The sequence below is a fragment of the Tiliqua scincoides genome, chromosome 7 (assembly GCF_035046505.1).
Source record: "Tiliqua scincoides isolate rTilSci1 chromosome 7, rTilSci1.hap2, whole genome shotgun sequence".
Lineage (NCBI taxonomy): Eukaryota > Metazoa > Chordata > Lepidosauria > Squamata > Scincidae > Tiliqua > Tiliqua scincoides.
The window spans coordinates 5,321,176-5,465,354 of record NC_089827.1 but is presented as its reverse complement, the minus strand read 5'-3'; the positions used below and the strand labels follow the sequence as shown (position 1 = coordinate 5,465,354).

General features: G+C 43.0%; 1 protein-coding gene and 3 pseudogenes across 1 annotated transcript; all 4 read right to left on the bottom strand.

Annotated features, from left to right (window-relative positions):
* Window positions 1–32,955: 32,955 nt before the first annotated feature.
* Window positions 32,956–131,475, bottom strand: TBC1D22A (TBC1 domain family member 22A). The gene is made up of 13 exons (XM_066634138.1): window positions 131,298–131,475; window positions 125,560–125,616; window positions 120,411–120,748; window positions 119,598–119,777; window positions 100,626–100,696; window positions 95,150–95,278; window positions 93,545–93,607; window positions 91,486–91,600; window positions 73,426–73,532; window positions 70,079–70,154; window positions 64,287–64,414; window positions 51,537–51,632; window positions 32,956–36,911 (listed from the first exon to the last, which is right to left on the bottom strand). The coding sequence occupies exons 1-13, from the start codon at window positions 131,357–131,359 to the stop codon at window positions 36,783–36,785; spliced, it is 1,551 nt and encodes a 516-aa protein (XP_066490235.1). The 5' UTR covers window positions 131,360–131,475; the 3' UTR covers window positions 32,956–36,782.
* On the bottom strand, window positions 60,773–60,889 carry LOC136658211 (5S ribosomal RNA; annotated as a pseudogene).
* On the bottom strand, window positions 106,000–106,116 carry LOC136657995 (5S ribosomal RNA; annotated as a pseudogene).
* Window positions 131,476–139,200: 7,725 nt separating the features above from the next.
* On the bottom strand, window positions 139,201–139,317 carry LOC136658180 (5S ribosomal RNA; annotated as a pseudogene).
* Window positions 139,318–144,179: the final 4,862 nt, after the last annotated feature.

The window sequence follows — 144,179 nt, the reverse complement described above, 5'->3', positions numbered from 1 at the left end:
CCCCCCCTTCCAATCCATTTGTTTTGCTCCCAACACCCAGAATGGCTCCAAAGGGGAGGGGTAGAGGCTGCTTGCATGCTGTTAGGCACCCTTCAAAACTTAGTGCTTTGCACCCCTCTAGCTATGCCACTGCTCCCGATTGCTCCGATTTCTAGCAATCACAGAACTTCCTTTTCCAAGACACAACACATACATTTTTAACAATTCATGCCTGCTATTCCCTTGGACCAATTCCTCAACAGCATTTGTTCCATCTGGACCTGCAGAAAGGTTTGGAGGTTAGCTCTCGTTGGCATCTGTTACCTGCTGTGACCAATTTGCTAACCCTCTGTAGTCTCCAGCCAACGGCTCTGAACTGCAGGCTGGGAGTTCTTTGGGCACAGAGGAAGAAATATCCTCATCTCAGGCTCAGGAAGCAAAGGCACTTGATTTCTTTCAAGTCTAAAGCAAAGCATATAAAGCCAAGCAAAACTTGCCAACTTATCAGGTGGGCTCGCGGAGCGACACTAGTGTTGCGTGCTGGTGTTGAAAGCCAAGTCTCTCCCGCAAGCTAAATCATGGCAATTTGATAATAGACTAGGCGGTGCCTATTATCCTGATAAGCAATCAGGAAATCAGTGCTAATTATTAAGAAATAAACTAGTTGACGGCAAAATGTTATATATCAAACTGCGCCTGTACTTGGGTTCGCCTCATTAGGAGACCTCTTATCAGACATGTGTAGGGATAATTGGCAGGGCTGATGCCAGCGAGAGGTGTTAGGGAGAAGGACTATCTAGCAGGTGCAGTTTAATGGGTACACGTGAAGCACAACTCGAGTCTGGGGCATTGAAGTAGACACGCAACTTATCGTCCCATTCTCATCACACGCGGCAGGTGCAGCAACTGAGGTCTTTGTTGTGAGTCCAACTTCCTGTTTTCTATGGGAACAGTTCAGCTTCCAACCAACACAGTCCTGGAACGTGCTGGAATCCCTAGCATGTATGCACTGCTGAAACAGAGATGCCTGCGTTGGCCCGGTCATGTCGTGAGAAAGGATGATGGCCGGATCCCAAAGGATCTCCTCTATGGAGAACTCGTGCAAGGAAAGCGCCCTACAGGTAGACCACAGCTGCAATACAATGACATCTGCAAGAGGGATCTGAAGGCCTTAGGAGTGGACCTCAACAGGTGGGAAACCCTGGCCTCTGAGCGGCCTGCTTGGAGGCAGGCTGTGCAGCATGGCCTTTCCCAGTTTGAAGAGACACTTGGCCAACAGTCTGAGGTTAAGAGGCAAAGAAGGAAGGCCCATAGCCAGGGAGACAGACCAGGGACAGACTGCACTTGCTCCCAGTGTGGAAGGGATTGTCACTCCCGAATCGGCCTTTTCAGCCACACTAGACGCTGTTCCAGAACCACCTTTCAGAGCGTGATACCATTTTCTTTCAAGACTGAAGGTTGCCAACATGATGATGAGTTCAGCGAGTGTGCAGACAGCTCCCAGGAGCCGAGAGACACACAGAAGATGGTTGACAGGTACAGGAGAGGCCTTGCCCCAGCTGTTACAACCCCTTTGCCAATAAAAGTGCTTTTGCATCTGTCAAAACATCGCCTCTGCGTTGACTGGTCCGTTTGATGCACCCTCTGCATTTGCTGTTGTTATGGGCTGTTTTCAAATTGAACAGCCCGAGGATGTGGACAGGATTCTTCAAACTGAGAAGCTGTCCACACCTTCAAGGGACTCAAGGGTCCATCTCGGCCAGTGAGATCTGCCCAGAAAGAACTGCCTGAGAGACTCAGAAGATCATAAATGCTGCTTTGGGGGACCAGCATTGTGCCTGTCTGTCTTATTTTCGGAATTTGAGAATCATGCCACCATGTTACACATCATTTGACGCGTAATTTCATGCAGAATGCAATGAAACCAACCAGGTTGAAATATCCCTTTTCTATCAAAAATTATAGCCAAAAACCCAGAGGGGCAGGGCAATACAACATCACCATACCTACCACACAGGGCATTGCCATGCCCAATGCATGGGAGGTAGTCCATCATAGGGGTGACATGCTGGCCTCCCACACTGGGTGACAGAAACCCTAGTGATGGTCCTGCATTTTGGTCTACTGTTCATGATGCACAGCATTTAATGTCATTGGGGTGACCTCATTGCCGTTTCTGCTGTAATTGCTTTTTTTCTCCCGTGTTCTTTTGTGTTGTTATTCCCTGATGGGGAAGCATGGAGCATAAATCATGAAATAAATAAATAAAATATGACCACCAGACAACCAATTTAAACGAAAGTGCAACAGCAAGGAAACAGTTACTGAAGTTTATCTGACGTCTTGCTTTTTATCTCCTCATTCTCTACTGTACTGCAACCAACAGTGCAAGCCTTTGCACCTCTACTCAGATGTAAATCCCATTGGATTCAATGGGGCTTACTCCCAAGAAGGTGTGCATAGGGTTGCAGCTTATGCATTACAGTTATATCTATATAATCCAACTCCTTCCACTGCTCAGTTTTTCCTAGTGCATCTTGGATTCAATCCTATGCAGGCGTATTTGTGCACCACCATACACACACCACACATTTGTCCACCTACTTTGTGAACCTCTGCTTAAGGCTGTCATTGGAGAGGACGATCACACTGTCTTTGCTTTGGTGCCGCCAATGTTACGACACTCATGAGCAACCCAGTAGGCATTTCAATAGCCTCTGCAGTTAAACGTCACTTTAAAATGATAATTGATGGCCAAGCTATGACTGGAGAGTCAGCAGGGAATCAGACACTGAATGCAGTGGGACAGAAATATATATCTAAAGAAAGACAGAAAAACTAGATAGGGAAGCCAACACATATTTAACATCGCATCCATTTTGATTCTATGAGCACAAACAAATCAGGAACAATTCAAATCTCACTTCAGCTATAAACCTACTAAATAGCTGTAGGGAAGCCTCTCTCTCTCTCTCTCTCTCTCTCTCTCTCTCTCTCTCTCTCACACACACACACACACAGAGAGAGAGAGAGAGAGAGAGACAGAGAGAGAGAGAGAGAGAGAGAGAGAGAGAGAGAGAATACACAGACAGTCAAAAGAATAAGAATAATAATAATAATAATAATAATAATAATAATAATAATAATAAACTTTATTTATATTCCGCCCTTCTCCCCAAAGGGACCCAGGGCGGCTCAAAACATATTAAAAACAGATTAAAAACATAATATAACCACAAATAAAAACATATTAAAAACACAACATATACCCATAAAAACCATAGTCAGATAAAAAGTCAGATAAAAGGAGCAAAATGTAGCAAATCAGAGGAATCAGGCCTGTAAAAATACTAAAAGATACAGAAAAGATGTTTAAAAAGGCCATGCACTCAGAAGGCTTCTTTAAACAAAAATGTCTTCAGGCCTCGCCGAAAAGTCTCAAGAGAACAGACAAGAAGAAATATTTCTTTACCCAGTATGTAATTAATTTGTGGAACTCCTTGCCACAGGATGTGGTGATGTTACCTTGTCTTAGATGCCTTTAACAGGGGATTGGACAGATTTCTGGAGGAAAAGTGCATCACAGATTACAAGCCATGACAAGTATATGCAACCCTTTGGTTTTAGAAGTAGGCTATCTTTGACATGACAGATGCTAGGAGTGGCAACAGGATACAGTTATCTTGTTGTGTTGGGTGCTCCCTTGGTGGGCCACTGTGAGATACAGGAATCTGGACTACATGGGCCTTTAGCAGGGCACTCTCTCTCTCTCTCTCTCTCTCTCTCTCTCTCACACACACACACACACACACACACACACACACACACACATACACAAAATGAGTCAGGGTTCTTTTGTCTTTATTATAGTGAAAATACTATTGACCTACTTTACAGGGCTGTTGTAAGAATGATAGATCAGTGTTTCTCAACCAGTAGTATGGGTACCACCAGTGTAGTTGAGGTGGTGTCTGGTGGTACTTGCAGGACCCCTGGACACCTGCTATCTGGCACTGAGATCACAAAAGCAACGCAACAAACTACAGTAGGAGCTCAGCTCGGCAAGTACAGCTCCAAAGCGCTCGAAAAAAGTCCTCCCATCCATCCCGAGCCTCTCGTTTGTGCTTGTAATGTCGCATCAGTCCACCCAACCCAGAAATAACTGGTGATGATGTCATTCCGGTGGTATTTTGAATAGGTGGACCACGTGAAGTATAAGAAACACTGTTATAGATGAATCTGAACACTGGAGAGGCTCATCAATACATAAATGCTCATCGCCACCATCACTAACAAAGCAGGCACCTGACCATTCTTGCAGGAAGTGTTAAATAGTGAGATTTTTGCCATTTGCAAAATTGGAAAGGCAGAAGGTGCTAATTTCACTTGCGGTTCAAATGAGATGAGCCCAGGGTAGAGAATAAGATCAAAGGGGAAAACATGGTATAACATTATACTCGCCTGCTTAAAATTCAGCGGCGCTAAGAGATGGTATATAGAGTTCCACGCCATCTGGCAGCTGCAAGGAACAAACAAAATAGAATTTACAGGTACTCCGCGGTGCACTCTAAATAATACAACATAGTATACCAATTGTGCATGAGAGACAAGCACAGTATTAAAAATAACTGATGCGCAGTCCTACACTTCTTGTTTTAATTTATGTCACAGGCGTGCAGTTGCAGCATAATTATGTGGGGGGGTGACATACGACACGCTACAATATTATGGAGCCCCAGGTACAACAAGATAGCTACTTAGTTTGATTTAAAATGAATTCTCCTGCTCCAGTCCTCACAGAACAGCCAGCTCTCATCAAACCAGGATGAAAAAACAAAAGGTGGTATCTTTCAAGCTTCCGTTTGTCAAAGAAGCCCTTGAGCTACATCTTGTTGGGGTGATGCTCTCATTCATTGGTGGAGGGGCTGCTTCTGGTGCAAAAGGTTGCAGGTTCAATCCCTGGCCTCTCCAGTTAGGGTTGGGAAAGACACCAGACTGAAGACCCACCATGTCTGGATAGGTAATCATGACCTAGATGGACTGCTATCGGGAAAGCAAGGGCTATCCTCCCCTGCTGTCCTGATAGTAATAATAAAAGCATGCATCATATGAGTACTTGTTAGAATACCAGCATTGGCTAAAGTTTGATTGGATGTACCCTCAGTAACAAACCCAGGTTTGTTGTCATGTGGCTCTTGATAATGGTCTGAGGACAACCAAGGCGACATCCAATAACATGATATATAATACCAGAGCGCAAATGATAAAGTATCTGGTGTGCTCCCTGGGGCATTTGGTGGGCCGCTGTGAGATACAGGAAGCTGGTCTAGATGGTCCTATGGCCTGATCCAGTGGCGCTGTTCTTATGTTCTTATGACCATACAAGACTTTCCTTTGAGATGGATTCCCCAGATTTCTGTTCCCGTAGAATTAAAAATGGTGTAAGGCAGTGGTTCCCAAACCACTGGTTCCCAAATCAAAAATGGTGTAAGGCAGTGGTTGTGGCTGTCTGGGGAGCTGAGGAAAAGAGCCAGGGGAGCTGTAGAATCTTTGTGAAAAACCCACCACCAGATACAATGTACAGGATTGTAGCCCTAATGGAGAGCTGCAGCCAATGGCCCCGTAGGTCAAGGGTGTTGCCAGTCGAAAAAGTTTGGAACCACTGGTGTAAAGGCTGCAAATAAATTAGTGTCACTACACTAGCAAAAAAAAAGAGCCTAGAGATAGAATATATAGTTGACTCCTATTTTGAACTAGCACCAAACTCTTCATGAGAGCAAAAGGTTGAGTTCTTGCATCCTCAGTTTTCATAGGCTTAGATTAGATCAGTGGTTCTCACACTGTGGGTCAGGTCACAACCTGATTTTGGGTGGGTTGCAGCAGCTCCAAGCAGAACCTCCAGCAAAGGAAAGATAAAATAACTAATTGCCTCCAGGTCCATAACTCTGACATAGACAGAGTACTCTGACACAGGTCATTCTCTCCCAAGTGGATAACTAAGACCTGGGGAGAGGGAGCTGATTAAATTCCCAAAAACGCAGTAGTAATTGGCTCCAGGACATGACCTTCTTGGACAACCAAATATGATCTGAGCCACATCCCCGAACCTAAGCTGGATGTCAAATAGAGGTATCTGCAAACAGGCAAGATCGCTGGTATCAACCACCTGCCACCAGCCATGGAAACACAAAATCACTAATTAGTTTGTCATGCAATAAACAGAATAAAGTCCCAAGTAGCCTCCACTGCTTGTACACCACATCACTCCCATTAATTATTATAGGTTAATGTAACATTTAAGCAAAGTTAAGCAAACATTTAAGCAAAGTTTAAGCAAAGGACAAAGTTCCAAACAACACAGTCCTGGAACGTGCTGGAATCCCTAGCATGTATGCACTGCTGAAACAGAGACACCTGTGTTGGCTCGGTCATGTCGTGAGAACGGATGATGGCCGGATCCCAAAGGATCTCCTCTATGGAGAACTTGTTCAGGGAAAGCGCCCTACAGGTAGACCACAGCTGCGATACAAGGACATCTGCAAGAGAGATCTGAAGGCCTTAGGAGTGGACCTCAACAGGTGGGAAACCCTGGCCTCTGAGCAGCCCGCTTGGAGGCAGGCTGTGCAGCATGGCCTTTCCCAGTTTGAAGAGACACTTGGTCAACAGACTGAGGCAAAGAGGCAAAGAAGGAAGGCCCACAGCCAGGGAGACAGACCAGGGACAGACTGCACTTGCTCCCAGTGTGGAAGGGACTGTCACTCCCAAATCGGCCTTTTCAGCCACACTAGACGCTGTTCCAGAACCACCATTCAGAGCGCGATACCAGAGTCTTTTGAGACTGAAGGTTGCCAACAACAACATTTAAGCATAGTGGCTTTCCAGTACCTAGTCTTCTGTATCTCTTGCACACACCGGCCCATTTCCAACATGGCGGTCACTGCCTCCTACATGGAAGGAATGAAGCCCATTATCCCCCAGCGATAAGCCCTGCATCTCAAGGCCTTGAAAAACAAGCAACCAAAACTGGAAGAAAGTGAGCAGGAATCCATCAAGACTATGAAAGAGAGACACATATTGAACCTTCCAGTTAAACATGCAGGGCCTGCCCAGAACATAAGTGAGAGCCCTGGGCACTGCAGTGATAGATCCAACACCCACAAACCCTCCAATCCATTTCTGAGCATCGTAAAAGGAGCTCAACCCCACCCAGCATCCAAGCAAGGTCCCCTTCTGGTAATGTCCTTCTTGCTTTGACAAAGGAGCTCACCAGGCCTGATGACCCCCCCCCCCCAAAAAAAAACTCTAAAAAACTGCCCTAAGGTTTGATAAAGAAACCCCACCCCATAAAATCAAACAACCTGGCCAATACGGAAGGAATGATGGTTGACGAACCAATTTCCCAGCCAGTGCACCCCAAAATTTCCTGACAATTGGGAGGCTGCAGGCCAAATGCTTCCCCCTTTACCCAATGATGTCCCGGCTCTGCTCCTCCCCCTCTCCACTGTTCTAGCTCAGCACTCTCACCCCCTCCACCTTTCTTCTCCCTCTCTGACCCCCTCTTCCTTTTCCAATCTAGAGCGTGGAAGGAGAAGGAGGGTCAGGGTCGTGCAGACCTGGCCACGGTGATCCATGCCTCGGTGACATCGAGGTTAGATTACTGTAATGCGCTCTATGTAGGGCTGCCCTTGAAGACGGTTTGGAAACTGCAACTAGTGCAGAATGTGGCGGCCCGTGTGGTCACTGGAGGTAGGCGGTTCGACCCTGTCAGTCCGCTTCTCCGGCGGCTGCATTGGCTGCCCATTTGTTTCTGGGCCCAATTCAAGGTGCTGGTTTTGACCTTGAAAGCCCTATACTGCTCTGGGCCAGGGTATCTTAGAGATCGCCTACTCCCATACAATCCGGCTCGTCCTCTTAGGTCATCAGAGAAGGCCTTTTTACAAATGCCGCCATCTAGAGAGGTACGTGGGGCGGCGGAAGAAATAGGGCCTTCTCAGTAGTGGCACCAATGCTATGGAACTCCCTTCCCCTTGACTTAAGAATGGCTCCCTCTCTTGAGACTTTTCGGCGAGGCCTGAAGACCCTTCTGTTTAAACAAGCCTTCTGAGTTCTCGGCCTTTTTAACATCTTTTTTAACATCTTTTAATATTTTTTTTACAGGCCTGATTCTTTTATGACTTGCTGCTGCTCTATGCTCTTTTTACCTATTTTTTATCTGACTGCTGTTTTTATGACATGTGTTAATATGTTTTTATTTGTTTTAAATTATATTTTTTAATTTGTTGTAAGCTGCCTTGAGTCCCTTCGGGGAGAAAGGCGGGGTAAAAATAAAGTTATTAATTATTAATTATTATTATTCAGTTAAAGCAAGAAGGTGGTCAGAGATGGGTGTCACCCCCCTCCACTAGGGTCACTTATTTGTTTCCTGCTGTGTCATAACTACATTTCATTGACTCTCGGAACAATCAGTCTCATTGGTTAGTTTTGAGTTAAAGAAGTTCACTTTTTGTTACATAAGGCAGTTGCGTTTTCTTTTTCTAGTTAATTGGCCATATCCTTTGATAGAATACTGCTAATTCAACACTGTTTCATTACACTCTGCATGTAATGAAATTACCTTTCATTATATGATTAATATATATGATAATAAATGTATTATTCATAAATACATTTTCCAAAAGGTTCAAAAAATTTTGGCCACTAGTGGTGTCACCACCAGCCCGCCAAGGGTGTCAACATGTGTGGTGTGCCCCCCAGTGATGCCACTGGGGCCATCCCTGCATTTAAGACCATCCTTCCAATATCTTCCTTACCCTAAAATCACTAACAGAACTGGGAAAATTAAAGCCAGGAAATCTAAGACAGCTTACGCCCCCTCCTCACTCTGTTCCTCTTTGCCCTGCCCCCTTTACGTCTCTTCCCTCCACATTATATTTCAGTTCAACCTCACCATTTTTTTCTCCAGTGGATTTCTTTTTAAATGTTTGTCCGCTTCCATAGATAAACTCTCTCCAACAGAGTGAATCCGACATCTCAGAGGATCCGGTTTGCTCATTCTGTAAGTTTTAATTATATTCAGAAATAAATTATCTTGTTAGCTACATTATTACATTAAGATGACAAGTAAATTTTATTATAAAAATGTAATGATAAAATAAAAGATATTTTATTCATGCATTTAGTCCTCTCTCTCTCTCTCTCTCTCCTCTTCTGACATTTAATTATGTCTACCGCTGCATGGTGATCTAAAACATTAATTGGGCAAATCAACTAGCATGGGCCTGTAATAGACTGCTTTCCTGTTTTGCTGTTCATGTTCCCAGTCTACCACTATCTAAAAATGGTTTGAAGCTAATGCCCCAAGGAGAGAAAAGGGGCAGGAGAAAGTTCTTGTGTACCAGGCAAGACGTACCACAAAGCGATGGAAAACAGTCTACCGTAATTGGCCGGTACCAAGGGGCAGAGGTGGCAGTAGGGTTGGTCACTAGCCTGTAGGTCCCTGCCAATCAGAAGGCTCGTCAAACCATGCAGATTCCTGAGCTCACCCCACCCCCAGTACTGGTAGCATGAATCAGTGGAGAAATTCATGCTATCATGTTGCCCCATGGTACAAATGTATAACACATTTCCTGTATCTCACAGCGGCCCACCAAATGCCCCAGGGAGCACACCAGATAACAAGAGACCTGCAAGGCTTCCTGGGAATTGTAGTTAAGAACATAAGAACAGCCCCACTGGATCAGGCCATAGGCCCATCTAGTCCTCTAAAATCTGCTCCCACTGGCTGATGAAGAGGAGGAGCCACTGTTACCCTTCATCCACTTCTAGTTTAGAGAAGGTATGGTGACACAATACAACATGTGGTTCCCAGTCCAGCACTTTGCCCCAGAAAGCTGGCACCAGCATAGCTACCCCTGCCCAGCATCTTTTCATAACCCTTATGTCTGAAATATTTGCAAAGGAAGCATGCTGGCGATACAGGCTGCAGTCCTACAGTTTCCTGGAAGTAAGCCCCATTTAACTCTCCAAATAGACACGCATAGGATCTGACTCACAGCCAAGAAACTAGCTTTAACTGCATGTAGTGAAAATGCCAAGAAGTTCCAAGATTTTGAACAGATTATAAAGGACCAAGTAGTTAGGGTCAAACAGCACGAGATCTCACTGGCACTGCTATCTAACTTGGTGGATAAAGGATGGAAAACTTGCAGACTCAGTGGACCACAGGCTGAAAAGGCTTATGCAAGCCTGGGCTGATCAAATGGATCCAGCATTCAGATCACAAGAAATAGTTGTACTCCATTGTGAGGGCTCCTTGGAGGAAGGGTGGTAGAAAAACGTGAAAATAAATATCACTTTTCTCCCTTGTTACACAACAGATTTAAAAATGCAGGAAACCAGAAGTAGCAAAGGAAAAAAAGGCCTCTTTTCTCCCCCACCCCACTTGCCCATAATGCTTCCAATAAAGTGAAATTACCCATAGTTAATATTTTTAAATAAATAGAAAGGAAAAAAATGGAGATTATCTTGCAATTTGTTTGTGCCAAACAACTCCCAAGATTACTCAGTTCAATTTAAAAAAAATACACAGTCAACTATATGACAAAAGTCAATGCAAATATAATAGATTAAGAAAGTGGCTGCAATCTTCATTTGTCTCCCCCTTTCTCCAGCTTCCCCCCACCCCAACTTTCTGAAAAAGAGCAGTTTTTGCCTGTCTTCTAAAGGAGGATAAAAATGGGACCATCTGAGCCTCTTGTGAAACAGAATTCCCTAAATGGCAGGGCGGGGGAGTGACCAATGAAAAGAAGTTACTTCTGATGATAGACTTCATAGTCTTCATACTTCATAGTCTGTGGGGGAAATGTGAAACAGGTTCTCAAATGAGGAATGATCATGGGGCATGTTCATGTGGGAGCAAGTGGTCTTCCTAAGATTCCCATCCCTGAACTGTTGAGGGCAGTGGCATAGCTGGAGGGGGTGCAAAGCACTAAGTTTTGCAGGGAGCCTCAGCAAGGCGTGCAAGCGGCCCCTCCCTCTCAGAGCCATTCTGGGTGGGGAGAACAAAATGAAGGTGTTCACCTCTTCTCTGGGTCTTCTCTGGCATTTGTCTTTGTTTTGCCCCCCCCCCAAGGCTCCAAAGGGGAAGGGGGGGCCGCTTGCACACTACTGTGTGTTTTGCACGCTCCCTCCAAAACTTAGTGCTTTGCACCCCCTCTAGCTATGCCACTGGTGGAGGTCCTCCATGGGGAGTCCTCCACCAGTAGCTGCTGGACCTGTGCACAGGAGAGCTGTGACCTGTGAGAGCTGTGATAAGGATTTAGAGTACATGGCGAGACTCTTTTATTGATCACCCCTGCCGAGTGGTTCTTGATAACCAACCTCTCATCAACTCATCATCACTCTTTCTGCTCACCATTAGTGGTGTGCTTAACAGGGAAAAGAATTCATCCAAAATAGAAAGTTTGCCATAAAGCCTGCTATTAAAATAATTGCACATCTTTTTAATGGCCTGAAACAGAAGTTGCGTGCAGTGCGCATTGAGATGTGCATGAGATCCACTTTGTTTCCTTAGTAATGGAGGAGGGGAGAGATCACACAGGCAAATAAGTTGCCAAGTAATCTGGGGATATTTAATTTTTTTAAGTGCTCCACTTTCACAGAAGGGGGTAAGATGGCATGAATGAAGGAGGAGTTGACGGTATAACCCCAATCTACATCACAGGATTACATCTCATAGTAAAGGTATTTTCTGCAAAGAATGACATTCTTGATGTCAGAAGAGCTCTTTCAACTTCTTCACAAATAGTACTGTTCTTCTAGGCAAGAAAACCACTGCAAGAAAACCAGTTGGTTCAAACCTGTTTAGACCTTTATCCCAGCACGGTTTTGGTCCAAATTGCAGCCCCACCTCATGCCATTTTTGGGTTCTCTACCAACTTTTTGACAGCGTGATTTCATATATCCATCTATCTATGAGACAGAGAGTGAATGTATGTGAGTGCGTGTGTGTGAGAGAGAGAGAAACATTTTAAATGTGAGGAAATGTCAGACGATTCTGATAAAAGTACAATTATGGCGTTAATTCCGTGGAGTAGTCAAACTGTGGCTCATGCGCACCACATGTGGCCCTTTGACAAATAATGTGTGGCTTGCAGAAATATGTTGGCTGAGTTCCTTTTGCATTAATATAAAAGGTAATTTAAAAAATTTTCAAGCTTTATAATTATTTACGCGGCATCAGCTGAGACTCCACTGGATTAAAACCTAAATTTAATGCTCGCGGTAAGTATATTTCAGAGATTAAATGCTTCAATATTGTGGCTCTCAACGTTTCTCTTGCGTCTCTCAACCAACTGAAGTTTATCTTATATGGCTCTGATCTTAAGCAATTTTGGCCACCCCTTTAATAGATAGAGGGGCATGTAACCTTGCTCTATAATATGAATGAAATTCCAGTAGAATGGGGGTCACATAGCTAATAAACCAGTGAAGAACTTTTACTATGCCTACTGGCACAAACCTTGGCTACCCCGTATTCCAAACCATGGGGAGAAAGCTTAGATACAGTGTTTGCCTTTGCATAAGAACATAAGAACAGCCCGCTGGATCAGGCCATAGGCCCATCTAGTCCAGCTTCCTGTATCTCACAGCGGCCCACCAAATGCCCCAGGGAGCTCACCAGATAACAAGAAACCTCATCCTGGTGCCCTCCCTTGCAGACAAATATACCTCTGCATAGTATATAGATTATACTTAGATTATATACTTAGATTATATAGATCTAAGGACATGGCTACAGGGTGCAGCAGAGCAGAGAGAATGGCTAGGAGGGAGGGAGGCACTCTTATGTGAAACCACGATAGGGCAGTGTAAGGGGATTTCAGTAATTTAGCCCAGTGTGGTTTTGATGTCAATCACACCTCCTCCCTGTGTGCTATTTTTTGATGAAAAAAATACTTCCATTGACTTCTTCCCTTAATCTAAATATTGGTATCGCTTGGGAGCTGCAGTTTGAATCAAAACCGTGGTGGGGTAAAGTACCAAAGCCCCTAATTCCCCCCCCCCACCTCATCCAGTCACACTTTGTGATTGCACAAACCACGCATCTAGTTTGGCTTAAGGCAGCAGTACTAAATAGGTGGCCCTGGCATTATAGAGGCTTATCCTGGGGGAACATTAAAAATGATATGTCAATTCTTTATCATCTGATCCACATTTATGGGAAAGTAAGTTCATAGAGCTTAATAAAACTTTGAACACAGAGAGTTAGTGGCTCAAGGCATTGGTGTTGGGGGCAGCCTCCAGGAATTGTGGAGAAACGCAGAGGCAAAGCAAGAGGAAAAGATTTGACACTAATCAAATCTCACCTCACTCCAGCAGTGTCTTTTCTAGTGGCTGTCTGCTGGTGTTGCATCTTTTTAGATTGTGAGCCCTTTTGGGACAGGGAGCCATTAGGTATTTGATTTTTTCTGTAAACCGCTTTGTGAACTTTTTGTTGAAAAGCGGTATATAAATACTGTTGTTGTTGTTGTTGACACCCGTCAGAGAGACTTGACAGGCCTAGCCTGTTTTTGCCTGTCTTTAAAAGCAGTTTTTGCCTGTCATTGAAAGGAGGATAAAAATGGGACCATCTTGTGAAACAGAATTCCCTAAATGGCAGGGTGGGGGGTGACCCATGAAAAAAAAGGTTACTTCTGATGATATCTAACGTAGTCTGTGGGGGAAATGTGAAACAGGTTCTCAAATGATGAACGAACATGGGGCATGTTCACATATGGGAGCAAGTGGTCTTTTTAAGTATTCTAGCCCTGAACTGTTGAGGACAGTGGCATAGCCAGAGGGGGTGCAAAGCACTAAGTTTTACAGGGAGCCTCACCACAGCACGCAAGCAGCAATTGCCATGCTGCCTATCCTTCAGTTTTGCTCTCACTGCCCAGAATGGCTCAGAAGGGGAGGGGCTGCTTGCACACTGCAATGAGGCTCCCTGCAAAACTTAGTGCTTTGCACCCCCTCCAGCTACACCACTGGGCCTAGCTCCAAGCCAGGAACAGAGCAACAGAAACTTTTGCAACTTTTTTCGGTTTCAAAGTTTCTAACTGTGCTATCCAAACGAGCTGGCTTTTAATTTTAATTGAAATATGCACACAGAGTGTTGTTCTGATCTGTTAAACCTGCTGCTCTTCTTCATCAGTATCATTTGCCAAGGAGAGGAGATCAATGGAACGGTACATACAACTTGAAGTGGGCACAAAGAGTGGCAAATTTGTATATGACAAACCACATTTGGGGAAAGCGGTAGAGGCTGTTTATCCAGTGCTGGCCATCAGATTGAATTCTTTTCCTTGTCACTTCGGCGAAGAATATTATATTCCTCAAAGGTGGGTAGTGACCTTCTCCGGATTATTGGATGATTATATTTGTTATACCAAAATTATTCATGAACCACCCGACATCCTACTGTTCTAAAGATGCTTTTCATTAGAATCTGAAAATTGACGCTTGGTTTCTCCTCTTCTCCAGAAGACGGTGTGTCCGACATTCAGGGCAAAGAGAAAAATCAGCATATTCCTCAGGTCACACTGGCAACATCTATAATTGTTCTACCACTGATATTGGTGTGCATTTTTTTAGAGATTATGAGCTCGTTTGTCCAGATAATCAGGAGCCATGTTCCAGTTGCATCAGCATGGGTCTTAAGAACATAAGAACGGCCCCACTGGATCAGGCCAGAGGCCCATCTAGTCCAGCTTCCTGTATCTCACAGCGGTCCACCAAATGCCCCAGGGAGCACACCAGATACCAAGAGACCTGCAAGGCTACCTGGGAATTGTAGTTAAGAACATAAAAACAGCCCCACTGGATCAGGCCACAGGCCCATCTAGTCCAGCTTCCTGTATCTCACAGCGGCCCACCAAATACCCCAGGGAGCACACGACATAAGCACACCATCACACCTGACAAGGGTCTAGTCAGGAAGCCACAGTGAATTTTTGGATATTAAAAGATTCCTTGAATTGCAGTCAGTGGTGGCACTTGGGTTCTCATCAGCCGGTGTGGGAGGCCAGTGTGTCATCCCTCTGATGACATGCAGGGGGCAGGGCAACACTCCAGGCAGTGGGTATGATGACGCACCATTGCCCCACCCCAATGGTTTCTTGGCTATAACTTTTGATAGAACAGAGATATTTCCGTGCAGTTTATTTCATTGCACTCTGAACAAAATTCTGCATTGAATGATATATAACATGATGGTATTCAAAAATACCAAGATTTAAAAAATTTTTGACTAGTGGTGTCACCCGTGACACATCACCTGGTGTGACCCGCAACCCCGTACCCCCTAGTGATGCCACTGTTTAAAGTTATAATGCCCAACTTGGATGCCAGTTTGACAGTTCCAGTGGATGCTTCCTCTGCTACTGCTTGTTCGCTAATTGCTTTCCAGCTTGTTAAGAGCTTATAGACAGGATTCTTGGAAGGGTGAGATAATTTCTGGGCATCCTCTGGCCTTATAAAGGGAGATGGAGAGGGTCTAGCCAAGTGATTAATTGTTCACTGATAAAAGAAAGTCACTTCTTTCCCAGCCAGCCTGTTTTTTTTTTTAACAACTGAAACCACTGAGGAAGATCATCCTGGAATATGGGGCTTGTTGTCCTCAATATGCCAATGATTCTCAGCTCTAGCTCTTGCTTTCATCTTTTACTAGGGAGGCTGTGAAAGTTCTATGCAAGTGCCCGGAGTTGACTGGATGCAATTGGCTGGATGCATAGTCAGCGTAGAGGTGCTATTGACCAGAAAGGCTGATGTCCCAGTAGTAAAGTGCTATCCTGGATAGAGCTGTGCTTCCTTTCAGGAGCACCTTTGCAGCTTGTGTCTACTCTTGGGGTGGGCGTTGCTCCAGCATCCTGTAGAGTCAGGTAACAACTGGGGCACTAGTCGACCCCCTTCCGAGTCTATTAGAGCCAACCATGTTTACCCATGCACCAGTAATATCAAGGTTGAAGCACTGCAGTACAGTCTACTAAGTTTATTCCAAAACAAAGAAACCGCACATTTAAATATGATTTCAAGCCATGTTTGAGAACAAATCTTGATTTTTATTTTTATTTTTTAAGAGCATGGGTATTATCTCCACCAAGCTTTTGATTGTCCTCCTCCAGCTGTTTGGAAAGCCCAGAGGATGAACAGTTGTCACATTCTTTCAACATGTCAGGAATATTTTCCTAACAATAAACATGCTCCGAAATGTCAGGTCAACCAGCTCGGCTATTTTTTTGACTTGATGGGGTTAAGCTGACACATCCTTCAAGATCTTTGGTTTATTAATGAACTGGTGTGCTTGTTCCCTGCAAATAAAGGGCATCAAGACAGGAGCTCATACCCACTGCCAAGGCCTCACAGCCCAAAGCATTTAGATCAGTGTTTCCCAAAGTGGTGGGTCACAACCACCAGGGGAACCAGAAGCAGGGCATTCCTCTTAAGGGGAGTCGCCCTACTCTTGTGGCAGCGATGGCACCATCACGATCACAGTGCCGCTGCTACCAAGGGGCTTGTTTCTTACCTGGGGGGGGCAGCACTGAACTTCTGCAGGGTTCTGGAGGCTCACAGCCCCCTTTGATGTCCTCAATGGCTGCTGTAAACAGCCCTTATCTCCAATCAGCAGCTACTTCCGGTTTTATTGTGAAAACAGTTGCAGGAGTACCGTCAGGAAGCAGCACCCCTATTTGTTAGTAAAGAAGAGAAGAAAGAGAAAGTGACAATGTTGGTACTTTCTCTTTCATCTCCCTCATTGGCAAATGGGGTCGGAACAACCAGCAGCGGGTCCTTCTGAGGCCGTGGGCCCCTGCGAGCTAGTTGGCTTACTTGCTGGCACTATCCCGGGGATAGCGGCCTTTGTAATTTCCCTCTGCAATGAGTTTCATAGACACATAGTAAAGATGTGTTCTTCCTCCTAAACCTGATGAGGGGATACCAGGGCCCTTGAGAGGGGGGTGAAGGGGGTATATCGTACCTCTGGGGTCAAAAGGGGGGTCCGGGAGCCAAAGGAAGGGGCTCAAAAAATGTTCTGGGATCTTACATTTTCCTATCTCAGCAGATAATAATAAAATAATAATACAGGTATTTCTCTACCGCCTTTCTTGGTCCTCAGATTTCTCCTTAGACTTTATTCAAGGCGGTTTACATAGGCAGGCAAATTAAATCCCAGTAGGGATTTTTACAATTTGAAAGAAGTTTTCTGACTTTCAAGAAACCACAACATTCAGGTGTTTCTTTCTTGATCTGGTTGCACATTCTGGCCTTCATCCTCCCACGCTCAGCAGATGGAATAGCTCGGCTCAGCTTCTCAGCTGCTTCAAGGTCGCACGGTGCCGGGGTTGATCTGATGAGTAGGGGGTTGCAGAAGTTACATCGTACCTGGGCCCAGAGTCAAAAAGGAGGCCAAAGGAGGGAAGCTGGACATTTCCTGGGATCTCAGAAAACGTTTGCATATATTGTGTGAAGACTAGCACCTACATTTTGCATCAGCCTACGTAGTTTTGTATATCATAATTCGTAGAAATCATGATCCAACAATTGTATGAAATTTTAATCCAATGGAGAAAGGAAAGGGCCCAAAAGACATTCTGCATCTCTGATGAAATTCTTCTCAGAGGCAGAGATGGGACTGGAGGGAGGCAGGAGGACGAATGCTCCAGGTGCTGCATCTGCGCAGTGCTGCGGACCTCACGGGAAGCCTTGTGAAGCTCCCGATGCGTTCTTAAGCAGTGCTTCCGATTTCCCAGAAGTACTGTTTAAGACTGCAGGGAAGTCTCAGAATCCTTCCCCAGCAGGTCCCAATGTCGAGCAAGGCTCCATAGCGATGGGTAAGTGTGAGCGGTGGAATTGCGGGCCGTTTCCCCAGGGCGAATAGGGGAACAGGGCTGTTACTGCTCAGAGGCCCTGGGGTATTTCATCACCAACTGAAACAACAAATAACACAGCTGACATCCCACGCAGAGGAACCCCTTCACACTTGCGTAGGAAGCAGTTATCCTCCAGTCCAACAGTTGAACAAGTTCTTGCTCATCCCACAAGAAGCACTTCCAGGAACAGAGGAAGAGAAAAACCTGGCGAAACTGACCGCCTCAAGTTGAAATAAAGCAATTTGGCTTATCAGGTTCGTCGACTGCAGCTGGTCTCTGTGGCTGCGTTGGTGATAAACAAGGTTTTGATAGACCACAACATATGGTGCCTGAAGTTTGCACAGTCTCCGCTGCCAGTCAATGGAATGGAATTACTGAAGCCTACTCCAGAGGTACGGACGGCACGAGAGAAGAAGCACGGGTAACGCTTAAAACGCCATCTACTTTTGTAAATGAAAGCTGTCAAGACTCATAGAAATAAATTGGAGGGGAAAGTCACTCTCCGGTGTATTGCTGCAAGAGCCTAAGGGGATCAGTACATTAAAAAGCCTCACAATGAGACGGAGGTGCAGAAAAATTCTATTATGGCTGCAAAGGGGGGAGAAAAAAGCAAGTCCTGTGTACTGCCGAAAGGAAGGGGTGCCTGGGTGTTATTTTTAGGCAGGTCAAGAGGAAAACGGGTTGGTGCCAAAATTTGGCTAACCCAAGGAAGGAGTAAGGAGACCCAGTTCATATGACAAGATAGATTTCAAGTACAGTGGGCCCTCAGTGTCCATTCCAGGACCCCCTGCAGATACCGAATTCCACGGATAATGAAATCCATGGAAGGCCCCTTGTAGACAAACCAGAAGTGCCTTTCAGAAGCATCTTGGAGGCCCTCTGAGGTGTGACTAGAAGGCACTTCGGTAGTGTCCAGAGGTCCTTGGAGTCCATCCAGCTTCGGGCTCTGCATCTGCAGATATTCACATCCATGAATGGTGACCCAATGGATGAGGAGGGCCCTCTGTAGTTGGAAGATATCTTTCCAAGCCAGCCCAGCCATGAGGCCAACTGAAGCTGTTGCCTCACACATCAGACTGCTGGGGCCTCCATGTCTGCCCATCTGCTTGTTTCCACTTCCAACTCCCTGGATTGGTACGAGGGGGAAAACACAGAGCAGAAGTATGGAGGAGAGGAAAACAGTGGGCTAGAGTGTTGGAGAAGCAGAAGCTTCTGCACACCAGCAGGTAAGGGGGGCAGCGTTTGGGCAGGAGGTCTGGTCTAGAGGGTAGAACCTCCATTTGCCTGAAGATTAACATCCACAAGGTCGCCAGTTCGAGGCCACCGGCACCGTGCGACCTTGAAGCAGCTGGCAAGCTGCAGCTGAGCTGTTCCATCTGCTCTGAGCATGGGAGGATGGAGGCCAGATCAGAATGAAACATCTGAATTGTTGTGGCTCTTGAAAGATAGAGCCTTCTTTCAACTGTAAAAATCCCTACAGGGATTTAAATAAGCCTGCCTATGTAAACTGCCTTGAATAAAGTCTTGAATAAAGACCAAGAAAGGCGGTATATAAATACTGTATATTATTATTATTATTATTATTATTATTATTATTATTATTAGTTGGTGCTGTAAAACGTATTTGAAATTGTAATGCTTTGTGTATCACTTGGATTTCTATAGATTTGTGATTTCCCGTTATTTGATATTCATTTCTTTTTTCAACAGCCCTGCGTACATTGCCAACCAAAGTGCACCATGCTTCAAGCATCATCAGGTATGTAGTTCAACAGAGCACATCACCCGATATAGAACAGATCAGTTTGGGTGAGCCCAAAAATCACCTCATATATTTGGGCACCTCATGTGCCCAAAAGCTGCCTTGTCATTTCTGCCCAATGTTGCATATATGTGACAGGGACCAAATGTGTACACCTGTGGACCAGGGGAAAAAATAGGTTAATACAGTTTCAAGCAAGAAGATAAAAAAATATTCTTTCCTCATAAAAACATTTTCTTTGGCAGGACAAGCAGGAGCCAGTGGGAGGAAGCTCAGAAATTTCAAGGCAAGAATGGTGGAATGTGCTTTCCACCAGGGTATGTTATTGCAAAAGGGCTCTGCAATAGTGCAAAGCTGGAGCCTGTCTGCTGATGCTGGGGTCACTGGGAAGCCTACTAGAGCAGCTAGGTCCAGTGCAGGGGCAGGCTGGGGAGAGGGTTGAACAGTGTGGGAGAGGATGGAAAAGGGCTGCCTTAGAACATAAGAAGAGCCCTGCTGAATCCGGTCAAAGTCCCATCTAGTCCAGCCTCCTGTATCTCACGGTGGTTCACCAGATGCCTCCGAGAGCACCCAAGACAACAACAAGATACCTTGCACCTGGGATCAGTGGCACCACCATTCACCATATCAAAACCCTCTTCCTGGGCCTGATCTGCCTGCACTGATCAACATGGACTTCCAACAACCAACAATCTCCTGCTGGATGCAGTGTATCCCACGCCAGTGCTGTTGCATTGTCATGCAAGAACTTAGGTAGGACTGGGCTGTCAGTATCTGGAAAGAAATGGGTGGAAGTATTATCAGGTAGGCCTTTCAGAAGAGCACAGCCACAGAAGAAAAACAGGTTTCATGGTTTGTACAGTGCTAGTACTAGTTTGCCATGGATTCACTAGGGAGCCACTTTCTCTCAGCCTCACCTCCCCGGCTGCAAAATATGCATATCAATATTTGCCAATATTACTGAACTGTTCATAAAAGCGACATCAAGGTAATATGTACAAAATACTTTGCACACTCAGAAAGTGCCCCCCCCCAATGCTGTGTGTTAAAGAAACTATTTATTTATTTTAAAATATACAGTCAGTCCTCGCTATCCACTGGGGTTAGGTTCCTGAAAACTGCAGTGGAGAGTGAACCTGAAGATACTGAACCATTGATTCAATGGGATCAATGGGGTTAAGGGGGAGGGGTAGCTTACCTGCCAGCAAGAGACCCTCAGGAATCCAGCAGAGACCACGGATAGCCGAGATTGCACTGCGGATAGAGCAAGGTAGATGTCAATCCTGCTCGCCTCAGATAAGCAAATCTGTGGGTTGTGAGGTTTAACTGTGTATCTTGCATGTTCTTCCACCAGGGGCCTTAAAGTGGCTTACAACACCCTAAATTAAAATAATCAATAAAATCCTTTTTTTTTTTTTAAACCCAGCAACTGCTACAAAACAGCAAGATTGATAACCCTGAAAAGTCCTGATTGGAATGGAGGTCCTTAGATGGGAACCCATCATCCTGGGTTGATGAACCCCTCCTCTTCAAGTTGATTTCTATAACCAAGGCTACAGAATGGCTCATTTTTGCAGTCTTCCACAAAACAGTTACCACTGTTGGCATCCTTCAGTCTTGGAAGACCATAGTATCGCGCTCTGAATGGTGGTTCTGGAACAGAGTGTCCTGTCCAGCGCGTGAAGCCTGGGTAAAGTAGATATGGAGGATAGACTGTTTCCCATGCAGCAAATCTCCCCTCTCCACGTCGCTGAAATGGTCCAATGGAAAGGCAGAGGCCAATACGGTTGGTTCCAGCGGCGTTGCAGGAGTTGCCAGAACGTGACTGTGTTCAGCCATGAACTGCCTCAGGGACTCCGGCTCTGGATTTTGCCTCGAGGTTGACTCCTGAAGCCTTTTCCATAACTGGATGTAGCCACAAGGCAGTGGAGGTTTGGGATCAGAGTTCTCTCAGATGAGCTGCCTTCCCAGGCTGACGAGTCCCATCTACCCGGTGGTTACAGCCCAATCCTATCCACACTTTCCCAGGAGTAAGTCCCATTGACTCTAATGGGACTTACTTCTGAGCAGACATGCATAGGATTGGGCTGTTAGTCCACTACAGTTTTGATAAATGCCACTGGAAATTGTATGCTTGTAAACTATGTGGGACACAGCAGATAAATATTAGAAATTCCACCAAAGGATGCTTCCCTGCTCCGAGCTTCAAAAATCATTACTGAATCATAATGTCAAGAAGGAGGAGATCAGTCACTGTTTGAAAACGAGGCTGCTCAGGGAGTAAACAAAATCATTAAGCGAGTACATGGAATCAGAACACCAGAATCATCGCTCTGTTGTGCACCCAAAACAAAATGATGAGTTCAGCCATATTGCTCCTGACAAGGCTCAACCTCAAAAGGGGTGGAGAGGGGAAGGAATTATCCCGTTGTACTGATTATTGGGTGGGATAGATGATAATGGTAACAGCCTTGTTGATTTTTCTTCTCTTGGGGTATTTTAGGGTATTCTTTTCAGCGGCATATTTTAATATATGAAGACACCAGTAGTGTAGCCGGGGGGGGCGACGGCCCCATTGCTGCCCAGAATAGCTCCGACAGTAAGTGGTTGGAATCGCCTACATGACATGTTGTGACACCTTCAGTACTTACCGCATCCCCTCCACCCCGGCTATGCAACTCAAAGACACACAGAAAAAAAAAAATGTGACAGCAATGTTCAACTTCTAAAAACAATGAGTGAACAAGTCAAATCCAAAACTTGAAAATTAAGTGCAAATTCATACCTTGTTTTTCACAAAAAGCAAGATGGCGCAGGACAGAAGACCCCAAAGCCTAAACATGCAGTCAGTGTGATTAACATGAGACAGGGACAAGGAAAGAGAGGGGTACATTGGTCCCCTTAGCCCAAGGAGACCTCCATAATTTGCACCAGCAATTTCGCTGGTGTGGATCTGAGTAGTCCCATAGGTGTGGCTGAGGCATTGCTCAGGGTAAGGGGTAAAATATCCCCTTACCCTGAGTTGCCCTCTAGCCACTTGATACCCTGTGCTGGATACAGTGCACTCCTCTAGGCCTACCTGTTCCATCACAGGTTAGGACTGGGCTGTACGTAACATTTCTTATTATTGAGTAATATGCAAAAGTCAATAAACCTTGTCAGGAATACATATAATAAGATTTTTCAGCCATGTCATAAGAACGTAAGAACAGCCCCACTGGATCAGGCCATAGACCCATCTAGTCCAGCTTCCTGTATCTCACAGCGGCCCACCAAATGCCCCAGGGAGCACCCCAGTCAACAAGAGACCTGCAAGTCTTCCTGGGAATTGTAGTTAAGAACATAAGAACAGCCCCACTGGATCAGGCCATAGGCCCATCTAGTCCAGCTTCCTGTATCTCACAGCGGCCCACCAAATGCCCCAGGGAGCACACCAGACAACAAGAGACCTGCATCCTGGGGCCCTCCCTTGCATCTGGCATTTTGATACATAGCCCATTTCTAAAACACAGTTTGTCTACACAATTTGACTCAATGGGTCAGCAGGAAGGAAGTTGCTCACTGGTGAAGGGCCCAAAATTCTGCAAATTATGAATCAGAGAGAGGGGGTAACTCCTACATCTGATGATCCCATACAGAACTTGCCTGTTGCCGATGTCTAAACTACCTTTGATGCATAAATGCATATGATTTTTGATAGTTTTAAATACGAGATACGTTTGCCAAGGGAAAAAGAAAACGCGTCCCAATTTCACATCCGCATTTTAAGAGACCGCAGTCTCAAAGCATAACAAAATATTTTTAAAAGCCATGGGAGACCATCCTGTAAACACTTGATATCAGGCACTCAAAGCAATTTAAAATCAAATTTTCCTCCACTCAAAACCAAGAGGGACAAGCTATGCTTACCATGAATATCCAGAGGAATTCTTACTGTGACTATAATAAATTCAAAGACAGCATGTTACATTTATGTCTGTGCATCAGATCAATAACAACAGAGAGAGAGAGAGAGAGAGAGAGAGAGAGAGAGAGAGAGAGAGAGATCCATATCACATTCAGAATGTCTACAATCCAAGAATAACTTCAAGCAAGCCATTGGTTGATCTATCTTTATGTTCAATAATTCTTCTCTTCAAAAGGGGACATCCACTAAAACTAAATGGCCGAAGAGTTGGACCTGACAAAAGAAAATATTTATTTACTCTGTTATTGGTTTATGGAACTCCTCGCCACAGGATATGAGAGCATCTGGCCTAGATGCCTTCAAAAGGGGATTGGGCAAAGTGATGGAGCACAGGTTGCAAGCTGTGAAGAGTATGGGTAACGTTCTGGTTTTAGAAGTAGGATGCCAGATGCAAGGGAGAGCAATGAGATTCAGGTATCTTGTGGTCTTGTGTCTTCCCTGAGGCACCTGGTGGGTCACTGTGAGATACAGGAAGGTGGACTAGGTGGGCCTCTGGCCTGATCCAGTGGGGCTCTTCTTACGTCCTTAAGAGTGGGGCTCTTCTTATGTTCAGAAAAGCAGGTTGCTATATTATTCTTGCAATCCTTTCACTTTCCCCGTGTTTGGAGGGGTCAGGTAAGGGGGTGACCTGAGGTCAGGTGGCGGCCCTGGAAGGCTTGCCTTGGGGCAGCACTCCTTCCAGCTATGCCACTGTGTTTAAGCACAGTTTCCCACAATTAGCACTAGATAAACAATTTGTAATTCCTCCATTACCACTTCTAAAACTGTACTTTATTTGAGCAGATCCGTGCAAGATACGACTGACAGCTCTACTCCCCCTTTGTCCTCTTTCCCCTTACCTCTTCCTTGTAACTTCTTCTTTCCTCCTGTTTTGTTCAAGTCCTGACTGAAATAGTTCTGTTGGTGAATAAAAGCAATTTTTTCCCCTCTTGATCTACTTCCAACTCTCATTGTCTGTGCTCCTGCCATTATTTCTGCGCAAGAAACATTTTAAAATCCTTTTGGAAAGTGTATACCTCTTTGATCTGAAAATGAGCACTGCAATTTTTTTAAAAAGAGTTTTTCACCCACTCTTATAACTGCTTGCAAAATTACTATGAACCTTTTAAGTTTCCCAGTAAGATCCAGAATTTTTAAAAAAGAGGGTAATCCTTAAATGTCCCATAAGTTTATCTGCAAAAATAGGAGTGATATTTGAAGGGATGTGTTAAGTGCTTAAAATTATTGTATTTTTAAAAAAGCACAACGGGCAGATCCCTGCTGGAATGGTTTAACAATTTAATAGGCAAGACTAACGGAGGATGAGACCAGTGAAGGCATGCTTCCAAGGGTGTTTCCAGTTACCCCCATCTGAACTCTCCCAGCTACCAATTCTGTGTTCAAATTCTACCACTCCCAGTCAACCAGGGTGCAACATTCAAAGAACTAGAGTCAGATGTGAAGGCAGCCATTAAGAATCACTGAGTTCTTTTGTCCTCAGTAAGATGCCAGACAATTCAGACAAATGTATCAGGGCATCAAAAAGGAAAGGGCAAGGTGGCGCAGGAAGGGGGACAAAAACACGTTGAAGATGACAGAAGCTCAATTTGTAATATGCTATCATCTTAATATCCAGCATGTTCCACGCAGGTGAATAGGAGTGATGTTCACACATTAAACTGTATCTGGGTAGATCTGTGTCCACAGATACAATCGCAGTCTGTCTGCACCTGGCGCAGTTATTCACATGTTTGTTTCGTTCAACACAGAACAGGGTATATGGTTTGCTGCAGACCTCTAAAAATGAACCCAGGAAGAGTCGTGCACCTAGAAATGTATCTAAGTCCAGAAAGCTCTACCTGGGTACAGCGAAACATGTGGAACACCTAAAACATGGTCCATTTCTGTTCAATGCACATCATCCATGGGTTGCACAAAATAGGAGCAGCCATTCTCCCTTTGAAAATATAAAGGCCAATGATTGTTCAGATCTAGAACTGATTAGATACCCAAACCTCTTGCAAGGCAGAGAGGAGAAGTAGATGGTACCAAGCAGGAGATTAATTTTAGAAGACATACTAGCTATAGAATGTGGCTGTGGAAAAGTCTAGAATGGTGGGTCTCAAACGTTTTAGCACCAGGACCCACTTTTTAGAATGACAATCTGTCAGGACCCACCAGAAGCGACATGAGCAAGTAAGAAAATATTTAAACACCCCCAAATGACAAAATCAAATTAGTTAAGTAAATTTAAAGTTTACTATAAGTATAGATTAAAAAAAAATTTTAAATAAAAAACCTCCTAACCCTTCCAAGCTGTTTCTGATCTCTCAAAAAAAATTCCTTAAATATCCCAAAGGCTGCAATCCTATCCACTTACCCAGGAGTAAGCTCCATTGGCTATCATTGTTAAAAGCATATACACAGTAGCCTGTTAAAATTACTGATCTGTAACATTTCCCCAAAAGCAGTCACATACCATAGTAGCATCAAAGTCTAATATATTCAAAATAAACATTGAAAAATGGGGACCCACCTGAAATTGGCTCACGACCCACCTAGTGGGTCCCGATTCACAGTTTGAGAAACAGTGCCCTAGAAAATGCAATAGCAATAATAATATTATTATAGTGATACAGACACATTCACAACAATCACAGGATGCTGGAGCAATTTTTGTGGGGGTTCAGTCAAGGGAAAACAGAAGGCTCAGCAGCTGCTATCTGGGAAGCTTCCAGAGCTTTCATGAGAGGTCATCTCCTCTTATACAGCCACTCAAAACACACACACCGGAACAGAAGACACAGAGGAACAATATCCTTGAGAAGAGAAATCAAGGCCATGGTTTAAGATGATGCTTCTCCCCTCTAAAGGGTCTCAAAATCCTCATTCACCATTTGAGATGGCTTAACAAGCTCCCCCCCCCCCCAAAAAAAAATAAAAAAATAAATAGTAGCTGCATTTGCTTTGTTCTATTTGAAATAAAGCAATTGGGAAACAGGAGCCAGCAAACGGTTGGCAGAAAGAGAGAGAGAGAGAAATGACTGACTCATGGTTGTTACTCAAAGTGTTTATTAGTCACAAGCTGCACACAGTTCCCCCTGAAATTAGCAATCACATTTTGAGCATATCTAAAACAGTCCTCAGCTCATAAAACCAACACAACACCAGGCCTCTGGATCCCATCCTTCAGAAGCCGCATCAGTTTTCTTTAACTTTCATGGCAAGTTTATGAATCCATTTCAGCCACGATGCCTCTGACCGCAGTGGTGTCACTAGGGATTGTGTCACCGGTGCGAGAGGCCAGCGCATCACCCCCCCGCCCGATGAGCCTCCTCCCATACAGTGGGCAAGACAATGCCCTGAGCAATGGGCATCGTGATACCCTGGGGTTCTGTGCTTCTCTGGGAGGGATGAATTTTTTTTCTAGACAGCCTTCCTCTGCCTGGTCTCTTTAGCCTGGGATGGTGGCAGTGGACAGAACTACCAGTTCCCTTCCCGTTCAGCTGCTGACCCAGTAAAAAGGGAAAGCAGAGAGATGTAACAGCAGCACAAACCACTAGGAAGCACTCCCCTTTGACCGTCAACTCTCCAGCTATCTTTTATGTCATCATGTTTCCAAACAGGAATTCCAACAAGCTTAATTTTTAGATTAAGCCATTATACTGTAGAGACAAGGCTTTCTACACATCATTTGTTCAGTACAGAAATCATAAAAAGGTTGTGTCCACAGCCAGCCTCTGAAAAAATCCAAACATGAAAAACAATCCCAAAGGTTTAGCAACTTGTTAAAGATTGCTGAACAGACAGATTTATCCGATACTCCTAAAGCTAAAAAAGAGAGTTGCAAGATTATATGGTAGCTCAAATCAAAAAACAAAACTTCTGGTAAAGCATCACATGAGCATATATTTATTTAAATCCATTTTATCCTACTCATTGCTTCCCATGTAAACACATTAATAATAAGGCAGCACTTCATCAGCAAAGGCGCCTAACATGTTTCAGTGTGAAACAGCAATACAGTTGCAACATCTGTGAAAACCGAGCCTCAAATGTTTTGACAGAGCAGTGTGGATAAGCATCCATCTACACTGTTCAGATGTGCTGTCGAATTCTGAATTTCAATTGAGGCAGTGCTTTAAGGCACAATTTGTGCAGGACCACTCACTGCCCCAGCACAGAGGCACAATAGGATTCCACATGCATAGTTGCACATGCATCGGGGGTGGATCCAGGGGGCATGAGTGTGTGCCCCCCCCCCAAACTGTTGTGCCAGCGGGGAAGGGTGCCCGCTGGGATAGGGAGCAAAGTTGGGCACCAGAACACCCATTAGGCAGGGCAAACGGGCAGAATTGGAATGCGAGCCCAGGTCTACCTGCCGGGAAGAGGCAGCTCCAGAGGGCAGTTGAAATGGGAGCCCAGGTCTACCCAGCAGGACAGTCTGGACAGGAACCCAGGTCTACCTGCTGAGCAAACCTTGGTCCAAGAGGCCACAAGTTCAACTGGGAGCCGAGGTCTACCCAACTGGTTGACCTCGGCTCTGGTGTTAAGGTAGTACTTGCCCGTCCCACCCCCCACCACAAATACAGTGTCCATCCCTGACATGCACAGGGGTTCTCCAAACAGTCAGAAACCCTGATTCTTATGCTGAATGTGGAAGAAGGGGTGACAAGCAAATGTAGGCATTTGAGGTTCCAATTTGGCTTGGGGCTGGGCTGAGATTGTTACTTGCACAAAGTTGAAATGGAAATATATTCATACGTCTCTCCAACAGGATCACATCTACTCTGAAATATTGGGGGAAATAATTACGAAGAACAACATTTGTTTCCCTGCAATGGCCCAAAGTAAAAAGTTGGACGTTCTTCTGAAGTATGTCACACTGGGAGCTTTGGGTGGTTGAATGGACTTGGAACTTGAATATTCCTGACAATCATCCATCAAATTAAGCCCAATTAAATATATGTGCAACTGTTGAATACTTATAAATTGTTTTCACTCAAGTACCGAGGAATTCATTATCATGAACCAATTAGAACTTGAACACAATGGGATGCGTGAAACCTTAACTATGGCAGGTTAATCAGTATTATGAAGCAAAATGAAAAAAATACTGATTAATTCATTAAACTATTGAATCTTAGAGGGAATTAATTAGAACTGAAAGCATCAAACACTACATAATTTACAATAGTACTAATTACATTTTTTTTAAAAGGGAATGCAAAATGGAAAGAAAACCTGAAAAGAAGCCTTAGGCGCACAACCACTGGAGTTCCCCTCTCCCCTAATATTTTACACTGGACTAAGAACCTTTACCCCGAAATAAAGGAAACTGAATGTCAACCATTCTAAATAAATATTTTCTTATAGCAGAAATGAATTCTTGGCAGACTAAAAGAACAGATGGAAGCTAATTATGAAGATGTCAGAAGATTTTAAGAACGCTTTCTATGAAGAAGTTAGGAAGTTTGAAGAACGATGGCCAGAATATGGTGGAAGGGAAAAAATAATGATTGGAAAAGGACTGATGCAGTAAAAACAAACAAGACTCAAGTTGACAAATCACCTGAGATTATGCTAAGAGAAAAATTTAAAAGGACAGGTAGAGATATAAGATCTAACTGAGGATCTGGATGGGGGCTAACAAGCTGAAATTAAATCCGGATAAGACAGAGGCTCTCCTGGTTCGGAAATCCTCCATGCAGGTGCTGGACTATCGGCTTGTGCTGAATGGGGTTGCACTCCCCCTGAAGGAGCAGGTCCGCAGCTTGGGGGTCCACCTAGACTCGCAGCTGCTCCTGGATTCCCAGGTAGCGGCTGTGGCTAGGGGGGCCTTCGCTCAGCTTCGGCTGGTGCGCCAGCTGCGGCCATACTTGGATCGTGCAGACCTGGCCACGGTGATCCATGCCGCGGTGACATCAAGGTTAGATTATTGTAACGCGCTCTATGTGGGGCTGCCCTTGAAGACGATTCGGAAACTGCAACTAGTGCAGAATGCGGTGGCCCGTTTAGTTACTGGAGTTAGGCGGTTTGACTCTGTCCGCCCGCTTCTCTAGCTGCTGCATTGGCTGCCCATTCATTTCCGGGCCCAATTCAAGAGCTGGTTTTGACCTTTAAAGCCCTATACTGCTCTGGTCCAGGGTATCTTAGAGATCGCCTACTCCCGCACAATTCAAAATTCTAACCAAAACACCCCTTTAGCATCTTTTTTGAATTATAATTTGTGCATCTATTAAAATATTATGCTGATAGAAGAGACTTACTCCTGACCCAATATGACTACAACATCCAGGTAGGAAACTAAATTGTATCATTCAGTTTTCTTAAGACTTGGATATTTTTGTGCATTCTAGAATTCAGTTCTTCACTTTTTCTCCATTCTCTATTAAATCTTTTTACGGACAATCTGTCATATTCTGAGCAGTGGCATAGCTAGAGGGGGTGCAAAGCACTAAGTTTTGCAGGCACCTGAACATGCCATGCAAGCGGGCCCTCTCCCTCATTCTGGGTGGGAGCCATTCTGGGTGGTGGGAGTAAAACGGAAGCATTCACCACCCTGCGTTCGTCTCCTTTTGGTTCCCACCACCTGGAATGGCTCCCAAGGGGAAGGGGAGGGGAAACACACATGGCACATTCAGGCACCTGCAAAACTTAGTGATTTGCACCCCCCTCTAGCTATACTGCTGATACCGAGCCTGGGCAACAAGGGTGGGAGAGACCAAAGCAATGCCCACACATGCTGCCACCATCCAGACATTGCTGTGACCACACGGGCAACATAACTACACCCATAATGTGCATCCACTGCTGTGCATCAGCCACGTGCTGCAGGACAGCTTTCTAGTGACCCTGGGCATCAGCACCCTGGCACACACCATGCCTCAGCATATGCCAGCACACACTGCCAAGCCACCCACAGCAAGCGTTGCCCATGCCATGGTGAAACTGCACATGAAGGGGAATTGAGGGGGAAGGTAGGAGGAACAGGAGAAGAGGAAAAAGGAGGCAAGACAGCACAGCGCTTAAGCTGACTGTGAAGTTCCTGGAAGAGAAAGTTGGGGGATAACCAAGATTTAGTATGAAAGTTGGAACTGCACAAAAGCAACTTTAGGACTGGAATTAGCGTAGAGTTGGTGTTGTGCTACGGCTGCAATCCTATAAGACGGTGCTACGGCTGTTCAATCCTCAGGACTTTCCTGAGAGTAAGTCCAACTGAACACAAGGGTCTTCTGACTAGGTAACCATAGGTTTGGTTATAAGAAGCTCGGTTGCAAATGAGGACTTACCTGGTTCAGATTTTGCCTCCACCATGAATTCTCACTAGTTGCAGTGGTGTTCGGGGCGGGGGGGGGATGGGACACTTTGCTCTTGCTGCCCGGAATGGCTCCAATGGTGAGTGGAAGGGGCAGTTTATATGGTGTGTTGAGGCACCCTGCAAAATGTAGCGCCATGAGGCCCTCTGGGAACACCACTGGCTAGCTGGCCTTAGGAATATCACTTCAGTTTCACCTCCCCAGCTGCTATTTGAGGATAAGAAGGGCGTTTGCCAGCAACTACCTTATTCCTTATATTGTCTTCGTCTGAAAACTGTGTTCCTCTCTGACAGCTGAGTTCCAATTTTAAAGACACCCCAAGTGCCATGAAATTAAGAAACACAAAAGCCAGCAAATATACATTGCAAATGGACGTAAATATTTCGACGAAGCACAGATATCCGAATGGGTTCTTCAGAGATTTATTTAACAATCATCTCAAATGATCAAGGGCCTTTTCCCCCTGAATAAGCCACCACAATAAATTTCTCTTTCCTTTGAATCTCCTTGATGTGACCCTGCTGGTTAATGGGAATGAGATAATTTGAAATTGAAAGACTACTGTCATTATCTTAGACACCGATACTTGCTATCTGTACACCAATTCCTAATAAACAAGGTTTATAGAGTGAAACAATAAATCAACATATGCATGAGGCGCAAATAAATGATTAATGTCATTATTTTCTCCTTAGAGTTTGATAAACCTATATATCTCCTTTGATTCCTCTCTCCAGGGCTCTAGACAAAGCTTATTACTGGTTACAAAATGCATGTTCCGTTGGGGGAAAACAGTCTTCAGATGTGGGTGATCCAGGTCTCTCAGAAAAAGGTTGGTTAAAAAAAAAATATATATTCTCATTACACAGCTTGTGTCACATCAATAACTCCACCTTCATCTTTTAAAAAGGTACCCACACAATCACTGGATTATCACAGATCATGTAACACAAAGTGTAGGATTCCTTCCTTCGAGACAATAGTTCCATTAATACAAATAGTTTGCGTTACGTCCTAGGTTTAAAATCAGTGAAACTTACAGCCCTGTATTCCACGGGGCCAAAGAGACAGCCGGATGTCTCCTTGGGGTAAGGAAACATAGGTACCCTTATCCTGTGTTGAGTCCAGGCAACCCCTGTGTCTACTTAGATAACAGCAGCAACTGTTACCCTGCACATGCCCGATCTTGTCTGATCTCGGAAGCTAAGCAGGGTCAGGCCTGGTTATTACTTGGATGGGAGACCACCTGGGAATAGCGGGTGCTGTAGGCTTATACCATGATCTCGGAAGCTAAGCAGGGTCAGGCCTGGTTAGTACTTGGATGGGAGACCGCCTGGGAATAGCGGGTGCTGTAGGCTTATACCATGATCTCGGAAGCTAAGCAGGGTCAGGCCTGGTTAGTACTTGGATGGGAGACCGCCTGGGAATAGCAGGTGCTGTAGGCTTATACCATGATCTCGGAAGCTAAGCAGGGTCAGGCCTGGTTAGTACTTGGATGGGAGACCGCCTGGGAATAGCGGGTGCTGTAGGCTTATACCATGATCTCGGAAGCTAAGCAGGGTCAGGCCTGGTTAGTACTTGGATGGGAGACCGCCTGGGAATAGCGGGTGCTGTAGGCTTATACCATAGTCTTTTGAGACTGAAGGTTGCGAATCATCATCACTTAGATCTGCACCAGTTGGCACAGAACTAAGGAGATCCATGTAGATTTGAGGCCCAGGAGGAAGGGGGGGGAATAGGAATCAGTGGCAGCCTATGCTGCTGTCCCCACCCCCTCCCAGGCCTGAATTGCACATCAGACTGCTCTCCCCCCACCCAGTTACACCTCCTTCCTGCCCCTGGGTCACCCTCCCCCGTTTCCTGAAGACTGGTCTGCAGTGACACTGGCATCCGCACTGGTGCAAGGTGCTTTACAGTATGTTTGCAACCATACATATGCCCGTTCCACTGGCACTAGCCAGCACAGAATTGGGCCGTTAGTCATCACAAACTAAATTTAGGATACAACCCTTTGCATATATGACACACAGACAGACTGCCACACTCTTGGGTACTTACATTTTATTGTATAGTTCTCAAGTTAAATACAAATCTTATGGTCTTTTCCATATGAAATTAAAAGACTAGTGCAACCGGTTTGTTATAACATACTTAGATGTACAGATGATTGCAAGATAAAGTTATATTCTTCCTTGTATTATATGTACATATTTGATTACACAGTGTACTATTTACATTTCTAAACATATGCCAAGATAGAAATTGGTTATCTGCACTGTACATTACAGATAGCAGTTAATATTGCATTTAAGACAAACTGTGCCTTCAGGACTTCCCTGTGAATTTTATGAAATTACAAATTAAGTTACATAAATAAGGGGTCCCAATACATTTTCAGTGCTGAAAAATATTAATTCATATGAATATCTAATATTAGATTTATTTATTTATTTAGTTGTAATCAAGTGAAGCAAAAAATGGCAGAGATTTTTTTATTTAACGCTTGGTTGGGATGGCACTTTACCTGAGATATTAATTTTTTTTTTAAAGGCATATAGGGAAGATATAATATGTATATAGAGAAACATATATATGACTGTCTGTAAAACACCCCATTTAAATCAGAACGCTAGTCATACCTTTAGGAAAGTCTGCACCCTCATCTACCCATGTGCTCAATTCTCTTTCCCCCATCCCATGTAGATTTCTTTTGCATCAGTATAGTACTTAATTTTTAAATGATATTCAATACAGACCTATGTAGTTGAGCTTGGAAGATGTGAAAAATCAACTCAAATGGATCTTTAAAAAAATCTGATAATATACACTTTTTGTTGTCAGGTAGTATTTTTTCTGTTTAGTTGCATCTAACTAAACTAACTCTTCTAGACCTGTTTTTGTCATGATTTAAGATAATTTTGAGAAAGCCCCATCATCAATCCATATTGAAATTTTTTTCCTCTAAAATTTCTATCTCCATCATGGAATTTTATGTATGTTACATTTCAGCTTTGTGTACAGTTGGCCCTCCTTATCTGAGGGTTGATTTGACTCAATGAGGCTGCTGACCCGCTCCTGGAGGGCCTCCTGGATGCAACTGAAAATGTCTTCCAGTCACATCCAGGAAGTCCTTGAGGCCCTCCCCACAAATTTGATTATTTGTGAGGTTTCCAGTAACAGATCCCCTGCACGTACCAAGGGCTCACTGTATTCCATTAGTGGAAAATGCTTCATTAGGCACAATATATCACTGTAAACTTATGATCAGAAAAAGAGAAAAATAATATGTTAATTAAAACATACACATCTGGTGTTTTGAGAAAGACAGAGAGCCTACATACTATAGACATATTAAACCAGGCCACAGAATCGAATCTCTTGTCTATTAAATTAGTATACAGCAACTGATGAACAGGCTGTACATACAGAAACAATGGCATCACCCACAGAGACTGAACAGACCTCTGGGTTCCCACCCAAGTATGTTAACGAATGGAAGACTAGAATAGTAGCAGCAGAAATAGTTATGTGGAATAATGGCCTGTTGCATTAAGATTTCTCTTCACTGGTGCAGCTCCATCAGGTCACCTTTACTCTCATCAGGAAATCTTTCAACGAGTGTATCACTATAAGGGAGGCCGTTCTCTACTAAGAAATTAGTAGAATGACTTTGCCTTGCTTAACCACATACTGGAAAATATGGATTTCAAAGTAGAATTGGACTGAGCCTCAGTGCCAGTCAAATGTCCCCAAACAATGCAAACAGGTGGTTATAAATAGTAAGACACAGTTGTAAATAATCTGCTAGCCATAATACTTGGGGGGAAAATGCAACTTGAGAATTTAACACGGCTGACTCTTTGAAGCATGCCATCACTTTTTAGTTCAAACTTCCATGTTTGTTTGGAGTGTGGGGAGCAGGTAAACACTTCTGTTGCCTGAAGGTCTCGCACATTTCAAGCATCTGTACACATGATAGGCAGCAAGGTTACATGCACAACAAGTTGAAAGACACAAAAACAAAAAGAAACTGAAAAAGGCACCCTTGGAAGAGTTCCTGAAAATATGTTCCATTGACAGGATAGCAGGTTCATTTAGGGTCAAAGTTGATTTACGCAACTTGAAAATTCAGTGATAAAAATCTCTTCTGGGACTATATGTACTTCAGGTAGCTGTCTGACTGAAATACTCCTCCATGGTAATCCAGCATAGAAAGTTCAACCTAACCTTCTTTATGTATTAGATCAGCGGACCTCAAATCGAGGAACCGCTGTGTGTGAAAAACTCCTTCCCTGCCTGGCACTTACCATTCCACGCTGCTGCCTGTTATCAGAAAGTAACTCCGATCGGCCACTTCCATCTGGAAATCTGAGTGCAGAACCTGTTAGGATGATGGGCAATGGAAGCAGCTACCCGGTGCAACTTTCTGAGATGATCAGTTGGCAAGATGACAGGCAGCAGTGCGGAATGGTAAGTGCCATGCACAACGAGAAAGGGTTTTTTCAGGTACCGCATCTAACCCACGGGCTGGGGTTTGGCACCTGCTATGCTAGATTACCACATGCAGGGATGTTCTGATGTGGACAAGCTTTCAAATATTTAATCAGCCTGATACAAAACAGGAAGAGCTTTTATCCCTTAACTTCTGCTAACTGTATAAACAGAGCCTCATAGTAGGATACTGGACTGTTATATGCTACAGCCTTAAAGTACTGTAAAAATAAAAAAGTTTAAAAACAAAGAGAACTGTCTTCTATTTCATTAGTTGTTCTGAAAGGCACTTTGCCTCTCAGCTCAGTTTACACAACTTCCTTTAGTGCACATCTGCTTTATGCAGGAAAATTCCCTTTGAAGGGTAAGTGTCAGAGATAACAGACGTGCCTGTGTGTGCCTCCATACTCACAAAATCAGCATAGTAGGAACAGAGGATTAAAGAAGTCTAGGATATTGACACTGCTTTTCTGATAAGCTTCTCTACCACACTAGAAATTCAAAATAAGGCAATTACACATTAAAATATATTATTTACTGTAAACTAAGACTGAGTAGGAAAACAAGAATCTGTGAAGATAAAAGGTCTGCATCTTGACAAACAAATTTAAATTCCTTAAAAGTATCAATACATTATTATGGCAGATGAAATAAATGTTAGTTTAGTCTGTAAGGTTTCAGAGACACTAAAGTAAAGAATTTATTAAATACTATCTGCAAACCACAGCATATAGCAACTGAAGATCCCTTGTGAATATGTATAATGCAAACTCCTCATTCATTTCTTGATGTTGCATTCTGTTTAAATCTGTGTTGCTGGGATTCACTGGGTAAACCAAGATCATGTTAAAGTATTTAAATATTGTGTTTCCAAATAAAAGCATCACAAGCCCATACAACCTCCACATGACCTTACTGCCTGATACCTCTGTCCTCATTTTCAATGCAAGATTGATTATTCCTATTAGCTGACAAACACATCAGAGACCAGCAATTCTTCCATTGAAATAATGAACGTAATCGACCAGGAACAAGGCTCATGGAGACAAGACAATCAGTCATTCGATACCAATGAACATAAAACACTTTCTTCATTCATATAGTAACTCAATTACCAAAGGAAAAAGGAAGCACGGTGAAAACAAAATTGAACTCAAATCTATCCTGTGAGCACTGAGCAAGAATGTTCACTTTTAAATCATCACGTTCTTCTCAATAGTCTGCGTTTCTTTGGTAATCCACAAATCACATTGCTTCTTTCTGAACTATAAGGGGGCATTTATTTAAATACACACTTGGTTAGTTGCGTCGGCACAACCAGAATAATGAAAAGTGATACTACGCCCCAACAAGTAGATCAAATCCGGATACAGTTTTTCCTTTTATCTCTTATAATGATTTGGGGCATCTGCAAATGCAAACTTCAGTCTGTAGGCTTCTGCCAGGAGAACACTGACATCTTCATTTCCCCAGTGATTTGTTGGCAAGTTCTGCAGAAAGATTAACAGTTCCTGGTTGGGAAAAGAAAAAAGACAAATTAAAATTTTTAAAAAATTTGTCAATCAATCTCTCTCTTCCCCCACTTCTCACATGCATAGACAGTCCCTCATGCGTGTGCATACTTTCAACCAAAATGGTAGAACCCCGCATTACTGGGGCTGTTTCTAAAATTGACTGAATTAAAAACACCTGTATAAGTACCCCTGTACTTCAACCCCTGCTAATTGGGTAAGAGGCACTTTTTCAAGTGGGTGCTCCTCTTTTTAGCAGGGGGAGAGTAACTGGCCCATCTCACCCCAGCAGTGTCTGTTCTGGTGGCTGTCTGCTGGTATTCTTTTGCATCTTTTTAGATTGTGAGCCCTTTTGGGACAGGGAGCCATTTAGTTATTTGATTTTTCTCTGTAAACCGCTTTGTGAACTTTTAGTTGAAAAGCGGTATATAAATACTGTTAATAATAATAATAATAATAATAATAATAATAATAATAATAATAATAATAATAATAATAATAGTAGTAGTAGTAGTAGTAGTAGTAGTAGTAGTAGTAGTAGTAGTAGTAGTAGTACATAAGTACACTGATTTAAGAAAGCAAACATACCACAAGTGATCACAATTCAAAATCCAAAATAAGAAGCAACAACAAATTAGCAGCTAAACTCTCTCTCTCTCATCTCGAATTTTTCTAATTCACAGTAGTTTCTCTCCACTTAATTCCTGCTACTTTTCATTTAAAACATTTCTTAGGGGCCAACCCTAAGCCAGGGCAGTGCCAGCGGGTGGCACGCTGCCCAGGCAACCCCCATTGTGCATGAATTGGAGAATCTGGGGCCATATGTAGTAGACACGTCATAAACCAGTGTCGCTTATAAACGCCTCCTGCTCACTTAACAGTCTCATTTCTCCTTTCTATTCAGTTTACAAAACAAAAAACAAAAACACACACTGATAACTTGCTGATTGACTCAACACTGAGCTGATTAAACCTTGGCAGTCCTTTAAAATCCTGAAGGTTTAGTGTAAAACTTCCTTACTTTTCTTAGTGGTTACTCAATAAAATAGCGGTCAGGATTATTTTTTACCTAACAGACCCTTCAACACAGTCCCAAAGTTACTTGCAAGCCAATTGCCAATAAAAAGAACAGTCTTATTTTTAACCTTTTACTTTTCATGACCTTTTAAGCCAATGGATCAAACAGAACACAAGCATGATTCATAGAAAAGATTAAACTATGGGTAGACAAAAAAGGTCAGTCCACACACCAATGAGAATGGCGATACCTCGAAAGTGTATATGCTTTTAAAAACACAAGCACACATTTTAATGTATCTTAAAAACCCATTTTCTATTAACTTGATCCTCTGCCTCACAAAACCTATTTTGTTCCGGGTTTCATGTGGCACACCTATGGTGCCTTTCAAATGTCACCACTCTTTAGAACACATCAGTGTGTTGAGAGCTAGAAATAGGCAATTTGTGATATTTCTATTCATTTGCCTTAAAATTATCTCTGATCTCACGGATGTGGTTCTAGAAACATTTCAAGCCTCAACACCAAATGAATCAGTAAATGTAGTCTCCTATACTTGATTTCCTTGACAATTCTCTTATTAATCTGGAAAAAAAAAAACCTTGTCACTTTCTGGAAGACTTGGCCTCTAAAAATAGAAAAAAAATAAGTGATAGTTCTATAGGACTCAACTGCCAGCATTTAAAATTGGTCTGCTAGGGCTGACAGTTCTCAACATGGTGAAACTGAGAAGGTGACACTTTGACAGGACAATCTTCCATTAATCTTTTGATAACATAGAGAGATGGCATTGCCCATGTGACTAAATTTCAAATTTTTCAGAACAAACAATTTCACGGAAGGGAATGCATTTAAGAAGGAGAAAATAATGCTAACAAATTGAGCTCTTCTGTCTCTTTTAATACATCACATCACATACAAAATGGATTTGCAGAGCGCTGTACAGCATATTTTTGAGCAGCAAAATAGTTTAGTTCCTATTGGATAAATGGAATCCATCTACCTACAAGATATTCTCACCTTTAAAGGCTATTTATATCATATGTTTGCAAGCAGGCTGGCAGACAAGTCTGTTCTACAGCCCACTCCTTTTAAGGCTCTCAGAGGGCCTTTAGAAGGCCGGGGGGGGGCAGTTCCATGCTTGCCTTGGGGCAGCACAGTGACCAGGACTGCCACTGAACCAAAGTGGTTTTCCACAGAAGGCCAAAGAAATCCCCATGCAAGAGAGTCAGTTTGCTGTTCATTAAGTGCTCAAAGCAGGCTCAGTGATCTGGAAGTGAAAATGGAGGGTCAACATTCTACCAAGCTCGTGCCTGATGCACCAACTACCCAGAGCACACATACAAGGGTAGGCATGTAGGTAGAGATATCTGTTTCCAATGAGTAAGATGTAGCCTAAGATTGTTGGCATCCTTCAGTCTCGGAAGACTATGGTATCGCACTTTGAATGGTGGTTCTGGAACAGTTTCCTCTCCAGTGCGCGAAGCCTGGGTAAAGTAGGTATGGAGGATAGACTGTTTCCCATGCAGCAAATCCTCCCTCTCCACGTCACTGAAATGGTCCAATAGAAAGGCAGAGGCCAATATGGTTGGTTCCAGCGGCGTCGCAGGAGTTGCCAGAACGTGACTGTGTTCAGCCATGAACTGCCTCAGGGACTCCGGCTCCGGATTTTGCCTCCAGGTTGACTCCTGAAGCCTTTTCCATAACTGGATGTAGCCACAAGGCAGTGGAGGTTTGGGATCAGAGTTTTCCTTCTCTCAGATGAGCTGCCTTCCCAGGCTAACGAGGGTTAGGCTACCCCCGGTAGGTAGCCGGGGGTAGGTAGCCTAAGATACACCTCTACGTATAGGTCATAATGTCCATAGCATTAGAGGAAAGTATGTGATAAGGGTGGACTTTTCAATCTTGAAGCTTCATGTGGTCCTCCAAAAAGGGAGTGCGTTTCTATGCATATTCAGAAGTCTCTCATTCATGTGCTCAAAGATAGGAAGAGATTTGCTGCCCTGTGAAAAATTCTTCAGGATCATCATGAGCCCACCAGGACTTACAACAATAGACAATCTGTTACAAATGCCATTTCTGGGAGACCTTTCACATTTAATTTGTTTACAACCGGACGAGAAAACAATACACATTTATAATTTTGCTTATGTTCAGTCTTGCTGTTGCAGTGTGACAATTTTGAGATGAGATAACAAAATCCTTCTGCGCCAGCACAAAGTAAACCATAGGAGACTAGAGGCAAAGGAAAAGGAAACTGCTTCTCTTCCATCGGCTTGTCTGAAAAGAAAGGCATCTGTCAGCCCACTGCGTTTCTTACTCCAAAAGCTTTTTTTTTATTTTTGGTTTCCACTTGTACTTAACTACCAAATTCAATCCAAGCTGCTGATAAGAGGACACCAGCTCCTTTGATTTTTCATCTTCTCTGGGGGCTACACACTGATAAAGCCAATAATTGACATTGTTATGCAGTTTCTACAGAAGAAAGGAGCATAGAAAGAAAACAATTTTCTTTTGAGTGAGCCGTCCCCAGTGATGGCTATGAATTACCGGCTAAACAGAACTGCTGCAGGGACATTTAAGATGGGTAGGTCATGTAAATTGTTTGAGCAGTCCAAGTTAGAATGCTGTTTTCCCCCTTCCTAAAAAGGACTTTTCTACACTGAAATTCTTCTGTGGCAGCTATTAAAATAGTTGCATATACCGGTTAGCAAAAAAAAAAAAAAGTTATGTTGAAGTTAACCAAACCAGGCTTCTGAAAGAAAATTGTGTATCATTAAGACTATCCGACTGCCTTGGAAAACACAGACAAAAAGAAAACAAGTGTTCTACTCTTAATCATGCCTCTCAGTTTTTGCAAGAGCAGACTTCAAATTAATATTCTAACAATGTGTCTTATGGTTCAATCCTATTCCCCACCAGCCCACAGAGTGTGCATGCATGCTATCGGGGGACAGGGGGACGGGACAGGACCAGATAGCCCAGGGTATGATCAGGACAGCCTCTTTTTCACTTATCTCCCTGTAGGCTGCCTGGCTTCCAGTGGGTCTCCTCAGACCTCTGCTAGCATGCTCTGCCATCACAGGGAGACCATAGGATTGTGCCACAAGGTGAGTTTCCCAGAATACATGCACAGTCGTGGTCAGAAACAGGATGGACAACATGGTTATTGGGCCTAACTTAAGCTTCTATCCATATAACACATGGCTTAAGATATTATTTACAAAATCCAGACAGACTTAACCACAATTCACACAGTTCAGTCTGTCAATGAAAAATAGTAGCTCAATAGGAATGCAAGAATTATATCCTCAGCTGGAAAATTTAAAGGGCAAAGAATCTCAGGGCTTCTTTGGCTCAAAGCCCTTTTTCATGAATCCAAATCAAAATTCTTTTGTTCTTTCATACAGTCCACTGCCCTGAACCAGAGTCCCCATAAAGGATTCTTCCTTTATCACTTCAACAGCTGAAAATTCCATCTGAAAAAGGATGTGTTTGGGGAATGTGCCCCTGCTGACATGACCAGAGAAGCCCTGGCAGGTGAGAGAACTTCATGCTGGAGATCTTGCAGTCACAAATCACTGGACCTGGGTAATGAGCTCTAGTTTTATTTAGGTGCTCTATATTGCCTCTTCAGCAGTTAGGAGAGACTACTTAACCTAGAATGGGTGGAAATGTCTCAAAGCACAGCATCACCAAACGGTTGCAGAATGTTGTTCGTGTCTCGTAAATCAAATCTGATTGACCTAATCTGAATTTTCAAATCAATAAGAATCAAATTCACATTGCCTAAATTAACTTACAAGCATTCTGCTCTACCACAATTTGTCACTAAGCTATGGCACTTTGATTCCAGAACTGCAATTCTGCTGGTATTCTATAGCAGTGGTTCCCAACTTGCATACCCCGCGGCAGTCCCTCATATTAGCCCTGCAAGGCATTCCAACGCCAGTCCTGCAAGGTATTCTAATACAGACCTCCCTTTTTCCGCCATTATTCAATTCTTTTTCAAGTACCCCTAAAAGTCCTGGCAAGTACTCCTGGGGGTAAACGTACCCAGTTTGGGGATCACTGTTCTATAGGTTGACAGTCTCACTAAATCCTCTCTCCAGAGTCACTGTAATTAAGATTACAACCTGCTTTGCGTGTACACAATTTGGCAAAGACAGGCAACAGCTACAATGCTAAGTGCCTTGCTGCCAGTCCTTGCATTTGTCCTATCGACACAGCGCTTACGGTTTTCCCACACTATATGCGGACTTGCCGAGGTCAGCTCCCGTAAATGAGGCAGACACCACACCTCTGCTGAAGCTGCAGACAAGCCTAAATGATGCTGCGTATCACTGTCTAATGCACTTTAATACAACAAGGTTGGCTTAGCACTGCTGAATGCTGAGAACAAAGCTACTGTTGCTTCCCTATTAGATATGCATCTGGCTAGACAGAACAAAGTGGAGAGTGCAAACTAAGGAGAGTCCTGAGTGTGCAAAGTCTCCAGGGTTTTGAACACGGAGGCCAGTCAATCTATTATGCCAGCCATTAGAAGCGGATAAAGAGGAACCCCTCCAAGTAACTGGCGACAAAACTCCACTCCATTTGCTTTACACAGACACACCTAAACAATCTGGTACTTATTCTCAAAACAAACTATTAGGGGGCATTTAACCACCTTGCCCATTATCATTTCTACAGTACAATCTCGTGCACACAGTTTCACTTGGCAAGGCAAGGCAAGGCCCTCTCACTTGGGCAGCCCAATGCTATCCCCTGCCAGTCTAGAGATGCAGCACTACTGATAGAAACTGTGCTGCATATTATTTTTTTGAGTGGCAGCAATCTATCACTTTCTGGTGAGGAATTATGCTGGCCCAGGGAAGGTGGTAGCCCATATACAGCAAGACTGCAATGAGGCACAATAACATGCCTGTACCATCAATGGAGTGTGAATTCAGGCCATTTCAGGATGGCTGGAACTCCTCCAAACATCACAGCACCTCATTTATTTCTGCACATTTCTACAGAGATAGAAGGGGTTGCGGCACAAAAACTGGCAAGCCAAAAATGTCCCACCTGCTGAGTCATGCTGGCAATTCGTGCTGCTATCCCGCTACGTTTATGCTGCTGTCACAGTACGTTTATGACAGGACTTTCATTATGGCTGGCCAAAGCCAGTACATAAATATAGAAGATGAACTGCATGTCAGGACAAACCAAGTCTTGCAGCCCTGAATTCCCTATCTGCAATTTCAACGAGAGGCAATTCTATCAATAAAGACATAATACCAAGTCTAATCTCTCTCTCAAGGATTATACCCATTTCATAGGTCCGCCTACAAGACACCCATAGCTATGATTCTCACTAACATTAAAGCTGCCTTCATAGTAATCCTCTCCTAGTCAAAACAACAGTATAAGGTTGTGTTTGCTATGTGAGAACACTGGCTTATCGGATTTTGCTATTTCTTCACAAAATTTGCCAAGGAATATTGAGAACTCTGTCATAAACTACCTTGTGTAAGAGCTGAATGGTACAAATGTGCTTAACTCTGTTTCCCAGGTGGGAGGACACTTAAGAGCACAGACAGAGACTAACCTTTAATGCTTGAAAGAACAAGCTAGTCAGATGTGATCAAATAGCCTGAAATGGCTGAACTTTCATTTAAAGTGGGCTCTGGCCTTACATGGAAGTGAGATAAAAATAAGGTAATGGCTGACCCGACTGGGTTTAAAACTATACAAAACAGGCGGCTATGCAATTTTGCCACAATGCGCTTGCTTCTGTGGTTAGCCTAAGGGAGCAGAAAGTTGTAATAATTATTGCAAGTTACAGAACAGCAGTGGATGCTTAATAAAATGATATTTACAAGGTGGCGATTTGAAGAAAAAGGAGGGACCTGTTTTATGGCCATTGTATGGCATTGTTACACAAAGGGAAATGACTGTGGGAAAGCACCTGAACTTGCTTCAGTCCACTTGCTGTTACTCAATTGAAATATGGCTTCTATAAGCTATGCTACTAGCCCAGTAACGCAAGCTAAAAATATGACTCCACTGAGGAAAATGAAGGTTCAGAAGCATCCAGTGGCTCAAATGAAAAGTGAAGATATACAGTTGGACCTTGGTATCCACCGAGTGTCTGATCCCTGATACTTCCCTCCTCCCCACAGATAGCGAAACCCATGGATAACTGAATCTACAGGTCAGGTCCAGTAGGCCTGTCCAGTAGGCTTTCTGAGGCCGGGAGGTCAAATGGGGCCATTGGAACTTGCCGAGTCAAACCTGCGGGTTCTAAACCCACGAAAAAAGAGGGCCCACCTGTATACGCCACATAGCCAAAATGTTCAGTAATCCAACTTTGTATGTTGTAATAGGAATGCTCTTGTGAATCATCTGCAATGTTCTTGTCAGGGACAAGCCTGTGGGTTGCATCCTAAGTTCTGAAAGTCAGGACTTAAGTCTCATTATATCAAAGGAATTTTGTGATGTTGAAGGAGGTTAGTCACTAATAACTAAACTTATGACACAACCCTATGTCTTTTTGTCCCAGGAGAAGGACTCATAGCTGTTTGGAGAGGAAGAAGGTTGAAAAGGGGGGAAAACGGGGCAGAGCTGGACTGGCAACTGTGTGGAGAATCTGTAGAGAGAGGACTTGACAACTGTTAGTCAAAGTATAAAAAAAGAATGAAGAATTGGGAGGCAGTCTTGCTGAAGATTTCACAACAGCTCAGACACTTAAGGGAAAATCCCAAAACAGAGGCCTAATTACTACCCAATACCTAGAGGAAAAAAACAAATACACTATATGAGGAACAGCAGAAGCTTTGTCAAACAGCAAGTGAAACACTGTACTCATGTATCAGAGTTTATCATAGAATTGTGTTTAAAATTAGAAGAAGAAACTTTACTTATTTTCCCACATTTTTTACGCAGTTCTGTCTCCAACGAGCTCAGAATGATGCACATAGTTCATTTCCTCCTTTGGCCCACACAACAACCCTGCAAGGTAGGTGAGGCTCAGAGATAGTGACTGGCTCAAGCTCACCCAGGAAGCTTCATGACTGAGCAGAGAGTTGAACCTGGATCGTCCAGGTCCAAGTCCAACTCTCAAACCACTACATCATCCTGGCTCTCTTAGCCATGTGTGCCTATAGGGCAATTGTGACTTCCACACTGTGAAGATTCCATATCGCATCGGCAACGGGTAGACAGGAGAAACAGGAGAGAGTCCAGGGTTATAGTTACTTCCCACAAAAATACCCAGAAAGGAGAGGTGATGGGATGTAGAGTAACTTCCACCTACCTGTTACTTCGTTCCAAATGTTACTGCTGTAACATAGGATCTCAACCTCAAAGCTTTATCAACTTAGATACACATGTGTACTTGTTTGAGAGTCAGCATTTTAACCCCAATTGTATAATATACTTTTATTAAAATAAAAAATAAAAAGAGATTTCCATGTTAGGCTATTTCCTCCCACTACTCTGAATTACTGCAGTACCCCTTGCTACAATATAGAATTCCTTGGTGAATTCACGTTTTTAAATCACTGCAATTGCTCCTAATTTATTCTACTCTTCTGCTTTAAAATTCATGATGTTGGCTAAATTACATATTTTCAGATCACTGGGGGCATTTCGCTAATCAGGCCAATGTTTATAGGAGCTCTAATTTCCCCCAACATGCCAGCACAAATCACTACTACCATGGTAAATAGGAGGAATAGTAACTATTGCTTTATTTTATTTTCACAGTCCTATTTTATTATTGGCTTGGCTTAATGCCACTTTGTACATTTTAAACCATCTTTGTTACGACTTTTAAAAAAGAGGATGAATGTTTTTGCTCGCTATCATGAAGTTCAATTTTATGTTCTGGTTTCTATAAACACAAAAAATGATCAAACTTTTCCCTCTTTCAGCATTTGAAAAGAAAATCAATATGAAACACTCTTCAAAATTGCAATTTACATATGAATAAAATATAATTGAAATTTTATTCACTAATCCTCAAATGTCAGAGACTCTAAAACAGCTCTGTAATGTCTCCATTTTTATCATAAAAGTAATTTTGTGAAGAAAATACTTAAAAACCAAAGGAATGTATAAGCAAGACTGAATCTCACAAAGCATAATAATTAACTAAACATTTTGGTGAAAAACAAGTTTCTACTTTTAAGGAAGCTTAAGATGAGAATACCACATGACAACTGAGGCTAAACAGTGTCCTTAAAGTGAATTAAAAGTATTCAGCTATGAATTTAAGAGGTATTTATACCAGCAAACCTATTTTAACTGTGGAGGAAAGGCCTGTTTATTTTAGGAGAAGTGATGCATATGGCATGGTGGACACCAGGAGGAGACAAAAACCATTTGCTTAATAATAAATAATAAACTTTATTTATATCCCGCCCTTCTCCCTAAAAGGGACCCAGTTTTATTTGCTTAAAACTAAAACTAAAAGAGTTTTATTTGCTTAAAACTAAGCAACATATTGCAAAACTGGGACAAGTCTGGGACTGTCTGAGGAAGTAAGAGCTGTTCTATTTTTCTTTTGAAAACAGCTACAATTTACAAATAATAATAATAAGAAGAAAGAGCCCATCTATGATGGGTCTAAAGCAGTGTTTCCCAACCTGGAGGTCGCATACCTCCAGAACAGGCTTTTGCTTCTGGGACATTCCCAGAACATACTTCCAGCCTGGACTTCCAACCTGGAGGTCGCATACTTCCAGAACAGAACATTTGCTTCTGGGACATTCCCAACCTTAAGGAAGGTAACAACCCAACCTGGGACCTATGGGTGCCATTAATTATGCACTTCCAAGTTTTGCTGCCAAATAAGGATAAGTAAAAAAAGGTTTCTTTTTTCTTCTTTACCCACACTTGGTGGCAATGAAACCTGGAAGTTCTGTATTAACGGTATCTACGCGTCCCCAGTTGGTTCGCTACCTTCCTTAAGAAAGTAGCTCCTACCCAAAAGTTGGGAACTGCTGGTCTATAGACTAGTCTAAGTGATCCACATGTTTGTCACTCTTGGAAACATTCTGGGGTAATGCAACACTCACAAGCCAGGGTCAGCTAGACTGACTGCACCTGACACTTAGTACTACACTCCATCTCTACAACAAAACACCATCTCTTTCTAGACTCATCTTCATAACAAGAGTTATGAAGAACTCCAGTGATTATCAAACCATACTGTCTCTTTCTCCTTGCCATTATTTCAAGGGTATCAACCTGCAATGAATGGGTTCCCCCTCAAGTTAATAGAGTTACCCCTATTTGAGTGCAAATTGGTTTAGTTTGAGTCAGCTTGTACGTCTCTTCCAGCCCGACCTCAAAAATGTCCACAGGAGCAATTTAGCTAGAGGAAGTATTGGACATGCTAGAAAATCTGGATGCGCCTAGGTGAAACAGAGAGCCAGGCAGGAAATAGCCAGCATCCTGCTGAGTGTGAAATTCACCAGCACATTGGTCCAACCACCTGATCATGGTGAAAAGATGGTCAAGGAATCAAAGGTTCCACCTTTAGACCAGCCTGAGGGGGGACATGATTGAGACATACAAAATTATGCAGGGGATGGACAGAGTGGATAGAGAGATGCTCTTTACACTCTCACATAACACCAGAACCAGGTCACATCCGCTAAAATTGAGTGTTGGGAGAGTTAGAACAGATAAAAGAAAATATTTCTTTACTCAGCGTGTGGTTGATCTGTGGAACTCCTTGCCACAGGATGTGGTGATGGCATCTGGCCTGGACGTCTTTAAAAGAGGATTGGACAAGCTTCTGGAGGAAAAATCCATTACGGGTTACAAGCCATGATGTGTATGTGCAACCTCCTGATTTGAGAAATGGGCTATGTATCAGAGTGCCAGATGCAAGGGAGGGCACCAGGATGCAGGTCTCTTGTTATCAGATGTGCTCCCTGGGGTATTTGGTGGGGCCGCTGTGAGATACAGGAAGCTGGACTAGATGGGCCTATGGCCTGATCCAGTGGGGCTGTTCTTATGTAATCTGCAGCCAGGAATTATTCATATAAGGAGCTGGCTAGTTTGAATTGGGGCATGTTTTTGGCTCTGGCACATGTATCCAGTAGGGCTAACCATGGCCTTTCCACTGCACAGTGCCTCTTCAACCTCCCCCAGACGTGAAAAAGGGAATTGCAATGTGCAAGTGCTTCTCTTAGCGGACAAATCAGTTTAGATTAGAAAATTGCATTAGGATTTGTTGTTTTCAGTTTTACTTCCAACTTTAAGACTTCCCTAACTGAACTTCCCTAATTTTGCCCCTTTCCTATTCCCTTTCGATTTTTGCCGTTTTAAAAAAGCTCTAGTTATAAGACTTGCCATTTCTTTCTGCCTAGAGCCAAGAGCTCCCTCTCCTTGTATCTGACACCTGTTCTGGTCTGGTCTGTTCCTATCCAGGGCAAGTATGGGTGCTAAGGAGTTCAGGAAAGCCTGGTAAGTTGGCTCCCTTGAATCAACCCTCTGGGCACCAACTTCCGCACTTAGGAAATCCTAGTCTTTTTGGCTTATCCAAATGGGAGATAGGGAGAAAAGGCCAAATTTCCTGATGGAAACAAATCTACATATTTTGATCTTAAAAATATAAACACACACACGGGGTATCACAGTGACATTCAGGTCGCTGGGCAGATAAGCAGCCCTTACCAATAGTAGTGATTGGGAACTCTTCTTGTCCTGCTAACAGGGAGGCAAAACGGTATCACACTCAGTGAGGAACAACAACACCTTGCTCTGCAGAGGCAGGTGAAAGTAAATTTATAAACCCCCCCCCCCGATACAGCTTGTTAAAAAGGGGCAATATTAAAATTCCGCGTATGTCCTCAACTGCTGTGGCGAATGCAGAATCCGACGGACATGTTCTCCAAAGGAGAAAGCAATGGTAAGCAGAATCACATATCCAAATTTAATAGCGGAACTAATCAAGAGTGATAACGCAATTGGAAATGTCAAATTATTTGACTCGGCAACAGGTATATTTGCTAGTATTCATGTCCTGACTGATTGGGGGGGGGGGGAAGAAAAGTTTATTGCTACAGCTACAGATTTTGTGGCGCTTCACAATGTAGGACCACTAATTGCTAAGGATATGTTCCTGTGCTCCTCAGAAATGAATTCAGAATGCAAATGCAAGGGATGGGCTTTTTCCTGAGGGGAGAATTACATTTTGCTCAACCGAACACTGATGTAACAGCTGAGTTCGAAATGACCCACATGCAGTGCTATCTCTTGCAAATGCATCCAAATGAAAGTAACCGAGGAAAAGCTGCAGCTATTCATGCCGAAATATTCTGCAAGACCCAAACAAACTTTACTCTGCACAGTTCACTTTGTTTCCTTGCACCTTCCTTCAAAAGACATTCTCGTCTGTTATTCATGCCTTATGGCTATTGCCTGGACTTCTTATTCTGGGTCAGTTCCTTCAAATAGCACAAGGAAAATTATTTTTGGCAAATACAGCCACGCAACATGATATTAGCCCATATTAAGCATGTTGCCTCAATGAAAATAAAATCACTAATGGCAACAAAACCCTTTGTCAGCATTACACATTCTCCCATTCCAAGAACGCATTTTCTGGGGCAAACACCAAGAACTGACCAATGACACTGAAAGGTTAATAGCACAGACCTAATCATAACAGAAATATTCAAAGTTTCAAAAGAAAGTCCACTGAAATCTGCATTTTATTAAACTGATGAACACTGCAGGAATATGGCATAACATATTATGCTTTATGGGATTAAACTGCTAGGATCACAGACTCCGCGGGCTAAAGTGAGTTTGAAAGTGAAATCTTGTGTATGCTAGTGTTAGTGGAATGATCCTCAAAGCCTGGAGGGACACATTAGATGATACAACTTTTGTCCTTTTCAATCCTTTGTTTTCTTTCAGAGAACCTTTTGACCCCAAAATTGCTCTAATTGCAGCAACTCGGAAACAAAGTGAAGTAATATGCTTCTTAGGTTGCTATGTTACAGTGATTATCTAATTAGCTACCTGGCTGAAGTGAATAGTAATGGCAGCATTTAAAACAAATCGATAAAATACATCCAATCAGTTCTTGGCAAGCCCCTCTGCAGGGTTTTATAAATGCAGGCTTTGAAAATAACCAGTCAAAAATATGCTTGGGCAGCTCCACACAGGGCTTGCAAACTGTAACTGCTGACACATAAGACAATCTTTTAAAGTAAGCCCCTCTAATTGGTCTAGAAGACAAGTTCCAGTCTCTGGAAGGGTTGATCAAATAGAAGTTAATATAATAAACCATTAAAACTGTTTTTGCATCTTCTCTGAATGCAGACATAAGCTAGAAATACAAGTTTGTTGAAACCGTCTGCCTTGTACAGCAGTGGACTCTCCCCTGTGGTGGTTTTCAAGCACAGGTTGAACAGCAATCTGTCAGGAATGCAGTAGAAGTTGCCTGAACTGAGCACGGGGTTGGACTAGATGACCTCCAGAGTTCCTTGCAACCCATAACATTATATGATTCCATTTAAAAAATAAACTTACGGAATACAGTTCAGCCAAGAGATAGTGAACTGCACTGTGGGCATATTAAAAACAACAGATATTCATAAAACAAAGGAGAGAAAAAAATCATATCAGTTGTTGCCTGAACTCCGTATTTCCTTATATTAGGACTTTTAAATTGCTTATCTCTCCATGCAGTTACATCAGTTCATTATTTGTTAAGGAGTTACAACCTTCAGGTAAGCGTTAGCGCAACTTAAAAAGGCCAAGGCACTCAAAGCAGGGAGCTGCTAGACGATTTCATTGTCGAGTGAAAGGAGGCACTCCCTTTAGGAGCTGCAAGCATCAGCCATCCCAACAGGTGGCTATCCTTTTCTTCACTGCAGAACTGTCTTTCCAATTCTAATTCGGTTTTCTGAAAGGTGGATTTAATGTAGAACATTTCCTAAGTCCAGTACAATCTGAGTTTCGTGCAAGATGTAAAATTCATTTAATTTACATCATGTATGCTTAGCTGATCACAAGGCTAAGCGATTACTACTTTCATATTCACCCCCATGACTCTGACTTGCTGCTCATTTCTCTGGCTACAGCTGTAACTGAGATTTTTCATAGAATTGAAGAAAACAGATGGAACCTCACCTGTACTTTAGTAGGAGACTCACAGTTGAATTCTACCTAATTCCCTGCATGGAGATACAGTGGGCACCTCCATAGTATCCTACAGGGGAGTTATGCCTGCTGGAGATCTCCTCAGGGTAAAGGGATATTTGCCCCTTGCTCCAGGATAAGCCTCAGCAGCCACTATGGGTCAACTTGGATCTGTGACATATATCTTCTCACATGCATCAGTTCACTTTTTGTACCTTGAGGGTGACAAAGGGCATTTTCTCCCTTTGCCTACTTGCACGCTAGATCTGGAAATCCCAATGGGCCAAGTGAGCTGGGTTTCTACACAACATCTAACTGCTTTTATTGTCACTGTCCACACACGTTTCCCCTGGAATAAGTCATGCTGGTACTCTGTGGACTCACAAAACGGTTACACTGCTAAAGTAGGTAGCTTTGTTCTGAGTCATTCCACCCCAAAGTTAATATTTACTTACTTGGAAGTCTTTTTCCTCTAGGATCTCCTTCTTCCATCTGACCAGAAAGGCAGCGCAAACGTACAAGTGGAAGTGAGAAAACCCCTCTGGTTCAGACTGTAAAAAAAAGAAAATTTTACAGATGTGATCAGACATTGACAAGAATGTTAAGATGACATCCTGCCATTTTTCTAGTCACCCCAAAATTCATCCCCCACGGAGGCAAAATTGTGCTTTTAAATTCAGTTACTAAATCAAACTCCAGAAACAAATCCCAAGTCACCTTTGCTTTTGGGAGCAGACAACAAAATTGCTCACCAGTGAACAAAGTTTCCTCCCCCCCCCGTCCTATTCAGTTATTCAAAGGGATTACTGAAAGTTTCAACAAGCAAGTTTATGTAGTAAACACAACAACAACAACAGTATTTAAAGAAACAATGATTGCCAACAGCAGATGTGAAGCAAGGGTAACAACAACATTCCCTGGTCCTCTTTAACTTGCACTACTAACAGCATAATCCTATGGGTCTACTCAGAAGCAAGTTCCATTATGTTCAACGGGGCCTATTCCCAAGAAAGTGCAAATAAGTCTGAATTCTTAGGGCCCAATCCTATCCAAATTTCTAGCGCCAGTGCTGCTGCAATGCAGCCCCAACGTAAGAAAACACGTTCCCATATCTTGAGGAGGCGTCTGTTACTGCCTCCCCACCACAGGATGCAGTGCATGCCCCACTGGCACAGCTGCACCAGCACTGGAAAATTGGATAGGATTGGGCCCTTAGAGATTTTCAAAGCATTAGACGCTCCTAAGGCTACTTTGAGGGAACTCTGTATGCAACCATAAATGGCCACAAATGTGCAGGCATATGCAATTAAAAGGCAATAGGTTTGATCCAGGGATCCAGGAATGGAAAGGAAGTAGCTGCTAGCGCTGTTCTGAACAGCAAAAGTTCATGCAGTACTAAAATCAGTAAATTCTATAGCAATGCTCTTGCTTCCGGACGTAGGAGGTTCTTTTCAATGCATAGATAATGCAAGGCGTAAGACAGCCCATCTTTGAGTAAATGACACCTTTGGGCATGTAAGCCAGTGAGAACTCATGAATGGACTGATCCAATTAGGATGCAAACTGAAAGGCTACACAGACAGGTGCAGACAAGAACAAAAGTTTTCAATTACCTAGTATTATCTACATGTGTTTTTTTAATACAGTTGGACTTCAGTATTTGTGGGGGTACAGTCCCAAGGGGTTCCTGTACCCAAGCCTCAGAAGGCCTTCCAGAGGCCTTAGAAAGGCACTTCTGGTTTTCACACACAGCCGCCAGAAAGCCCCCTGGACACGACCAGAAGGTGTTCTGGTCATATCTGGGGGGGGGGATGTCAGTGTGGAACTGGAACTTACACAGCATAAAATTCAGTTCCAAACCCATGGATAAAGAGAGCCATGTGTACTTTAAACGAACCAAAACTCTGAGACTGTATCTGTTGATACGAATGCTATCAAATACAGTCTTCCTTTGAGGTTAAGCTGTAGTGCTGAAGCTGAGCAGAACTAGATCTGGTCAATAATAATAATAATAATAATAATAATAATACAGGTATTTATATACCATCTTTCTTGGTCGTCAGACTTTAATTCAAGGCGTTTTACATAGGCAGGCTATACTAAATCCCAATAGGGATTTTTACAATTGAAGAAGGTTCTGTCTTTCAAGAACCACAACATTTCAGATGGATCTTTTATTATCTGGTATCACATTCTGGCCTCCATTTTCCTCCCATACAGGCTGACAGCGGCCAAAGAGCAGGTGGAATAACTCGGCATATGGAATAACTTGGTGATTGAATGGTTGCTATGCACACCACCTTGAGTTCCATGCTGAAGGAAAGACAGGATATAAACATAGTACATAAAGTGTGCCAGCAGTTCACTGGTGTGTAAAGTAAGGCTACAAGTACTATCATATTAGTTAACACTGATCTGCAGGTTCTAGGTTAAAAAAATCTGAAGTTATTACTGCATTTCTATCCCACCCTTTCCCACATCACACAACTCAAGGCAGCTTACATGGGGTTCCTAGGGCAGCTATTTTCAACCACTGTGCGACAGCACATTGACGTGCCGCAAATAGTCCACAGAGGTACCTTGGGAGTTTGGGGAGGGTCATTGATTAGTCGGAGCCGTCCCCCCCCCCCCACCAGCAGCATGGTGTGTCTTGTCATTTGTAAAGAAAGTGATGGTGTGCCTTGATAATCTTAGCATTCTGACAGTGTGCCAAGTGATGAAAAAGGTTGAAAATCGCTGTCCCAGGGGGTCAACCCAGGTAAAAGAGACCTTGGTAAAAGAGCTTGGTAAAAGAGACCACAACAGTGGCCCCTGAAACAAATGAGAAATTCTGGTTCTGGCCAGTAGGGGAACATGTATTTGATCAAAGAGAAAATGATCTGTGAGTGAGTGAGTGAGTGAGTGAGTGAGTGAGTGAGTGAGTGAGTGAGTGAGACAGAGAGACAGAGAGACAGAGAGAGAAAACAGCGAGTGCAGAAAGCTTTAACTTAGCAAGTGCAAATTCTGGCTGGTTGTCCTGAATTTATCCTGGAAACAGCTTCCATGTAGGTCTTTCAACCAAATGTGTCCCATTCTAAAAAGGCCCATATGAAGATCCTTAGGTAAGAAACAGTCATCAGCTCCTCCAGATTTGGGGTGACACTGTACTGTATAAATACTCTGCTCCTTCATAGCAGGTTCCATTAGAGATCGGAATTTCTGGACTAAGCTAGAGAAGAACTTGAGCACAAAGTTCACAAGAAGCTTCTCAGTAACCTTTACAAAGAATCACACAACCATATAAAGGGTTCGTAATTTAAAACAGAAAGGAGAAAATTGCAAACCATGCCAAAGATCTGAATGCATTTCTTGATATTTTCCTTTCATGTCGCTTTCCAATGCTGTTTTCCTAGGCTCCATAAATTAAATCAAAATAGGCCTAAGTATTCAATTCATTAAAGGAAAAATGCATATTCCCTTTAGATTTAAGAATTCATCATGGTGCAGAGATAAAACTAGGCTACAAAGTATTTCAAATGGATAGTCTTGGACAGTTTTGAAAATTGAGCAAAGCACCTCATGCATAATTGCCTTTCCTAACACCTGCTACCTATTATAGCTTTCCATTTGCAGCCCCTGAAGTTACAAGCGGTTTCATCTTTAAATGTATAAAACTGCAGGCCGGTAGCTAAAGGCTGCTTAAAAATCAAATACAATGACCTTGATTTAAATATTTTAGCCAAAAACACTTAAGACAGATGTACAGCCTTCCAGAAGACTTATTCTGAACATAATAGGTGTGACTCGGAGCACATCATCCTCGAACCATCTGTCATCATCGATAAAAATCATTTATATGGTTAACATCACAAATATCACGTTGCCTCGCAAAAAATGTTTATCGCTCCTGTGGCCGAAACCAAAGCCATTATTTCAGAGTTTGCCCCCAAGATCTCATGAATTAGTTAGAGGTCGACTATGGACCGGGGGAATAAGGAACGCAGTAGTAAAGCAGAAAACATTTTGTGGTTGCATTGTGCCCCACTGGTGGATAAGGAAATATTATCTATGTAATATGGTTTAATGTCGTATCAATTTACATTTGCACCAAAGCCAATTTCCCTGCTATATTAGGAGATCTTTAAGCCAGACCACCTAAGGGGTCAACTCCCAGACTCAGGCTACAGACTAAGTGGATTATTTCTAATAACTTTTAAAGTAATAACAGTTTAGACCTGGGATATGAATCTTAAAGACATCAAATATTAACCATATTCTTTCAAGTATTTTTATAGAACTACACCATTGTGGTTATTAAATATTCAATACAATAACCATATCTGAACAATTTCTTGTCATCAAAAATTCCAACCCTCTAAAGAAAGAAAGAATACTTTCTGGGGACGCAATTTTATAAGACTGTTTTAGTAGGAAGTTCTAAGTTTGAGCCAAAACATTTCATGAGTTAATCATACTCCAGAGGGCTCCAAGACCTGCAGCAGCAGCTTAGCCAGGGAAACACAGGGGGTTCACATGGAAAAGCTGTGTGCGTCTCACCAGTCAACTTCTTAATCGCTCATCAATGGTGCTAAGCCAGGAAAAGCTAAGAAACCAGACAACGGACAGATGAAATTCCTCTTTCACTGCCTGTCGCTGAGGGTGGTGGCAGCAGGGAGGACTCACATTGGGTCTACTGCCTGGTTTCTGGACACTATTGGGAGAGGATAACTGGCACAAGCCCTCCAAAGCATGGAGGGAGCACATCAGTGGGAGCCACTGCAGTTGCTTTTGCCCCAGAGTCCCTCAAAAGTTGGAGCTGCCACTATGGCCCACAAGATGGCTCAAATAACCTTCCTGCCATCAGCAAGTCTGAATCATTTAATCCCAAGAGTTTCACCTGAGGTGCTTCCCTTCTTTTGCACCAAGCCAAACAGCAATTTTGGCTCCTTGCGGTTTCTTAGATGATCAGGAAGCATGAATATGTTTCTTGCTCAAGAAGAGGCAAAGTGGTCATACACTGCCATGTACTGTGGGTTTTCTGCAGAAGTAAGTCAGCAATTTCAGCAAAGTCAGCAAACAACACAGTCCTGGAATGTGCTGGAATCCCTAGCATGTACGCACTACTGAAACAGAGGCGCCTGCGTTAGCTCGGTCATGTCGTGAGAATGGATGATGGCCGGATCCCAAAGGATCTCATCTATGGAGAACTCGTTCAAGGAAAGCGCCCTACAGGTAGACCACAGCTGTGATACAAGGACATCTGCAAGAGGGATCTGAAAGGCCTTAGGAATGGACCTCAACAAGTGGGAAACCCTGGCCTCTGAGTGGCCTGCTTGGAGGCAGGCTGTGCAGCATGGCCTTTCCCAGTTTGAAGAGATACTTGGCCAACAGTCTGAGGCAAAGAGGCAAAGAAGGAAGGCCCATAGCCAGGGAGACAGACCAGGGACAGACTGCACTTGCTCCCGGTGTGGAAGGGATTGTCACTCCCGAATTGGCCTTTTCAGCCACACTAGATGCTGTTCCAGAACCACCTTTCCAAGCACGATACCAGAGTCTTTCGAGACTGAAGGTTGCCAACTACTAAGTCAGCAATTCTGTAACTTTTGGATTTTAAGTCTTCTGCTTAAGAGTGGCATATCATCATCAATAAATATCACATGGAACAAAAGTTGAATAAATAATCATGAAAATATTCATGACTTGATCTATACCATAGCATTCTCTTCTTTTGAGACATCTAAGCGCCCCATCCTATCCAGCATGGGCAGCGCTGTATGCTATGGGGTGGGGGGGGGCAACTGGGAGTTTTGGAAGCAGCAAGGGAAGATATTTCCCCTTGCCCGTCTGATTGCCTATGGATCTCCGCAGACTTGCATCAGCTGTACAGCAGGAACAGGTCTAAGGAGAAAAAGTGGGTCGTGTCAATATCTACATGAAACCTCTATAAAAATAAGAGTCTGTGATGCATGAACGCAATACCTTTTTGTAACCACTTGTGCTTGTAGGTTCTGGCTCACAGGAGGATGGACATATGAGCTCAGGCTTATTTTTGGAACCCTGGCACTGTATACAACATACATGCTGACTGTTTATATAAACAGTAAAGAGTAAGACTATAATCAGGAATCTCACATCCTTACCTTTGCATTGCGCTCAGCATAATAGTTTGATGGAAGTTGCTTCCTATACCCGTCAGCAAATTCACCTGCTAGAGATTTTTTTTGACAGGAATTGAGTTAAATTCCTTTTTGGCTTTGTAAAAAGATGGTAATATTCCAATACCTGAGACTGTCAAAACACATTATGGAGTCAGACGGTAAATATCCATAATTCTTATTCAAGAATTGGCACCAAAGGATAACGTGTCATTTAGTGTTTGGTGGGTTATACAGTGTTGCCTTTGAAATGTAATAATTATTCCCTCCCCCCAATAAGCCACTAGGCACGAGAAAGTCACCTCTGCCATAAGTGATCATTCCTCTAGGGAGAAGTATAGATATTCCCAATTGTTAAAACTGCTTCCACCAGTAATGACATTCATCAGTGATTTTCTTGTGCGCTTTTACGAAGGTCTTGCCATTTGACTGCAACCAGCTGTAAAGCTCCTTTATTCTGTTATCACATCCGCATGAGGGAATGAATGCCAAGGATTCAATAGTCCCGTTAAGGAAGCGGAGTCACACTCCTGGAATAGCAATGAGTTGACTCGATTGAAGGCATCCCTTTCACGCTCCTTCGCTTTTGCAGAATAAATGCACAGGTGACCAAAAAAAGAAAAAAAAAACCTGCTCAGGTACAGATGCTGTGGCAGATATAGAAGAATATAAAAAAAATATCAAGTTGAGCATGTCACTGAGTTTAAAGAGAAGGGTCTGAAGTTGATATAAATGATGTAGAATCATAATAGAGATACAACTGACAGTCCTCATTTTACAATTGAAATGGGGCAAAGGAAAAAAGCCCAGGATGAATACTGATCCTATCAACAACAAAGCATTTAGAATCTCAGCATTTGGGCTTGCTGAAACAGTGCATCCTAAAATATTTTCAGATCTCCTTTGAAAAAGATGGGATGATCGAAGGATGAACCTTCACTATTCCAACTAAGACATTCGAGATGGGTGACTTATTGGTTAATTCTTATTTTCTTCCAATGTTTACAGCTATGCAGGCAAGATGACTTGGTCAGCAGGATCAATTTTTTAAAGTTATGTATCTGAATTAGGAATAACTGGAACTGCGATGGATAACCCAGTTGCACTGGCAAGACAAGCCAGATCTTAACTGGATACCAACTTGCCTGTAAATCTGAACAAGTACCAATGACATGGGGAGAGCTAGACAGAATGTGTAACAGGACATTTGACTGACTGTGGCTTAGGTTTGAAGCCTAAATTGATGATGTCACTCCCGGCCATCACTTCCAGGTTAATGACATCACTTCCAGTGGGAACTGACAAATTGTCATTCTAAAAAGTAAGTCAGGGTGCTAAAAAGTTTGAGAACCACTGAACTAGAGCCATTAGCCAAATAGAATTTTATAACTTTGTAATATTGCCCAGAAGGCATTTATGGTCTCTTAGTAAAATATTCTAATTCTTTTCTATATGATAAGTATAGTACATGGTAAACCAAGTTAAGATGTTCAGGAAGCAGAAATAGCAGGGCAGTATATCGACCAATGAAGGCAAGTTGGGGAGGATGCTTAAAGAGGAAAAGAAAGATAAAGAATTACTGGCACAGTAATATGGGAGACAATTTTCAGGAGAAAGATGACTATTCCTGATTAGAGGGGACAGGAAAGGAGAAGCATTATTTGAAACATGATCACAAGAAAATGGCAGTTTAACAGCTGCTATTCTAAAGTTATTCAGTTCCCAGTTTGTACCTTTTATACAATCTCTCTCTTGCTCTCCCCCACATGCACATTTTCACCTGCCTACCTCTCCTGAGAGAAAAACAAACTGTAACCTGTTCTTGTTGTAAATGAGAAATCATAACATTTCTGGAACTTCACTGAAAGTTGCTATGGAATTTTTCACACACGTACTATGGAGTACTTGCAAAAAAAAAAAAACATTTCTCCAGAGTCAGGAACATTCTTGACGGCTTAGCAAAAATGAGGCAATTCCACTTTCACATACTGCTAACTGTTCATTATGAAAAAGAATCTCAACATATTTCAAGGCTTCCAAAGAACTGTACGGTTGCTATTTATCTGCAGAGTATAACAGTAGTTATAGAGGAAGCTTTATATTTATCAAGTCTGTTTTATATCATGATACTGTTTTTTTTAAAGACTGTTTTGATTTTGGACTATAAGATGTGCCTCTTTTGATAGTTAAATGTGGGGGGGGGTGTTTTTTTTTTTGCGGGGGGGGGGGAAGTGATGCAATTGCATTCGATAAATACAAAGTATCCTGCACATAATTATTACATTTTTATTACATCCTTCACTCAAGGAGTTCAGAGAAATGAACATGGATCCATCTTTCCCTGTCCCATTTTACAATTCAGTGAAGTAGGCTACACTGACACACACACACACACACACTAACTGGCTCAGGGTCCAGACCTATCCAAATTTCTAGCACTGGTGCAACCACAGTGCATTCCTGAGATAAGGGAACAAATGTTCCCATACCTTGTGGAGCCCTCTATGACTGCTTCCCCACCACAGGATGCAATGCACACCCCATTGGCACAGTTGCACCGGCATTGGAAAACGGGATAAGATTGGGCCCTTAGTGGGTTCACACAGTGAGTTCCATGTCTAGGTGAGATTTAAACTCAGGTCTCTCTCACCTAAGGCCAGTGTCATATCCCCACAGCCCCCGCTAGCTCTCCATTGTATCACTTCTTATAAAATATTAACTACAGAAGTTAACAAAGTTGGTACAAAACAATTACCTAGGGTCCACTAGCAATTTGGATACCATTGGAATAATACAACCAACAATAAGAATATCAATAAGAAAAATAATAAGTGTAGTTCACAGAGTGGTTTACATAGTAAGGTAATGGTAACCTGAACTCAAAAGGTTCATAATCTAAAAAAAAAATACACAAGAGACACCAGTAACAGCCTCTGGAAAAGATGCCATGCTGACGTAAAGAGGGACAGTTGCTCTCTGCCTGCTAATTCTAAGCGAACATCACTTTAAAAGGTGACTCTGCCCATTTAGCAGGCAGATAACCCCAAATCTCTGAATGGCAAAGCCTACACTATACAGAAGTGGTTCTCAAACTTAACCTGGGCCACGATGCCCCTGCAGCCTCCTCAGCCAGGCAATACTATACTGAATCTTGTGAAATCTCATGAGATCCAAGATGGCAGTACCCAAATCTCATAGCATTTCATGAGATCCAAGGTAGCAGTACCCAAATCTCAAGGGGGAAGAGGTAGAAGGGACCACTGGGGACATCCCCCAGTGCTCCTGTGAGTGTGCCCATATGCCCCAAGGCATCATGACACACACTTTGAGAACCCCTGCTATATAGCAATAACATGATTGTATTACACACACTAGCACTGTGCTAGCATTCCATCACAATGTGTCACAAATACGTCTTCACACTTAAGTTGCAGTCCATCTTTCTCAAAGCATCACACTCTTGTGCCTTCCCAGAATGCATTGCCCTGCTCCTAGGAGACCAGCATCCAGAAACTCTGGTTGGTTGGCAACCTTCAGTCTCGAAAGACTATGGTATAAGCCTACAGCACCAGGTATTCCCAGGCAGTCTCCCATCCAAGTACTAACCAGGCCTGACCCTGCTTAGCTTCCCAGATCAGATGAGATCGGGCATGTGCAGGGTAACAGTTGCTGAAACTCTAACATTCTGCCAAAGAAGCTTGAGCAAGCAGATTACCCCTTAACCAGACATCCAAAATCCAAACTATTCTGAAATCCAGACATTTTTTCCAAGACTTTTTTTAACTTTCTGCAGTGTGAACACTAGAAGGTCTTGTGCTCATTCTCTTATACAGTGCAGGTACATGTTGTATGTGCTATTCTCTGCTCTGTGGTGTGCACCCATACAGACATTGTTGAAAAATGTCAAAGAGGACATATGGTATCAATGAAAAGAGCAATAGGAAGCATTTCTCGTTATATTTAAGCGATTACTCCCAAATCCAAACCCCATCCCAAACTGTCTGGATAAAGGATACTCAACCTGTACACCTTTTTCTTATTATGATGCAATGTTCTCCCATGTTAGAGGTGCATACATTACATTACTGAGGCCCAAATCCTGACCAAATTTCCAGCACTGGCATAGCTGTGCCAATGGGGCGTGTGCTGCATCCTGGGATAGGGGAGCAGTCACAGAAGCCTCCTCAAGGTAAGGGAATGTTTGTTTCCTTACCTTGGAACTGCATTGCCCTTACCTCAGTGCTGGAAAGTTGGTTAGGATTGCACCTTAAGTGTGAAAAGAGGAAGAACAGTTCACTTGACCCTCCCTGGCATTTCCGTGTAACATACAAAACCTGGCTAATGCATAAATGTCCTATATGTACAGAATGTTCCTGTAGACACCTGTACTTCACAGGTGCAGAACCAAGTTTGGGAAAGAAGCAATTCAAACGGATGAACCCATTCACATGACAAGATGACCCAGGTATCTAGCTGCAGAAAAATCAGACATGGAGTGATACACGAGTCACTTCTGAAAAATCAATTTGCATGTGCAAAATTATCCTATACTTTGCACTTCCTTGCCTGATTGAAGGGGAATTAAGGGTGACCAAATTAAATCTTCCAAAGTAAATGGGGAAAAGGTCAAACTTGAAAGGTTACTTTACATTCTGGCAGAAACAGAACATAGAAGCATGAGAACTGATAGGGAGAAAAAGAGCAGTGCTAAGACGCAACAAATGCAATGCAACAGTCAAGATGACTTCAGTCATAGATAGGTTTGTTGTGCAGTTGCAAATTACAGAAAGGGGGGGAGTGAAAAGATTGAGGTAGGAAGCCATGAGTACTTTAGCTCTTTTAAATTGAAGCTGTCATGAGTCATCTAGGGGGAAAATGTGAGCCAGACAAGATGGAATGAAGTTTTGAACAATACAATCAAAATCACCAGAATACTTGAGGAAGGCAAGGATAAACTATAAGCCCCAAACCTGTTATTCTGCTGATGAAATGCAAACCCAAAATAAATCACCTTCATTCTCTTCCTGCTGGGCTAAGATATTTATGCCAAATAAAATACTATGTTGCTAGAAAACAGAACTAGGTTCTGGAATAGAAGGATGGGAATTTTTCAGTCATTAGGATCATTGCTTGAACACAAAAACTTTACACAATGAATCCCTTTGAAATTGATTTTGAGATTAGAGACTCTTCATTCCAGGCTGTAGTGTGCCAATCAAGTGAAATCTACATTTAAAGTACGCTGTCTTTAAAGGAGCCATCGGTTATTACTAACCATTTTTACTTTAGTTAAATGTGCAATAATGTACAAAGAGGATTGATTCAGATGAGACACAAGCAAAGGGGCTAGCAGGATAGAAGTTCACGGAAAATGAAGTCCTTTTTTGGGTTCACTGTGTGCAGAGAAGACCAGAAAGTCGCAGACCTGCCTGGTTCTACTAGATACTGAGCAAGAGGGTAAGAACTGAATAACTCAGTGATTTCCAACCCTTTTCATCTCATGACACACAGAGAGGGTGCTAAAATTGTCAAGACACACCACATTGCTGCCAGAGGCCCACATCCCCCAGCGGCCCTACTAATAAGTGACCCTAACCCAAACTTCTGCAGCACACCTGCAAATAATTCACGGCACAGCAATGTGCCGTGGTACACTGGTTGAAAACTTCAGCAGTAACTGCAGCAGTAAATCATTCCTTTAAATACGCTTTGCCACCTGGAATGTTCTACTTCACTCCCACTTCCTTGCTCCGAGTTGACAATATCCAGTCATTCTCTGATTTCCAACACTGACAGTTTTCAGAATTCTAACATGTACATGTACATGTACAGAGTTCATGTACACACACCCAAACCCATTGATTGAGGCCATAAGCAGGTGGGGAAAGAGGAAAAAAATATATAATTATTGGAACTTTACAAATCACCACCAACAAAAGAAAATAGAGGGACATCCTTATTGATATATTTTGGGCTGATCTTTGGATTAATGGAAGTGATTATTCAGGAGCACAGAAATGCACACTTGTTGAGTATAATTATATTTAAATATACGTTTATAAACTACATTTTCCATACCATTAGCTGCTGATGTTGCAACTGCCCATTTTAAGAGAAAGGTTTCTATTCCAGAGCTCACCTTTTAAAGCACTGAACTACTTTTCATCAGCCTTAAATTATTACAACTTTTTCCAGCTCTCTTAATTGGAGAATTACATTTATTGCGACATTAAGTTATGCCCATGCTTGCTATGTCTTTAATAGGTTATATGAAATCAAGCCTACGTATCTTCAAACAAGCAGCTAGCAAGAAATTTATACTGACTAACTGGATAGGACAGTTTGATATTTAACAAATTGGATATGAAATTGTAATAACCTAGGCTAGCCGCTCAGACATGTACCAAGTGCTATGCTTTAGCACTTGTTAATTGTTTAGAAGCCCCATGTCCATTTTGAACATTTATTTATTTTTCATATTTTTATACCACCTCCCCTCCTTTCGTCCCCCCACCTCACAGGGTTGTTGTGAGAAGGAGAGAGAGGGAGAGAGAGAGAGAGACAGACTGGACCAAGGTCACCCTGGAAGCTTCATGTCTGAGCGGGGATTTGAACCTGGATCTTCCAGGTCTTAATCCAATTCCCATCTGGAACTACAACTACAGCATCACAGCTATCTTTTTACTACTCAATCACCTTACCATCAGCAAACTGGTGCGAGTGTTCACAAAAGATAGGAAGCTTTAGCATGTCCAGAACATGAATTATTCTGTACTTACAGATGGTGTCACTAAAGTTACCATATATTGAGACAACATTCCCAAGCACTTGTTCACAACAACCAATGGAAACTTATGAGTACTCAGTAAATCTTTGAAAGTCAAGTCCGTCTGCTACTTAATATAGGCATACATTTTGCACCTTTGATGTTAAGTATTCTGACCCCTAAGCGTCAAAACATGCCAGGCACTTAGTAGCTCAACAGAGACCTGTTGGTTCACTTTCTTACTTAAGTGTAGGTGCCTGGGACAAATCTGAGTGGTAGCACATAAGCACAAAGCAGTAGTTCACCTGGTAAGTGTCCCAAAGCCTTATGGTACACCGCAGGGGAACTTCTCTCATCAGCAAGTTATTCATCCAACGGAAAGCAAACTGCAGGTATTTCACTTCATGTTGCTCTAAGTGTCTGTGCACTTGCTCTGAAACAATTTTAAAAAAACAGGAACTTTAATCACAAACAGAACACACACACAGTCCAATCTTTTACACAGATTTTGCCACCTAAAATAAGTAATGAAACAATGGGACATATCAATGACATCACAAGGACAAAGATATTATGCAAGGATAATAAAGACAGTGTGAAGGAATTGTTTTTGAATATCGTGGCTAGTACTTAAAACACTTTAAGAGACACTTGGCCAACAGTCTGAGGCAAAGAGGCAAAGAAGGAAGGCCCATAGCCAGGGAGACAGACCAGGGACAGACTGCACTTGCTCCCGGTGTGGAAGGGATTGTCACTCCCGAATCGGCCTTTTCAGCCACACTAGACGCTGTTCCAGAACCACCATTCAGAGCGCGATACCAGAGTCTTTCAAGACTGAAGGTTGCCAACAACAACTTAAAACAGGTTAGTGATTCATTGACCCTAACTCAACTGAGTGGAAATCACTTGTATTTCTATAAGAATTATGTAGACCAGCATTTCTCAATGTTTATTCCCCACTGTACCACTTCAAATGGTCCACCTACTGGAAGTTCCACCAGAAGTAACTGGTGATGATGTCAGTGCCAGGTACTTCTAGGTTGGGACTCCAGACAGCAAACACCAGTAAGAGGCTCAGGGTGGGCAGGAGGTAGAGTGCCTGAGCACGTCATATGGCAGCAGCTCTTTTCAAAGGACTCCTCACCTGCTCTGCTTCACATGCCTCCCCACGCACTGCACATCCCTGGTTAAGAATAAACATTTAACTAGCTTAAGGAAGTGTCATATGCAAGCACAAATGTTGTACATTGATAAATTTACTAGATCACTTTGAATTTAAATGTTATTTCTAGCTAATTAAAGCATTTACTCAAGAGCAGCAACTCCAATACTTACTTCCATAGCAATTACATATCTAGACAAGAACAGGCTTTGAAAGTAATGGAAAGCAACAAGTTGGAGACATCTCAACGCTAGGATTTTTTTAAAAAAATTGCATTCAGCACACTAAATTTCCCCACGGGCCTCCCCTCACCCACAACATGTTGAAAAATGGAGAACTAAGTGCTTTATGTGTAATTTCTTTTCTAACATATACACATAGACAAAGAAAAAATGCACAGACGGAAAAGATTCATTCCCACTTTTATAAGTAATGTGAGCAGATGTTATTTTACTGATAAAGGTAATTTGACTGGCAATAATTCTAAATTTAAATTTTCCATTTCACTGGTGGTAAGTCTGCAGAGGTAATGAATGACTCGGCAGACGTAATTATTGCCATCTTTCAGACTTCAATTTTTTTCCCCCATGAAATACTTATACAGCAGCTTACGATAATAAAATTATGCTAAACCTTCAAGAAATAATAGTTCGGGTATCGAAATGAAAAAAATGTGAATTTGTTTTAACAGCCTTCTCAGCACTTTTAAAACTTACATTACCCTATTGAAATTGTTGCTGAAACAGGCCTTTCCATTAAAAACGCAAGCCACACATACACATTTTATACCACAGATTTATGCGTGTGTGCAAGTTTATTAAACAACATGTTTATGCAAAATGCACTGTGTTTTGGTGCCAACAATTAGCATAATCAGTCCATACTTCATTCTTAACTAGAAAACCAGAAGAGAAATAGTGTTTAATAAAAACTATACCCTCTTCTAAACTAAACTAAAATAAAATCTAACAGACTATTTCAAATGGACAAATTTGCATCTTTTCTATTGAATTCTTTCCCCAATTCAGAACGCCAACCCAAGTTTAAAATTTACCACCTTTGGTGTATAAAAGTTTTCTTTTACATGCCTTCCCATCACAACTTCAAGCCCTTGGATTCATCATCAATATACTATTGGATGAGCCCTGTTTAAGTGGTCTTCAGCCTTGGTTACAGATAACTACTTCACCCCACACATCTGCATGTGATGGAGGTCAAACTTGCTTTCCCATCTGGCATGCTGACTAGGAAAACCAGGTAACCCTGGAAGAAGAGTACTCTCACCACAGAATCTTCCTCATTTGTACTGCACAAAATTAATGGTAACAAGAACCTGACAGCTATTAGGTGCAGTTAAAAGGGGCAAAATAGGCTTTTGTAACTACAAAGGTCACTTAAAACCTGAATCAAGAAAAAGTTGAAATGATAATCCAGGTGATATATGTGGTCATTGTAAATCAGTGTAATTTGACCTCCTCTGATTATGCAGGTCTACAAGTTAATCCTACATGCATTGCTATCCTTGAAAGTTCAGGTTGTTACTATCAGGGAAAAATTAAGATTTCCTGATTTACTGTACACTGTTCTCCCAATGTCCCACTTTGATTTAACATATGATTCTACCACATACATTTCAATATACTTACAAACTCAAATAATTTTAGTTTATACTCTATTTCTCTAGAACACTTGTCAATTAAAGACGCAAATTTTTACTCTCTCATCAACAAGGCACTGAACACCTTAATACAAACTGAAAGATTGCACATAGTACAAGCTTTGGAAAAAGGCTTGCTATTTTATGCAAGACACTGAAACTGGATCTCATGCTATAAAATTGAGTGTCTCTTGATCAAGCAACTTTGAACGCACCTACAAAAAGCAATTAAAATTGTTTTCTCTTATAAAGCTTGGTATACAATTTAAACAGCTTTACTGAATTACTTCAATCATATTTCTTATAAATATTGTAAAATCACAAATCCTTTGAAACTGAAAGCTTAATCCACAGATTTGGAAAACAATTCCCTTAGAAGATGAGATGAACAGATTATTCTGAAGATCCTGCATATATTATACTATGTATGTGGTCCTCCACAGTATACAACTGGGGGGGGGAAGCTGCAACAACAAACGCCCAGAGCAGGTATTTATTGTATCAAAGTTCGGACCTGACTTACATTATTTGGAAATCAAGAACTGAGCAACTTCAGAACTTCCAACAACATCTCTAAGCAATTTCTTTAGAATTTGCCAGTTCCCAATCTCCAAGAGAAAATGTTGTGAAAGGGTGGAAGTGTAAGAACAATGCTGAAGTGGGAGAGAAACATATGAAAAACACACATATGGAATTGTTTCCAATAGCATTTTACCAACCAACACGTGTGCATTAAGTATACAAGTAATATGTATTGGTGATAAAATATAAATCAAATGAAGTGGCCAGCAAATGTTACAATAGGACTCACCCCCATATCGGAGAGAAATGTTTGGGCGAGTGCCCAACAGAGACTGAGAAACGGAGACTTGGAAACACAACATAGAGACCCAGAAACAAGAGAGAAACCTTGGATCAACAAGCCAAGAGGAAGGCCACATTTTTCATTGTTGGTTCAATTACCTCACCCTCCATTAGGCTGGCTTGGAAGAAACTTTGCCTGCTTCTTGGGAACTTTCATGGGTGACTACACCTTGCTTGTGCTGCACATTTGGCCCTGGAAACAAAAGCCACCTTCTAGGAGCTTCCTGACTTGGACTAAACAAGTTGTTAGCAACACAAAAGAAGGTTCTCAACCCCAGCTGTCCTCACCAACTCAGGGTCACATTCAATCAAGAAGCCACACTGAGTAACCATCCCATCACCCTCTCAGCAGGGTGCAAGAACAACAGGAAGACCTACAGTGGTACCTCACATAACGAATGCCCCGCGCAGCGAAAAACTCGCAGAACGAAACTGTTTTGCGAAGTTTGGTAACTCGCACAACGAATTTTTATGACCCGTGCTTTGCACGACGAATTTTTTTTGTTTTGTTTTGGTTTGACTTAAGGGGCGGATCTTCATGTCAATTTATGATCCCGTTTACCCTAGTAAGGGGCGGAATCTTCATGTCAGTTTATGATCCCGTCCACCCTAGTAAGGGGAGGATCTTTATGTAAGTAAGTTCCATTGTGCTTGCTCCCAGGAAGGTTTGCACAGGATTACAGCCTTCAAACTCCCCACTCAGCATCCCCCCCATTGCTCATTCACCCTCTCACTGCCCCATTTCTTTCACGTTTCCCCCCATGATCACGGCAAAAGCAAGCAATTGAGTGCAGCTGCTCTGTCCTCCCCAGCTTAGAGCACAATCCTGTGCGTGTCTCCTCAGAAGTAAGTCCCATTGTGCTTACTCCCAGGAAAGTGTGCACAGGATTACAGCCTTCAAGCTCCCCACTCAGCATCCCCCCCCCGTTTTTGAAATCCTCAGTACAGTATGTATGCCTTTAAAGAGCACTTAATAAACACTGTAAACCAAATTTGACTTTGTTCTGACTTTTCTTGCCCATAGCAACACATTAATTAAATTTCAATGCATTCCTATGGGAAAATGCGCTTCGCAAAACGAAAAACTCGCATAACGAAAGGACTCGCGGAACGGATTAATTTCGTTATGCGAGGCACCACTGTACTTAGTACCAGGGATGAGCCATCTAGCCACAACAGAAGGTTCCCTCACAAGTCCATCTCTACAAAAGATCCCATATGAAATAGAGGATAGACAAGAAGTATATATACTACTCCAAAAACATAAAACATTCATCTTTTTTGTATAAATTGAGTTACAGCCACTGAGGAATTATATCAATGCCAATGCTCTTTAAAAAATGGAATTTCTTTCTTACTAGGAATTATTTTACATGCAATGAAGTTCCTTCTGGCCTTATAAACAACTGGGCCTATTGAATACTTTGCACTCCGATTTCATAATCAGTAATTAACTGATTATATTCTCAAAGGTTAACATTCAATGTCAATATCAACTATTGAGAAGGTTAAACACAGGCAAGCAAACATAAAATTTGCTGGTAAGTGCACATAATGAAGAGCTGGATTCCATCTTCTCAAGAAGCTTATCCAGTATTAAGCTATTTGTGCGATGGCATTTCTTTGACATGCACACCCTAACTGACAGTGTCACAAATATATGCTTAGTTCCGCTCGACATCACTCTGTTCGTTAATTTAAACGAACTATCCAGAGAATGTGTTTGGAATGGGTTAGGACTATCTCTCGAATTTCATTTAATTAAACTCCATTCAAGCAATATGACAGTCAGCATTTCACGATGGGAATTGTTTTAAGGGATGAAGGTGGAAAACGTTTCAAAGTGGTTCTGAAGAAAAGAAAAAAGTCTGCAACGCATAATCTAAAGTTACCCTTCCAACCACAGTGATTTATCTCTAATATTAAAAGATGTTATTTCCAAAGTTGGTAATTAATTGGATTCCACAGAGAAATTATTCAGACTATCCTGATAGCAAAATGATACACCAAGGCACAACACAGAGTGCCAAAGGACAACTATAAACAAGCACTGGTCTCTCCCGAATTACTACCATCATTGAGTCTAATGCAAAATGAATGCTGGCTGCCTTTTGTACAGAGCCATTACTTTGCAGCAGAGAGATTGGCATTGAATTTTGATTACATTGCTTTAATAAAAAGTAATGAGAGTGGCTCATGCTCTGGTGGCTTTCCTTTAAGTGATACACTGCAGTGAGCTTGCAAAGGCCACGCTGCCACCAGCTGATTGAGGACGACACTTTGCCTGTGAAAGGCTCCATTACGGTCAGGGCAGATCGCTGTATCGATACTGGCTTGGCAGCTCACAAAGCTTTTAGCTAAACACTTTCCACCCAGCCGCATTTAGAGTCTCATTTCGCTTTTTTAAGACTCACCATCGATCCGGCTAACAAGTTCTTCCAACATTTTCACTTTCTTCTGAATCCCAGGCTGAGCAAAGGTGTAGTTATCCTAAGGAGATAAGAACAACAGAAAACTTCTATGTTGGCAGACAAACACAAAAATAGGCAGTTTAAAACACAGCCTCACCCGTACATGGAACCATAATGTGTTTTGGCATACAACTAACACCGGTCCACCTCACCTTGGAAGAGCAACCAAGTCAAGAAGAACACGTGGGTAGAACTACCATTTGAAATGCAACAATAAGTTATTGTTTTATTATTATTTATTTAAAAGATGTGTATCCCATTTTTCCTTTGCCAGGACAAATGCTCAAGATGACTCATAATTCAAGTTTTCAAAGGTATAATATAGTAAACAATTTTTTTAAAAAATTGGGTAACAAAAAAAGGGCAACAACAACTTGGAAGAGGGCAACTATTTAAACCAAAGCACTTCTACAGAGACACAGGGACCAACATCACACAAACGCAAGACAGAACAAAAGTGTTTTGAGCCTTCACTGAAAGGCCATGAGGGAGGGGGAAGTTCTTCGTTCCCTGGAAGGGAATTCCATAGTTGTAGTACCACTACAGAGAAGGCCCGCTCTGGGATAAAAGGTAGTACTTGAAGGAAAGCCCCTCTGATGAGCTAAGAGGGCAGGTTGGAAAGTAAGGGAGAAGGCGGTCCTGGTCAGACAGCCTGGATCCAAATGGTTTTAAAGGCCAATACCAGCACCTTGAATTGGCCCCAAAAATGAATGGAAAGTCAGTAGCTGAAGAAGCGATCCAACAGAACAAATTGCCTAGCTCTAGTAAGAACATAAGAACAGCCCTGCTGGATCAGGCTATAGGCCCATCTAATCCAGCTTCCTGTATCTCACAATGGCCCACCAAATGCCCCAGGGAGCACACCAGATAACAAGAGACCTGCATCCTGGTGCCCTCCCTTTCCTCTGGCATTCTGACATAGCCCGTTTCTAGAATCAGGAGGTTGCACATACACATCATGGCTTGTAACCCATAACGTAGCCTGTAATGTAACCTACCTGGGCCACCACATTCCGCACTAATTGCAGCTTTCGACCGTCTTCAAGGGCAGGCTTAAGTAGAGCATGTTACTGTAATCCAGTCTTGAAGTCACCAAGGCATGGACTACCATGGTCAGGTTTGATCAACTCAAGTACTGCTGCAGCTGGTGCACCAGCCAAAGCTGGGCAAATGCCCTCCTGGTCACCACTACCACTTGGCTCTCCAGGGAAAGCTATGAGCCTAACAAGATCACTTGTTCAGAAGAATGAATAACACCATATAGGAAAGTAGTAGATGTTCTAAGTTCAGACATCTCCAAGAAAGCATCACTTACAATAAATCAATGTAAAAACTTGGTAATATCCATGAGTGTACTAGCTGCAGAGCATCCCTCTCTCCTCAACTTTGTTTCTCAACTTGACACTCCTCGGTAGAAGTAAGAGATGCTTCAGAAGTCGCAGTACAGAAATGTTTCTTATGAATTCATTCTTTAAAACGATATGCACAGCAAAATGTTTTTTCCTTTTTCAAACTCTCTCATATTCTTCACAATGCACCTGCCTTCTTGAAAACCTTTATGCATGACAAACTTAAACATTCTGAAAGGAATCTTATTTACAATAGAAGCGGCTGAATAATTTCTGTATTTGAAAAGACATAACAGCTACAAAGAAACTGAAAACCTGAGTGAAGTGCTGAGAATAATTGAAGTCCACTCCCAAGTAGCTCCCATAAGATCTGGGATCCAATTTTAAAGCTTCAAAATCCATTAATACAAGCTAGGTTAAAGCTCTTACTCGACTAAACACTTATCAAGCCAAATTCTCATCTTCAGTCCTCACCCAATGTGGCAGGGTATGCTTAATTTTTTTAAAAAAATCAACCTTTTGACAGGTAGAAGCATTTTATAGCAATGCCAATTACAAAAACGAAGGGGGTATTTTAAGGTAGTTATTGAAGAACGGCAGTTCATCAAGGAGGAAACCTGCACCTGTCAATAACTTAACAATGCCGGCAGTGAAACAGGAGACCTCTTATGAAGAGAGCTCTCTTTTTTATGAAAAGAGGAACTCACAAACGATTCCCTGTTTAAAGGGTAAAATAGATCTCTTCTGTCTAAACCGAAACTGTCAAATGGTGTGTGCTTCTGTCACACAGCTGAGTTGATTCTTGACTACAATTTCATCATCGTGGCAATGTACAGGTAGTCATCACCAGTGGAGAGCTTTTAAAAACTAGTCCATGCTAGAGAAGTTTCCAGAAGATGTCCATCATGAGCAATGGCTCATGATGTAAAATAGGAGTGTTTCCACAGCTGGTATACAGAGTGATTTAAAGAACCCATACAAGGCAACTGACATATGTTAAGCTTGAAACAAACCAGTGACAGTACTTTTAGCATTTGCTCTGCCAAGACACAAGCAAGCTGCCTTGGTTTGCCAGTTAAATGGAAGCTGGTTCAGGCATTGCATCTGTTAGGTACTCAAAACAAATTATTCAAGTGAGCAAAGGGAATAATCCAGACTGCCAGATGACTAAGGACTGCTAGGAGTTTGCAACCCCTTTCTTCCAGGAAAAGCATCACTGACATAGGACATCACAAACACTGGAGTAAATACCAAGCCTTTGTGTAGCACAAGACTATGTTCACTAGTCTTTTAAACCCTGATGCAACAAACTGTGTCCTCTCCTGCACTGTACTCTTGCATGAGGAAAGCCCTATGCAGAATGAATGTGCAGAGCCTGCCCACAGCAGGTTAGCTGGAGAGATGTGGTGATGGTTTTCAAGTTATATGAAGTGTGAGATGGAAGTTGGGGAAAAACAGGATTGGATTTGAGAGGAGGAGGAGTCTATATTCTCCCATATGCCATTTTATGCTTGCAATTAGGGAAACAGGAAGCAGTATTTAATTTATAGAAAGGTATGTAGGAACAGACATACTGAAAAGTAACACTGTCCTATAAGTCCCCCTCAATTCTGGCAGGGAAGCATTCTACACTTGCTCAGTGGAAAGGAAAAGGAACTCTGCATGAGCTCAGAGGAACATTTAATATATTCCCATTGGCTAGTAAGCATGTTACTATTGTATTTGGACCTTGTTTCTAGTCTCCTAATTTTTTGGGGGGGGGATATTTGGTACATGTGTGTTGGGGTTGGGGAACAGTGTGATGTCTGGTTAGTAAACCAGTATATTTGTGAACCCTCGATTCCCCTGTCCTACCTGTGACACGAATTCTTTTTTCAACATCCTTAATATTGTTCCAGGCCATGACACTAATCGGTTATCCCCCTGGGGAAATCAAGTTACCTGAATGCCATCAAGCAGTTTGCTCATGCACCAGAAACTGTCAGCTTCAATATTTTGAAGTACTTCAGTAGGCAGACTGGAAACATCAAAATTTTCCACTTCTTCTTCTGTTTGAGAAAAGAGAACAAGAGAAGAAGAACATCAAGGAAGTGCACAGAAATGGTTCACCACCACCACAACCTTCCCCCAATATAATCAGTCTCTAAAAACCTTAGCTGTGAACATCAAAACATGCTTCTCTTATTAAGACCTAAAAGCACTATTTGGTTAGCTAGTTATATTGTCTAATGCTTTAATTGTTAATCAGGATTTATATCACTATAAGCTCATGAAAATGCTGAATTGATATGTTTTACTGTGTAAATTGCTTTGGGAATTATCTTTTGAAAAGCAGTATATAAACATCCCTAATAATTATACCTTAACAAAAGACAAAGTGACATGACAACATCTCTCATTTATGCACAATGGATATCAGAAGGGCAAAGGGGCTACAGAACAGATCAAACCCAATACTGAAAAGCTCAACATCACAAAAAAAGGAAAACAAGCACAAGAAATTCCAGCCTATTCTTCATCAAGACATCAAATGATCAACTGAGACTGCCCTCCAAAGATTGCCAAGTATGTGTCAAAAATGCAAGGATGCACAGAGAGGCAGAAGTGCCCTCAAAGAGTATGTTGCTTCGGACTCCGTATCCTACGATACTCGCATAACTGCAGGCACTCATTTTCTGTGCCTATCTGCTGACAAAGAACAAAGGTGACACGCGGGCCCCCAAACAAGCAGCAGACAGACACTAGGAACCTGCAACATGCCTCTTCTACAAGTTCAAAAGCATCTTTCTCCTTTACAGGCACCCTGGTAGACACAGATGTTCTCATGGTGGGATGATACACAGCAATCATGAGATAGCTTTCAGTGACTGCTCCTCAATGGAAGAAGAGCCTTTCGGAGTGCAAATGATACCTGAACTTAAGAAATACCTAGCTGAATCAGGCCAAAACCCAACTAAATCAAGCCTTCGCCTTCCTACAGTGGCCTGGAAGTTGTCTCTGGAAAATTCTAGAAGCAGGAGACAAACACATACTTCTTTCCCACCATTGCTCCCCATGAAACTGGTATGCAGAGGCACACTGAACCATAAGTTAGTGCAAAGCCATTCAGCTTTCTTGTCAACAAATGCCACTGACAGTGGCATTGCCAATTGCCACAGACGTTGGCTCTCCTTACCCATGGGTTGCATCTTTGTCAATATCGGGGGGGGGGGAGATACCACGGTACAAAAAAAATCCCAATTACAACATCTTGCAGTAATGTCTCGGTTTCTCATCATGTTGTCTGTGTGAGTGTAGAAGATGGCAAAATAGCTGCCTAAAGAAAAAATGGTGGTCACACAAAGTGACAAGCTGATCCAAGTACTGCCATGGTTGCGAGCGTCGCTGTTAACTGCTATTTACTCCTTCGCAGCATATTATCCTATTCTTGTGAAAAACCTCCTCTGAGCAAAGAAGGATAATTCATTTAGAAAGCCTCTAACGAGATGCATTCTCCACAGGCGGTGGCGGCAACACAACAAAATGAAAAGGGAATTAATTACAGTTTGTTACTCCTTCAGCCAAGGAGTCTTTATCCAAATAGTCAGACCAGTGATGGCTTTTAGGGAGGCTTTAAGAGACGCTGAATGCCAGCTCCGACTTGCTCTCTTGAGAGCTGCCTTACAGATCCATCTTTCATCAACATTCCAAGACGGTCAATCTAGCAGAAGAGAAGAGTCTGGCAACGTGTTATCTGAATAAGCGACATGATTAACGTTCCTCTAGGGCTCCGTTTCTGTTGCTTTATCAATAAGAGAACTGCTCAGTTAAAGACTGCTTGCACGGAGGCACAATCCAAGGTACATTTGAACAAGGACTTCCAATTCTCAATGAGGGAAAGTGTTTGGTGAGCACACGGCATCCCCCAGACGTGCTTCCTTTCTCAAAGCCATGAATCAAAGCAACACAGCACTGTCCAAATTAGGTTCAAAAAAAGAGGTCATAACATCGATTGTAATCTGGGAACAATCTTGAGTACACAAAGTTTTGGATGAGTTTTTAAGTTTAATTTGAAAATCTTTTTAGCTCTTGATGCCAAGTTACTGAAGTGACAGTCAAAAGCACACTCGGGAGAAGGGAGGGTTTGTTCACATGATTCTCTTCATCTTATTGTGTATATGTGGGGGGGGGGGGTTGAGTCATTCTGACTTTTGGTTAGCATTAGTTTAATGCTGCTATCCAAGCACTTCTTTCAAGCAGGATCCCTCTTCCTAGGACTATCTCTCCAGATGAGGTAAAACCATCCAATGTGCATGCTCAATTCTTCCTAGATAGATATTTGACCACTTTAACAGCTTCAGGGATAGCAGAACTACTCTAGGAAACCAACCCTCCCACTGCTGCAGCCAAGCTTCCAGATTAAGCATGGGATGGAAGCTTCAGGATTAGGTGAGTTTCATTTCATCTCTCCCAGAAAACTGGTGCTGAGGTTACAAGTTTCTTGGAGAGATGGGAGATGCATCCCATCTAATCTCAAAGTCCTGAACAAGAAACAAAGCCATAAACATATTAGTACAGTGGCACCAGACTTGTAAACTGCTGTTTACTTATTTACTTAAGGCAAGTATGCAAGTGCAACGCAAGTTACCTGAGTCACGCATGTAGCTGGCCAGGCACTCTGACAGCCAAATGAAAACCAGCTCAAGAGAACTATGATTGGGCAATGCCCTTTAACCACAAACCCACTGCAATCTCCTTTTGCCTTGAGATATCTTAAAAGAAGGAGGGAGACACACAGCATTATGTACAAAGTTCAAAGCGATAGTGCCCAAATTTGTCCAACTGCTGAAGCTCCTCAACAAGAACCAAAGCAAGGCTTTCAAATGCTCTCCTCCATTCCTCTAGCACAGTGCTCTTATAAAAATGACAAGCTGTATACAAACTATCATGAAAACCCCCTTCTTATTGGCTAATTCAGGTTGGAGGAGACATTGTGGAGGATGAGTTGTGCCTCCCAGAAGACCCTGCACCTTCATTGCCCACTGTCTTCCCTCCCATCTCGGACATTATCACATATTTTGTTACAGTAGAGACAACACCATTTTGCAAGCTTCTCTGGACTTGCAAAAGACAAAAAATAAAATTGAGCAGTAATGAGGAAAATACTACAACTTTATGCCAGGTGTTTTGTTTTCTTAAATGTTATCAAGGGCCAGTGGAAGACGCCAAGAACTGCTCCATTCAGCAGCCACTTACATGAGTCTTCCTCTATTAAGCCCATTTCCAAAAAGTTATACAGCACTTTTAATCACCTCCATTTGAAAATGCCACCTCTCTCTCTCTCTCATACACACACACACATACAATGAAACATTTCAAATTCACTACAACTACACAGTAAAAGCAAAATACCACTAACTGTGTTAGTAGTACGGGCAGCCCAATCCGATCTTCCCAGGACCACTGGGTGCAGTGGCGCCAAAATGGCTACCACTGCATCCAGCGGCCCAATGGAGACTGCGCAGACTCCACCATAGGGCTACTCAAGTTTGTCCTGGCAATTTTACTGGCACAGACTTGAGAACCTCCATGTCACGCTTTTCAGTTCGACACAGACTACAGGAGTCCCACTACCTTCCCACCCCGGCCCCTCCACCTGTTCCACCCTCTCCCACCCCAGAATGCCCCACCCCAAACAGCCACACCTCTGGCCAGCATCTTTCCTCCAGCGGTTCCGTAAACCTGCTTCCCGGCATGTTTAAGACACCTAGTGCTGAAGCTCAGAGCCAGCACCACAGGCCCATAGGACTGGGCCTATGTTACAAAAGAGATATTTACACTGTGAGAGCATGCACACAATTCAACTACAAATAGAACTGAATTCAATTTGTTAGATGCTGTTTCCTATATGCCCTTGACCACTGTCCTGCAATGCATACACTCAACTAGAAACATATCAGACATATTTCACTGTCAAAGCTTATTAATGCACCTTTGGATAAGTGAAAACAAATTTAGAAAGCTCCTTTATAATATGAACAATGAATCAAAGAATCATAATTTGTATTTTAATTTTTCAAAGAAAAACTACACTGTGTGGAACAGACTGCGTTTCATTAGCATAACCTAATTACACAGCAACTCATTATCCCACAAGCCACCATTAATACTCTTACTAGGATTATAAATATGTTTACAAAAATTTCTTGCGGGGGGGGGAGGAAATCAGTCAAGAATTACATTTTGCCACTCCCTTCAACTATTAAACTTTTGCAATCAATCTGTGCTAATTACTACTGAACATAAGTTACAAACCATTGTGTAGGTTCAATTAAACAGTACAAAGCTAACCCTTTCGTGGCTGCAATTAATTTTATTTGCCAAACAGCCTGGCTTCATTCCAAGGAGACAATTAAGCATTCTAGTTCTGGTAATATATACTGGGGCGTTCTGTACTGAACAAGTAATGTTTGCAATATTATTATTATGGCAATATTATTGCAAACTGTTATTATCAAAAGGGCTCACTTTAATGGCAGTGGATTACCAGGTTCACTACTTTTGCCTCTACCTGGTGCTAATAATTTTAAGTCTGCAGTATTAGAAGTACAGTCACAGAATAGGTTGAAATGCTTTGTGTGTCACCTACTTGCTGAGAAAGAGGAAGGCACATCTGGAAGCAGTGCAAGTTTTTTGTTGTTTTTTTTAATGGGGAAATAATTCAAACAATGGCATTCACATTGCTCCATCTCTGTCTTGCACTGTACAGGAGTCTGGTCTGACAGCTCTGGTCTTGTGTCACAACAGACTACGGCTCAAATTTTTTTTTGGAGCATTACTACAATAAGAAATCTGGGAAGCCAAGGCCATAACTATCCCAGAGAAAGACCTTGGGAGTTTGATTCTGGGCTTTTTGAATTCCTGCAAAACCTATTGATCAAGCCTCTTGGGAGAGTATAGAAGCAGTGAGTTATCCAAAGGTGCCTGCCTATACGTTAAAAGATTCTAGCACTCAATGAAGACAAGTTTTAGAGTTAGGGCACACAAACACCACAATACCGCTTCAGAGAACAAAAAAACTAGTCATAAACAAAAGCCTTCTTTCAATATAAAAGTGTTACAAACGATCAGCAGTTAAGTACTTTTGAAAGTCACGATTTGATCAAGTTTCAATAAGAAAATGAAATAATAACTCCTATAAATACGGTTCTAATGAGCATTAGATATCAATTGTAGCCTGCTCAGGAACAGGAAGGCCAGCTGGCCTGCACCGTATCTAGTGCAAGATTGGGGCTGGCTACCGTGCAACCTGGGGCAAGGGGAATAGATTCCCCTTACCCCGGATAGCATGGCAGCAGCCTAAATGGGGCTACACAGATCTGCACCGCCCTAAAGAGGTGGTGTAGATTTGAGCAGCCTGGCACTAGTCCAGACCACCTGGGAGGGGGGTTAGGATCCAGCCTTAGTGCCGATCCTGGCTCCATCCCCCTCCTGGGTCTGGTCCGCTAAGGGGCCCACCCGCCACCTGCCCCAGAATGCCCCAAGAACACCTGCCCCCGCCTCCCCAGATCCCCACGGTGGCCAAGGCAGGCCAGTGCAAACTTACATTGTGTGTTCTACACTGGAGGAGATTCCAGTGGCTGCCTTGGCCCCCACAGGATACAACAGTGGCCATTTCAATGCCTCTAGGTGCTGCTCCCCTGGGTGCTGGGGTGGATAGAGTTGGGCTGCCCAGAAAACTAGCAGCGTGACACATTTCACCTTGAACGTACATGCATACGTTATTAATTCTTGAAAAACTTCACTAGCAAGTTCCACCATCAAATACAGTGGTATCTCGCATAACGAATGCCTCGCGCACCGAAAATCTCGCAGAACGAAAGCGTTTTGCAAAGTTTGGTAACTCACACAACGAATATTTATGACCCATGCTTCGCAGGACGAATTTTTGTTTTGTTTTGGTTTGTTTTAAGGGGAGGATCTTCATGTCAGTTTATGATCCCGTCCACCCTAGTAAGGGGAGGATCTTCATGTCAGTTTATGATCCCCTTCACCCTAGTAAGGGGAGGATCTTCATGTCAGTTTATGATCCCGTCCACCCTAGTAAGCGGAGGATCTTCATGTCAGTTTATGATCCCCTTCACCCTAGTAAGGGGAGGATCTTCATGTCAGTTTATGATCCCCTTTACCCTAGTAAGGGGAGGATCTTCATGTCAGTTTATGTAAGTAAGTCCCATTGTGCTTGCTCCCAGGAAAGTGTGCACAGGATTACAGCCTTCAAGCTCCCCACTCAGCATCCCCCCCGTTTTTGAAATCCTCAGTACAGTATGTATGCCTTTAAAGAGCACTTAATAAACACTTTGTAAACCAAATTTGACTTTGTTCTGACTTTTCTTGCCCATAGGAATGCATTAATTAAATTTCAATGCATTCCTATGGGAAAACGCGCTTCGCAAAATGAAAAACTCGCATAACGAAAGGACTCGCGGAACGAATTAATTTCGTTATGCGAGGCACCACTGTACCTTGTTTGTGTTGGGAAAGTGAGGCTCCATTTGCCACAATAAGTTACAGACATTTTTATCCTGAACAAATAATGTTCTAGAAAAATGAAGCTCAACTAGCACATATATCTCTTTGCTTCTCTATTGTAGGAAGGCACAATAATTAATTATGACTATATGGAGACCAGGGGGAGCATTAGAGGAACACACATGGCAGAACTAAAGCATGTGGTTCCCTTTGGAGTACATTTCTCTCCTCATAATTACATTAATAGCAATTAGCTTTCTACCCCTTCATAATTCTTTAAATTCTGGCACCTGAAAAAAATTCCTCTGGCACTTCCTCAAGTCAATTTTGCTGCCGCCACCATTATTCACACACTTATTTTCCATTAGCTCCCACAACACACTATTACTCCAACCTACGTAGATGACAGAGTCTGAACTCATCAAAAATTATGCTAACACATTGGCTTCTGGAATATTAATATTGCCGTTGTAAACGTGGAGAAAGTTATTTACGGAAGATACGTCAATAATAAATTTATTTAACCTTCCATTCAAAGCAATTAATTTAATTTATAACAAATAACTGGGAAAGAGCCACTTTTGCTTGGCAAAATGCAGAGGCATCGTTTTCTTAGGGTACTGGTCCACTTTATAGAGTGCAGAAGGGTATGTGTGCAGCATGACTCAATACCATCCTGAAAAAATTCTGTCTTCAACTGAATTCATACCCCACCATATCCCCTAAGCCAGTGGTTTTCAAACATTTTAGTTCTGGGACCCACTTTTTAAAATGACACTCCACTGGGACCCACCCAGCTTGACTTTAAAAAAAAAGGTGATCTAGAAAGAAATGATTTATTTATAAGCAATATATTTTTATTTGTTTAAAAACACTCGATCCATTTCTTGCAATGAGGCAGCCCTAATGAACAGCCTTACGACTGAGGGGCTTAGTTACGTAACCAAGCCTTCACCTACCGCCATACCCATCATTGATGAACTTGGGGGGAAAAAAGGGCACCACAAAAAAGATGCTCAAACATTTAAATCCCTATATTTTCACAAGCTTGCAAACTGCAGGAGCTCGGCTGTTTGCCAGGCAATTAGCAGCTATCTGATTTCTGAATAGCCTCAGGGCTTCAGGCAATTAGTTATCTGATCTTTCCAACATCCGTGTTTTCATTCACTGCAGGACCCACCAGAAATCGGGTCATGACCCAACAAGTGGGTCCCAACCCAAAGTTTGAGAAATGCTGCCCTGGGCTCAGAGCAACTCAGATTATAATACTGGTGCTCCAGTAGCACTGCCCTGAAACCTTATGAGACAGCTCCATGACTCTAAACCAGCCATTTTCAGCCACTATGCCAAGGCACATTGTTGTGCCGCGAGAGGTCCACAGGTGTGCCACAGGAATTTGGGGCCAGTGGCGCAGCTAACGATCCATCCTGCAGAGCTCAAGATGATGCCCCGGAAGTGACGTCACTCCCTGGCTTTTATTTCATACCCACTTTTTAAAAACTGCAAAATAAATCTGCCACATCCTCCAAGCTGCTTGCTGCCTTCCCCCCCCCCCAGCACCAGCCCCCTCCTACTCACCCTCAAGCTGCAGACACTTCCCCAAATGAAGCAATCCATCACCTCTGGCACCCGCCCCACCAGCCAGGCACGCTGGCTGAGGGGGAAGGAGAACTCAGGGCAGTGCCTGACTGTCTGAGGCTACCATCCTATCCACCCTTAGCTGGGGGTAAGCCCCATTGACTATAATGGGACTTACTTCTGTGTAGAGGTGCCTAGGGTTGGCTCTGAGTGAAGCCTCACTCGAAGAGGCTGCGAAGGAAGTCATGCCTGACTGAGGCTGCAATCCACTCCACATTTTCCTGGGAGTAAGCCCTATTGGGCATGATGGGGCTTACTTCTGAGTAGACATGCCTAGGCTTGGGCTCTGAGGCAGCAATCCTCTTCACACTTTCCTGGGAGTAAGCCCCACTGACTATCATGGGGCTTACTTCTGAGTAGACAGGCATAGGTTTAGCACTGACTGAGTGAGTGAGTCTGACTGAGGCTCCCATCCTCTCCACACTTTCCTGGGAGTAAGCCTCCTCTCCTTTCCACATGCTCAGAAGGCAATGGGCTACACTGCACTGCAGCCAGAAGGCAGCGGGAAAGCCCCGACTGAGCTGCCTTTGCTCACGAGCGCGCGACTTGTATTTGGCTGCTGGCCAAAGTGCCTGGCAGGGCTGCAGTAGCCCAAGGTAACTCGCATGTGCCCCGATGTTGCCCCTCAGCCCCTGATGTTGCCCCTCCAGCAGCCGTAGCCCGGTACATTTGCTACCCCCTGCACCCCCCTAGCTACGCTACTATTTGGGGCAAGGTCATTTATTAGTAGGGCCAATGGGGAATGTGAGCCACCACCACCCCATGGGCAGCATGGTGTACCTTGTAAATTGTCAAAAACCTGATGGTGTGCCTTGATAATTTTAATGCCTTGTCAGTGTGCCAGGAGATGAAAAAGATCGAAAATAGTGCTCTAAACATTGAAAACAGATGTGCAACAAAATATCCTCCTCTTATTTAGTTTTTTAAATATGAACTTGATTATCTGAATAGAAGACAGTAAAGTATTTTCCCTCAAGCATGCTATTTCATCTTAAACACATTCATTCCACGCTACCAAACGGATGCGTTGCCCCTGTGAAACTGCTTTCAGATTAAAGTCTTTGTGGGTCAGAAGAGGGTTCTGGAGGCTCCCCAGTAAGTCATTCTGGCCAGCAGTATCATGACCCACTGCAGTGGAACAAGGTAGGTCACGGCACTGAAATGTTTGGGAACCACTGAGCTAGGTTATTGCTTCCCTGCCTTCCAAGTACAGCAGATTTCAAAGAGAGCTGTTTGGTAGGGATTCTCATTCTGAACTGGATCTCATACAAGGTGGATGCGCTTCTACGGGCTGGATGGAGGTCTTCTCCTTGAACATCTAGATCAGAACTCTTGCTAGGATTGAACAAAATGCTAGGATTCAGTTTCTAGCGTGCAAAGTTTACAATATACCACCTGCATTCCGAAGTGGCAAGGGCCCAGGAATGGTCCTGTACAAGCACTGATGTTTGTAGGAAAATAGGCATCCCACTTACACTCTAGAGCAGGGGTGCCCAAACCCCGGCCCTGGGGCCACTTGCGGCCCTCAAGGCCTCTCAATGCGGCCCTCAGGGAACCCCCAGTTTCCAATGAGCCTTTGGCCCTCTGGAGATTTGTTGGAGCCCGCAATTGCCCGACACAACTGCTCTCAGCGTGAGGGCGACTGTTTGATCTCTCGCGTGAGCTTTGGGCTGAGGGCTCCCTCCACTTGTTGTTTCACGTCTATGACGCAGTAGCAACAGCAAAGGAAAGGCAAGCCTTGCTTTGTGCAAGGCCTTTCATAGGCCTTGAGCTATTGCAAGACCTTCATTCATTCATATAAGTTCATCTTTAATATATTCATTTATGTAAACTTACGCAAATTTATTCAAATTTGAAATGTAAATTAATTCTTTTTTTTCCCCGGCCCCCAACATAGTGTCAGAGAGATGATGTGGCCCTCCTGCCAAAAACTCTGGACACCCCTGCTCTAGAGAAAGCAGAAGGCATTTTGAAAAAACAAAACATTCATTTCAACTTTCCCAACAACGCTGGTCACCTCCAACTACTTGTTTACCTTTCCACTGTCTGGATGGTGACCCCATCCAGATGTACAAGTATAACCTAATTATCCATGGATGTTTTTCACCTGCGGTTTGATCTCAAGGCAGTGAGAAATTAAAGGAAAAGCCCTTTCAAAAACACCCTCCCTTACCACTGCAATGTGGGAGAGCTGGCAACAAGCAGGCTCTCTCTCTCTCTCTCTCTCTCTCTCTCTCTCTCTCTCTCTCTCTCTCTCGCTACAGGCACTTAAAAAGGCTTCACTCAGAGGCAAGCGACCCCTCCCTTTCTCCTGGAGCACATGAAAATGTAAAGCAGAAGTGATTATCACCTCCATTTTGCATTCTTTTCTGAGCTCAGAGGTGAAGGGAGGGGTCGCTTGCCTTGGATTGCATTTAATTTAGTTTTTGGCGGGGTGCCAAGATGCCAAGACTCAACCTGCATCACTTTTTGGAACTCACTGAAAAAACTCAATAATTCACTACAAGTAAAGCAACACCTTGAACCAGTTAAGAAAGGAGTCACCCTGCTGTGTTCAGTGGGTAACAGCCTGGATAAGACTTTTCAAAGGGTCCCAGCTTAACAATGCATAATAATTAACACTGAAGTGCGCAGTGCAACAGTAGGATTTTCCAATAAACGCATAGACAGTAAATAGGCTCACAGTCACTGGCAGCAACAACAATATTCATCATAATTTGGTTAATTGGATTTTCCAAAGGGGGGGGAGAGATTTTGGCAGCAAGGAGAAAAATGATATTGCTGAAATAAAGACGCCTGATTTTTTTCATCAATGAGATGTTCGTAGCACTGATTAAGATGCTGCAAACATACAATAGAAACTGCTAGCAATAGTGCTGTAAAGCAAACTCAGCAGAAAATGAGCAAACAGGCAATTTGCTTATATGATTTTGGACAATTCACAGCTCTTCTAGAACAATGTAATTAGGGTTTCAATAACATGTTGAGTTAACCTTGCCGTTTCCCCTTGCTGAGGAAAACAGGCCATATTTGCTGCTCAAAATATACCATTAAAATAGACTTTCAAACACAAACAGGAATAATGCAGGTGACAAATTGGAAAATACCTGAAAACAAAACAGCAAACATCCCACAGGCCAGTGGCACTATCCAGTCATGCTTAGAACACTGTGCACAGCCCACCTCAGAGGAGAAAGCAACATGGCTTGAGGACGTTATGAACAGACTGGCCACAATTTGCAACTCCTTTGCAAAGCAGCATTTAAGCACTTAGGGCTTTTAGGGCTACTTCCAATGTAACAGACTGTTACAAGTAATCATGAGATGGCCTTGCGTGGCAATGACATGTAGAGATTAATCATTCAGACATCATTCCTAGAGCAGCATCCTTCAAGAGTATGTGAGAGACTCCTGGAAGCGTGTCAAACCCCATGTAACACTTCTCAAGGAAGGTGCTGTTTTGAATGCCATCTGTGAGCACAAGATACTTTTTCCTTAAAAATAGTACAGGTTGGACCTCAGTATCCACATGAGATCCCCCAGACAATACTGAACCTGTGGATAATGAAATCTGCGGGTGGCACCCTCAGGGGAGCCAGTAGGCAACTGTGATTATGGGACTACCGTTGTAAATGCTGGTCCTTAAGCTGAATGTCGCTACATGATGCGCACCTGCATACAACTCTTGTCTATCATTTCCTATGGGATCTTTTGTGGGGATGAGCTTGTCAAGGAACGTTCTGTTTTGGCTTGATGAACCTTGAAGACTTAACCCCGATACTAAGCAGGTCTTTCTATTGTTCTTGCACCTTGCTGAGAGCACAGTAGGGTAGTTACTCTGTTAGCATGGTTCCTTGTTTTAATTTGGCAGTTGAAGTTGGTGAGGATCCTTCTTTTGTGTTGCTAACATCCTGTTGAGTACAAGTCAGGAAGCTCCTAGGAAGTGGCTTTTGTTCCCAGGGCCAAATATGCACTGCAAGCAAGGTGCAGTCACCCATGAAGTTTCCCAAAAAGCAGGCAAAGATTTTGGGGGGAGAAGACAGACACAAAGTAGGAGCTGAGCAGTTCTGCCCTCTTCTTATCACCAGACAACGATTCACCTTCTCTACTAATTAGCAACCTTACTATTTTGTTCTTCTTTCTCTTCCTTGGAACTTAACCTAAATAATAATATAAAGAGTGAAACTCGCATTCTAAGAATCTAAACTTGTACAAACCTCCATTACGTCTTCTTGGAGTCATTTATTAAGGGACACATTGAAATGATGCTGCTCCAGGAATACAGCTGTCATGGAATTCATCCACCCACTGCAAATCAAACTCAGCACTAAAATGAAGTGAAAGCACTGGAAGAACTTTGGCATTCAGATCCATAATCCCCTTGGAGATGCTTACTAAGACTACCATGGTCATAAAATCTATTTTAGAGATGACAAAGGAGTTATTCCAAGTGCTCTCTCACTTCTCCATTTTGACACTTGTGAAATAAACCATCCCTTAAAGACGGCATCTAGGCTAGGTCCCTTTTGTCAGCATCTTTTTTATTAGCAGCAATGCGCTGTCCTTCCATAACCTCTCATGCATCACGTTCACAATAGGGCTATCAAACACCAACTTCAATGAAAGCACAAGATTACTACAAAAAACACAAGGAAGAATGCCTGTTTGAAGAGAGAGAGAAGTGGCATTTGGAAGAAACAGCTTTTGTGAAGGCCACACTGGCTTTATAAATATCTTCAATGAAATCTTACCAAGTCCAAAGAGAACACTTTCGTGTACTTGTGTATTACTTAAATCACCATTTAGCCACAAGGCACTCGTAAGTCTTAATCCTTCAGTAAAACTGCCATGCTCGTGACCAGTTTTCTCTGTCAGATCACAGTGGAGTAAGTCCCTGTTCAAACTGAACCTCAGCATTTTCATGCACCTGACGGAACTGCCACAGAAATAAGCCACTTCCCCAGAAGAGCCATGTTCTCAGGCAAGTCTCATGCATGCCATAGATCAGGTTCACTGGAAAGCAGAACAAACTGCAGCAGTATTTGAAATTATTCCCATTAGCCGTACAAAACTGATTTGGACACCACACCTTGGAGTATAGTGTTTCAGGACACAAGCCAGTTATTTTAGCTTCTTGAATTTCAGCCACTAATGCTACGGGCTTAGATGCTTTAAAAGTTCTGCCACATGATGCGTCACTGCCATTGCCAGGAACGTGTTTGCATTAAGAATGTAATGCACAGCTCAGAACTTTCACGCACACAAATGGAGGGGGGAGCACATGCTAACATGATCACAGAAGCCACCTCTGATAAGCCAAATCACATATTAAAGACATTACCACAAATGTATCTGTGGAGTTTATCAGGATGCATTGCACAGAGAACATTCTAACAGCCCAATCCTAAAGGCAGTGCCATCGCCAGGTGCCAAAGTGGCTACCATCCTGCAGCCTTGCGGCAGCCACTAAATTTCTCCTTGGACTGCAGCCTTATGGCCCAATTCTTCATGGGCCGGCCATCGTCACAGCGCCTTCCCACGCACATTATTGGCTCTCCTGCTGGAGCAGGTAAGTCAGCATGAGAGGTGGGAAGGGTTGGGGAGAACAGGGAAAGGGGGGACAAAATTGGGGAAGAGAGGGGGTAGATCCGGTGGCAACAGCATACGTCAGATCCTATCTCCTTTTCTTACAGCCTCCCTAACCTCTTTTTCTCCTCAGGCTTACACTAGTGAAATCACTCATGCAAGTCCAAGGAGACCCATTGTGGAGCAGGAGGCTTACAGAGGTGTAAGTGGAAATAAATCCCCTTTTGCCTCTGAAACCTCCTGATTCCCCCCTCCCCCACTGCTGGATACAGGATCCCCATTTTTGGCACAGCTGCACCAGCAAATCTGGTGAAATTGAGGGTTCTGTGAGTTTCTCTCAGAACAAATACTTGTAAAAACCCCATTTTAAAAATGGGGTTTATGAATAGCTTGCCTATGTAAACCCCCTTGAGTTTCATGCAAAAACAGAGAACGGCTGCATATAAATATTTAAATAAATGAGTGCAACAAATGGTTAAATTACATGCAATTTTCTTTTTGTTCCACCAAGTGCCCTCCATGATTAATTTGCATAATTTAATTGTTGCATGGCATTTATATTGTTACAGGGTTCTGAAAAGGACGACATCAAGATTACGTATGGAAAAGGCTTTGCACATTCAGACGGTGCTATACAACTGCTAAGTCTTATAATACACAGACACAAGAAACAGAGTGGTATAGCCTTATCTGAAATCTTCAACCAATTGGTTGGGGGGGGGGGGACAATATAAAGCATACAACAATAAATCTCCATTGTAAATCCTTCCTAATATAAAATGGCAATTTATTAAAGTCTTAAAGGCTGAACTTGAACATAGAATATTTTGCCCATTTTTTTTTCCTAAAGACATTGCTCAACTTTGGAGATAATCAAGGCTCCCCCCTGTGCTCAGTAATCCACATGCACATTCTCGGACATGTGCACAGATGGGAAAGTGGTCATATAGAGAAGGGTGCACAGTCAGGGAAAGGAAGGATGGAGTGAAGGTCTGTATCGCACCCCAGGGTGCTTTTAAAAAAGTCTCCAACCCTAGGAAATCTAAAGCACATAGTTCATACTATTTAAATAGGCAAAAACTTAAAAAGCAGCTTGACTGCAAGTAATAAAGTCAAAGAATAATGTTCATTTCTATAAGAGTTTAACCAACCAGTCAACCTGACACATGAAAATCAGAAAGCAATCAAATGCAAATTAAATGCAGATAGTTACAAGGTCAGCTTCATAAAATTCTAATGTACCAACATCATAACTACGATAGCTTCTCCGTTTGTGAATGTCATCCAAATTTGATTTACTCTGATAATTGGAATATGTAGAAAAAGTGTCTGTCTCATTGAAATAAATCTATTAGCATATTCTATACATTAGTGCTGCACTATGTCCCAGTGGACCAATGTAAATTTACTTATCTCATCACAAGATTACTCTGATCACTATTCTGTTAACAACTTAGCCTTCATGGTATGTATTTTGAAACAATTTCTGGAATTCTCATTTAAAATGAGTGAATGGAGAAGTTTATTAAATCACAGCTATATGATAATGCAGTCTGTCCGAGTCCAAGCTGTGCTTTCTATTTATGCTGCTGTGGTTTTGAATATATTGGAAACACCTCCTTAGCAGAAGGTATCAGAAGACAATAACTCAAAAGTTAACAAGATTAACCCCAACACAAAGATTGCCAAAGATCCTTGTAAGCAGCTGTTACATATTGTTGCCATTATATATTTACTTTTCCTTGTAATGCAAAGAGTTAGAAATTGAAATCCAAAACCAGTCATTTAACAGTTATGAGGTTTCCTCACCTTCACAACATAGGGTTGCATCCACAGTTCCCCTTCTTTCAAATCAGAGTCCTTTGCTTAAGAAGAATAGACACTATGGATTCTACTCTTAACATTTGGTGGAGGGAATTAAAATGTCTAAAATGCTGCTTCAAGAGTGTCGTAAACAAAGGGGGGTTTGGGTGCTTAGGGTTCTTGGTTTTCGAACCCTAAAGACCTCAAGGCCCCTTGTCCAGTAGTACCGCCACCACCCTGTATGTGCCAGTGCCTCAGTCCAGGGACACCAAGACCCTCTAGACTTAATTCTATCCCTTGCAGGCACTAAGCTCTTTCTCCAGTTAAAGCCTCAGTTCTCAAGTTACCGGACCTCAATGAGCTAGGACCTCAATGACCTGAACGGCTAAGGTAGGATTCTGAACTTCTGTTCCCTACAGACAATGAAACAACTTAGTAAAAGGTATTTTAGTTTATTAAGTACATACGGTTACACACTCTACAATAAGGCAACAAATGCTAGAGGCATAAACATCTAGGAAATATATCAGCAGTAAAATAATAAAGCTAGCTGGCTATCTTTATTAATCCCTATCTCTCACCTGGGTCAATTACTCTTGTAGATCTCTTAGCTCCAGGGCTACCTATGAAGCCAGGTGCCCATGATGGACAATGGAGCTCACACGCATGCAGGATGTTGCACCCAAAACTCTGTTCAAGAAGGACCCTCACACCCCCTGGGCACTCATTATTATACTTCTTACGCTAATAGTACTGAGGTAACTTCATACTTATTAGACTGTCCAATCAGAACCCTTGAGGAACAGAAGTTGGCCTGGTTGCTAACCCCTCATAGTTCTTTCCCCTCCCAACTGGAGAGCCACAGCTGCACTCAATCACCCTTGATAAGGCGCCTCTCTGTCTGCTAAGGTGCTAAACATTCCAACTTGTTGTAATTCTTGTTATCTGTCCTTCCTGGCCAGCAAAGGAGAGACAACAAATCCTTTTGCTTATTTACTCACATTCCTGCAGCTGGGAACTACTAGCAACTTCTCAGTTACACTGTCTTAGTTTGGTTCAGGCTTCACATGACAACCTAGGCCTAACGTGTACTTATTCATGAGAAAGAGAAGGCAAAATTAGGTGGAATTAAAACATTTGGTTGTTTTTGCATGATATATTCAGTATGATATATATTCCATGGGCCAGAGTTTGGCACTTGCTGGTCTAGGTGGAACTTCACAAACAACGAAGCTCAGGAATGCCATCTTGACTCCCTGTTCCAGTCTTTCTTTTAGTTTCCCATTCAGCACACAGAAAACAGTTCCACTAACTTAGCAAGGGAAAAGAAATGGCTTCTCCCCCACCCCCATCTCTACCCCGGAATGACCAAGAGCTCCAGATGCACTTGCTTCTACCCTGCAAAAGATCGCAGTGAGTCATGAGACACAGAATATAATTAATCAAAAGACTAGCTACAGACAAGTCCTCTGAAAATGCTCTTCTCAATACCCATGTGCAACAACAGCTTCTACCCTTCAAGGGCAGTTCAGAAATGACTTTCAATGGCATTGTCCCCAATGACTACAAGTGGCCACTTGACAATCAATGTCTCATCAGCTGATAGTAAATTTCAGAAAATACATTTAACCCCACTTAGGTCTTGCAACGCAAATTGGTGGTAGGGTACTTAAGACGCACTTATTTACTATATTAATTAAATGGTCTATTTAACATGGAATATCAATTCTCTAATCGCATCTCATTTAAAACTTCTTATTTCAATTAACAACTCCAAAGTATACCAACACAGATCCTACTGTTCTAAGCTCATTAGAAACATTTTCATTATCTGTCAAATGAGGGACTAAGAGGCAGAAACTGTAAACACTCTCTGGAGCAGACCCCTATACTACTTAAAAGATTATTAGGGGAGTAAGCAACTGCAATTCTCATTAGCTGCTCAGTGTGGAAAGAGGGCTGCCTTTCAACTGAAGCACAAGAAGGGTCTCCATGCAAATCAGCAAATGGATAGCCTTTCATCCATTCAAGGGTAATCTGTCCTCTATTAAACTGAAACAATCTAGTTTATTATATTGATGGGGCATGTGAAGCAAAGACACACTACAGTTAATACAACATTCACAGTGGGGGGGAAAAAAGAAAGAAGCAACACACTGGCTATGAGCACTAAATGCATTCTTGAAATGCACAGCATTCATTCATATATATCATACACAATTTAAATTGTTTTGAGAAGTCGTTAGTAAGACTGGCATTCTTTTATAACTTTAAACTCATAAAATGCTACTGGAGTCATTCTCCACATACTGATATTCTTGAAGCTGTTGTTTTATCCATTCAGTCATGTGTGACTCTTGGCAGCTTTACAGGTGAGAGCTCTTCATGCTCTCTTAAAGTCTCTCAAACTTTCTTAAAGTACCAGTAAAATTTCAGTAAGATGTATATTGAGACTCCTCTTACCTGTATATTCACAAGTGAAGACAACAAAAAAAGGAGTAACAAGATCATTGATTCCCTGAACGTATCCACTAGCCGGATGACGTATCGCCCATATAAACAAAATTCTTTCAAAGATCTGGAGAAAAATAAAAGGCAAAGGACCATGAAGCAATGAAATCAGAAGGCACAAAATGCACACATAATAAAAGTGTGTAAACACCAGCATGCATGATTAGGAGGCAGCGTTACTTTAGGTTATTGGTTATTTAAGTAAACATTTTCAAGATTATTTAAAGAAAACATTTTCAGGATTACATTTCACAATTACTAAGACCTACACGAACTTATGCATAGTTCTTGAAATGGCAATATATACCAAGAAAATGGCAAAAGGAAGAACTCCTAAAAATGTTTTAACAAGCACACAAAACAATCTGAAGTTACATACATCAGGAATTAAAGCTCAGTTGACATATGCCATCTATAGCCTTCAGCTTAGACATCATGCAGTTCAATGCACTGCATTTCTTAAGTAAATATTTGATGATTTAAAAGAGCGAATATTAATGAAATAAGTCATTTGTCAGCATTTTCACAAGTTCAGGCTCCTTTGAGAGGTTATTATAATTAAGCCCTTGAGCAAGCACTCAAGACAAAGGGAAGCAAATAGCTCAACAGAAAATTATATTATACTGTATATAGGACATCAGAATCTAGTTTCAATATAAATTGCATTTTATGTCAGGGGATGTGTAGAAGATCTGCAGGCCTTAAAGTGGGGATTGAGAGCCTCCTGGATCAAGAACTCAACTATTTCAATGTGTTGGGCAACCAAATTCACTAGCAGACATCCCCATTAAGGCCTAGTTCTCACAAAAAGTGGTTCAGGTGGAAAACCTGTGCCTGGGCTGAACCATTTCAGTATGAAGACAAAGACTCACATGACTAAATCGTCCTCCATACAAAAAATAGAATACAATATTCCTGCCTACTATAAGTACAGTAGGCCCTCCTTATCTGTGAGCTTGGAATCCAGGGATATGAGCATCTGCGGACGCCGAGCCCACGCTGCAAAGGATGCAACCGGAAGCCATTTCTGGTTCTCACCAGTGACTTTCAGCTGCATCAGAAGGTGCTCTGAGGTACACAGTCTCAGAAGTGGCTTCCAGTTGCATCTGGGAGGCCTTCTGAGGTGGCTGGGAAGCTGGCACAATCTCTGGAGGACTGGGCATGGCCTCCAGGTGATAACTGCAGCACCACTACTCCCCCGCAGATTCCAGTATTCATGGATCACAGACACCCCCATGGATACCAAAATCCATGAATACTGGAATCTGCACACTCTAGAATAGATCCCATGAGGATAGAAGAGCCCATTGTATGCAGTTAATGGCACAAGTCCTTCACACGCCTTTGAAACATCCAGCCAATTGATAAGTTGCTGAACTAGAGGGAGCTACACCACAACACACCGAGTTTTTCCTCACACCAACTGTACTTGATTATCACCTTTACCAGGCTTTAAAATCCTTAGTCACACTGCAAACTACAGGGTGGCATCCAGAATGGTCTTCCACTAACAAAAATGCTATTGCGCAAGTGAAAGAACTCCATACAAGGCTGCTACACAGAGAAAGTTTTCTGTTCCGGGTTAGTTCTCAAGCTCGATGAAGACACGGCAGTACTTCATGAGTTCTCCATAAAGTTCCTCTTCTGCTATCAGCAGTGCAACACCGCAGAGAATTGCTGCCTCTAAAACTCCTTCCGCAAGTGTCGCTGTGGATGTCACCCACAGGACACCAGGAGGATATCACCAAAAAAAAACCCACATTATTTTCAACAGTAATCACTATCAAGCTATAAAAAACAGGAATGAGGGATGGGCAAGAAATCCACAATGCCATGATTATTATTATTATTAACAGTGGTGGTGCGAGCAACATGGAGAATACTTGCCAATGTTACATGGAGAATATTTGCCAACATATTGCCTGGCAGTATATTCCCAGGGCCAACACAAAGGTATTCATGCACACAGAGACACACACCATTAGATTTATTATTGGGCAGTAATACTTGCCTCTGTTACTTTGGGCTGAAGAATTAATGCTTCTGGACTCATACGAGGAATATCTATATGAATCTGAAAGAGAAACATTTGTATCCAGAAATGTTCATAAATAAAAGAATTTCAGATACTTCAGTTTTAAACTTTGTTTCTAATTTTAAAAAGTATACAGGTTTCTAGTTAATTGACAGGACTGCATCATAACTGTTCAGGAGCTTCAGCTTTTCTGTTTTTAAAATCACATATTATAAGAAATATTGCATCAGAAGCCTAGACATGTCTACTAAGAAGTAAACCCCATTCAGTTCAATAGGGCTTGCTCCCAAGTACGTGCATTTAGGAGTACAGCCTCAGTGTGGTGAGAATTAGCTATAACAATACTTAACTTATTACTAGGGGGGACGGGGGAACTAAGAAATAGATTTTCTACTTATCTCCAAATGGGAATGATGTAAGTTAGTATTTTCCCAGGTCTACAAAATGCATCCTTTTAGCACAGGTAAACAATGCACAGTTACAAAGTTATTTATCTCTTCTGCTGTGCTTTACAATTGCTGAACTGTGTGAAGTCTGGCTTGTTCCCATTCTCCACAAACCACAAAGCAGATGGATCCTTTCAAACTGCTGTTTTGATCTATTAATGTGAGGAACAAAAGCTGCTACTTGCACAAACTTCTTCAAAATGAAGATAAAGAACAAGAAACACATAAGAAGATATACTCAAGAGATGAGTGGAAGATCAGGTTTTGCAGAGTAACCCCTGGCTAAGGGGAAATATTTTGTTGTACATAAAAGGTGTATTAGATCCCCAGGCTTTCAAAAAAATAGACCAGATTTTCCACAATAAAGACTTCCGAGTTACCTAAAGTTTTCATTTCCTTCCATGGTCCAAAGCACTGGTTCCCAACCCATGGTCCGCGGACCACAGGTGGACCCCGAGAAGTGGTCCCTCATGGACTACCAGCAAGGGTGGAGAACCAACTGCCTGCAGCTGCAGCCACAGCCAACACTGTGTCTGTTCTCTACCCTCTCTCTAGTAGTCCATGGGGAGCACTTTCTTGGGAGATGCTTCCCCATGGACCACCAGAGAGTGCGGTGCATAGACAGCCCACAGCCACGGCCAACCACAAAAGCAGCAACCCACAATCTTCTCTATGAACAATGAATTCCTAATAAATCTTCTCTAATTCTTACAAATTTAACTATATTTTTGTGTGTGCAGGGGGTAGGGGGTTGAATGATATGCAACAACATGTCACAAACAGATACTTCAACTGCAAGGGGGGAAAAGACTGGGATCACCAGGCACTCTCTAACAAACCCAAACACTTTTAAACCTTAAAGTATAGATAAGGTATATGTTAGGATTAATATAATGTAACAGAGAAATGAATATTACAGGAAGTTAATAGCTTTGAGTCATCTAGCTAAGCTACTGGTTCTCACTAAACACACATGATCCATGTGCCCATGCAAATTGGCCAGGCATCAACAGATGCGTGATGTATGTGGACATAAACGCCACGAAGCACAACTCCTAGCAAAATAGTTCAGAAGTGTTAAATACATGCAGGAAGCGGCCCTTACAGCACAGACATTTTCTATTCATTCCTCCACCTGTCTGTATGTATCCTGGTGAGTTTCTTCATTTCTGGAGTCATAATATTGTTCGACAAAAGCAAAGTACTCTTTCCGTTTCCTCTGTAATGTGCCTTCCCGCCGATCCACGTTTGCAGGTAGGTAACCCTAGAAAAGATATTTCAATTATAACAAGCTATCCCCCGATAATTCATGAAAAAGAAATTCACAGTCGCTATGGAAGGAGTCTCAAAATTTGCTCCAGTCATTTCAACAGCAGTCTGACACTGCATTACTTCTGTAGAGCATGTTCCCTCCAGTGCTATAGTAATTTTCTCTCTATGTTCAAATGAGGTTCTACATATCAAGATTCCTTATCCCAAGTCAGATGATTGGTTCATCTGGTCCACTGATGTCTACTTTGGCTGGCAGGAACTATAAAATATTTTATGCAATATAGTCCCACTGCTAACTGGGTATGAGTCACGTTTTCAAGTTGGTGCGGCTCTTTTATTTAGCAGGAGTAAAGTAACTGGTTTGAATCACCCCAGCAGTGTCTTTTCTAGTGACTGTCTGCTGGTGTTCTTTCGCATCTTTTTAGATTGTGTGCCCTTTTAAGACAGGAAGCCATTAGTTATTTGATTTTTCTCTGTAAACTGCTTTGTTGTTATTATTAATAATAATAATAATAATGGTCATCTACAGCAGGGTCGCATAAACCCAGGCCCAGGGGTCGGATCCGTCTGCCCGGTGAGCGGACCTTTCGGTTCCAATCAGGTACTGCACTATGTCCTCTGAAACGGGACCACATTCTGGGCATGCAGCAAGCACAGGTTTGAGCACAGCTGCTCTACAGTGAGGATTATAACAGGAGATGCCCCCACCACATTTAACAGGCTAAGTGAAATTCCAACATAGTCAAACACAAAGAACTGACAAGTCATAGGCAGACAAATCAGACACTGAACAAGACAGCTGTAGGTCCAATTCTAAACTATTCTAGAAGGACACCAGCTGCTGCATCAAGTGTATTCAGTCATATTTTTAAAAAGGAAATGTTGACTATAAAGTGGAACTAACCGAATTTTTTTTTAATATAGCCATACTAAATGAGTCAAACATCTTAGGTTTGAGATTAAATGCTTAGAGATAAGCAAGATGAAAGGGCAGAAATAAATGCAACTGAAAACTGGCATGCATCAGAGCAGTTGAACACTAGAGCATTCCTAAATACGTCTGGACAAGATGGATATGTCTCACACTGCAGCAAGAGTAGAATGCAAGATATATGTCACTGGTGATCTAATGTAAATTTGTGCTTGCATGGGGAAGTACCCATACTATTGGCTCAGCAAAATTCAGCAGTGCATGGAAGAAAGAGTATGTGACCTTCAAAAGAACAGTCTATGAAATAAGGATAACAAAGTTTCAACAAACAGACAATTAAAAAGCTTTGATGCAACATCTGGAGTTAAGTAATCATTCATAGGTGTTTGGCATATGCAATGAAGAAAATGTGGTGTTTGGCATATGCAATGAAGAAAATGTTTTTACAGATGGCTTTGAAAGAAGGAAGACGTCACAGACTCAAGTGATCAAGGAGGTGGCGTGACAGAACTTGACTGGTACTTAAATATAGCATGCACAAATGAAACAAAACTGAGCACAAGGAGAAGCTTTCAATGCTAGATTCAACAGATCCTCTGGCAAGTTTCTCATCTTAATCCTTTGCAGAGACACAGTGAAAATTGAAATTTTTCAAAGTCAAGATGAAATTGGAAAATGTGGTCATGAAAAATGAGCAAACAAAAGCCCTATAAGTGACCATGGAGGGCAAAGGCAATCAATTCATTCAAATGAAACACAGAGCATGTTCAATAGAGGAGCGCAATACACATTTTATCCTATAATACTACAATGGGGTTCTGAAAAGGTAGACATTTAAAGAGGCGATGGATATACTTGATCTTTGAAGGAGATCAGGATCATTTGCATCCTGATCTCCTTCAAAAGGGGTTTGCAGTGGAACAGGTGGAAATATCCCATTTTATTATCACAACCACCCTCTAAAGTCTGTTAAACTGAGAAAAGAAGCAACAGCTACCTTCCACAAACAGTGTTTTGTCTGGGAGTGTGGCCTAGTGGCCGCAACCCTCCCTGCTGAGCTCTGCACAGCACAGAGCTCGGCAACCCAGAAGTTGAGCAATGACATGATGTCATCACCAAACATCCAGAGGCGGCACTGCGATGGGTCGCAATATCACACAGCTGCTAGAGGGGGTCCACGCACCGCCACAGAGCCCTTCCAGGGAAAGCTGCCCACAAAGCAGCACAAAACAGAGAGAAAGAATCCACAGGTGCAGTTGGGCCAGTAATGTCCTTACAGCCTGAAGTCAAGAAGGGAGTTTCATGGCTCAGAGGTTTGGATATCTCCTACTCCAGTTTCAACACTTTATTCATTACACCATCCTGGCTCCGGAGACAAGAATAAAAGCACACATGCCAATGTGAAGTAATTGTGATTGGAACTGTAGCACCTCCTCCAACCCTTTTATTCTCAGCAGCAGCTGCTAAGCATTTTTTCCCCCCCCTGAAACCATGAACCTGGTTATACACTCAATTTTAAAATAGCTGGGAAAATGTAGAAGCTTAAGTTATGGTTCCAGATGCAATCTGACATTTAATATCCTTTCCCAGTGCTTTGTGCAAGGTTAAATATTGAATTCTCAACTGAATTCCTTGCCAAGAGTTTGCATGTTCTGCAGGACATTAGTTGTCCATTAGAAAACAATTTCATTTACGACACTAAATGCAGCTGTCCCAGGGATACCATTTATTTTCCTAGGAACAGCAATATTTACTGTTAATCAGTATCAAAGATTAATTGAGGCACTCTCACTGTTGGACAGGTTCAATATCCAACTAAGTTTATTTTGCAACTATGACACTATACATGAGCCACATGTTTAAGTCCTTTGCATCATCCCGTTTTCAAAAATGCATTGGCCTAATTCATAATAATATTTCAAGAATCCATCTGCACATTCGTACAAGTAATAAGAAGTTCAGAAAATTGGGATAATATTGTGATTTCATTTTTATCATGCTAATGGCTATCCAGAGCATCTCTCAAATATTATCTCTATTTTAGTTTTACTAAAATGAGCTTTTAAGAAAATAGTGATGCCTTTTCTACTGCACACTAGAGGTTTGCAAATCCAGATTAACAACTTGAAACGCAAGGGCTACTGCTTTCCATTCTAAAACAAGTGTTTAATGTCCTCCTACAACCTGTAAAACAAACAATGTTTATTTGATTATATTTATATTCTACTTCTCAGCCAACTTGAGCTCCCAAAGCAGTTTACAATTAAGATTGTAATGCTCCTGAATAGTCTGTGACCAGGTGTTCCCAAAGTGTGCATCACAACACCTTGAGGAAGTTGTCAGACTACCATGACAACTGAGATACACGGAAGCACACATGGTAGAGTGTTTTATTCCCTAGTGATTGAGGACAGACCAGATTTCAGGCTCTTTCCTCAGACAGAATCAAGTCTGACTGATGATAAAGGTATACCACCCAAAAGCCACCTCTAATCTGTACAGACCAGTGATTCCCAGACTCACCTGGGTCACACTGCCTCCACAGTACCTGCTTCCTGGCTCGGTTGGGCATCGCCATCTCAAATCTTGTAGGACCCAAGATGGCAGCACCCAAATCTTGTGCGATTTCATGAAATCCAAGATGGTGGCACCTGGGAGAACAGGTAAGGGAAGCCACCAGGGACATCCTACAGCACCCCTGTGAGTGTGTTGCAGTGCCCTAAGGTGTTGTGACACACTATTTAAGAATCCCAGTCAGAGACTATTCAGGAGATTGAGAATGTGAACATATTCAGACAAGAGTGGGAGAAAGACATGACACAGACTTAAAATTACACTTCTTATTTGAGGAATTTAAAATTTTATTCATTTGTTTACTGACATTGTTATTATTTCTTTAACTCATTTAGTAGTTATCCTTATTGGGAGAATTTTGGTTTTGAGTGCAAACATGTATGGGTTCAAGTAGATAGTGCTAAAATTACTGCTTTGCCTCCTAATAAGACACCCTAAACTAATCAAAGAAATAGCCTTGCTATGAATGGGTTTTATCATTCTTCTTCCTGAACAGCAGCATAAGGTAAGGGGGGGGGTCAAACTCAGCTTACAAACATATAAAGAGTTGCGGTGGATCAGGCCGAAGGCCCAGCTAGTCCAGCTTCCTGGATCTCACAGTGGCCCACTGGATGCCTCAGGGAGCACAAGAGACCTGCATCCCGGTGCCCTCCCTTGCATCTGACATTCTGAGATAGCCTATTTCTAAAACCAGGAGGTTGCACAGAACCATCATGGCCTGTAACCTGTGATGGAGGTTTCCACCATAAATCTGTCGAATCTCCTTATAAAGGCATCTAGGCGAGGTGCCATCACCATATCCTGTGGCAAAGAGTTCCATACAGTAATGACACACATGAGCTAATAGGTAGTGCCAGAATACCTAGCAAGAACATGAGAAGAGCCCTGCTGAATCAGGCCAAAGGCCCACCTAGTTCAACTTCCTTTATCTCCCAGTGGCCCACCAGATGGCTCAGGGAGCACACAAGACAACAAGATACCTGCATCCTGTTGCCACTCCCTTGCATCTGGCAGCTTGAACTTCAGGATCAGATGTCGATACTTCTTTCAAAAGAGAGTGCTGCCACATTCTGTGTACTTAATTTTAATTGCAAGAGACTACTTATTAAAAATTCACAGTTAAGAGCTGCATCTGAATTTTGGATTAGAAAAGCACTAAGCCCGGAAATTTCAGGACTCATTAGCAAGAGAGAATCTTTTAAACACTGGAAATCAGACCTCTTCTGAAGCAAACACTTTACATTCCCCACAGATTTATCCCTCAAAAAAAAGTTAAAATGAGAAATAACACGCACGCCACAAAGCTGTTTTTAAGCCTTCTCCCTGAAAAATTCAACAGTGTTAAACTGCTGTGTGTGGGGGTAACTCAGAATGTTAAAAACCAACCAAAAAAATGATGCACCCACTATCTCCAGAGGGCACCTCTTGGATTCATGCCATGTGAAATGGTCTCAAAACTTTTTCCCTCCCTCAGGGAAGAAACTATCTTAGTTAAAAATCTGATGGGTGCCAAACACCCATCAAACTTTCTGGTTTACATTCTCATTACCAAAACATCACTGTAGTGAATGAAATATTTTTCCTGCAGCAAATGATTTTTTTTTTAAACACAATAGAGCATTTTAGGGGAAGGATTTTTATTTAATTTTTTTAAACACTTGTCATGATTTACTACTCTATTCACTTATGACAAACCAAGCTTGAAATTGAGAGGGGAAGTGTATTCTTTGTGTCACACTGTTTTGGAGCGCTACTGATTAGCTAGGGGCTCAAGCAAAATTATAGTCTGTAACAGGGTCAAAAGCTACTGCAAAACAGGGAAGAAAGTACTTACAGAAAGGAGCTTCCAGGTGATTGGACGAACCGGTTTCGGAATTCCTGACCAACTCAGCTTTCGCAATTCGTCTATTCTCCCCCACAGAAAAAAAAAAAGAAAGAGTAAAGTTCAGAATGTGTGCCAAAATACACTTCAAAGTATTTATTCCTACCACTTTCCCAGAATAAAACTCCACTCTGAAAAGATGTTTACAATATAGACTGAGATCATGTACTTCAACATCTAGCTTTTATGTTAAATAAAGTTCTATGGAACACCAAAAGGTTCTGTTCTAGAAGGATACATATTAAAACCACTTTTTTGCAGTTAAATAGAAATTTGATCAAATTCATCAAGCATCTCATAATTCTTGGGAACCTACATTACCATGTTTAGATTCCTAAAATAAAATGAATAGCCTAATCCTACAGAAGCCAAAGAGAACTGACAGCCCAATCCCAACCTGCGTCCACACTTTATCTAGCGCAGGTAAGGGAGGGGGTGGCTTCAGAGGTGGATCGGGCCTGGGAAGGGGGTGGGGTTGGCAGCGCAGGCCAAATCGTAACCCCCATTCCTGGGTCCTGCAGCCTTACACGGGCTGCTCAGATTTGTGCCAGTTAAACAGCTGGCACAGATCCAAGTAGCCCCACAGGGTGGCTGGGGTGCGACACTGAGTAAGGGGAAAAATATCCCCTTACCCCAAGCTACTGACACCTGCCTTGCGATGGATACAGTACAGGTCACTCAGCCTGCCTGTTCCAGCACAAGTTAGGATTGGGTTGCCCCAGACTTTCAAATTATGAGTGATTTATGAATGTGCTTGACAGGTGCAACTGTGAAGACACCATCTATGAAGACACTAGCCACTTTGAATGCCCTTCGGGGAGATAAAGCGGGGTAGAAATTTAGTAAAAATAACACACAACAGATTTAGTAAAAACACACAACAGAAACAGCTTGGAGATCATCTGAGCCACTCAACTTTGAAAATAACTACTTGCTGTGGCAATGGGGAAGACACAACAGTTCAAAAACACTGAAAATCTGGATTCCTGGGAGATGAAGGAAGAGAGAAGATGAAGGAAGCAATTAGTGTGGCCAAGGCCGATTTGGCACAGGAAGAGCTAAGATACTGCAAGGCACAGGGGTGCATTAGTACCGTATGAGAAAACAGTGGGCCCTGAACCAAGGCAACTCCAATAACAGAACAACAAAACACAGCCAACTTTTACCACTTCCAAGCAGGAAAGGAGGGAGGGAAGGGTTAAATCTGAGTTTGAGCAAAGCCCCCTACATCTGCCATATACTCCCTCTAAAAAGCAAAATAGAGAGAAAAATCTTACAATCTAAATCTTATAATTGAATAATGATTAATGTGACTAAAAATTAAGATCAAAGAAACATTTTCATAACAGCACGCTTTCGAATTGCTTTGGCCCAGCGGAGACCCAAAAGTCTTATTTTGCCCACAGGCAAGTCTTTGGAATTAGCAAACTAGGATAGAGAAGTGAATGTCATCAACCCCATCATGTCTGGGAAGTGCAACTGAGAGCGGAGAAGAAGTGTGACAGTCAGATGAAACACAGCAAAACATAAAGAACCTGTGGCATCCACATCAACAGCTAGCCCTGTTAGCCTGCTTTTCAAAATAAGAATGCACATTATAGAATACTGTACTGTAAAGACTTGTTTTTCATATTTCACAGCATGTTCATTACCAATAATAGTAATGTTGAACAGCTTCATGGAACCTAAGATGTACTTAAGTGAGGGAGCTGGTGTATATACTACAAATGCAATTTCTTAAGCACTATACTTTATCCACTTTTTTATTAATATTCATTGTCCTGCTCTAGCAAGCCTCATTAAGCATTTCAAAAACCTCAGAATACCACCCTGTTCTGTCACTGAGCTACCTTCCCTGCATGCCCCACACTCAGTCCTGTAGAAGCATTGGTGGTAGGCTACCTTATCAAATCAAAGTGACTAAATCTTATCAGACCCAATTTTGAAATATCACCAAAAAACGAACATACAGTGGAGGGAGCACACACACACACACACACACACCCCATGGTTTGACGCAAGCCAACAGAGAAAGCTGCACCTCTATATGTTGGGTTCCTATTTCAAGTTTCAGATTCTATTCCAGAAAAATCAGTTCTGTTTGTGAAACCGGTTGTCCGTAAACAGTCATTTATGCTTGAACGCAAGATGTACATCTCCATCTTGTAACATTTGGGCAATCTGTTCTAGAACGATTCCCATTCTGATATTTCAAACGAGAGGTAGATGCCTTCAAGATCTTGGGCAAGGTTCTATCTCCTTTCACAGAGTCAATGCCAAGGGCAACTTCAGATGCCAAGTTTCTCAATTCTACTCTAGCAAAGATCTATTAAAAGATACACAAGTATAGGAGGCTGATTATATACTTTATTGTGAATATTTAAAACACTGAACTATGAATGGCAAAATTTAAAACAAGTTTTAGCCAGCAGCATATTCCATAAATGGCATCTTCCCAACAGCTACTCAAAACAAATGATAGCAGAGAAGAAATCCCAATATCATCAGAAAGCACTGAAAACTAAGCAGCAGTGTGTCCCAAGGCACATTTAAAAAAAAGCTATAAAAGAAAGTCTCTTGAACATGCTTAAACATAAGGAGGCAAGTCGCTTCCTCAGCAGGGTCTCTGGTCTTTGAATTAAGCAATGGCTCACCTTGCTGATGTTTCGTGGTGCCATCTGTTAGCCAGACTGGGCCCTTTGCCCTCCTCCCTGCAGGGACTTGTCATAGTCCATTTGCACTCAGGCAGCTGCCCTGCGTACGTGGCCGCAATCCAAAGGATGCCAGTGCAAACATCCAGGATTCCTACTTCATTTTTCAGTTCAGTAGCCCCACTCTGCAACTCTGCAATTTTAAAATCACAGATAGACAGTTTGCCAGGGGCAGGTCCTTCTATGAGCAGAAGGAACTGACATGCACTAGTGTCCATCCTAAGCCCAAGAGTGGCCTGGGAAAGACCACAGGCATGTCCCTAAATATTCCCAGCTACATCACAAGACAGGGAGCTAACATTTATCCCAAAATTTGGCTGCTTCACAGCCCTGATCCCACTGAGCTAAGTGGTAATTAATGTAAGATCTATTACTGCCCACTGTTTAAGTGCATGTGAGAGACTCTTTTCCAGTTACCAGCTCATTTCTGTACAAACCTATAAAGCCATATTGGGGGGGGGGGGGGAGAGAAAAGAACCTCTCTTGTAATGAAACAAAACAAGGCTATTCTGTTTGGAAGGTTTCATGTTTTCAGACTCAAATGTAGCTCAACTAAGACAATGTTTTAGTTAATCTAATCTAAACCTGTCGTACAGTCCATCGTGGGTGTCATCTCCGCAGATTTGACACAACGCAAGTGCCGCCCTTGTGTTGGAAGGGTCTAGGACAGGGGTGTCAAACTCGTTTCATTCAGAGGGCAAAAGTTAGCATTCAGGATGCCTGCTGAGGGCCGAAAGTGACATCATTAACCAGAAAGTGACATTATTCAGCAGCTGATAGTCAGAAATCAGCACTTTGTTCTCATTAACTGCAAATGACAGAAGAGAAAATAAGTAAATCTTGATCATATTTCAAGATATAGAAGAGCCCAATTTTCATGTGGGCTGCCCTTTCAGCAGTAACACCTCAGCACTGTTCAGCAGCTGAGAGCCGGATAAAAAGCTTTCGGGGGCCGCATCCAGCCTCCGGGCCTTATGTTTGACAGCCCTGGTCTAGGACCTACAGGAGATGACTGGAAGGCATTCACAGCCACGTCTAGGTGGTCCTTAAAGGGCTTTCTGCATCTGCTGAAATCTGGAACAGATTTCCCGCCCCCGCCCCCAGATACCAAGGTCACACTATAATTCAAAAGACCTCTTTTGAGAAGAATAGTTGAAAATATTCACTGTTTCGGTTTTACAGCTGGACACTTGCCAGGACTACCTTTATAAGCACTAAGAATCAAGAATGACAACTCTACTTTTATGATCACAAAGGCCATTACAAACACAACAGTTTCTATAGTCAAGTAGTCTAGAATGGGCCAGGGAAGCAGGCTGCCACTTTCAAGCACATATCCCAACTTTCCCTCTTGTGTTAACCATGATTTGGCATCACAACACAAGCCATAGTTGTCTCATGAAGCAGGGGATGAAACCATGATTTGGAGTTTGCAAACTATTGTTTCAAGGAAAATTAATTTGTGTTCCCTCACTGTTTGTGACAGTGTACTTGTAATACAAGAACACAGGGAAGGAAAGAAGCAGGGAAATTCAGTGTACAGAGGGAGATTTTCACAGGACCCATTATGTCATGTCTTAACCAGACTACACAGCCACTGAAGACAATAGCATAAAATCAAGGAAGATTTGTATGCAGTTTATTATGCACCTAAACCAACACGGGGCTAGATAGAGGGAGTTAAGCCCTTGACTTCTATTATGGCTCCCTGACCTACTGCTTTTAGAGGCGTAAAGGAGGGGTGTCATTTGACTGAAATGTAAGGGGAGTTAGAGTTATAGATTTTAATCCAGGGGCACCTATCTTCTCCCCTTCCCCAACTATTCAAGCACTGACTCATAGACTCAGGTAAGCTCACTTGTTACCACTTTTCATTCTGGCCACCTCTCTTTTTGCTTTATATTATTATTAACAGTATTTATATACTGCTTTTCAACAAAATATATATATATATATATATATATATATATATATATATATATATATATATATATATATATATATATATATATATATATATATATATATATATATATATATATATATATATATATATATTCCCACTATGCACAGAGATCAAAGAAAGGAAATCTGCTCTCAAAGAGTCAGAGCATCAGGAAAGGATCTTTAAAATGCAAGTTATTCAAATGTTCCCAGAATTTCTAATGCTCACTGATCATTGTGTTTTCCAACTGTTCTGCTAGTCATTACAAAATATTTATGAATATGTATTGTTTATCTGATCTAATCTATTTACACACACACACACACACACACACACACACACTCTGTTCGAATGGTGGAAAGGTGGAACAAAGACAGACTTATGCATATGTCGAGGAATTTTCTTTCAATTATTTAATTCTCTTTTTGCACTCCCTTTAAAAACTCACTTGCAAACAAGCAGTACAGAAGACCTATCAGTCAGTAAAAGGAAAAAAATTAGAAGCATCTTCTCTGTAAGTGCAAGTCGTACGGTAAAGCACACACACTGCAATGTCCCCAGTTTACCAGCACTAGTCTGGTACCACAGTGGTTGGATAGCAGCTACTTTGACAAGTATAATAATGGAGTTGGTTGGTTGGCAACCTTCAGTCTCGAAAGACTATGGTATAAGCCTACAGCACCCGGTATTCCCAGGCGGTCTCCCATCCAAGTACTAACCAGGCCTGACCCTGCTTAGCTTCCAAGATCAGACGAGATCAGGAATGTGCAGGGTAACAGTTGCTGCCCTACATCTGCAAGAGGGATCTGTAGGCCTTAGGAGTGGACCTCAACAGGTGGGAAACCCTGGCCTCTGAGCGGCCTGCTTGGAGGCAGGCTGTGCAGCATGGCCTTTCCCAGTTTGAAGAGACACTTGGCCAACAGTCTGAGGCAAAGAGGCAAAGAAGGAAGGCCCATAGCCAGGGAGACAGACCAGAGACAGACTGCACTTGCTCCCAGTGTGGAAGGGATTGTCACTCCCAAATTGGCCTTTTCAGCCACACTAGACGCTGTTCCAGAACCACCTTTCAGAGCGTGATACCAGAGTCTTTCGAGACTGAAGGTTGCCAACAACAATCATGGAGTGTTGCTAAATCAGAAAGATCCTTCCTTTACACTCTTAAGGAAACATCACACATGATAAGCCCATATTATGTGTACTGGAACACACTGTTGAAGTCAAGTATTCGAAACACTCAAACAGAAAGTCTTATTTTTTGAAGCCCTTCACAATGAAGAGATGTTGAAGGTTGTCACATGGGGAACAATTCACGAACTAGATAATGTGCGCAGGAATTATCCGTCAGTGATAGCTGGAACCAGCCTTTCAATACCAAAGATTGATTGAGCATGATGCTCACTATCGCCCTTATCCTCTCTGCATTCCCAGTTAGAATCCTCCAGCTTAACAGAGTTACAGGGCAGCAGTTCACATGTGCAAGAGAAGTTCTCATTCACAACAAAAGATGTCACCCTTCTCCCATCAGCAGTATTCCTCCCCTAAGGTGTACATGAGCCTCTTAACCAAGTTCCCTGCAGCTCAGAGCTCGGTTGACCTAGAAGTTGGCAATGACGTCATCACTGTCCATCAGGAAGACATCACTGAACAGCATGAAAGGGCTCCACGGAGAAGTACTGAATCTTCAAATCTTTAGAAGGATCACTGCCCACCAATCCCAATCACAGTGCTGCTCTTGGCTGACTATGCTATTTCAGGTCTGAGGGCATTCCTGGGCCCTCAGGATCATCTCCAGGAGGTAGATCCATGTCATAAGGGTTGGCACTGTACACCTCTAGTGGACATTTCCTAAGGAAGGGAGACAAAGATCACAGAGAGACCAGAAAGGTGCTACTCAGGTACTTATTGGGGCATGCCAACATTGATTACAGTCAGGATCAAATGCATAGTCTCCACTCAGGAAGTCTGGTTCTTGAAGTAGCTTCTCCAGGATAGGTCTAGAGGGACTGGCCAATAGGGATTCCAGGAGTTAAGAGAAGCATCTGGTTCACAGTCAATGTTAAAGGAACACTTCCAAAGTGTCTAATTACATACACTGTGCTCTCAATAGCATTGATTTCATAGCCAATGTTCTACAGGATTTAATTAGGAAAAGGTTAATACTGTGTGGGCCTTCCTTTCTCTTCTCCTCCCTCCCCATGACTGAAATAGTAAATGTCTACAGGTGAATATTAACAGCCAATTTGTTGGAGGGGGAAAACTACCAGATATCTTAATATAGATTAACACTGTGACATCTTGAATAGGGAAATGGGTTGCTCCTTAGTGAACAATTGAAAAGCAACATGGACGACATTTGTCAATGCCTTGAACATAGCACACCAGGTAGCCGCGGACCTCCGCACCCCGCGCCCGGGGCAAAGCTCCACAATGGCGCCCCCCTGCAGGCTGTCACTGCCCCCCTCAGGCAGAAATCCCCCCTACTTACCAGAGGCTCACGGAGCCTCGCACAACCTCCTCCCACGCCGGGAAAACCTCCGTGAGGTTCCCCGGCACTATAAACTGTGCTTCTGGTAAACAAGAAGCACAGTTTCTGCCCCGTGGGGAGCCTCAGAGAGGCTTCTGCAGGGCCCTAGAGGCTGACGCTCAGGGCATTTGCCCCAGGTCAGCCTATGCCATGCACGCAACTGATACCAGGATAACTTTGAAAACACAGCAGAAGGCAGTATATGGTTTGTGTTTGGAGTTCAAACAGGAGTCCTAGCATGCCCAATTCAGGTGTCACAGTGAGTCATGGTTATGGCAACCCAGAAATGGAGGAAAATTCACACAAAGGAGGAGCAGAAAGGGAGAGTGAGAGTCAATGGTACATTCTCAAGTGTTCCAAACCATGGTTTGAAGGATTATTAGGAAAGCAACAGCCAAAATCCAGGCCAAGTTGAATCCCTGACATATCTGATGTCAGTACTGGGTGGTCTATCTTAGACAAACCCTTCTTTGTCTTGCTGTTAAAAATAGCCAGTTCCAGCTGCCTCACCCTGCAGTTTAATCCGGCCTCTTTAGCTCTCTCATACACATATACTTCTCTGTCTTTTAACTTGCAAGAGGTCAGAGCCTCCTCCATTCCAACTAGCACTGATGGAATCTGTAAAATCAGTGATGGCTCCAACCTAGAACATGCTTTTACATCTGCTCAGAGGCTTGAGTGATCCCCCCTTGCAATATTTGTTACTGCTTTTTTAAAAGCTTCTATTGAGAGTCATGATGACCTGGGATTTACATAACTCAAATTTTAGTGAAAGCAATACAAAGATTTTTTTTTTTAAACTGCTCAATCATCTCCCTACTTCCTCCTGCCAGATCTTTGCCTGTATTTGCTTTTATTCTTTGTCTCTTCCTTAGCAACCAGCTATGCTTTCTGAAGCAAGATCATCTTGAATTTTAAGGTGTGGGAATTTATTTGAAGCTAGGCAAGAAATTGTTCAAAGCTCAATTGTTATGCCACTACTTGAAGCAGATTTGTAGTATTTTTCCCCCACAGCAATTTAGCATGGCTGTGACATCATACCGTATTTTTCGCTCCATAAGACACACTTTTTCCCCCCAAAAAAGTGGGGGGAAAGTGTGTGCGTCTTATGGAGCGAATACTGCAAAGCTGCAGGCGTTCTCAGGGCAGCAGAGCCTTCTTGGCAGGTGCTTCTGCCCCTGACCAGGGTCCTGCCTGAGCTCAATGGTAATGCAAATGCAAAGGTAATGCAAATGCAAATTGTAATGCAAATGCCAGTGCTCAATGGCAATGCATTGCTCAATGGCAATGCAAATATTCAGCGCTTAGTGACAATGCACTTGCAGAAAAATACTACAGTACCTCATTCTACCAGTGCAAGGATGATAAAGCAGAAAAGGCTAGCATATAAAATTCCTTTTAAACTAGAGGTAGTAAAATATGCTAAGGAGCATGGAAACAGAGCAGCGGAGAGACATATTTTATTACACTATTTGGTTCAGAATATTTTTTTTCCTGTTTTCCTCCTCTAAAAACTAGGTGCGTCTTATGGTCAGGTGCGTCTTATAGAGCAAAAAATACGGTACATCCTTCAGTCTCGGAAGACTATGGTATCGCGCTCTGAATAGTGGTTCTGGAACAGTGTCCTCTCCAGTGCGCAAAGCCTGGGTAATGTAGATATGAAGGATAGACTGTTACCCATGCAGGAGATCTTCTCTCTCCACGTCACTGAAATGGTCCAGTGGAAAGGCAGAAGCCAATACGGTTGGTTCCAGCGGCGTCGCAGGAATTGCCAGAACGTGACTGTGTTCAGCCATGAACTGCCTCAGGGACTCCAGCTCCGGATTTTGCCTCGAGGTTGACTCCTGAAGCCTTTTCCATAACTGGATGTAGCCACAAGGCAGTGGAGGTTTGGAATCAGAGTTTTCTTTCTCTCAGATGAGCTGCCTTCCCAGGCTGACGAGTCCCATCTACTCGGTGGCTGTTTAATCGCCTCTTACGACAAGTACAGCCAAACTGAGGGCCTATTCAGTTCAGTTATTACACTCTATCTAACAGTATGTTGGGACACACAATTAAACTTGACAATCCACAATGACCTGCCCATCACCCTATGGTAATTCACACACAGGCTCAGTTAGTAACCCATGCCAATATTTGCCCCTGCTAACACATGCAGATACCCAGTTCTCCTAGCATGCACAAAGGGCAAAGATTCCTCCAATTTTTGCAGTTGCATAGATAAGGAAAGAAACCATGCTCCTCTTCCTCCGCTTGGTTTTTTTCCAGCCCAAAATCTCCATGCAACTGAGAGGAAACTACACATCCCATCCAAATTCTCTGGCACATAAAAAGAGATTACAAGAATTTCTCTCACTTTGCAGGGAGGATTGGATGAGGATTCGAGAAGAAAGCAGGAATCTCTCCCACTTACTTTTTCACAAATATTCATGCAAGTGATGTCAGATGACTGGAGAAAGCAATGGAGTCTTCTCTCACTTGCACACAGGTTTGGAAAAAAGTCAAAAGTTAGTAGCATGTACCTCCAATTCTTTCCCTTATTCCAATATCTGCATAAGTGAGAGAAGACTCCATCTCTTTTCAGATCCTCTCTATGCTTGCTGAAGGTCTAGTGCAGGTAAAGGGAACCTCCACTTCCCACAGGAGTGAAAGGTTACTGCTGCTTCTTCAAACTGGAATGCAAACAGCATGTAAGAGGGTGCTGGAAGCTCTTCTTGCCAGGGGCCATTCACCAAAGCAAATGCAATTGCGGGTGCTTGGCCCTTCGTATCGGCTACAAACACTGAACATGAAGCTTTCAAAGGGGTTCACAGCATGATCATGGCCATATGTGTGCATGACACATATGGCTTGTCATTATGGAGGCAAGCAGAGCCCAAAAGAACAAAGCCTAGGTGCTTCCACTCGCCTCTACGCATGCAATGGGGAAGTGACTGGAAGCTTCTACAAACCAGCATCTGGTGTTAGGGTTTGATCATGCGTACAGATGCTGGTTTGTGAACTAGCCACAGTTAGAACAAAGTACAATTCCTCAAGTTTGGAGACAATGAGGAACAGTGGCTTGCTCAGACTTAAAGTGAAAGTAGGAGCTTAGAATTCTCCTCCTCAAGCACAGAAAGTGGAAGAGAACACACATCTGAGGCCTAGCCTGTCTCCATAATGACAAATCATAGTTTGTTGTTAGTCTGCATGGAGCCCATGTCTACAGGATTGGAAATGTGATCAGTTTCACTAAAACTAGACTTTAACAGGCGCTAACTTGGTTTAATACAACGCATTTCAGGAGTCTCAGCATCATCTTGACTTCTCAGAAAGGCATTCTTCTAACACAACAGGACAGGGCTAGGTATACTTGCTGAAACACGTACCACAGGTTAAATGCTTTTTCCAAGAACACACAAAGGTCTGACTTTGTAGAAAGATCTGTGGCTCTATTACAGCTCAGGTTACTGAAGAAAGGACTTTACAGGAAACAGAAGTCAATAAGTAGCTCAACCAAGAGACACTCTTGGCAGTAAGAGAATCAGAAGAGTGATGTTTCCACATACGCTCACAAAGCACGGAATCCCTGCGCAGTGAGTAGTGCTGAAAGTCAACTAAAGCGATGGGAAGCAATATGAAATACATGACACAACCTAGATCACTGTGGAAGATGCCAACTCTCAACTTAAAAGAAAGAAGAACAAGCAGCAGACATGGAGAGCCTAGCTACATGATATTAGAGCTACTCACATGGCCAGAAGGGTCAGCTCCAAACATTTAGAATCCCAAGAGCCTTCCTCCTACAGCCATACTCAACAGACAGGGTGAGCTGGAGAGATCTGAATGCAGGCTTTCTTCCAATCTTCCCTGCTTTCATAGGGGAGGAGGAAAAACCCTCAACAAGACAGAATACTCCAGATTTGAAGACTAAATAGCTTCCTGAAGAAAAGCGGAACTCACGTCACTTATTGGCCAGAGCAGAATAGGGAAGATTCCTCACTCTGAAGACTTCCAGCCAGCAGTGATAAGACTCCACTCTCCCTCTCAAGCAAGAAGTTCTTCTTCCTCTCTTTGACTTACTTAGGCCCACCTTCCTGAGAGGGCAGAGAAACATGAAAGGCAAGGCGGAGCTTCAAGCCTTAAATCTCTTCTGCCCATGGGGCATAGTTCTACATGGAAGACCAGCAAGAGCAAAAACCAGGAATGCCAAACTTAAGGCCTGTAGGCTAGATATGGCCCCCAAAATCTTTTTCCACCCTACCCCGCGATAATTGGGCTGTCCCAGCATGCTGCTCTCAGCTGCTGAGCGGTGAAATGACAGCAGAAGAAGCACTGCTGAAATGGTGGCCCGCATGATAATTGAGCTCTCCTATATCTTGAAAATATGATCAAGGTTCACATATTTTCTCTTCTGTCATTTGCAGCTGACGAGTTCCCAAGAAAGGAAAAAAATAGCTTATTTCTGGTCAACACCTGCTTTAAAGACAACACTTCTGGCCTTCAGCTGACACCATGAATTCTACTTGACCTACTGTATGGAACAGTGACACCCCTGGTCTAAACAGTAAGAGCCGGCTGCTTTCCATGTGAGCAGCTGAAAACATACAAGCTAGCTTTTACTAGTTTTCAGAAGGAAAAGAGACCAGAACTATGCCTTCCAAGTCTCATTGAACTTCCTGGGGATCACATCCAAACAAAATACAGCCAAACTATCTAAGATCACAAGTTTTGATATCTGGCATTTTCCAGGACTGAAAATCCTGCGACACCGCTGGAACCAACCGTATTGGCTTCTGCCTTTCCATTGGACCATTTCAGCGATGTGGAGAGGGGGGATTTGCTGCATGGGTAACAGTCTATCCTCCATATCAACTCCACCCAGGCTTTGAGCACTGGAGAGGACACTCTGTTCTAGAACCACTATTCAGAGCGCGATACCATAGTCTTCCGAGACTGAAGGATGAAGGAAGGACTGATGGACATCAGCAATGTAGTGGGGCCAGGTGACTCAATGACACCCCCTACATCATCCCTCTGCGCCTGCGCTGTCGCCCCCTTTATTCCATGCATGCATGGCCCTGGCCCCAGAAATGGTTCCATTTGGAGCCATACAAGGACGAGGGCAGGCAGGTGGATGGGCCAAATTCACAGCATTTGCCATGAACCTCAGCTAAGAGCTATCACCCCTTCAGCAGAGATGGCAGAAAATTGCCATTCCACTGCAAGAGAGCAATGTACTTCTCCAGCCCTCTCTTAACTACACCACTGATGGATATTGTAATTTCCCAGATACTAGAATAAGCCAATCTCCCTCCTCTAGCCCCTTCCTTCCAGGGTTCCTGTGTAGAGTCTCCACTGCAGTAACTATCAGTTTCACTGCAGAGTCATTCGAAATTCTCCTAAGCAGTTTCCATAGCCATCTGCTGCAACAGTGGCAACCCAGAATTTGGGGCTGGTGGGCTTGCTGAGCCAATTAATAGGGCTTTCTGTACCATCAAGTGCCGCATATAACAAATTTACTGCAATATTGTGCATGTCAAAACTTTCATCTCTGTCGCAAATTAGGAGTCAGCCTCAACTACATGTCACTCCCAGTTTGGGGACCTCTTAAATACATACCACCCAAATATTATTTGCAATATTTGGTATGGACAGATAGAAGATATATACCATTGTTTTTCCATAATATTTTTGACACAATTTTTTTTTTTGGGGGGGGGGGGGGGATTCTGCACATGCATTATTCAACTTGTGGCACAAAATGGTTATTTCACTAAGATGACTGTAAATCTCTACATGAAGTAACGGTTTGCATGAACAATTAAATGACAGACATGATAAACTAGATTTATAAGCTTCACATTCTTATAAAAAAAATTCCTAGCATAATTTAACTATAAAGAGCTAGAATATTCTTCCAAGACAATACATCCATGGAACCGCAGCTCCACCAACAGCATCTGGGAAGTCTGACAGTACATGCAGAGAATGGCTTGATAGCACTATGGTAACCACAGCAACCAGTTTCAAAAAAAAAATGAATAATAGCTCTGTTAGGTGCTTCATTAGATTTTTTTCCAAGCAAATACTGCCCTTCATCTTCTCAATGGAGCAAAAGAGTTATCTGAATGCATACAAAAACTGAAAATAAAGTCATATACAGCAGTGCGCTGAATGAGTTAAAACCTTCAGAAATAAATCTCGACCAAAAAAAGAAAGCTCGATTAGCTAACTCGGGCAGAAAGTTGGAAAATGTAATAAGTAGTAAAATAGATGAGGTGGAGATGTAAAAAGAAATAGAAAATAAGTGCATACCAGATTAAGAAATGAAAGACAACGTAGAAAGCTCAGAAGATCATTAAGAAAGAATTTCAAATGTGAATGGTCAAAGGGCAAACAGGAGCTGCTAATATAAATGAAGACTGTTGATCTGCATAGCACTGATACTTCATAAACTTCTATTCCATGCAGGGGTTTTTTTCCCTCCCTGCAAACATTTACAGCTCCTTCAGGAGGAACTTCTTTGGACCATTTCAAACACTGCACACCTTTTACTCTATTTTCAAACCTGAAACACAAGCAACTCTTGCAAAATCTGACAGCTCCATCATTTCCTTGGAAAATCTAACAGGACATTACAAATTCATCTTCAATGTGGCCAGCTATTGAGTTGCAGAAACTATGGGAGTTGCTGAATCCTCATAAAAAACCCACTGCCCTGTATAATGTATAGGTCTGAAGTCCTAATGGGGAGCCATGGCCAATGGTCCAGTAGGTCAAAGGAGCCAGTAGTAAAAAAAAATTGGGAACCATTGCTCTAGGTACTTGTCCTAACTTGAGACAACTCAAGAAGTAGCACCAATTTCTTGTCTCCTCATCCACCCCCATGACTGTGAAAATGGAAGAAACTTCAAGAGGAACTTGAGCAGGCTCTTTCCTTCCAAAAAGCTGCAAAAGAAACATGCCAACCCTCCTTCACCCACTCTACGTGCCAAAGGGATAACAGGCTGAAGATGGGTTTCTTTTCCAGTGGAGTATGTAGATGCCTCGCACTGCTTTTGCCTTCTGCAAAACCAGTGCAAAGAAGTCAGACCCTTCCTCCTCTTCTCTGCAATTCACAGATAACATGTTTAAGGGAGGGACATTTACTATTGGTGAATGAGTTTATAAAACCCTGAGGCTACCAATCTAAGGCAAGTCAACTGGGTTTACAGTATCCTTGCCCTATCATTCACAGGCAGCTCTCTCCACAAGTCAGTGGAGGGTCTAAATCTAGTCTTATCACTTGCTCCATTGCAGCAAGCTTTGTTCTCTTTCCCTAAGCCATTTTGGCAGTAGGGCCACATCATCTCTCTAACACTCTGTTGGAGGCCAGGGGAAAAAAAAAAAGAATTAATTTACATTTAAAGTTTGAATTTACATAAATGAATTTATTAGAGATGATATGAATGAATGAAGATCTTGCAGTAGCTCAAGGCCTATAAAATGCCTTGCACAAAGCCAGGCCAGCCTTTCCTTCACTGCCACTGCTGCATCACAGACGCGAAACAGCAAGTAGTGGAGAGAGCCCTCGTCCCACAGCTCAGGTGAGAGGTAGAACAGTTGTCCTCATGCTGAGAGCAGTTGTGTTGGGCCAGAATGGGCTCCAACAAGTCTCCAGAGGGCCAGAGGCTCATTGGAGACTGGGGGCTCCCCGAGGGCCTGATTGGGAGCCCCCGAGGGCTGCAAGTGGCCCCCGGGCCAGGGTTTGGGCACCCCTGCCCTAAGCTAAAGAAGCACAATGTCACCAGTTCCTCTGTGTCATAAAGCCTACCATATACTGCCCTAACCTTCCCACATCTCTGCATTCAATGTTCAAGTGTGACATCTAAAAGAAAGAAGTCTAGAAAGGAGGAGTAATAAATAGGTATCATTTAGGAAATGTAAGCGTGAATACTGTAAAAAATGGGTAAATGAATCAAGAGCGCAGATTGAATATCAATGTCATTAGTTAATTTCAAAAACAAAAACATTGAGATGAAAAGAACAAAACTGTCAGTTTGAGGGATGGGAGAATTCACTTGCTGAGTCACAACAAGGAGGATAATGTATCTGCCAGAATGCTGTGGCTATAAAAACATAAAAAGAAGAACTCTATACACCCATCCACACTCCCCTCCCCCTCCTTGGTAAAACAGCAATTGAAAAATGACAGTAAATATGTGAAAAACAAGTATGTCAATTTAAAAATTGAATTCAATTTTCAAATACAGACACAATGAGAGGACACTTAAGCAATATATTGCTGCTGCATTAAATAGATTTCCTGAACACTGTCAAATCATCTTGGTATGTTCCATCAATACAAAAGTCAATAGCTTATATGAGAGAAGAGCGACTTCTACAGAGGGACCTATAGATGGTACATAACTTATAGCTTATATATGTGCAGAATGATGATCCATGACCCTCCCTCTCGGCTTTCAATAGGAAAGAAGCTCATTATGTTTCAGATAATATGCTAAAACAAGCAAGTGTAGGAAGTCAATCTGAATTTACTGAACTACAAACAATATACCTGCTTATTCAGCAAGTGTGCTACAAAGATTACAAGTACACATGCTAAAAAAGCAAAGATTTTTAGTTTCCATGGGAAAGAGTGGCCAGGCCTCCATGAAAAGAAACCTGTTTGCCAGGATACAAGCCATCGAAAGTACAGTACAAGCTTGGGCACTCCCCCTTCCTTTTTTTGCACATGAGGGGAAAAAAAGCTTTTACTTTTGGTTTGAACTAAACCACACGTGACAATATGTGTCACGTGCATATTTGAAACCACAGCTTAGTGGAAACCACACTTGGGCAAAACAAGTCTCAGATACTGGTTTGTTACTAAACTGTAGTTTAACCTAAACCACAATTCCCAAAGTTAGCATGGAACACAGAACTGCAGTTTGGTTCAACCAAAAGAAAGCCTTTCATTCCCCTCCTCTAACTACCAAGAAGAAGGGATGCAAACTAGACCACAGGCTTCCAAGGCTCATTCTCTTATCCCAGTCAAAAAGTTAAGTTTGTAAATACAGAACTACTGGAATCTTGAAGTCTGGCCACTTAACTGTACCAGAGCAATTACTCCACTAACATCCAGTTCCCCCCCCTTTCCTTAATGATCCTATTCTTTTCCAGTATTGGGAGAGATAGAAGCCATAACATAAGTTTGCACTCAACAATACGCAAGCAAGAATATAGAATAGAGGGTAGATTTACTATTTATCTTTGCTGCAGCTTACAGAGATAAGCTTAGCAAATGAAGAAAAATAGAGGCAATCAATATTTAGCAGATTAGTTGCTAAACATATTGTTACAGAGAGGTCAATACACTGAGCATTCAGAGGCCAAACTTCCAGCAGTTTAAAAGAAAAATGTGTAAAGGCAACAAATCAGTATAAACTTTCCAGCAAGCAATGCTGGGTGGTATCAGGTAGCCACTTCAATAAAATGGTATAAGTGAGGGAGTCTTAATTGTTGTATTTTGCATCAGGCTAAATTGATGCATCTTTTGAGTGGGCATGTTAGCACTCCAGCACAAATTACAGACAGGAATGGCCCTGCCCAATGCTGACACGATCTTAATTGCATTGACCGGAAGCTCAACACAGCTGTTCAGGTAACAATTTTTCTTTAAATATATTCTTTAAATATATCAACTAAAATTGGTTTAACATAAGTATGAAGGTGCTTTCAAGTTGTATTTTTAAAAAATCAGAGTTGATTTTGAGACTGATTTTGAGATTTGGGGTAGGCATCTGTAGTACTACTTTAATTGATTTTCTTAAGGTTATTGTAATTCCATATTCCACAGCAAGCTGCCAAGTACGCAGAAGCAGGACATATGGGGTTGCTTTCACATAACTACTATAATTCACAAGTCTTAAAAACAAAGAGAGGAAAGTTCATTGTTTTAAACATAATAAACTTATAAACTTCCTGTAAGAGCAGCAGTTTTAAGACAACGTTCCTGCTAATTAGGTAGCAAGGCACTCTTTATGAGGTAGCTTCCTTTTATCAAGAGCAGGACAGCAAGTGACCCTATTTAATCTGTTCCAGTGCCTCTTTTTAAACAGGGAAGTCTGCCTTTCAGCAAGGGAAGTCGCCTTTCATTTATTTTGCTATGTAAACAATTAATAGCAAGTTTCACTTAACCAATCAGACTAGTTTTATTGAGTTCCTTATGTCAGTCTCAATACCACAAACTCCAACATTACTGTTTTCATTTAAACTCAACCCTGTATTCTGCCTGCCTCCAATTTCAAGAGCAAATGAGTACACCACATTCTCTCTTTCCTTCTGGCCTTCCAATAGAGAACAGAAGAGTTCCCTTACCCCCTTCCCTGTACTCACTTGGGATAGAGCAATACAGGACCCTCACATCTGTAGACTTGAATGTCCACAGATGCCAAGCCCACAGCCACAGAGGACCTCCCAAACACAACTGGAAGTCACTTCCAGTTGCATTCAGAGGGTACTCTGAGGCATGGGGAGGTCACACATGATCTCCAGAGGGCTGGACAAGGCCCCCAAGTAAGTTGCTGGGGCACGACACCAGGCCCCCACTTGTGGATTCAATTATCTGTGGAATTTGGTATCCGAAGGAAGGGGGATCCTGGAACAGATGGCCAAGGATACCAAGGGCCCACTCTGTATAACCCAGGTAAAACAGTATAGTATGTGTGTGCACAAAACAAGGTGCACAGAACATGTTTACACAAAACAAGACATACAGAATATTTTTTTAAAATCCACACATCAAGGAAATGTTCCATAAAAGTCACTAAAATCAAAATTAGATTGCTATGTGGGGGTTTGGGCCATTAATCCTACTCTGCATGCAAGGAAACCTACCACTGCGGACTTCTAATACAAATCTGACTTAAACAGTTGCCAGTATTTATTTATTTACTTACTAAATTTCTACCCTGCTTTATCTCCCCAAAGGACATTCAAAGCAGTAGGCCCACCTATTTGCTCACTAGCATTTTCAGAAGCTATTCAACAGTACAAATATTAAGGACAGACTACATAATTAGATAAAGACATAAAAGAACAAAGGAGATGCACAAACTTGCTTTTTGCAGTCGCCACAATACAGCTAAGTGCAGATTCAGTAGTGGCACTTAGTCAAATATCCTCATACTATCCACTTTTTAAAAAAATGAGATTTCCCAGGTTTTACAGCAGCAGAGATCTGACTGAAATACATGACCAAAGTGGTGTGGCGGGAACACCTAACAGAATTTCCAATGGACAGGAGTTCAGAGCCCTGCCTATGACTAGCAGGATTGTGCAACACTGGCAGTGTACTCAAAATTTACTTTATTTGCATAGTCTGTGCAGGCTGCAGATTTCAGCTTCTCTTGACACAAACCCTTAGTATCAGGTTGAGTATTTAAGAAAAGTGGTATTCAGAAATCATGCACCAGTTTATAGACTATTTGAATTATGATTAAATTATTGGTATATTTGGTTCAAGGTGCCTAATAAAAAAAGTAACAATATATTTTTTAGCATCAAACACACTAAGAGACGCCCAACAGCATCAATAAGACTTGCCAAAAACTTCAACAACAGAATCACAATTAAAAGTATTTGAAAAGGGTGCTGAAATAAAAAGCTTAAACCCTTTCCCTTCCCCTCCCCCATACACCCACTCAATCACTATAGATAAAATCCAGCTCATCTTGGTCACCATACATCAAGCCGGTATTTCACTGGTTAGGAGTACTTACCAAGGTTTGTGTTTGGGCCAGCAAGAAGCTGCCTGAATTTATCTAATCTCGATGCCTCTCTTTCAGATAGTACCGGAACACCTGAGGTACTGTAATCTGTCATTCCGCTGACCAGAGTAACTGTTGAGGCGTGCGGAAGGGACTGAGATCTTGGCATGGAAGCGTTTTCACTAACACTATCTAGAGGGGGAGGAAAGCAGCAAGAGTTACTACTATTACTACAACAGTTTTGTTAAGTAAATCTGTCACAGCAGTTGCTCTTTACCAACAGCCATTAGTAACCACACATGACAAACAGATGGGAACTACTATTTCTCCAACAATCCCAAAAACATCAGCAGGATACTTTCATAAAAACTAGTCTGAGAACTATTAACTTATCTTCCAGAATTTAAATTTGTTTTGGATGGACAATGTGACCCTCTCTATTAGTAACAGTGGGCCCTTGGTATCCACAAGGGGCCCATTACAGGAGCCCCCCCCCCAGATACCAAATTCAGTGGATAATTAAATCTGTAGCTGGAGGGTCTCAGAACATCTCTTGTTGTGACCAGAAGTTGCCAGCGTGAACTGGAAGTGACCTTCAGTCACATCCAGAAGGTCGTCTGAGGCCCTCCAGCCATGGGTTTGGCAGCCACGGATACTGAAATCCTCTGATGCCCAGCCTGCAGATAAGGACGGGGCACTGCGCTCAACTCTTTATTTTGCATTTTTCAAGACATTCAAAGCCTCTTGAAACATTCATCATGCCACAGCATTCAACAAGTTACAGACGTTTTACGTGGCAAATGGGATTTCCCAAACATGATCTACCTGCTGCATTTGATGCGTTGCTTTCACTGACAGACTTAACCAGCCGGCTGTCACCACAAGCAGATGAAGGCTGGTCTGAAGGCTGCCGCAGTTGCTCCTTCTCCACCTGCTCCTCCTGCAGTTTGTGCTGCTCTTGTAATTTGCTGTGATTCTGAATTACTCTGTTAGCCGTTTCCATGACTACATCAGTGTTAAGACTCTCCGTAGCCATTGCTAAAAGTTCATCGTCGTCGTCCCCAACATCCCAGGCGTCGCTGGTGTTACTTTCAAATTCTTGAAACGTGCTGATTTTCTTCAGTTTCACAGGAGTTGTTGGCGGCTTGGCTCCAGGTTTTAAGCTGTTTAAGAAAAGCCATATTCAGAACACATTTTGAAGTGATACCTGTTGCTTATAACATTGTTTGTCTCAAGAACTGGTTAATCCTCCCTAAAGTAGTAGCACATGTTTTAGATCAAGAAGAATGCCAGTATAGCACAACCTCTGTATCCGCAGGCGTTCCATTCCGGAACATCCCATGAATAGCAAAATCCACAGATACCAGGTACGCCATTTAAATACCTTTAAAACAGCCCCTCAACACACACACACACAGCCTCTTTTACTTTTGTGCAGTGAAACCATGTGGTTTCCAAACCTCCCAAGGGCCAATGATAGCACTAACGATCCACTTCTGAGCTCCTCCCAGGGTCAACTGAGAATGCACCACAAAGAACCAGGAACCTCCACACAAACTAGATACACCCGTTAGTACTATTTTTAACCCTTGAGAGGCTTGGAAACCATGTAGTTTCACTTCATGGAAGTAAGAATGGTTATTTTCGTGTGGTTTTTTGGGTTATAAAGGTATTTAAATGGTGACCCCCATTATCTACTGCCACCTATAGTGAGAAATCCATGGATCCCGGATCCATGGATAACAAGATCGCACCTCTATTTCCATGATTAGATAGCTGTACTGTTTTCCACAGACTTCCATGGTATCTGGCGGAGCGAGCTGCCTTTTTGGAGAGTAATGAAACTTCTGCAGTGGAAGAAGGAAATCTGAAGAGCAAACGAAGAGACTATGCCTGGCTCTTGGAAAGTACTATTTATTTTCTGAATAACACCGAACTCAAATGTTTTCTTTGGAGGCAGAGGATCATCTTATTCTAAAACAAAAATTTACTCAAAACTCACTCTAGGACATATAAAACTACATCCTTAAAATATTTTCAAAACTATTTTTAAATTGAGCAACTTCAGATTCAGATCAAAATATCTGATCAGCCTCAGGAACAACATTTCTCCATCAGTGTTATTGGTGCACATGCACCCACAAAGACAGAACAACGATACTAAATGGGTTTAATCCATTTCAAGGAACACCTCATCTCAGATTCTGCCACTGCACTGTGCACATGCTACTCTGGTCCCTGAGGGGCCGGACTAAAATGTTCATTTAACCCAGCATTTCTCACGCTACAGCCACCAATTAGTTGTCTCTGGGAAGCCCACATGCAGAGCATGAAGGGAATAGCCCTCCCCTGCGCTGCCCCTCCCACCTGACCAATGGATATTCAGAGGTATGTATACAGATTTTTCATAGTCACATGTTAGTCATCTTTGTCAAAAGCCAGCAAGAAATCTCTGCTCCATGAATTTGTCTACAAATCAAACTAGACATGCATGCAAACATATGTTTCAATGAGAAGCTCCTCTCCGTTGTTGTCAAAAATAGCTGGGGGGTCCACAACTGGGACACATGGGGAGCCAAAAGTAATCCACCCCCCTACAACAGTGATTAGAGAAAACTGCCCGTTCAGAGGGCTATTTCAGGCTTTATTTGAAATAGGGGGACGGTGAACCTCCCTCTCCCCACATCTCCTAGTCCCAACTAGGGTTATCCTCCCAATAGACAGTTTGTGAGAAAAAGAGATAGACTTCTGGCTAGAAGAACACTTGCATAGTGAATCATCTGCATGCCCATCAGCTTTAACCCTAATCCTCTTTTAAAGCCAGCTAGGTTGGCTACACAAACCCAAAGCTGCCAGTCAGACTAGCCATTTCTTCCCCCTCCCCATGTCACCTCCTAATGCTTATTCCAAGCACAATCCACCAGCATACTCTGTACAAGCCCCATTAAAATTTATGGGAGCCAAGCAATGCTTTTTTCAATGGGATTTGCATAAGAGAATTTCCCAGTGCATGCTGCCCTTTATGTTTTAGGGTTTGCAAAAGGAAATTTTTGCTAGCATAATAATAAAAACAAAAATAGGGCAGGTTTAATGAGATAAGTCAAGAAGTAAATGGAAAAAATAGGTCAAATAGTCTTTGTTGTTCCTTTCTTTCCTTCTCCTGCATTTCATAGACCCAGAGTTTCATACAGTGTACTAAATAACATTGTTTGAGCATTCAGAAAAGATCTTTGCGTTTTGTTTATTTTAATAGGTAAAAACATTGCGAGTCATTCTTTTTTAAAGAGCATGTAAAAACTATCTGAACTGCAGACTGCAAAATTAAAGTAGCAACTAAAGGACCCCAAAACACCCTAAAATAATATCCAAAGAGGGCCCTGCAATCTTGTTAAGATTTAGCTACAGCTACTGTTGATGTTTTATTTCAGACTGTTTAACAGCCCAATCATGCGCATATTTCTTTTGCAGTAAAGCCAACAGTGACTGGCAGCGTTCAATTCCAAGTAAGTGTCCTCAGGATTGCAGCCTATTGCTCAGAAAGCAATTTGAATACATGTAAAACTTTTCTTGCTCCAGACAAGTAAATCATGCATCCCATCTTGCCATTCTGAAGATGCTAATATTTCACTAATTAATCCAAGTCCAATATTTCACTAATTAATCCAAGTGCATTTGAGCCATGCTGTGTGCCAAATAGAATAAAAATGTTTTTAAAGCCTTACTTTATTTTATTTTTTTGTACATGATGGAAAGCTTTCTTTAAATTGCTATTTTTCTCAAATAAAACTTGCATTTCATTGTAGGACTTACTAGGCAAAAATACAATTTTAAAATAGAAACAGAAAAGTGAGGGTTACTTTACACTTATAATTTGAAGGTATATGTGTTACAATATTATAGCTATACGCCTGAAAAAAATGTAAAGTGCGAAAGTGGCAAACATTTTATCCGAGTGCACTTATTAAGGGAACATGACTGCCAACGGTTCCCTGTTGATTATATAGCTTGGATAAACATATCTCTACATAAAGTGCAAAGAGGTCCCAATTATTTTGAATCCAAAATAGGATAAATGCCTTTGTTAAGACCAACCAAAATATGACACTGTAGCCCACAATTTTGATTTCTTCAGAATTCTTCTTTGGGCAAAACAGGGTGTGAGTAGAGGCCACCTGACAGATAGTAGCCTTAGTGCTGGAGACATACTCAATAATTAGATTACATATTTTCAAAGCTCAAAAAAGAGCGAGGGCGGGAGAGAGACGTTTCCAGTCCTCTGCCCAAGTGGCTCTTGGTACAAAGCGATGCAGCAGATTGCCTTGTATCCAGCACAAGCTGGTCCAACAGTGCAATCTGAGGCAGGTCTACTCAGAAGTCTCACTGAACTCAATAGGATTTACTTCCAGAGATGAGCGTATAGGACTGTGGTCTAAGACACCTGGATAAGATCACTTGCATTCCATCTCAAGACTGTGGTTAACTGCACTTTGGGGGTTTTTCCATCATGCTCCACTTCACCTATCCTTCACCTGAAGAACCACCAACCCTCCACCTACATTGCGATATTTCAGTTGGTTCCAATACATGGTTCCAATACAGATATTACCCCATTTCAAATGGATCAACACAGCCTTCTGTGATTTTTTCTAATTATGTAGATTTCCAAAGTGTCCCCATGATCCTGTTAATCTTGTCAATCTCAAGAAAATAACACTAGCTTCAGTTAACTATTATGAATGAATGAGAGAAGCAAAAGTGGTTTTGAACATGTACGCTCAAAAGACGACTTCTCTCCCTGCCTTCCTCCTGCCTCGGTTCTGATAAAGTATCTTCTGTTTTCTTTTTCCTTCCTGAAAGGAGTTTGCAAAGCAGCAATTTTGTACAAGCATTGGCAGGTTATCTTGCTTTTTGGGTAAAGGGAAGACTAAATATGCAGCACTTTAAAACTGGTTGTGCCTTATCTATTTAAGTAACGATCCTTGCAAAGGAAAAGCTGTACAGGAAATAGGAAGTGTTGCTTCACTGAAAGTCAACTTGTGCATTCTTTTTCACCTCTTGGTTCTGAAGGGGCATAACAGCAATGTACAGTTAACTTCCCAGGTACTACGTAGAAGACAACACTCTCCATCTCACCCTAGCCTTCCCCTTCTATAGGGCTTCGAGAGTTATTTTTCCTGAAAGTATCGATTTTGTTCAAATATGCGAGAAGCTATAAGCTCTTGGAATTTCCCCTGACAAAGAACTACAAACCATGTCACTTGCTGCTGTTGGGACCACATACAGAATTTCTCTCTGTTGCAATTAGGGCTGAAAGGCACCATCAGTTATTTAACGGGAGAAGGGATAGGCGGGTAGGAAAGTTAGGCTGCCCAGCTTTTTCTAGCCCAGTAGCAGGACAGTTTTTAATTTTAAAAAAGCAAGCGGTCTGGTACCTTTCTCCAAACCTCGGTACACTCAACTGTCTTTCATGCCCAATTCTTTGTATACCGCATTACACCTGCTAAGCAGCACTTGCCAACTCACCAAGCTTAACATATTAATTTTAAATAAAGCAGAATACCAATTGGCCCTCCCAATAATAATCTAGCATCAGCACACAAAAAGATAGGCATATGCTAACCCAAATTTTTAGTAGACTTTTTGTATTAAGATACCATTTAACATGGTACAGCATTATAGATCACAAACCAATTAAAACATTCCATCCACCAAATGGTTTTTAGGTCAAGATAAAGTACTTAAGTAGATTTTTTTGCCATAATATTGAGGAAAGAAGGCAGCAACATGGACAGAATCAGAAAATTACCAAGGCTGCAATCCTATACACACTTACTTGGAGCAAGTCCCATTGAACTCAATGAGACTTTCTTCTGATTAGACATGCACAGGACTGTGTTGCGATAGCATTATTTCAACAAACAACCAAGTAGAAAGGAAATATTAAAGCCCCCTTTCTATGTTTATTACAACTTACATTCCATGCAACAATGGATCGAAAGGAGGATGCTGGGCTCCATACACATGTTGAATACTAAAAAAGAAAGGAAAAAGTTTAGTACAGTTCGGAATTGTCTTCAAGAAAAAAAAGACAGTTAAGTATTTGAGCAACCTGAAACAAATGTTCCTGTATATAGCTGACGGCTCAGAAAAAGCCTTTAAAAAATCAGTTCTTTCATTTATTTCTGAGAATAGCTGAAAAATGTACAAAAACCATGGTGTAGTAGTTAATTTTGAATGCAGAAACTCTTCACAGCATTCCCATAACTATAATAAGAGCCCATAAGTGGGGGGGGGGGGTGGAAGAGGGCAGGGAACTGTTGCAGGAAAATATGGTCACCTGATCTGTATCCCCCCCCCCCATGGCTTTCCCCCTTCCAAGCAGTTTGCTCCTCTTACAAAAGTAATTGCAGAGGTTTCACTGATTTTAATAAATTTATTAAAACACCATTATTTGTTGATTGATTTTAGTGCTTCTGGACCACCCTCTTATCCCAGAATTATTATTTCCAAATATGACAAACTTTCAGTGAATTTCATATGCCCCATTCTCCCCTGAGCAGGAAGGGGAAAAAGAAAGCCTCAGTCATATCCAAAACCCATCCTGGGCCTGAAAGCCCTACACAGAGCTTCTCGCACATGCACCAGCAATTTTGCTGGCACAAATCCAAATAGCGCCATTGGGCAGGTGGGTCCTTAGCACAGGGAACATTTGTTCCCTTACCCTGAGGAGACTGCTAGCCAGTTCTGTTTCAGTACCGGATACAACATGGGTCATGCAGCCCCACAATGCCAACATTGAATAGGATCAGGCTGCCCGTGAGTTATCACACCAGAAGTCTTTCTAGAACACAGCTTACACTTTACTACTAGAATAAACCAGTTCTCATGAGCCCCTAACCAAGTAGCCCACATTTTCCAGCTTATAGAATATAGCAAGAAGTTTGCAAGTCCCATCCAAAGAGCAAAATAAATAATACTTGTTATAGTGCAGCTCAGCTGTATCCTACATGATGGAGAGGGTAACCTTAGGCCCTTTAATAGAGGCAGTTATGTTGTTTTTTTGTGTCCATCATAGAGAAATGAGGTCAGCCAGTTGAAGACAAAGGCATTATACATCCCTTTAAGACTAGATAACAATAGCTATGTTGAGAAGGTCTGCAAGCACTCAGTCATGGACAAAGACTTCAAGTTTACAAACAAAAGACATCAAAAAATGTTATCATCCATATTAGAAATGCATTCAGATACAACGCATTTGTTTACATAAACTGTTCTATACTGAAAAATAGACCTTTGGGCTTCAGCTCAGCAAATGGGAAGAGGGTCATTTATTGCTGTTTGAACACCCACCTGTTTCCAAATATTGCATACTGCTTAAAGAACATAGATGGCAACCGCTCTACTGGCAATTATCTGCCATGAGTTTCATATACTAGCCCAAATGACAATCTCAATTGGACAGATTATTTCTACCAACTACAGCATCACCACATAAGTAAAAATGATAGTAAAATAAATATCACCACTACATACAGCACTTGTCCCAAACTTCCCAAACCCAATGGCTGTTACTCATTAATAGCTAGACAAACAGGCAACTAGAACCACCAACTAGATTTACAACAGTCAAATGCCCTGCCTGTCCACAGTACCTCTTGAGCATGTGTGCAGAAGATTCCTCTGCAATATCTTCAAGGGACTCTCTTCTTGAAAAACCACATGCAACATGCAAACATTTACAGTTTACTGCCCTTGATACCACCCCTCCCAATTAGAAGATCCGCTATCTCCATAGTGTACTGAAATTTACTTAAAATATGAACATATCCTTCCCCAGTCTTTCCCTGCCTCTACATCTCTCCCCTTCCTCTTTTTTTCCCTTGTGCATATCAGTCTGTGAACCTTTGGGACAGGAAGCCATCTTCCAAAGTGTATAGTGCTATGTAAATTGCTATGTGTCTAGTTTTATGTGTACAGTGCTATGTAAATTGATAGTGCTATATAATTATTAAGTGCATCTCACCACATGCATTTTTTGAAATAGAGTGCAGTACACCTTACTCAATACAGTATTGGGTTAGGAAAGAAAACCAGTACATGGTAGCTCTCTCTGTGCTTGACGTATCTATTATGGACACACCCAACCCCAATAAGGGAAGTAGCTGTTGCTGGAAAGAAGTTGTGAAAGTGTCAGTGGCTACATTTTTCCCTATAACACATAGGTAGAGAAGCAAAAGATTTATAGATTGTAGCAATCAATTTTCATATCTTGGTTTGTTGAAAAAGACAGATATCTACTTACTCTTTTCCCTACTCTCCTAACACATGCTGTTGGTGAAACATCCATCCAAATACCATCTACCACCTATTCTGGCATACACATACCCAAGTAGCATCCACCTGGTTCCATCCTAGCCTGACAGCCATTCATATATTCTTCAGTGCCTTCTTTCCTTGTCATAGATTGGGGGGAATGGGTGGGGGGTTATGTTTCCACCACCACCCACAGCCACTCTGACACAGGGAGCCACGATGACTCCCTCTATAGTTCCAGGTTACCCAGGCATTCTCAGGACATGCTTTTAATATCAGTGAAGCTGATTAACACCACTAACCACCCTGAGAGCAGCATAAACTCAAAGGGTTTACTCCCATGATTTTAATGTAGCCTTAATGAAGTAAGGGTTCCAATTAAAACTGGAAAGGGCTATAGGAAACCAGCCAACTGTTAGCTATTCTATATTTATTAACAAAAACTATATCAAGCGTAATGCAGTGTGCATGACATCAGTGTAAAAGTGCATCTTTAAATGGCATCTTACCATAGTCAGTTTTTCTTTCAAAACCATTCCAGCCACCTACTTCCTCCTTACCCCACCCCAATTAATTTCCATCCTTGTCATCTAACACATTCCCCAATGACAGATCTTTCAGACAGAGATACTAAGAAGAGCTCCAGTAACTTATGACAAGGAAAACCCCACTACAAATAGCTTTACACATCATCTGCAGAGGAAAAAAACTGCATTGGAGAGGGGCTGTAGCTCAGTTGTAGGGCACCTGCTTTGCAAGCTGGCAGCCCATTCCTGGCATCCCCACCTGGGGAATTATTTCCCGCCTAAAACCCTGGAAAGCAGCTGTTAGTCAGTGTCATTCCTAAGCTAGAAGAACCAATGGCCCAATAAATCAGAAGGCAGCTTCTTAGGTGCCATGTGGTGAATCTGTGCTAAGATCGCTCACACTTCGAACATGGCGAAATTATAAAAATTCACGTGCTCCAAAGGTAACTACAGGAGTTCTTCCTCCTCCCCCCCCCCCCGTTTCCATAAATCCCTTATCCATGGTTCAAAAGTTTCCTGCCTGTGATTGCAGCCCTCCTGTTGCCATCTCTTCTCACTGGTTCTTTGCTGTCTGCAAAAGCTAAAACGAAGCAAGCAAATCATGTTATTTTTCAGCCCTCCAAGTCACTTCCTGGGAGTGCTTCCTGCTATCATTTGTAGATAGCAAAGAACCACTAAGATGAAGAGGAGGACTACAATCACAGGCAGATACTGTAAATCAGGGGTGCTCAAACTTTCAACTTTAGGGATGCTGGACCTTTAACAAGTGTATAGAAGAGAAAATTGCAGCAGATGCAACTTGTCATCCCACAGATGACAAGCTACACCTACTGAAATTCTCTCTTCTATACACTTGTTAAAGGTCCAGCATCCCTAAAGTTGAAAGTTTGAGCACCCCTGCTGTAAATCATTTGCCCAATTGAGGAGATGGTTGAACTGCCTTTTGGTTTACTGGGTTTTTTGGTTTTTTGGTTTACTAGGGTTTACTGCTATCCACAGTGGCAGCTGGAACTTATCTCTCACGAATATTGGGGGGGGGGGGAACACCTGTATTCTTCTGCTTCTCCAAAGGACACTCAATGGCATACTCCAGCTCATCCTCCACTGCCAGCTAAATTCAAGTAGCCACCTTTGTAGGCTTCCTTTACTATAACTGCACTTTGGGATTATCATCTGTTTTCATGGCCTTTTAAGCACAATGGGAGAACATTCAATAGATGCAGTCACCTCCTCTCCAGGTATTAAGAAGCAATGATGGGGAAAGCTTTTAGTAAACATCAATGCTCAGCACACAGTTGGCTTACCAGAGAAAGAGTATAATGCACACAGCCTACCAATTCTACAGAAGAAGGAAGCTAAGCAAAATCTGAAAATGAAAAAGGAACACACTCCACACTGCCTTCTTCCTCTTCCTATAGATTGTTTGCAACCAAAACCTGTGCACAAGAATATAAAAGTGATCATTTTGAAACAGATCAGCAGTTCACCTAATTTAGCTTTCTTTGTATCAGTGACTATCATTAGCAGCAACTACCTTACACAAGAAGTCCACAAGCCTGTCACAACTCCCAGCTACTGTCAGAACACAGACTTCCTATTTAGCAATCATTTAACTGAAGTGGCATAGAGCTGAGCTTCAGACCAAGAAGCCTCCAGGTCAAGTCTCACCTTTGCCACGAAGTCACTGTGGCCATAAGCAAACCACTGCGCAAGTCATCCCACATACACTGTATGTTCTATGAACACGGAGCTGCCTCATAAGGTTATTGTAAAGAATACAGCAAGGTAAAATTAAGCCAAGTGCTTTAAACACACTATGGCCCAAATCCTACCCAATTTTCCAGCACTGGCATAGCGGTGCCAATTACATGTGCGCTGCATCCTGCAGTTGGGGGCACTCGCAGAGGCCTCCTCAAACTAAGGGAATGTTTGTTCCCTTACCTCAGAGTTGCATTGCCCTTAAGTCAGTGCTGGAAAGTGGGTTAGAAGTGTGCCCTAAAGCTGTGCAGAAGTGCTAGCTGTTACCAAGCCCAGGCACAGCCATCACTGATGCCACCCTTGGTAGACTTATCAGTCATGAATTGAATCTGCTTTTAACAAGAGGTTCCAAAAGCATCCAAGCTTTCAGGTGCCATCACCACATAAGAGCCCCACTGGAGCAGGCCATAGGCCCAAGTCCAGCTTCCTGTATGTCACAGTGCCCCACTAGATGCGCCAGGAAGCACACAAGGCAACAAGATACCAGCATCCTGTCGCCACACTCTTGCGCCTGGTATTCCAAGGCAGCCTCCTTCAAAACCAGGAGGCTGCATTAACCCTCATGGCTTGTAACCTGTGTTGGACTTTTCCATACCAATTTCCCCAATCCTTTTTAAAGGCATCTAGGCCAGGCTGCATCACCAGACCACGTGGCAGGGAGTTCCACAGGCTAATTAAAAATACGGACTTGGAGTGACAAGAGAGGATTCCAAAGGTGTCTAAGTTTTCAGCTGCCAGTGGCAAGGAGTCCCACAGGTTAACTGCAAATACTGACTGGCAGCAGCAATAACAGGGAGGTTGCAAAGGTGTCTAAGCTTTCAGGGGCCAGCACCCCATCCAGTGGCAGGGGGTTCCACAGGACTTACTGGGAGTGCCGGGGGGGGTTTGCAAAGGGGTCTAAGCTCTCAGGGGCCAACACCGCATCCAGTGGCGGTGGGTTCCACAGGCCAACTACAAGTACTGACTGGGAGTGCCAGTGGGGGCAGGGGCCGTCACCCCACCCAGTGACAGAGTCCCACAGGCCAGTCACAAGGACTGGGCGGCGCTCCGGACGCCTCGGGCGCGCCCAGTGGCCGGGAGTTCCGCAGGGTCCCCGGGCCGCCCCGCCGCCGACCTGCCGGGCACCCGGGAGGCGCTGCGCTTCCAGAACTGCTTCCTGCCGCCGTCGCTCGCCATGTCGCCGTCACCGCATCGCCCCCGCGGGCACTGCCGGGGCCGGCGCCTCACTCCGTCCCGGCCCCGCTTCCTCCCGACAGGGGCCGGCGCGCCGCCATCTTCGCGCCTGCCAGCAAGCCCTCTCTCCGTTGGCCGCGCTGCGCCGCCGTCCAATCGCGGGCGCGCTTGCTTCCCGGAGGGCGCGCTCGCCCAATCGGGTAGCCGCTGGCTCCGCTCCGGGCTTCGCGGCGCGGCGCGGCGGCCAATAGGAGGCGGCGGCACATCGGCGGGGCTCGCGCCGCGTTCCGGCTCCTGATTGGCCGCGCCGGCCGCCTTCGCTGCCTCTGTGACGGCAGCGGGAGCGCGCGCCGCGTCTGGCGGGAGGCTGCGCTGCAAGCTGTGCGCGCCCTGCTTGGGGAGGGCTGCAGGAGCACTGGCACTACCAGCAGCTACTCCGAGGATACTAGCAGGAGTACTACTACCAGGAGCACTACTACTGGTCCCAATATTGCTGCTTACTCCTTAATGGTACTGCGTTCCTTATGGTTACCAGTAGCAGTGCTGCAAAAAAATAATTAATTAATTAATTAACAGTATTTGTATACCGCTTTTCAACTGAACGTTCACAAAGCGGTTTACAGAGAAAAATCAAATAACTAAATGGCTTGAAGTTGGTGGCATGAAAATTAGAAGACAGGAACTCACATTTGCACATGGTGTTTTGGCACCGCAGCCTCACAGCCCTAATCTAGGCGTGTCTACTCTGTAGTAAGTCCTATTATAGTCAATGGGTTTTACTCCCAGGGAAGTGTGGATAGGATTGGGCTGTAAGTCCCCCCAAGCACAAGTATCTGCATTTCTTATTAAATATGATTGCGCTTCTACCTGATGGTAGACCTGCATCGATATCCTAACCCCATCCATCTCCAGTTACCACTATCATTACACGCCTTGGTCTTGCCTGCTTAAACAGCAAGTGTGGATCCAAAGAGACCCATGTTGGCAGTGAATGCATTCCTCAAAATAACATAAGAAGAGCCCCACTGGATCAGGCCAGAGGCTCATCTAGTCCTCCTGGTAGGCTGCTTGCACTTGGTTGTCAGTTTTCAAATAAATGGAGTGGAGCTAAGTGCATTAGTTTTATTCTTTTAAAAGTCCTACCTTTTGATTGCCAGGCTGTGAGGGTTTGCACAGCCTTCTGCTAGCGGAAAGCAAATCCGTATTCCAGGATCTACTTACCAAGATGGCAAAAGCAGACCTTATTCAACAAAAGTCAGCCATTGATGTCTTCCTGTGACTCCAGTGAAAAGGATTTCTGGCCGCCCTACTGTTTACTGGCCAGATTGCAACTGTTGGTCTAGAGCAGGGGTCGGCAACCTTAAACACTCAAAGAGCCATTTGGACCCGTTTTCCGGAAAAAAGAAAACCTTGGGAGCCACAAAACCCTTTTGACATCTAAAATTAAGATAACACTGCATATATAGTTTGCGCTCCCCTCTTATAGGTCCCAGTTATATAATACACTCCCCTCTTGTATGTCCCAGTTATATAATACACTCCCCTCTTGTAGGTCCCAGTTATATAATACACTCCCGTCTTATAGGTCCCACTAAAAATCAGGTCCAGACCCACAGTTGGAGAACAACTGTTTTAGATTGTGCACAGGTGAACTGCTTGTGAAGGATACTGTCATTCTTTATAGTCATTTACTTCTGTACTTTTGTAAATGCCTTTACACACAATACTACCTCTGAACAAGACCACTTAGTACTACTTAACACTGTTCACAAAAGTGCTCCTGAACAAACAAGCTAAGAGTTCAAAACTGCATAAAATAAAAGGCATACTAACAGTGATTACTTCCCAACAATGAAATATGCTTTGGTGCTACATATACAGTATGTTACACATACAGTATACAAACATATACAGAATACCATCTGGTGCAGAGGTCTCCAAACCCCTTTCAAGTCTCCAAACCCCTTTCAAGTGAAGGAAATGGAGCAGTGAGAGTGTGCGTGAGTGACAGGGGAATGCTGAGTAGGGAGCTTGAAGGCGGTAATCCTGTGCACACTTTCCTGGGAGTAAGCACAATGTGACTGACTTCTGAGGAGACACACACAGGAGGACTGAGCAGCTGCACTCAATTGCTTGCTTTTGCGCTGCGGCTCCGGCAGGAGGGAACGTGCGGCGGTGGTGAGCGGTGGCTGCATCGCGGGAGGGACTAGCCCCTCCCCCCAGACAGGTTGGCCCCGCACGGAGCCGCAGCAAAAGGCTGAAAGAGTCGCTTGCAGCTCCAGAATGGCAGGTTGCCGACCCCAGGTCTAGAGCATGGGTCTCCAAACCCCGGCCTGGGGGCCAGATGTGGCCCGCGGCCAGCCTCAATCTGGCCCATGGCCAGCCTCTTGTCCCCTGAAAGCTTCTGGCCCACTTAGCAGAACGTGACTGGATCTGTGCTCTGGTTGCATCTGGAGGGTGTTCTAAGGGCCAGAGAGTTTGAATGAATGAGCCCATTCATTAATTTATTCACTCTTCTAAGTTCCATCTCTAATTCATTTATATAAATTTTATATTTAAATTTTTTTTCCAGCACTCGACACCATGCCAGATATTTGATGCGGCCCTCTGGTCAAAATGTTTGGAGACCCCTGCTCTATGTGAGGTAACTGTGCAATGTAGGTGAAGTATGTGGTAGCTATGATAGCAATAGCCCCAACTAAAGAATCTTTTGCACAGAAGGGATTAAAAAATGGCACGTGATGGTACACTTAGGGCCCAATCCTATCCAACTTCCAAGTGCTGATGCAGCTGCAATGCAGCCCCGAGGTAAGGGAACAAACATTTCCTTACCTTGAGAAGGCCTCTGTGGCTGCTCCCCCCCCCCAGAGGATGCAGCACACGCCCTGTTGGCATGGCTGCATTGGCGCTGGAAAGTTGGACAGGACTGGGCCCTTGCATAACTGCCATTCAGAAAGATTACAACCACTGTATTGGCTCACATAGGGGTTGGTTTACAACAAAGATTCAATTAAGTTTTCTCAGAAAATTTTCTTGGGAAGCCCCCACTTTGTTCAGATAGACTCCTGAATATAATGGCATTGGCATCACTAAGGGGTGCAAGCCGCAGCAGGTGACACGCACAGGGGGTGACACCGCTAATAACCAAATTTTTAAAATCTTGGTGTTTTTGAATAATACCATCATGTTATATATTAATCGATGTGTAATTTCATGCAGAATGCAATGAAATAAATTGTGTTGGAATATCTCTGTTCTATCAAAAGTTATAGCCCCCAAAAACCAGTGGCTGCAGGGGGCGTTGGCCCACTCGCTGCACGAGAGGAGGTCCATCAAAGGGACTGGCCTCCCTGAACAGGTGGCGCAAACCCTGTTCGCCATACTGGGCGATTTCGCCATACTGGAGAAATTTCGCCATACTGGAGAAATTGATTTGAGTTTTTCCAAGCTTATGCCTTTGTCGTTCAAAAAAGATATTCAGTTATTTTTCTGGCTACGGAAGCCACTATAGTGTTCCCTGACCTTGACTACTAGGCAGATACTGCAGCGGTGTGATGAATACAAGAGGTTTAATGAAATATGAACTGCCTCCAGGAACTGACGCTGGAACCTAAGTGGGTGACAAGGTCATGATCAAATCGTTACCGAGTCTTAACGCGATAAATTGAAATTAAATCCATAGGTGTCACTATCCACAAAAGCCTGAACTGCCTTTGACAGTAAACTGTGGCAGTCAAAGAATACATAAAATATTCATTTTGTGTACTCTGCTTTGATGAAAAACAAAGTGCCTTGATTTAGGGCATTGTCTATATGGTCCTTTTACACCCAGTATCAACATACGTAGACTCTACGTATGGATCAGTTGCCTTGCTCATCAGTCACGAGGCATTACAAACAATTTTGAGCTATTATAATAGGGGTGATCAGCAGTTGGGGGCGGAGGGAGCCAGAAAGAAAATCCCTTTCCCTATACAAGTTTATCAGCATTTCTCCGATGAAAAATTAGGAACAAGTAAATTTAGGAGCTCAACTTTACTGTTTTAGTATTGTGTGTATAATGTATATATTCTCTCGAATACTTTAAGCTTTTCTAGTAATGTGTAACCATAATTCTATTCTTTAAATCTGGGATGGTGGTGGAGGTGGAGGGTGGTGGAGGCAGCTTTTCCAGTGTGGTGCCCCTTCTGGGGGTCTCACTGGGGACAGCCCATTCCCTCCTCCCCTCTTGTGATGCCACTGTTCAGCCCTCAAGTCACATGGCAGGAAATGCCTTTGAAACAAACATGTCTTCACTTGTTAGTGAAAACCAAGTAAGGCCAAGTTCAGGTCAGTTCAGGTCTTGGGGCTAGTCCCATAATGTGAGTGCCACATTGGAGAAAGATGAGCAACAAACTCTTGCCAATTTCATAAGTGAAAAGATGACACCCAGAGCAGAGATTACTCAGCAGTTTCAGGAAATGAAGGGTTGGGTTTTTGGAACATGACTGTACACTCCGGTCTGGAGAGGAGCTGATAGGACACCTGTTCCCCTGAGTGATAGCGGAGTCATTCTGCACAATAGTCCGCTGCTCCTGATCAGGAACTCAGACTCCTGCATCTCCCTTATTGCATGAACAACTTCTGTAAACAAGGGTTGCCCTCCAGGCAAATATCTCTTCATGCTCAGTGTGGTTCTCCCTCGGTGGGTAATCAATGTGAGTAGTTTGGAGAATAAGCTGTTGCTCAAACTAGAAGCACTGTTCAGAATCACGCTTAATGCTGTATTGTTTTTAAGGGAAGGGGCTTGTTCCCCCACCCACCCACACTGCTGTAACAGATCGACTGACATGGTGACTTGTCATTTTGAGTATGAACCCCTCTGTTCCAGGATGCATTAGCCTTTTGGTATTCAATTATAACAGTGTTTCCCAACCTTTTTTGAATCATGACCCCCTTTTATCATAGTTAAGTAACCTGGGACCCCTGCCTCATTTGCATTAAAAAGGCATTTTTAATGGGTGTAAAGAAAAGATCAGCTGATCAGTGGTAGCAAAGATCTTCTTAATAGGCCATGGTGAGATGATCAGATTAACAGGCTTGCAGGCTTATTAAGAAGAGTATAGCTGCTCCTGATCAGATGATTGGCAGAGCTGTGGCTTCTTAAGAAAAAAAAGCATTGAAATACATGTTGAAAACCTTCTAGGTGAAATTTCTTATAAAAATAGTTGCACTATTAAAAATAAAGTTATTAAAAATAACTGTGGCAATCCCCCAGAAAATGCTTAGCAACCCCCTTGTGGGTCACAACCCACAAATTGGGAATCTGGATAATATTTGAAGTAGCCCCCCTAAATTTCTGCAGCAGAGAGAGGGGGGTGTACTCCAACAGGAGTTTAACTGAGCCAAATTGAACGGACCCTGTTTTCCACATCCATCTCACTCCAAATGCCTCCTTGTTTTTAGCCTCTAGCACATGTGCTGAAAGTTCAAGTGTAGTATTAGCGAAAAACACAACTGCGGAGGATTGTTGAATTAAACCAGCATGTTCTGGACTTGGAAATAGAAAGAGAGGAGGATCTTTTTGCACTGCTCAGAGCATCAGCCTTTTATTTACAAAGATGTATTTTTTTTAATGCGCGTGAAGGTGTTAACAGTGGCTTCTTTATCTACATGAAATGCATATCACACAACCAAGTGATTCTGTTTTCTCACCTGACCTACAAGGCAGCTCTTCCTAGAATAGGGGCCTCCAAATCAGTCCACGGCGTACGCTGAGATAATCTTCTCTTGCCTGGCAGCCGCTTCCCCTGGGAAATCAGGGCACAGGTCCTTCTGGGGTGACAAGCAGTGGAAGAGGCTGCCCAGAGCAAGGCACAAAGACAGGAGGCTGCAGCCTGGCTTTGACACCGCTATGCAATGCCTGAAAAGATTGTCCCAGCACATCAGATCCAGCCCACAGGCCAGGGTTTAGGCCCTGGTTATTTAAGACCCCCCCCCCCCGTCTTTAAATATAAAAAACACCATTCATTCTTTACAACTGACTTTGCATTCATTGCCATCAGGGAGGAGGAGGGGGAAAAAACCTTTCCAGGGTGGCTGATACTTGTCTAACTCTCCTTATATCTGTCTGAACATGATCTTGACAATAATGCAAAGTCGAGATCAGCTTCGTTTTCAAATCTTTAAAAAAATTCAATTTCAAGTTCGCTTGAAAGATCCTGACAATCGCTTCAGGGCCTTTCTGTCTTATTACAAGAAGTGTCCTTAGAATACTGACAGAGGACCACCAGAGAATCTCTGCTGCTTTCTGGGAAAGGCAGGATAGGGCAGGCAGAATATCTCAGAAGTCAGAGCTATTCTAAATGGAAAAGGGCTCTGAGGATTAATCTCTTCTGCGGAGACACTGAAGTGCTGTAGAAAATATTTCTGGTCTGTATGATCATTAAAATGAGATTTCTCAAATAGCCAGAGGAAATGGATGTGCCATTCATCATCATCTTTTTCTAAACTGCAGCAGAAAAGAGATACGTTTGAAATACAAATAAAGATTCTTTAATGTGGAGCACTTCTTTTGCTGCCCTGCCATTTTCTTAATGAATTATGGGGGCGAAATTTTATGTTTTTAAATGCTATTTTTACATATCTATGCAACTATCTCTCTTAAATGACATGCAAGGCTGCATCAGGGATTGGTCAAGTAGGTACTGGCCAAGGCCCTGTAATGGAAGATCAGAAGATCATCAGGTGGATGTTGTGGTGTTGCCAGCGATTCCATGTTTTGGCAGCTGGTTGACAGCTCTGGGAAGGGCAGGGCTGGCTCCACAGCTGTAATCAATCAAGGCCAATGGGACTCTGATAGACACCTGAGCTTCATTTGACCTTGATGGGACTTTGAATGGACATGGACTGAAGACATGGCTCAGCTGAGCCTAATTTGGACTTAACAAGGTAGCTCACAGCTGAGCTGCATTTTGGGTTATGAGACATCCAAGGATAAAAGGCAGCTTCAGGAGGACCAAAGGTTACCCTGACCCAGAGGAGACCTGACCTGACCTGGCTTACCTGGACTTTGACCTTGGACTGTGACCAGGCATATTGACTTTGGACTGTGAGTTGGCAATCTGCATTTATTGGACTGGGACCTGACTCTGACTTTTGCTTGCTGCACTTGTGAGTTTAACAAGGGAAACTAATCAGCCTTAAGCGGGCACAAGGCCCAGTGGGGAGGAGCTGTGGCACAACAGGCCTCTGCCCATTGGAGCACTAGCCCAGCCTGGCTAATGCCTTAGGGCCCAATCCTGAAGCTGGCAGTGCCCAAGGCTCCTGCCGCGCTGAAATAGCCACTGCAGGATCCTGTTGGCAGTGCGGCTACCGCTGTGGTCTCCTCGGGGGAAGGGAGCGTTCACTAGGCCAGTGATTTTCACCCTTTCTCATCTCATGGCACACTAACAAGGTGCTAAAATTGTCAGGGGACACCGTTGGTTTTTTGACAATTGTCAAGGCACACCATGCCGCCAGTGGGTGGCTCACATCCCCCAATCCCCCCAGGCACAGAGTCGAGGAGGACTATGTTTGGCCACCCAGCCCATGGGTGAGGGGGTTCAGGACGCAATGGCAGACACTGCCACCTTCCCCCCCCCTTGCAGCCCCAATCCTCCCCTTCCCTGACCCGGTTCCACCCTCTGCATTCCTTCCCCTCACCCCCAAAAAGCCACACTGCCACCTGGCAGTCTCGCTGACCTCCAGCAGTGGCACAACATCCTCTTTGTGGAATTGAGGCTCAGCACTGGCACTGACCCTGCACCTGTGCACACTCCTTACTGGATGGTTGGCAACCTTCAGTCTCGAAAGATTATGGTATAAGCCTACAGCACCTGGTATTCCCAGGCGGTCTCCCATCCAAGTACTAACCAGGCCTGACCCTGCTTAGCTTCCGAGATCAGACAAGAACGGGCATGTGCAGGGTAACAGTTGGATGCCACATGCTTTATGGCACATTCATGATGCTAGAACTGGCACTGAGGCTCAGCGACCCCTTCAAGATTGGGCTGCCCATTCTCAGTATCAGTGGCAGATGCAGGCCCCAGTGCACCATCACGGGGCAGGCAGGGGGCACTGTGGGCTACCTAAAGCCAGACTTTGCCCTAGGGCCTCCAGCAACCTGGTGCCAGCAATTTATATGCATTGATTTGTTGCTCCGTATACAGGCATCCCCCGCTGTATTCACAGGGGATCCGTTCTAGACACCCTCCGCAGATATGGAAACTGCAGGTATGGAGGAACCCAGAGCAATGCTCCCTGCCTGCTTGTTGCTTTCCTCTTGTAGCATCTATAAAAGTAAGAAACATGACTGCTTGATAATGAAGAAAACAGAAGGTAATAGGGCACAGTGGGGGGGGGGAGCACAGAGAACCACAGATAACTAAAACCACGGATACTGGATCAGCAGATACGGGACAGGGACACCTTTATTGTGGCCAGGATAGATCTCACTTGCAATAGGGAGTCCATTTGGGGCTGCATATCCACGGCAACTGTCACATGGAGAGCCTGCCTATATGTTTGATGCCTGGAAACCAAACAAAATATTACTTTGATCAGGTTTGTTGGCTTTTCATGTTGGCTTGTTTAAAAGAGCAGCTCCAGAATGCTCCAACCCAGCTCAAGACCACAGCATGCGATTAAACTCCGTCTTCTGTGCTGCTATCCTAAATCCAGATCAGAGCACTCGTGGCTGCTCTTTACAAACACAGAGGCAGAAGGCCAAATGATGTGTTTAAACTTGCATCTCATCTAGCTCTGAGCTGAAGAATTCAGGAGGCACCGTTGATCCCGCTAATTAACACCAAGTACAATCCACTACGAAGCTTTTCCTGCACTAGTCGCAGAAATGAATGGGTCCCATTCGTGAGTGCTACTCATGTCCTCTTGTGCAGCTCCCCTTTTTTTCAACAGAGCTTACGTATGAAAACTTCCAGGCAGAACATGCCTCCTGAGGCAGATACACCCCCCACATGTCACTTTTAATGGTGCCATCAGCTTGTCACCTGCACCTTCTCTCATGGGCCCTGGAGAGATAAGAAATGTAAGCTCCCAGGAAATTTTTTCAGCCCCCACCTTTGGCTCTTGAGCCCCTCTTTTGAACCTGGGCTCAGGTACAATCTGCCCCCTGTACCCCCTTCTCATGGGCTCTTCACCACACTTTTATGGCACACCAGGCCAGTGGTTCTCCAACTGGTTGGTTGTGACCCACCAGTTCGTGTAAAGGGACCCCTGTCCCATTAAGGAGCAACTAGGAAGTGCTTTGCACCTGGTTTTCCCCCCCCCCAATGTTCTAAGCATCAGGGAGCCCTGCGGAGGACTCCCCGCACCTCCTGCAACATCCTGCAGCCACGTATAAGTAAAAACACCCCTGTTTCCCAATTCTGGGGATTGTGTAGCTGTCCTCACTTATAAGAACATAAGAACAGCCCCACCGGATCAGGCCATAGGCCCATCTAGTCCAGCTTCCTGTATCTCACAGTGGCCCACCAAATGCCCCAGGGAGCACACCAGATAACAAGAGACCTCATCGTGGTGCCCTCCCTTGCATCTGGCATTCTGACATAACCCATTTCTAAAATCAGGAGGTTGCGCATACACATCATGGCTTGTACCCTGTAATGGATTTTTCCTCAAGAAACTTGTCCAATCCCCTTTTAAAGGCGTCCAGGCTAGACACCATCACCACATCCTGTGGCAAGGAGTTCCACAAACCAACCACACGCTGAGTAAAGAAATATTTTCTCTTGTCTGTTATAACTCTCCCAACACTCAATTTTAGTGGATGTCCCCTGGTTCTGGTGTTATGTGAGAGTGTAAAGAGCATCTCCCTATCCACTCTGTCCATCCCCTGCATAATTTTGTATGTCTCAATCATGCCCCCCCTCAGGCGTCTCTTTTCTAGGCTGAAGAGGCCCAAATGCCGTAGCCTTTCCTCGTAAGGAAGGTGCCCCAGCCCCGTAATCATCTTAGTCGCTCTCTTTTGCACCTTTTCCATTTCCACTATGTCTTTTTTGAGATGCGGCGACCAGAACTGGACACAATACTCCAGGTGTGGCCTTACCATAGATTTGTACAACGGCATTATAATATTAGCCGTTTTGTTCTCAATACCCTTCCTAATGATCCCAAGCATAGAATTGGCCTTCTTCACTGCCGCCACACACTGGATCGACACTTTCATCGACCTGTCCACCACCACCCCAAGATCTCTCTCCTGATCTGTCACAGACAGCTCAGAACCCATCAGCCTATATCTAAAGTTTTGATTTTTTTGCCCCAATGTGCTTGACTTTACACTTACTGACATTGAAATGCATCTGTCATTTTGCTGCCCATTCTGCCAGCCTGGAGAGATCCTTCTGGAGCTCCTCACAATCACTTCTGGTCTTCACCACTCGGAAAAGTTTGGTGTCGTCTGCAAACTTTGCAACCTCACTGCTCAACCCTGTCTCCAGGTAATTTATGAAGAGGTTGAAAAGCACCGGTCCCAGGACAGATCCTTGGGGCACACTGCTTTTCACTTCTCTCCATTGTGAAAATTGCCCATTGACACCCACTCTCTGTTTCCTGGCCTCCAACCAGTTCTCAATCCACGAGAGGACCTGTCCTCTAATTCCCTGACGGTGGAGTTTTTTCAGTAGCCTTTGGTGAGGGACCGTGTCGAACGCCTTCTGAAAGTCCAGATAGATAATGTCCACGGGTTCTCCCACATCCACATGCCTGTTGACCTTTTCAAAGAATTCTATAAGGTTCGTGAGGCAAGACTTACCCTTACAGAAGCCATGCTGATTCTCCCTCAGCAAGGCCTGTTCATCTATCTGTTTTGAGATCCTATCTTTGATGAGGCATTCCACCATCTTACCCGGTATAGATGTTAGGCTGCCGGCTTATAGTTCCCCGGATCCCCCCTCCTTCCCTTTTTAAAGATAGGCGTGACATTTGCTATCCTCCAATCTTCTGGCACCATGGCCGTTTTGAGGGACAAGTTGCATATCTTAGTCAAGAGATCTGCAACTTCATTCTTCAATTCCTTAATAACCCTTGGGTGGATGCCATCAGGGCCCAGTGACTTATTGATCTTTAATTTATCAATGAGGTCTGAAACATCTTCTCTTTTAACCTCTATCTGACTTAACTCCTCGGTCAGGTGGGGCCGTTTGGGCAGCGGTATCTGCCCGAGGTCTTCTGCCGTGAAGACAGATGCAAAGAACTCATTTAATTTCTCTGCCATCTCTAAGTCTCCTTTTATCTCCCCTTTCCCTCCTTCACCATCCAGAGGGCCAACCGCTTCTCTGGCGGGTTTCCTGCTTCTAACATATTTGAAGAAGCTTTTATTATTCCCCTTAATGTTGCTGGCCATGCGTTCCTCATAGTCTCTCTTGGCCTCCCATATCACCTTCTTACATTTCTTTTGCCACAGTTTATGTTCCTTTTTATTCTCCTCATTAGGGCAAGACTTCCATTTATGGAAGGAAGCTTCCTTGCCCTTCACAGCCTCTCTAACTTGGCTGGTTAGCCATGCGGGCACCCTCCTGGATTTAGTGGAACCCTTCTTTCTTTGCGGTATACACCTCTGCTGGGCCTCTATTACTGTTGTTTTAAGCAGCCTCCATGCACTCTGGAGAGATTGGACTCTTTTAACCCTCCCTTTCAACCTCCTTCTAACCAGCCTCCTCATTTGAGGGAAGTCCGCCCGTCGGAAGTCAAGGGTTTTTGTTAGAGATTTGCCTGGTATTCTTCACCCAACGTGCATGTCAAAAAGGATCGCAGCATGATCACTGTTCCCCAATGGCTCAGTAACGTTTACATCTCTAACCAGGTCCTGCGTACCGCACAATATTAAATCCAGAGTCACCTGTCCTCTGGTGGGCTCCGTGACTAGCTGATCTAAGCCACAGTCATTTAGCACGTCAAGAAATCCGGTCTCCTTCTCGTGACCGGAACACAAATTGACCCAGTCTATATGAGGATAATTGAAGTCCCCCATGATTACAACCCTGTCCCTCCTTGTCACCTCCCTGATCTGTTTCCTCATTTCAAGGTCCCCAACCGATTTCTGGTCTGGAGGACGATAGCACACCCCCAGTATTACATCGCTGCACAAGCCTGGTAATTTAACCCACAGAGATTCTACGGTGGAGTCGGACCCACCTTCAATCTCTACTTTGCTGGATTCTATCCCTTCCTTAACATAAACTCCCTCCCCTGCAAAGACTTACCCCGGGAGTAAAGCTTCCGGGAAGTTAGAGAACCACTGCACCAGGCAATACGAAATGCTTCAGGCCACATGAGGGAAGTGTGTCACATGTTGTGCCCCCCCCCCACCAACATATGCAGCTGGCTTGATGCTGACCTGAGAAGGAGTCACTGATAGCACTTAAAGGTGTAGCACAGCAGAAGCTCCTATGCCACCACGGTAACTTAACAAGATCAGCTTGCGCCAAAGATGGCTGTCCACAGAGATTTGTAGAACAAAAGGAACTGGGTTTGTTGTGTTTTTTTTGCTCCCCACCTGCCCTCAAATAGCAGCAGAAACTTCATCAATAGAATACTCTGAAAGAGTCTGAATTGTCTGCATTGCCAACACCCTGGGTAGTAAACTGCTCCTATTAACCTTAGTGCACACCTACTAAGTCCACACCTACTAACCTGAAAAGACTTGACTGCTGGAATCAACTGCAGCTATTTTGAAAGGGTAAGAGTGTGATTGCGCCAACACCATTTGATCTGGCAGTTCTAGTTTAAGATCTCTGTTCCTCCTGCGCTTCCATTATGTTGTTCTTTTTTATTCCACTGC

Bases quoted from the DNA above. Each gene is read 5' to 3' on its own strand.
- TBC1D22A (XM_066634138.1), bottom strand. From the start codon at position 131,359: ATGGCGAGCGACGGCGGCAGGAAGCAGTTCTGGAAGCGCAGCGCCTCC. The intron at 95,279-100,625 runs GTAAGTACTTTC...TATCTTTTCTAG, and splicing joins TCACCTGGAAGCTCCTTTCT to GGTTACCTACCTGCAAACGT. The intron at 36,912-51,536 runs GTAAGTAAATAT...TTTCCCAACCAG, and splicing joins TAGAGGAAAAAGACTTCCAA to GAACTGTTAATCTTTCTGCA.